General features: G+C 44.9%; 4 protein-coding genes and 1 non-coding gene across 7 annotated transcripts; 2 read left to right on the forward strand and 3 right to left on the reverse strand.

The window, feature by feature from the left end:
• Positions 1-4,408: 4,408 nt before the first annotated feature.
• On the reverse strand, positions 4,409-36,582 carry LOC149372042 (uncharacterized). Of its 2 annotated transcripts, none has more exons than XM_089566402.1 (21): positions 36,428-36,582; positions 36,040-36,077; positions 35,913-35,958; positions 34,468-34,523; positions 34,067-34,115; positions 33,036-33,082; positions 32,916-32,961; positions 30,429-30,516; positions 28,321-28,483; positions 27,139-27,549; positions 25,495-25,618; positions 22,239-22,267; positions 20,058-20,234; positions 17,418-17,593; positions 16,099-16,289; positions 12,838-12,860; positions 10,576-10,836; positions 9,973-10,156; positions 9,077-9,264; positions 5,789-6,066; positions 4,409-4,899 (listed from the first exon to the last, which is right to left on the reverse strand). In XM_089566402.1, the coding sequence occupies exons 1-21, from the start codon at positions 36,504-36,506 to the stop codon at positions 4,575-4,577; spliced, it is 2,979 nt and encodes a 992-aa protein (XP_089422528.1). In that variant the 5' UTR covers positions 36,507-36,582; the 3' UTR covers positions 4,409-4,574. The 2 variants fall into 2 exon arrangements, with proteins under 2 accessions (XP_089422528.1, XP_089422527.1); XM_089566401.1 differs by having other exon boundaries at positions 36,040-36,092.
• On the forward strand, positions 25,897-25,968 carry TRNAT-AGU (transfer RNA threonine (anticodon AGU)). Its single transcript has one exon. It is a non-coding gene; the product is annotated as a tRNA-Thr (tRNA).
• A 4,809-nt stretch (positions 36,583-41,391) lies between the features above and the next one.
• LOC149372044 (C2 domain-containing protein 5) lies at positions 41,392-79,837 on the reverse strand. Of its 2 annotated transcripts, none has more exons than XM_089566399.1 (31): positions 79,637-79,837; positions 79,260-79,322; positions 79,021-79,126; positions 78,751-78,837; positions 77,050-77,090; positions 75,465-75,595; positions 75,091-75,186; positions 74,687-74,842; positions 73,950-74,010; positions 73,352-73,477; positions 63,057-63,502; positions 61,703-61,788; positions 61,152-61,260; positions 60,616-60,730; positions 59,207-59,383; positions 58,262-58,366; positions 57,531-57,620; positions 56,206-56,263; positions 55,064-55,117; positions 54,815-54,889; positions 54,222-54,296; positions 53,851-53,967; positions 53,163-53,279; positions 52,555-52,641; positions 51,822-51,911; positions 51,268-51,349; positions 49,123-49,197; positions 47,914-47,960; positions 46,225-46,350; positions 44,740-44,886; positions 41,392-41,520 (listed from the first exon to the last, which is right to left on the reverse strand). In XM_089566399.1, the coding sequence occupies exons 3-31, from the start codon at positions 79,108-79,110 to the stop codon at positions 41,419-41,421; spliced, it is 3,168 nt and encodes a 1,055-aa protein (XP_089422525.1). In that variant the 5' UTR covers positions 79,111-79,126; positions 79,260-79,322; positions 79,637-79,837; the 3' UTR covers positions 41,392-41,418. The 2 variants fall into 2 exon arrangements, with proteins under 2 accessions (XP_089422525.1, XP_089422526.1); XM_089566400.1 differs by having other exon boundaries at positions 63,057-63,199; positions 79,637-79,835.
• Positions 79,838-80,037: 200 nt separating this feature from the next.
• Positions 80,038-87,593, forward strand: Pi4KIIIalpha (phosphatidylinositol 4-kinase III alpha). The gene has a single exon (XM_089566397.1). The coding sequence runs from the start codon at positions 80,429-80,431 to the stop codon at positions 86,702-86,704; it is 6,276 nt and encodes a 2,091-aa protein (XP_089422523.1). The 5' UTR covers positions 80,038-80,428; the 3' UTR covers positions 86,705-87,593.
• Positions 87,594-88,204: 611 nt separating this feature from the next.
• Positions 88,205-100,551, reverse strand: LOC149372046 (nuclear receptor-interacting protein 3-like). The gene is made up of 7 exons (XM_089566403.1): positions 100,412-100,551; positions 99,507-99,683; positions 97,277-97,411; positions 96,337-96,419; positions 94,486-94,634; positions 92,784-92,839; positions 88,205-88,683 (listed from the first exon to the last, which is right to left on the reverse strand). The coding sequence occupies exons 2-7, from the start codon at positions 99,603-99,605 to the stop codon at positions 88,555-88,557; spliced, it is 651 nt and encodes a 216-aa protein (XP_089422529.1). The 5' UTR covers positions 99,606-99,683; positions 100,412-100,551; the 3' UTR covers positions 88,205-88,554.
• Between the last annotated feature and the right edge of the window lie 2,459 nt (positions 100,552-103,010).

Below are 103,010 nucleotides of genomic sequence, written 5' to 3' on the forward strand. Positions count from 1 at the left end.
CGTGCTCGGAACCCTACACGTAAGCGGGAGACCAGAGTCCGAAAGCGTGCTGCGGGTGGAATAGAAGAAGAACGCGCCAGGTACGCTGGTCGCAGATCGCAGATCGCAGATCCGAATATCCGAATGTAGTAACACGCGCCGCCGACCTCAAGGCAAAGTGACGCAGGTACGAACATTCAGCACCGTGTTCCGTCGAAGCGGTCCCTGAAAATCATGGTGAAGTATAGTGACCAACTTGCGGCTACGGAAATTTGTGCTCATAATAAACTGCGGACGTGACACAAATTTTGTTGAGCACGTGTAGGCATAAGCTCATTCCTGCATTAAACATGGTTTTTAACAGAACGAGGTTTAAAAGTCACCTGATTTATGTAGGTTCATCCCGACCATTTTATCTAAAATTATTTACCGAATCACAGCGATAGGCAGTGATGCCGGCATAATTGTACAAAGGTTTCTAAAGAAGTCTTGAAACACACTTTTCCCAATCAGACTTTTCCCAATGAGAACACTTTATGCCTACGCGCCTATTTATCCTTCTGAACCAGCCGCGTCATAAATACCTCCTCAGGGAACCGGGCACGCTCGTCATCACTAGGAGGTTCTCATCATTTGGAAACAATTTGCCTTTTACCCTATCCGTCCGAAGAGATCAATAAAAAGCTTCTCTCTCTCCTATATCTGAAAACACCGCGAAGTCACACACAGCGAGATTTAACTTCATACAGGATGTTTCAGCGTCTCCAGCAAAGAAGGTTAGGTTAGAGCAGGCGGAAGATGCCACTGGGTTTGCTGTATCCTCTGGCCACGTTCACGTGGCTCAGCAGTAACGGTCACTCACAAAATTCATATGGGCGCTTCCTTATTAGTTATTATTAGCTCGTTCAAAAGGACTGTAAGTAAACTGAAATAATATACATATTTCCATTCCATCCTATCCTGAGAAAAAGCACCTGCAACGTGGAAAACCTGTAACCTGTCTGTTTGCATGTTTTTACACCTTTGTCTCACCACACATGTAGAACAGGTTACAGGTTTAAAAGTAAAACAGCTTTTATGCGTACAACCAGTCATAGAACACATGAAGCTAAAAAGCTTCACAGTGGCATTAGTGATGGAAACATATAGCGATACAGTAAAACGTCGTTAATTCGAACTTGGAGAGACCGCAAAATAATGTTCCGTTATCCTATGTTCGAATTATGGAATGACCCCGAAAAAACTGACATAAATCGCTTTCATCGAGGGCGAACCTGCAGGGCGAAGCGCCCGGCCTCGAGCAGGGATACCCGCTTCTCCTGTTGGGTTGTGAAAGTGCTGTGCCGGGAGCGCCGAAGCAGAGCAGCTCCAAAATGATACGGGCCTCGGCAGCATTTTTCACGGTGCAACGCGGCAGCGGTGGAGCCCCATCACAGACGGCCGAGTCGCGTACGAGCAGACTTCACCGCACAAACGGCGGACGGCACGTGACGAACGCGCAGTTTTGGCACCCGTAAAAAGGAAGAATCACGTGATTGGAAGCGCGGGAAACGAACGGCGCTAATCAGGGTACGAAACGAGGCGCAGCTGCTTTCGGTTGGCTGTCTCATGCGCGGCCTGGCGCGAAAAAGCGAAACCGAAACTATGGCGCGTGTCATCTTGGAGAACAGCTCGTCTGTGCTTGTTCCTGCGCTAAGCGGCGAGCCACGGCGCCGGCCTCGGCGTATCCGAGCGAACAAGCGCATCGGAGGGTAAAAGAGAGCGAACGCAGAGGGCATCGGAGGACGATAGACGGCGATAGCGAAGAGACCGCGAGGAGGAAAGTGGCACCGTGAAGGCAGGTCGCGCGGCGGCGACCGGGGGAAAAAGCAAAATTGAAGGCAAAGATTGTTCTGGAGCATGCTCGATGGCTCGAGCTCCCGCCAGCCAGCGCGTCTCAGACGCGTCTCACCTCACGGCGCTGGTACTCATCTCCCCGCCACCCTGCAGATGTTGCGAAATGGTACAAGTCCTCTCGAGAAGTCAGGGGGAGGGAAACGCAGCTTGACGCGAGATGCGGTTGCGGCGCCTGCTCCCTTCCAGAAATTTCATGCTTGGTTTTTCGGCAGCGTTATAATGATCGGACTGACGCGTCGACGGCTTGATTAATGTGCAACCGCCTTCGGCGAGTGGCGATCGCCACTCCCCTTTTACCCCCAATCTGTCTGAATGGACTTTACTTAATTTGGCAGCTGTACTGGAATGGACTTCACCAAAATTATACCGAAGGGCAGCTGTGCCGGCCATTGGCTGTAACATTTTGCCGCGCAGTTTTATTTAGCATGTGCGGAATGAATCGTCAGTCTCCCATTTGCGACCGGTTGTACTCCAACAATGACGCGTGACGTTTTTTGTTCAGTATGGTGTAGCGTAAAAGCAAATAGTGTGTGATATGGTGTGTAATTATGTGGGCAGCTACGCGCGCGATTGATGATCAATCCCTCGAAATTTTAGGAATCTGGAGGAGAAGAATAAAGTACGGCAAATAAGGCACTGAATTGCGCTGCAGAGTCCACTGAATTCCAAACAACTGCAATTCAATGTCATTCCTGACGAATGACATTAGACTGAGTTGACATCCCTGCTTGCGTCGTTGTCACGTGACTAAAGCTGTAATGGGATCTGCAAACGTTTTCAGTAAGGATTTGCCCAAGGACAGGCTCAGACACGAGATTTAGCATACCGGTGACGTGCTAGCGGAGACTTGTACTGGTTTTACTTACGCCTGTTGCGCATGCACAGCCCCGGTACGGCAAACCGGTAAACATCTCCGGTATGCTAAATCTGTCTATAATCTCAGCGGCGGGGGATCGCTCTGCACGCTGCCGAAGCCTAAACCGACGTCCTCCCCCTTTCGGCACTGCGTGTTCCGTCCGCGGTCGCCTATGGTTGAGATGCCGCCGCAGCTGGGCTCAAAAATCACATTGCCGAGAAGCGCAACCGTCGGCCAATTTTTTCATCACGCCTGCCGCTGCGCGCACATCAGATGTGCGAAATGTGCAACAAGCATTTCCGTGCGAGCGTCCAAATTAGCGAGCGTCCAACGCTGTAGGCTTGCATAGGCGATGGCCAGAACCGGCAGTTAGAATTATGCATGTTTCCGAATTAACAGGGGTCAAAGTAAAGAGTTTTTACTATACAAACGCGGCTTCGCAAGCAGATGATACGGGCAAGCACACGATCACCGACCAAGCTCTCATGCTGTTTCGGTGGCGCTCAGTGTATTTTTTTTTCTTTTGCCGGGCACTGAAAGAATGTATGAAGCACTCCACCACCAAAAATTAGAGGGTATGACATGATTAAAGGGTTGATGTCCATATACACAGAATTGGTCATTCTCTACTCTTGGCGCCATGTGATCGCAGAGAAAAACAACTTTATTGCCAAGGATTTGTAGACAGAGGGAGACTGTACCTCAGTGTGGCCCCCATACAGCGGTGACCCCCATACAGCGGTGACCCCCATACAGCGGTGACCCCCAAGGCCCCATTAACAAGAGCTTCCTGTGTTGTCTTCTCCTGCTTCAGCAGCAGTTGAGTTCAGCTCTATTCGGAGGGAGCTGGCAAGAGAATACAAGGTGGAGGCTTGACCTCACATCCCCACATGTGATCCTGGGTTGCCAATTCCTGGCAACTGCAGGCCTTTGGTGGTTTTTGAGGAAAGAAAATGGTGCACTGTCTCACATTTTGGTAGACACTTCAATGCGCTCTAAGGGATGGAATAAAGGTTGGAGACCTTTAACATGCCGGAGACCTTTAACATGAACTGACATTGCACAGCACACGGGCGCCTTGTGCATTTCATCTCTATCGAAACGCGGCTGCCGCAGCCGGGTTCAAACCTGGGTACTCCGGCTCAGTAACAGAGTGCCTACCCACTGAACCACCACAGCAGGTTGACCGCAGGCCCTGCGACCAAAACGCTATGACTATGCTGTGACCACGGAACAACCAAAACCGGTAACAGCTCGCGCCCGAGCACCTGAGCACTGCCAGCATGCCTAGGAAGACCTGTTACGGCACGCACCAGAGCTCTGGCTCTGCCATCCAAGCGCGCAACGCGCAGGTAGCTTGTTTTTCTCCTTTCGCTGTTTTGCGTCTCTTTACGCAGTGTGTTTTGATACTCCTAAGACTGACTTCTGCCGGCGAGGAGCGGTGTGAGCCTGGGACTCCTAGTTCAGATTAACCATTGTGGATACCGATGTTCAAATTATCAGGAGTTCTCCCTTATTGAAATGCAGAGGGCTGTGCCAGGACCCGCGCGTCAGTTTGAATCCGTTTAAGTTCAAATTAACGAGCTTTTACTACTTTTCTCCCTGGAGAACTAAAAAGTCTCTGCTCACGTTATAACCTGTTCTCTAGGCACAATTAACATGCATCAATGCCATAAATCCAAGTCAAACTTTATTATTCCATGTTTGAAAACCGATTCTTCTTGCCCAGCAGCACCGGAAGATCCTGGAAGCACCAGTAGGACTGAACAGGAGTTGCTAAATGAACTAACTTTTTGTACACCCATGTATTGGTCAGTATCATAGCTCTGCACACAAGCATACATCACCCGACCACTTCTTCACCTCCAAGTGGTTCTTCACTGCTCAGCTCAATGCAGCTAGTTTCAATCAGGGTGTCGCACACCATGAGATTGATAATGCTGTCCACGGCCACGGCCAAGTTGGTGCTCCCAGCCTGCGTGGCCACTGCCACTACTTGTGGCACCATGTCTTCAGCCAGTTCGCCTTCGTGCAGCACCACACACTCTTCTTCTGGTTCCTGGTACCTTTCCTCGGGGTTCTCCAGATCAGGCAACACATATGTGTTTGCACTGTCTCGTGCAGCGAGCTGTGGCACTTGTCTAGCTGGAGTTGATGAGGCACTGGTCCTGAAAAAAAAAAAAACAAACAAGATCGGCAATAATAAGGTCCTTCACGTGAGCTCCAAAAATGCTACAGCTGTGATAAGTTGTTTACATTGCCAGTGACCACTTGCCTAAAGTGGTTATATGGGCTGGTAGGACACTGCCATTTTACTGAGCATGTTTATGCACACTAAGCTAACTTTATGAACATAATATGCCTTTGCATTACGAGTATGGAATGCATCTCCCAGCAAGACAACACGCCAATAACCTCTTTCAACATTCTTCATACGCCCAAAGTGTGCAGGAGTACCACCAGTGGTTCCCATTGACTGCGTATCATGCTGTGGATTAAACTGTGAATAAACGAACAAATTTGTGCTAGCACATCTCAATGCACACCACTTGCCACCATTTTGTACTACTTGCTATACCAAGGCAAGAAGGCAAGGAAAGAGAACAACACAGTCAGTACACTGAAAATCTCACTAGCACTTTTGACAGTACTATGTTTACTTAAAAAAATTTCTGCATTTTTTTAAGCCTCCAAGTTAACAATAGTTAACTGTACTTTGAGATTAAGGCAGATTTTTTTATAGAGGTGCATGAAAAATAGGGTGAAATGAAAGAGAAATAGTCTGCAGTGATGTCATCACACATCATAACAACTTCAAAATTCAGTTGCCCTGGTATGAATGAAAAAAAAAACTGCATAACAAATAAATGAAGATATTTTAAGGAAATTCAACAGTACCAACTAGCCCAGGTACCTATCATCTTTAAAACTAAGGGGAGGAGAGGGCAAAGCACCTACCTATTGAATTGGAAGTAGTGAAATACATGCTTGAGAGACGAGTTTACAGCTGCTTCGAGTGTGGAGAGGAGTGATAAAGCAGCCGTGAAGGGTACTCACGTGGGACGCCTGGGTGCTGCAGGTTGTGCGCACATGAGCACCGCCTTGTGGGCTGCCTGCAGGTGCTTCCGCAGCTTTGTCTTGGAGACACAACCCTTGGAGCAGAGAGGGCAAACCTCCCGGAAGGCACGGCTGTGCTTGAGGACTGTGTGCTCACGCAGAGTACTGGCTTGGCTAAAGCTGGCACCACACTCTCCACAAGCGAACGGGCGCTCACCCGTGTGCGTACGGATGTGTGATGACAGACCCAGCACCGAGACAAAGCTGTTTTGGCATATCTGCAGACAACAAAGCACAGGGTCCTTCATTTTTGTTCTCCACCACTTCGCTCACGGCTGGGTTTAATAGAAGCCTTAGACGTGAGCATAGGAGTAACACACAAAGCATCTGCTTAGCAATGAAACCGGTGACAGAAACAAAGGTGAAAGCTGGTTTGGTTTATGGGGTTTAGCGTCCCAAAGTGACTCAGGCCATGAGGGACGCCATAGTGGAGAACTCTGGATGATTTCAACGATCTGGAATTCATTAACGTGCACTTACATTGCACAGTATATGAGCCTCTAACATTTCGATTCCACTGAAATGTGACTGCCACGGCCGGGATCACACCCAAGTCTTTGGGGTCAGCAGTTGAGCACGATAACCACTGAGCCACCACGGCGGCTAATGATGGAGAAAGTGCTGAGCCTGTTTAGACTTGTACGAAACGCATTACAAGTAATCGATTCCTTGTAATAAATTACTTTTTTTTTTTCAAATTTTGTAATGAATTGATCGCTTTTTGTAAGGTGCAACGTTTTTGGTAAACCAATTATTTTATTCTGTAATTGATTACTAGTAATCTGGTTCTTTTTTTTTTTTGTAAACAAGATTAGGGAACTCAGCGTCAAACAGCGGTACGGAAAGAAATCCCCTCGCATCAGAGCGGCAATGATATAGCTGCGTTGAAGCCGTGCGCATGAGCATGTCCACACATGCCAGCCAGAGCAGCCTGCATTTCGTCAGCCCTGTGTTTCATTCCACACTTCGCATTTCACCAGGACAGCACAGCGGAAAGATGAGTTCAGTGAGCCTGGCCTTTTCCCCCCTCAGGGCATGAACAACAGCGAAGCGCAGTGCTCTGCATAACTACGCAAGCTCCTGGATGTTAAATCAATGCACTTCAATTCCGGTGCGTGCATCAAGACATACTCTTCAGTGTGGCAACTGGTGTGTTCACAAGAAAATGGTAAAAAAATGCTGATGAACATTTCAAAAATTAACTGCATGAAATTTACTAATGTGTGTACTACAAGAAACTATGGATCAAGGAAGCCGCATCAGCTCATTCTCATCTGTGTAATTTGTGCTATGCTGATAAAAGATGGCTGGAAAATAATGTAATAGTATAATCGATTACTTCTCTATAATTATTAAGTTACTTTTCATAGGCACTAACTGACCATCGAAATCAATTCCATTTAAGTTAAAGTAATTGTAATCAGTTATTCGTTTTATGTAATGTGTACAATACTAGTTCCAAAGAAGGCAAACACCTCTGCAAGACTAGCAGAAAAGCATGGCATGGTATCCTGGAACAACAAAAAGAAACTAGAATGCAAACTGGAAACAGTCATTGAAGCTCGAGATCACCAATGATTTTTCACTGGCCCCAAACCTCAACTTCTATGATAGGCAGGATGACAGTTTTGCCCTCTGAGCATTCCTTCATGTCCAGACAAAACAATGGCATGCATTTCAACAAGTTCCCTGCATCAAAATTTCTTAGAAGCTCTTGGCAAGCTCTTAGAAGCTCTTGAAAAACATTATTTAAGTATACAAGGACTTCTTTTACATTAAATTAAATGGTATATTTAGAATTAGCACACAAAAATATGTTACCTAAAATTTTCAGAAATGTGATTCCATAAATAAAAAAATTTTTTTTCTAAGACCAGCCTTCTGCTTTAAGCAGAATTCTGTACCCATCTGAAAAAATTCATAGAAGTTTCAATATAAGATTGCTAAATGCAGCCATCTCGACCGATGTAATAGTCAGGGGGGCTACTTCAGTGAACTGCATCCCACAGAAGCTGGCGCAAAACTGAAAAATTTGTTTACACCACAAAGTGTATTCCATAATCCAGTTTGATTACAGGCTCCACAGACTCCACACAGCACCCGGGAATGTAACCGCGGAGTTCTACAGCCATAAAGCACTCTTGATCTTGTGCAGGAAATGAGCATGAACTATTTGCACTGCGCCATTGCATCATCATCATCACCATCATCATCAGCCTGACTACGCCCACTGCAGGGCAAAGGCCTCTCCCATGTCTCTCCAATTAACCCTGTGCTGTGCCAGTTGCGGCCACCGCATTCCCGCAAACTTCTTAATCTCATCCGCCCACCTAACTTTCTGCCGCCCCATGCTGCGCTTGCCTTCTCTTGGAATCAACTCCGTTGCCCTTAGGGACCAGCGGTTATCTTGCCTTTGCTGGTCCTCATAAAATGTGTATGATAACAGCAAGAGGCAAGTCATAGTTATTTAGTTTTCAACTGTATTTTTAGTGATGGCGACAAATATGGCACTGCCAAAATAAAAGGACTGGCTACCTATGGCTACTCACGACCTTGCTTTTGGCTACTTTGCTGAACTGCTGAATGGCAATACTGGCTCCAATACTCAGTGGCATATCTGTGCAACTGCACTAAATGTGCACCTGAAGAAGTGAAATCGATTAATGGCTCAAACACATTCACACCGAGCAACAGGCTCAAGCGTACATCGGTGGATGAAGCGACAGCATGGTAGGCCAATGCATGGGCCCACGTGCCAATGTTTAACCAGATTTCAAGAAGTCTGACGATTTAAATGAGATGAATGGCGCAGGAGACAACAAGTTGCAGAGCATAGACAGTGAAAATGAACTGTCCAAGATTGAGGAGCACTGACACAGATAAATAAATGTCACTTTACGCTTTTCTATCAATTTTCTACTTTTTGTTTCCATGAACATGATAAGTGGGTGCCTGATAGAACTGGGAAATTAATACAGTACTTTCAATTCAGGATGACGTCTATGGTTTTGCCAAAAAAAAACCAAACTGGGCGAGATTTGACTGCACCAGAGTAGAACTACTCTGCCACAAGTGGAGTAGCTAGCAGGGTCACTCCTTCCATGTCAAGATACAAGGCTTAGCCTGCATAATGTGCATGGCAGACATTCACACGCAAGATTTAAGAACAAAGTAAAATATCAAGAATCACAAAATTCTTAGCAACGCTTGGATCCCTCTGAGACTCACATCGCATGTGAATGACTTTCCGTCTTTGGAACTGTTTCCATGCACAGCCATCTTGTGTGCAGACAGGCTGCTCTGATACTTGAAGCGCAGATGGCACTCATCACAGGCAAGCGTGAATGATCGCCGGTCCCTCTGCCGCACGGGGCCTTTGGAACTTGTGCACGTCATCACCACTGTGCCGTCGGCAGCTGCAACAACAGGCCTGCATTCAATCTCTATGCAGCATGCACACACAAAACTGCACAAAAAAGAACAGCTGCTTCATTACTTGCACAACTGCATAAACGGGGCTTCCAAACGTGCCCACACAAATAATGTGCGTGAGAGCGTCCTATGCTGCTGTCAAAAAAACTTCTTGGAGGCATCGTATGCATGGGCTGTCATTTCATGCCCTCAGGGAGGTCGTTCGAGATGACACATGCATTGCAGAGTGACCTGTGCCTCAATATAGCATATTTTCTTAGGGAGTGCCACCTTTGCAAGTGAATGCAACCAAGACATTCAGGATGCAGGACTCATTCATAGGATCTAAATGTTCTTCAGGTTCTGAACAGCTTCTAAACTGAAACTTATCTTGCGCCTTCAACAGTTAATGGATCTCAACAAGCTGATCACATTACAAAAATTTGAAAAATGCTACTACGCTTTTTCTAAACAGCCATGAACATTTCTGTTTGACTTTAGTTCCTGCAGCAGGCAGTAAACTCTTTTCTTTAAGTCATGGCTCATAATGCCTGGAGCTAAATGTAAGCAGATGGTCTTGTCTCACTTTGGGGAAAAGGAAGGGCATGAGGCAAGATGCTCCACACAAGTGACCACTCACAGCAAGAAGGCTTCCTTTCAGGCTCGAATTGCAACCAGCAGAATGGCACAAACAGGTGGCAAGCAACACTCACTCTCCATCCTGTACTGTTCCTGATGCTTGGAGAGGTAGTGCATAGTTGCAAACACACGCAGGCATGTTTTGCAGCGGCGACTGTTGCGGCTCCTGCGTGCATCATGCGAGTCACTGTGGTGCCTCAGAATGGCCTCACTCTCAAACAGGCGCTGGCAAATGGTGCACTCGTGGCCTCGACCCTCCTGCGCACAAAAAGTCAGCAGCAAGCTGCATGAGTGGAGAAAAAGGACAATCGCTCTCTGTGTTCCACATTAGTACGAGTGCTTCCTAGCAAAAAATATTAAGTAGTGCACAGCCTGCACCATTTTATTTAGACTTCCATCACAACTATGTAATACCCCCTATGTAATACCCTCGTGAAGAGGGCCTTTAGGGGTATCTTGAAATAAAAGAAATAAAAAAAAACTTAGCCTGTTCAGTGCAAACACCTTAGTTAGGCAGCCTTGCAAGATTTATGCAGTTTTCTAATGGATTCGCAGGCAAACCCAGCCCATTTGTAGCACATGCTCAAGTGACACTACAATGACCCTCTATGTTAGGATGGGTTGGGTTGGGTTGGGTCGGGTCGGGTCGGGTCAGGTCAGGTTAGGTTAGGGAGTACCTGGTGCATCTTGAGGTGCACTTCGTAAGACTTGGGGCAGACAAAGCTCCTCGGACAGTGCGGGCACTGTTGGCGGCCAAGTGAGCCATGCCTCAGCCGCTGGTGACGGGTGAGCTCAGCCACCTGGGCAAACTGGCTCGGGCAGAGGGGACACTGGAGCATGCCCCCATGCTTGCGACGCAAGTGGCCCACCATGCTCCGTCGGTTGAATGTCACATAGTCACACTGCTGGCAGTGCTTCTTCAGTGGCTCCAGTGATGCCTGCCAACCAGACGGAAAAGAACCAAGCAGTGAGCACAACAACACCACCGGGCCTCACACGGGACAACATGAACCCAGCGATCAAGTCCAATGCATGAGCGGGGCAGAGTGCGTCAGTGCCAGCAGCTGGAAGCAACAATGCTAGGACAGAGAACAGGGGGTAAGGGACACCACCAAGAAGACCAACTTGCAGCACAGTTGAGGAGCAGGATCAAAACCAGTCTGAAATGCAAAGCAGAATGTGTCACGTCAAGTGAGGGAAACGGTGCTAAAAAAAAGGACGCGACAAAATTACACAGGCACTCATCCTTGTACCAGTGTTGTTTTCCTCATTTAACATCATGCACCAACTAGACCACCAAAATGCACTCTTAGAACAAAGCATCACCCCAACCTTATTAATGACGAATTTCTTCACGCAGCTTCAAAAGTCAGAACTGCCTCCTTTTGTGCCAGCAACAAAATCATGTCACCAGATGACACAGTCAGAAATGGCTTAAATCATAAAAGCAGTATTCAATGCTTGCCTCTTCGGAGAAAAGCCAGTACGGCAAAATTTACTCCCTTCTGCTCATCTTGCAGTACCAGCAGACTGCTAGTCTTTCCATTAACAAGGAACATGAAAGCCAAAAAAACTCATTCACTACCATGCGAGACTGCAGGAAAAGCTAGACCACATTTGCACATCCTCCAGGCAATACACCAACAGTAATCACTTTTATCTGAATAAGCCTGGCAATCCAGCACGTAAATCATTAATCCCTTCTCACCCAGCCCGCACAAAGTGTCAGTGCGTGAAAAAAATTATTTTGGAGTCTAAGGCCAGAGCATATACGTACTGGCCCAGTCCACACAACTGTCGTCATCGTCAGCACCCACTGTAGGACAAAGACCTCTCCCATATCTCTCCAAATAACCCTGACCTGTGCCAGCTGCAACCACCTTATCCCCGCAATCTTCTTAATCTTATCTGCTCAGCTAACTTTCTGCTGTTCCCTGCTACGCTTCCGTTCCCTTGGAATCCAGTCTGTTACCATTAAGGGGTATTGGTTGTCTTGCCTTCGCATTACATGCTCTGCCCAAACCCATTTCTTCCTCTTGATTTCGACTAGGATGTCATTAACCCGTCTTATAAAATAAACGTGGTTAGCTAGTTCTAGAAAACACAGAAAAAGGGGCCTGTCATCGCTACATCAAAAGGGTGCACACTTGAACACTTCCTCGATACCATACAAGGACCCCTGTTGCAAATGTTGCAAGTGCAACATTTACTTGTATTTGAACATGTGAAAGAAACTGCACTACTATTTTTTTTATACCAAAGCCGAGGTTTCCTGTAGCTTGGTGTATCTTTGATCTCTGCTATAACAACGACTTTATAAAAAATAATAATAATAATCCACAGACATGTTTTGGTTCACTCTCCAAATTAAGGATTTATTTTCTTGTTTTGTCTTGGTGCTAAACATTTAGTCAGGCAGCCGTGAAAAGCAATAACTGAAGAAAAAAAAATCTGAAAACCTTTGTTTATGACACCAAGGAGTACTCCATCTAGTGTTTGTTCTCAGTAAAAGCCAATTCTATGGCTCTTCTTGGTACACTGATGTTTGCACAGCAGCAAAATATGTATGCATTCACTGCCGAGGAAAAGAGATTTCAAAATTTTCCCACCACTCAGTTGACTGTGACCATCATTTTGAAGTGAATGGCAGTGCAGCCTAGCCTCTGGAATGCATGCCTCAAAAAAGATGTCACCGCACCGCAGTTCACTTGCGAAATTTACCCATGATGGCGATACATGTATAGTTTGTATTCTGGCCTTTCCTAGCTTATAAAAGCGCTGTTTTCAGTGCAAGTGGCATCTGTCGCTACAATGCGGTAATTAAGGCCAACTTCAGTTCGTCTGCAGTGTTCCTTTAAGCCTCTCAGCAGCAATTAAGAAGCCAGTTCAAAACGCACTCCATAGCTTCATGTAGGAATAAAAGTACAATGAGTTCTCACCCTTTCTTCTTCCGTCAGCTCGTCTAGAAACAAGAAAAGAACAGAGAGTGCTATTTATTGCAGTACTAACAACACTCTGTAGGGGTGTGCGAATATCAAATTTTTCGAATACGAATCGAATACGAATACTTAGCTCCGAATATCGAATCGAATATCGAATAATCAAGGACAGACGCATTTAATCACTACAAAACATTTATTTGGGCGCCCAAGAACATCACAGTTCAACTATCGATGAATAAATGAACACAAAATATGTGTGTGGCTGCACAAAAAGTATCAAAGTCTCGAACATTATTCTTAGAAGAGTGGAAATATCATAGAAGATGGCTAGTACACAGCATTGATTAAGGCTAACTTGCCATCAGCACAAAAGCGCGTTGCTGGGATGACGTAAAAGGTTGTCGTGAAGGAAAACCAGCTGCACCACATGCTCAGGCAGAAGTAGTTCCCTTCTAACTGAAACGACTTCTCCAGCCACAGAAAATGCCCTCTCACTTGGCACTGACCTGGCACGTATTGCGAGGTACTTCGTGCACAGCTCTGACTATACCAGCTTCGCAGGTATAGCACCAAAAAGCTCACCAGCGCAGTCAGCTACGGCATGGCCCTTAGAGGAAGAAAGTATTTTCCTTCCGTGTAGGCGCCGCCATGTTGTTATGTATCTGTCGATAGGGCTTGCGGATCGAAATGAACGCCGGTGCTCACAATGAATATTCGGCTAGATACAAATATTCGCGTCGGGTCGAATATTCGAAACAACACGAATACTTGGATCTCGAATCGAATTCGAATACTAAAATTATAATATTCGAAATATATTCGAAAATTTCGAATATTCGCACACCCTTAACAATCTGTAAATAAACAAGATCCTTTGCATGTCATCACAAGGAAGCCCGGTGCACGGAACAAGATACTTAAGCAAGTAAACAAGAAATAAGCAGGTGTACAATAATAACAATAAATTTGTTGATGTGCTTAGATTAGGCCACACAACACATGAAAAATTCTCTGTCAATGCACACAAGCTCCAACTCACCAACAACGCGTAGGCTGAAAAGAGGTTGGAATGCGTCACACCTAGTAGCACACTGAAATGTGCTTTGACAGTTTTGAGAATGCCCTTCCAATATAACATTAAGTGGGGTGTGTGAATACTGAAAACTTCCAATAAGAATTGAATGGTTCCACCAATGCCTATCAAAAATCCTTCCTGCCATCTGCCACTGAACAGTGGAATGAGCTGCCTGAGACAGTTGTAACTGAGCGCGATTCAAATAAATTCAAAACCCTGCTTTTATCTTATCTTTATCCTTAGCGCACTTACAGTGTAATGCCCGACACTTCTCAGTACCACCTCTGCATGTGTTACATTGCTGAACCCTTGCCTGCAAATCAGTGTTCCCGTTTTCCTCCTCTTGATATAGCGTGATGGCCACAGTGTACCTGTGATTGTTCGCTCTTTCATTTTTTAATGCCCTTTTAACAATTATTTTGCCTTCTTCACTGTTATATTCCATATGTTCCTATTGTTTGTGATTTCGTTTCTTTGCTCCCCCCGCACCCTTCGTTTGTTAGCCTCAGTGATTCGTGGCATCTCGTGTCCCAGTGTTGCTACCATTGGTTCTAGCAACACTGTCTTGTCCTATGACGTCATCACGCTTGTACTTGCGAGTTTGGCCTGTGGTGGCGATACCTGTATTTTGGTTCTTGCCCTTTTCTACGTTACAAGAGCTTTGTTGTCAGTATGAGTGGCGTGTTTGTGATCAGGGGCTGGTATTCTGTCGATACAAGCCAACTTCTATTTCTCCTCAGTGTCCCTTTAAAGGAAAATAAATTATGATGATGATGATATGTCTGTTGGATCTGAAAATTTACCAATATTCGGCAGCGATCAAATACCATGCCGAATTTTATAAATTCGCACGTGGCAAAACCACAATGTCTGCTTTTTAAGTTCTCTTAATAATCTTGAGTTTGAGTTTAAAGTGTCAAGACAACGGTACAGAGATGTCTTGTTTGCTTTCTTCTCCATCATTTATCACATGGACCGATTGCATTTGGACGCTGCTAGGCTGGAGCCTAGTGCGAAGTTCTGCAAGTGGTTTTTTCCCCACTACAAATGTGATGGGAACAAGGTCGATGACCAACAGTTTCAAACAATCACAGCGCAAAAGCGCAGAATTTTTTTTTGTTATCCTTCTATAATGTGTTACGTACTTAACACCTACCCCCCCTGGTACTCATCCTGTCAGAGTGTGAGCTCCACCATCTCGTTTTTGGCCAGCAGTGATATGTGGGAAAGTTCACTAGCAGAATTTCATATGGAATTGTCGAAGGGGGGCAGGGTAGGGGTGTCACCGCCAGGGCAAGCAATTATGTAAAAATCCCGCCTACTGCATGGTGCATTGTAATGCATGCCTCTGGACTAGCGCGTAACAGCAGGCGTGACGACGACTGGGGGGCCCCCACTGCTAGATCAAAAAGTAGCCTTGCCGCATTCTTTAGTTTCTGAGTTTCACTGCCAGCCACCAGGCGATTGTCAGCCGTCATTCTCCAGCCATCCGAATCCAGCTGCACGCCGCTTTCAGACATTGACTGGCACGTCATTGATTTCTTTTCATCTTTAGAAGCAGCCTCGCCATTCCCGCACCAATGTATATTCCCCTCACTTACGTCCATGTTGTTCTTCCAGCATGCCGAAACAGAGTGCTTGTCACAGGATTTTTGCATTCATGCAATGAAGCCTCATCACGAGGCTTCACTGCATTTTCGCATTTTCTCTTTACCTTCAGATAATTCAGACATTTCTTAGAGTCCCTTGAATTCCAAATTACTGAGCTTTTACTGCCAATGTATCAAGTTGTCTTTAGTAGCCCGTCATATGCCGTTCATGGATTTCATTTTGTTACTCATCTTTTATAACCATATTACAGGTTGCAAACTGTTATGCTGTCTAATCAAGTAGTATACATTTTTGTGCACATTGTTTTTTTAAGTATGCTGCCAAGTAAAGCTAGCTTTGCTTATTTCTGTTGCAAAAGTCATAAACTATCTGGAAATAAATAAGGACATTTGCCTATTTACCTTCTTCCAGTACTTTTCTCATACAGAACAGATATTCCGCCTGATATTCGAAGGCATTTTTTTCTTCCTATTTGTATGTGATTCGTATCCGAAAATTTCAACATTCGCACACCCCTAAACATTACAGTGTTCCAAGCCTTTAGATGGCTGCTGGCACGGTTTGAGACTCACTTATGTGCGACAGTGCCAGGTGATAACGGAGTGTGAGGAGGTTCTTGTAGCGTCTGTAACAAAACTTGCAGGAGTGGACCAGGCGTGCACTGTAGTGAGTGTACACTATGTGTCGGCGACATGCGAGGGCATTCTTGAACTTCTTTGGACATTCTGGGCAGTCAACCGAATTGGGGTTGTGTTTTTCATCCCTTTAAAGATAGAAAGAAAAAAAAGAGCAGCACTTGTTTTATCCATTGATGAGTGAAGAAAGTTGGGCGAGTTGGTACTTGTTCATTATTCACAACAGCGCACGAAACACGGACAAAAGAGGGGAGAATCGACAACACAAAGCGCTGTGTTGCTTGTGTTGTCAGCGCTTGTGTTGTCGATTCTCCCCTCTTTTGTCCGTGTTTCGTGCGCTGTTGTGAATAATGTTTTATCCACCACTGTTCCATTTACTAAATGACAAGAAAACATCAAACAAAAACTTATGCAAGGCAGTAATCCGACACAAACCCATGACAGATCTCCTTCAAGCACAAATTATTATCCAAAAAATAAGAAAATGTCAAAATTATCAGATTTTATTGAGGAGCGCACTAAGATTGCAGAAAGAAAATTTCAATCTCGAAATTTCCCGAGCCCTCCACTACGGCGTCTCTCATAGCCTTAGTTGCTTTGGGACGTTAAACCCCATAAACCAAACCAAACCTCCTAGATACTTCATTACGCTGTTTCTTTTGAGACTTCATATATCCACATCATGACTCAAAATTGGTTTCAGGGTCTCATTTATACTGCTTTTCAATTCAATTCAATTTGTTTATTTTCATACAATATACAGAGAAGGCAAAGAAAAAAAGTCCCCTTTACAAGCAACAGCACAGGAACGATCTCTGTGGCGATTATGACATTTTTCTTTCTCTCTCTCTTTTTTCCCCTTTTTTTTACAAGGCAATTTTTCCAACCATACACACACATCAGTAAAGTAAACACACAATGGTAAATCTGCCTAGTTTCCACCAAAAAATATAAATTATTGAGTAGCAGCAGTTTTCACATGAGAACTTCTCAAAACATAAGTACTCCTCATGTAAACAAATCGCATACTTTAAGCTTTTTGAAGCACTCATCCCAGCAAAACGAACAAAAGGTAATTCACACCGATCAGAGCAATACCAGAGCGACTGCGAAATGCGGAGGCATACATATTAAGAACGATTTTTTTTGTGTTCATTTTGCTTGCCCGGCTTGAAATAGTTCTGCACATATAGGCCCTTTATTATACTGCCCACATCTCTACAAATGCCATCAAAACAAAATCCAGCAACACTTGCCTGTGACGTAACACACTGGCAGCAGTTGAGAAGCGCTCAAGGCATTCAAAGCACCGGTAAATGGGAGCTGGCGCGTGAACCTCCAGGAGATGGTCCCTCAGAGAATTCATGTTGTCCAGTGATAGGTCACAAAGGCTGCACGTCTGCGGCTGGTCATCTTCTGAGAGACAATGAACCTGTTGTCCAAGCAAAATGCCCATGGTGCCGATACAGCACGTGACAAGCACAGTTCACTATTCTGATGGCATAATTTCGCCTGCAGATGAGAAGCACCCATAAAAGCCATCTTATTGATATAGCCAGGCAGGCCATTAATACGTAACCTGCCCTTACCTACAAATTCCATCAGGGCTGACGTATACAGAAATAGGCAGGCTTAGAATTGCAGAACTACTTGCCAAAAGGTAAGTAATCCAACCAACTTCTATTCTGCAGTAAGCCACCACAACAACTGCACACAAGTGCCATCTCTGACTGGTACTTTTAGTGCGCAAGCACAAGCACACACTCTGCTGCCACAGAGGACTGCGCTGCGCCTGGATTTCGAACCCATGGCAGTGCCAACAGGTCAGCTTCGCTGGCCAGGGCACAACAGCACTACGCTATCGCTGCAACCGATCAAGCCACGTGTTTAACTGCCACTTTCTCGCGCTGGGCACTGCACGTCTTCATCTTCATCAACTTTCATCCGTGCACAATGGATCCAGAACACACCGCTAACACAGTGCCCACTTATGGTACATTAAGTTGTCTCGAAACTTTATAGTAGTACGCTACCACTAAAGTCTCAAATCACTGACTTCGCAGATCTTTGCCTGAATCCTGGCTTTGAAACCCCAGCCTCGAACCAAAAGCGAAATGAAATGCAATGTGCTAGCGCACATACTTCACATTTGGCCAAGTAAGCTAAATCAGCTGCAATTTTTTTATAGTAAACAATACTGTGCAAGCTATTACACCATATACACAATATACAGTCGAATGCTGATAGTAATTCAAACTCAAAGGAGGCGAAAAATCTGTTCACATTACAAGTAGTTTGAACGAAAGGAAGTGCAGTTTGGAACGAAGGGTTGATGCATTGTACTGCATCACTGCATTATTTTTCTTCACCGGTTGGGGCACGTCAGGTTGCAAGGTTCATTCGAATCACCCACATTACAAACCTTCACGAGTTCAAATTATTGGCCATTTTCTCTCATTGAAATACAAGAGGTTCTGATGGCACAGAAGTGCAGGTTCAAATGAACTGAAATTCACATCGCTAAGATTGGTTTTTCAAGACAGTACCATTGGCATCAATTGCCAGTACTGCACAGCATTACTTCAAATGTCCTATTATACTTGAGCTTTAAAATCAGGGTGATAAGCAAGTTATCTGAAGTGAATTATGTGGCACCTAAAAGGTGCTACATTTAAAGGATCTTTGACAGTAACCAGAAAGAGCTAAAAGAAATGAAAACGTAAGTATAATGTCATCCAGGTCTGCAACTAAGCAACATAAGTACAGTCAAGTCCACTTATAACAATCTTCAAGTGCCATGGAAATACCAATAATTGTTATAACAGGGTTGTGCCGAAAAAAATAAAAGATTGCAAACTTTAGAGAATTTATTGACAGGAAGGACCTGGAGGGATTTGATTGTTCTAATGCCTGTAAAAGCTTGTTAATTCGAACTTCAGGAAACCAAAACAATGTTCACTGATGACCAAAGCACCGCCATCACTGCACCACCAGGAGCTTCGCGCACCTCCACGTCACAGAAATCATTCTTATGGGAAATTCAAGAAGCATGCAGAACTAAGGCTGCGGTGACAGCTGACAAGAGAAAAAAACGGGCGTTGGCTGCATGCACGCGCACTGCACAGACTGATTTGGGGTGTGCGTAGCCAATGCAGCAATGCAGCAGCTCTCCTGACGTGATGACGCCTGCCTCTTTTGCTATCATGGCGTTGCTGCGCCAGCTTAGTCCATTGGTCGGCCCCACACGTGCAAGCTTTTGTGTTGTAAGCATGGTTTTGTTGGTGTGGTTGTAGCATTTCTTTTCTTTTTCTGTAATGGTTGACACTCAATTATCAGATTTAAGTGTTATAACCAATAATGTGCCTTGACAGCATTGCTATAAGCAGTTTATTTTACCATAGAACACATGGCAAAGCTGATGGTGCCATGACTGACCATTGTTATATCCGATATATTGTTATAACCAGTATTGTTATAAGTGGACTTGACTGCATAATGCAATCCAGGTCTGCAACTAAGCATTCAAATATCACCATGTATAACAAGGCACAAGACAGCACTTGGAAAATTTTCTATGCTGCACTATCGCAGTCTGCTACAAAAACGATGGCTCAGCACCAAATAAGTATAGTATGTATGCCTGAACTAGCTGCAAAATCTGTTCTTACGACCTGCTGTTGAGACGTGGACACAGAATTGGGGCGCGCTTCATATTGAAAGAACACTTGATCCTGAGAGTGGCAAGCTTGCTTGAGGTGCTACAAAACAGCACACCTAAGTTGAGAGGCAAGTCTTTCAGTGACATGAATTATTACTCTAACACCTCCGGGCCCAATAAAACCGAGCCAATCTTACACATTGTCCTTCATAAAAGCACACAGACATGGGCTGCCTACCTGGACTCGATGCACAAGCATGTAAGCATGATGGGCGAAACGAGCTTGGCATGTTTGGCAAGTGTTCAGAGTATGTTCCTGGTGATTTTCAGCATAGTGGTCGGTCAGCTGCTCATAATTTTGGGTGCAGAAGTCACAGTGCTCACAGTGTAGCCGGGTCCACCTATTCTTCTTTGGCTGCCGAACCAAAAAAAATAAAGGCCATTTCTGGAGGCTCATTCACTAACAAGGCAACAAAAATATACAAGACAGATACACGCGCATTTTTCTTTGAAGATTAACATGAAGATGACTTAAAATCCCATGCAGAGGATGAAACGAGCTTTATTGCACAAGATGTACTAAAGGTGGTAACAAGAGGTGTTACACTAGGCAAAGGTGCACAATATATTGCACCAGGTTGGTGAAGCCATAATGCTGCTGCAGCATGCGAACTCCCTAGTGAAGACAGCTGTTTGGTTAAAGTCAGCACACAAGTACCTTTCACATAGAATAGCTGTACATCAAGCAATTTTGCAATTTCAGTCTTGAAATTTAAGTATTGTTTTGTCTCTGCACTCTTTTTCTTATCAGTCACCCTTTATATGACACGCTGTTCACACATCATAAAGTAGATACCATAACAAGCACATTCATTTCTGGTCCTCCAAAGAGCCAGAGTTTGAAAGGGTGCACAGCATGCAAGCTGCAGTATAGTGAGCTTGCAAAGTACCATATTTACTCGCATAATAGGTGCACTTTTTTTTTCCTGAAATCCCGGCTCAAAGTTCGAGGTGCGCCTATTACGCGGGGTAAAATTTCCAGAAATTTATCGACTTGCAAAATTGAACATACCGCATAAACATACCCGTATACGGGCCGCACCGTTTTTCCAAAGGAAATATTTAAAAAAAAAAAAGATCCGTGTAAGGGCCGCACCTAAACTTTCCATGACCCACTCAAAAATAGCCTTCGAAATGCACACGTCGTGGCCTCCGCAATCAGTTCTGGCTGCGAGCAACGGGCACTTGATCGCGGAGGCCACACATGCGCACATGAGCTTCCAGGTGCTGCCCACGGATGACGCCCGAGGCCAAGCTTATCATCATCATCAACTTGTTCCTCCGCTGTGAGGTTTCGCTATCCAAATCGGCATCAGCATCACCAGCTCCAGTTTTTTTGTGGCCCGGGATCTGTGGTAGCGTGTCAGTACATCGTAGTTGTGGATTTCGTGTGCTGCTGCCGAACGTTGCTATATTAGCACGATAGGCAAGCACCTTAACAGCTACACAGCTGGGAGTTTGCTCTCGAACATGGCAAGCTTGCGGCAGGCCGGAAATTAGACATGACCGAGAAGTGCGGCAGTTGTGACTGCAGCGTGCAAAAATTTTCATATGCGACTCCTACGCCGAGGTTTTCAGGGGCCTAAGTCGGGAAGGTTTCCAGCTGGAGATGAAGCTTTCCAAACAGACGTTTAAAGTGAGCATCCTTGAAAACTGTGAGCGGCTGTGATGCTGTTTTACGTGCTGTGGGTCCGCAGCAGCTGCGACGGCAGCAACACTATCAGCCAGTTCAGCATACGCTTTGTTAAGCAAGAACTTTGTTAAAATAAAGATGCGAGTGGGGGGAAGCGTTGGCTGATCACAGTGCCAAGTTCGAGGTGCGCCTATTGTGCGTGGATATAAAAAAATCTGATTTTTCGTGACCAAACTGGGGGTGCGCCTATTATGCGAGTAAATATGGCAACTTGCCATGAAACAGTGAAAACACTGGCTTAGTTCAACATAAGAAATATGAAGGGGGTTTCGTGCAACACACTCAGTATTCAAGTCTGCTAAGCTCTGCTATACAAGATTGCTGCTAATCAAAGCCAACATCGAAAAGATGAAACAAGACATAAAAAACAGCTTTTGCTCACAGCCACTAAAGATTTCACAATGTGTGAGCAAGGTTCCCACTCTGGTTTCATCGAAGTCTATGACCATGAGCTGAGTGTAGCCCTGAGGAGGCAGCTATGACAGTTTCTCGTGCCACACGAGCATCAAGCTCGTTCCGACACCAAAGCCCACAAAGCACAAGTCGCACACTTGCCTTTTCGTTTTACTTCATGCCTTTACATCATATTCACAAAGACTGTTGAAAAAATAATACAAATGTTGCCAGATTGAAGTGCAATGCACTAGCGAAGAAAGAAAGACATACCACAATAGGAGCTTTGACATCCTTTTTTTCTGAAAAAGAACCAATGAACAAATAATTAAGACCAGAAATAGCAAGTGACAGGCACAATGAGATTGATTACAAAGTGTTCAGTTCAAAAGGTTCTCAGCGTACTCAAACAAAGGATTTGCAGTACTGGAGCTCTTGCCAGGTTTATATACTGCAAACTAAAAAACATAAAAATTAACAGCTCACAGATCAAGCTGTACTTTACAAAGTAACAGAGTAATATGCACTACACACTGCACTCGTAATTTGACCAAAAACCTGATTGCATAGGTGATCTCCCCACCATCTTCCGTCACAGTAACTTTAACAGTGACATCCGCTACACAACTGAGGTTCCAGCATATCAGTGCTCAACAATCAGAGCATTGTGGGCTCATTTTGGAGCATCGCCCCTCACAGCAGTGCCTATCAGCATGCTACCATACGGGTCAATTCCTTAGGCTGGCCTCTCCAACCATGACTGCACAACTGGGTCAGTAGCAGTGCACCACATGTACACGAGGAACTAAGTCAGAGTGAAGGGTCTCAGCTAGCACAAGGCACATGAAATTGCCACAAGATGCAGATCACGCATCAAAAAGAAAAGAAAAGGTAAGATAGATATGGAAGGGCACAGGGTGTGATAAATATCTGACACGAGTTTCCACAGGGAGGGGTTAAAAGAAACAACGCCACCTGTAGGCGGTAGACGCCAGTGTGTGAAGGAAACCTAAGAGGAGCGCACAGCTGAGAAAGGAGCAGCAAAACTTATAGCTTCCAGTACCTGCAACTCTGCTGTTCACAACTCTTTTGACAAAATCCTTGCTGGAATGTATTTCCTGAGCAATGCCTCACAAACCCCACAGCATAATCATACCACTACAATGAATATGGAAGAGCCATTAATTAAAGTAAAATGCTCAACGGTTCAGGTAATGAAAAAAAAATAACTGGGACCCTTAAGCTCCGCCTTAAGGATATGACGCGATAGCATTAATGAGTTAATGCCTGTATATGCCCAATTGGTCATTCTCAACTTTACAGTCATATATCTCTAGAAGTCCTCACACCCCTTCTTCCACAACGGTTTGGTTTGGTTTATTGGGCTTTAACGTCCCGAAGCAACTCAGGCTATGAGGGACGCCGTAGTGAAAGGCCCCGGAAATTTCGACCACCTGGGGTTCTTTAAAGGGCCCGTGCCCACCCCAGCGCAGCAGACACTCTCTACCTCTCTTTGAGCGAGCCTCCTCTCCTTCCATTCCCTCCTCGAAATTCTTCTCTCCCGCTCCTCGTCGAGTAGGCTCGGCAAGGCAAAATCACCCCTTCCTTCTCCGGTGTAAGCCGGAGGCGTGGTGTCTGTGGAGTGCGTCACAGGGCGACGTCATGGCCCCGCCTTCAATAGAATTCTTTTCTTGGTTTTTGCATTTTCTCCGCACACTGAACGATCGAGAGGCGCGATCGGCTCGACCACCTAGACTTGTTAGCGAGCGCATCCTTTCATACATCTGTTTGTCATTCCCAGTTAACGAGCCACCTTTTCATTTTCTTTTAGGCCTCCCCACCGTTTCACGAGCGGAGGGGCGGAAGTCGGTTGTGTTCGAAACACACGGCGAAGCGCGGACCCGGCAACCGCCCGTTTGCTTTTCTCCATGCATGTTTGTGTTCTGTGTGTTTGTGTCTTTTCTCCGCTCCAAAGCATATGTCATTCATTGGAGTCAAGGCGTACGCAAGATGCACGAAAGATAAGCGGTGTGTGTGCGGAGCGGTCAAGTGGGCGAGCGAGGGAAAGGCTCTGCTGCACTACTAATTAAAACCTTGTTTTGGGGGGCTCGCATAGAAGAAAAGAAACTGAGAAGGGAGCGCGCACGCAGAGCGTCTCGTGACGTGATCACGGCGGGGGGGCAGGGGGGGGGGGCGAACCAACTCCCTCAGTTTTACTATTTTTTTACTTTTTATGGCTAGGGTTCAAGGCTGTCGCCGCACGCTCCCTCCGCAGTTTTTTTTTTTTGTTCCTTCATGCGGGTTTGTAGGCATGAGCCAGAACAGAAGGCGCTGCGGAAAGCCTTGTGCAGACGACGCGACGCCAAGGCTACGCCCAACCTTCTCCCGTCAGTCAGAACGATGCACCAATGGAGTGCCTTTAGCGAAAGTAGCCCCCCTTGACGTCAGCGGGGTGCAGAGTAGTGGGCCGGGCCCGTTTTTAAAGGAAGGAAAGAACGAACGGGCTTTGATTTGAATTTTCGCAGCTTTTCGGGGCGCGCATGGCTCTAGTATTTTGCAGAGGTTATCTTCGATGCCTCATCTATGCAGTGGGCTTGTTTTTCAAAAATGTCCGGACCCTGGGCAGTGGCCCTTTAACGTGCACTGACATCGCACAGCACACGGGCCTCTAGAATTTCGCCTTCATCGAAATTCAGCCGCCGCGGCCGGGATCGAACCCGCGTCTTTCGGGTCAGCAGCCGAGCACCGTAACCACTGAGCCACCGCGGCGGGGCTCCTTCCACAACGGATCAGCAGTTAAGGGATGCACCACTGTCCTGCGATGGCAGCAATTACTATTGGTGGGGCTTGTACGACCCCAGTTGCTTTTCATAAGCAACCTCTCGCGATCAATCTTTGATTTAACAGCCACCTGCCACACAGTGGTCAGTTTGCTGACAATCTGGTGGGCAGGTTGTGATGATGCCACAAGGTCATGTGACCTAGGTGGCCCACCTAGGTTACTTCTCCGGCGGGTAGCCACCTGGGCCACCCTACACCACCCTCTTTTCTGCTCACAATGCCAACAACACTGGCAATGCTAATGCCGTTTTCGCATTAAAAGTTGCATTATTTACAGTGGTTGTCTTACAATGCAAAGGCCTCATAGTCAGCCAGCAATAGCCATGAGCTTAAATGCATTTTGTGTTTAATAACCCCCCACCCTTTTTAGACATTGTACCAGGGAAATAAATAAGTAAAGCACGACAAGCAAGCAGAACACTGCAATTTCTTTAGCATGTTGCAAATCGAAGACTATCCCTCAGAAGTCACAGGTACCTTTTTCGGAACTAAAACATAGACCAATGCCAGATGAAACAACCGTAGGTAACAGATGGTCACGGAATAAGACACAAACCAATGTCTGATGAAATTTTACACAACCATAGATAATAGCTGGCCATGGAAGGAGACACCGAGAAGATGTAAAAGAAATTCGAAATAAATTGAATTGAATTGGAGAAAAAAGATAGACACACTGCACACTTACTGTGAGTGCAGATGGAGCGGTGTTTGTAGAAAAGTGTATCCACGAAAAACCGCTTGGGACAATGAGGGCACTTGAGTGGTGCATTCGCAATGTGCTTGCGTCTCAGGTGGACTTGAAGAGCTGCCTGCAAATCATGCTGTTATTTTAGTTCTCACTGCCATAAGGCTGTTCAAAAATGACAGAACTTAATTACTTAGTGAGGGCCTCGGTTCTGACAGCCTTGACGCCATAGGTAGCATAAGAGGGTTCTCACGCAGCTTCCACCCTCTCCATTCGATGACGTTCTACATCACACCTGCGGTAACTCAGGACGTTCTACGTCTGCCGCTTATGAACGTTGGTGGCGCTGATGAACGTTACTTGTAAACATAAATACCCCCGAAAGCAGAAGATTTGACAGCCGTCGCCGTAGCTCAGAGGTAGAGCACCGGACGAGTAATTCGGAGGTCATGGGTTCGGATCCCACCGGCGGCATGTGGTTGTTTTTTATTCTGCTTTTCTAATCAAATTAGCTTTAAGCGATAACATATTCAGTAATATTCTAAATTTATCAACAGCACAAAATAAATAAATTAATTAAAAAGTCCCCTGTGGCCCTTGGTTTCTATGTCTGTTGGCTTCTGTCATATTTATAATGAGCCCCTCATCCCCTTCCCTTATTTGCTTAATTGCTTAGCGAGGGCCTCGGTCCTGGCAGCCTTGACGCCATAGGTAGCATAAGAGGGTTCTCACGCAGCTTCCACCCTCTCCGTTCGATGACGTTCTACGTCACACCTGCGGTAACTCAGGACGTTCTACGTCCGCCGCTTATGAACGTTGGTGGCACTGATGAACACTCTCAAGGTTAGGTTACTTGTAAACATAAATACCCCCGAAAGCAGAAGATTTGACAGCCGTCGCCGTAGCTCAGAGGTAGAGCACCGGACGCGTAATTCGGAGGTCGTGGGTTCAGATCCCAACGGCGGCATGTGGTTGTTTTTTCTTCTGCTTTTCTAATCAAATTGGCTTTAAGCGATAACATATTCAGTAATATTCTAAATTTATCAACAGCACAAAATAAATAAATAAATTAAAAAGTCCCCTGTGGCCCTTGGTTTCTGTCAGAACTTAGAATAGGATTGTGCAAGGTACAATGCTAAATTAGGTGCAATAATGCCCGACCTTGACACTGCCTGGCTCACACTGCAGAGACACTCACAATGAAGAACATCCAACATGCCAAGCCACTGTGTTTGTTACATCTGCCACCAAAGGAGTAGATTCCTGCAACACTTCTAAGCACCGGTTAGCAGACTCAGCGCATAGGGCTAGAATTTATCAACAAGGGGCTTTTTAGTGAATGAACGAATGGACTGTATTTTAAACGTGTAAAATGCATACACAAGCACAAAAACTGTAGCCCTTTTCTCTGGTGCATGAACAGTTTCTGAGGGAATAAACTTTAAAATAAAAAAAAGAAACAAGCAAAAGACGCGGCAACACGGTGTTAGTGCGGGCCAAAACACACAGCATCTGCCGATTATGCTGTTAAGACCTGCAGCATTGCTATGGACGGGTGTTGCCCAACAGGACGTATAGGTCAAAGAGAATTTCCACCAGGTGCACACACACAAGGATGAGTGGAAGAGCAACACCAAGACGTACTGTTGAAAAGCAGAAATGAGGGCAGTGAGGGCAGCTCATACGAGTTTTCCGCCGGTAGTTTCTCCGCAGGTCATCAGTGCTGGAAACACTGACAACGGCAGATGGGGAAGGCACGTCGGCAGGGTTGACAGCCACTTCCACACAACTGTCAGGTAGATCAGCAGGACTGTCAGCCGTGTCAGCAGGACTGCCAGCCACACCAGAAGGGCTCACCGAATCATCACAGGGGATCACAGCACTGGTAGCACGAGCTCGAACACGAGGTTGTGCACGACCAGGAGGCTTAGGGGGCGGCACCACAACAGGTTCGACTGTTGCTGGGCGAGGTGGAGGCACTTCGAGTGGTCGTAGTGGTTCTGCCTTGGGAGCTGGGCTACACGCATTCCTTTGCACATGCCTGGCATGTAATTCCTAGCACCAAAAACCATGGCGAGTGAAAAATTAGAAGGTGGGCACAATGTAGGTGGCACTGAACAGAGAGAAACACCCTGCACACACTATCCAAAATGTTTTCAGGTCATTACACGAGTGGCCAAGAGAGAGGCTGTGCCAGCAGGTGGGCTTTCTGCTGCGTGTCTAGCATTACAGAAGCTTCAAGCAGAGAAAAAGGCTGTTTGCCTCGCTTTGTCACGTCCACAATCCCAGGAACACAACAGAATCCCCATCACAAGGCTTTCGATAATGGTCTCACAGAAACCCTTTAGGCAGTCGAGCGATTGGGCGGCGCATCGGAGCGAAAATTTCCAAACTGTTGGAACCTCGCCGCTCACCACCGCAAAGACTCAAAACAGGTTTTTGCGCTGCGGTGGCAGGATTCGCTAGAGTTTTCACTTGCATGTGAAACAAGCACTAGAAAGCATATTTTAACGCTGCACAATTCAACAAGGAAAGCTAGTAGACTTTGAAAGAGAAACTGTACCTTTTTGCTCTTGTCTGCGCATCCAACACACCCAACTGTAACTAACAAGCATGAAATAAAAAATTCTAGAATACAGTTTTCTTGCCATTAGATTGCTTTGCATATCATTGCAACATATATACAGCCATCTTTTCCAACAAGGCTAGAACGCCAATGTACACAGAGGTGGTCAGAACTAGGTTAAGCAACAGTTTTATCTGTGACGCCAACAAATAGTCATGCTAAATGCGTTGCTACCGGAAAAGAGTGCTCCAGCCCGTTACCTTTGACAGAAAGGCCTTGTTGCAGATATTACAGTGAAATCCATTCCAAACATGATTGCACAAGTGCTGACTAAGAGTGCTCTCATTCTTGAAGCGACGTTGGCACAGGATGCACGACTGCACAAGTCCTCCATGATAGATTTCATGATGCAATGTTTCATCTCTGCAGAACAAGAATTTTGCCGATGAATAAAATGAATCAAGGTGACTGTGGCTGCCACACATCTGAGATTTCCTGAACAATGCGTTCATGATCAGATTATATTCCCTGGCTGTCCTTGCTTTTCACTATGAGAAATCATTCCTAAAATGCCTGGCACAATAAATACAACATACAGCAAGCAAAGCAAACCAAAAGTGAAATGTTGCTGCATGGCTGTTCCGAATGACCTTGCAATACTTTCTCATAAATTATTGGAAAAACTCTTATATGTTTTGATTAGCTGAAATAGCTACTGCAAACCTCGACTCCGTGAATGAAAGGTCTGAAATGACTGAACACAAGAGTGATAGTGTTTCTTCAGCAATTGGGAAGTAGATATCAATTAGCAGGTAAGGTTAGTGATATCACAAACACTGTTTTCTGTAAGTATCGTTTGAAGTGCGGTCATGAAAATGACTAAAATTAAAATTTACTAGCGCAAAATAAGAATGCCACAGAGCTGCACATTTTGGCACAAATTATTAGGACATAGAAGAAAACCCACTGAAAAAGTTTCATTACCCGCCGCGGTGGCTCAGTGGTTAGAGCACTCAGCTACTGAGCCGGAGTTCCTGCTATGTTTCGATGAAGATGAAAAGCAAAAGGCAACCCTGTGCTGTACAATGTCAGTGCACATTAAAGATCCCCAGGTGGTCGAAATTATTCTGTCCACTATGGCACCTCTTTTTCTTCTTTCACTCCCACCTTCCTCCCTTCCCAACCTGGCACAGTCCAACTGCGATATGAGATAATTACTGCACGTTTTCCTTTCCTCAAAAACCAATTTTTTTCAAAGTTTCACCGAAATGTGCAAACTTTGAAAAACCCTGGATTAGCCCTTTAAAAATGACAAGAAAGGTTTCTGCCCGCTGCATCTAAAGCTCGCAACGACTCAGACTCACATGTCCCAGCAACTGCAGCATGCGAATCGCCCTGTGATTCAACTGAAAGCCACCACAATGGCTCAGTGGTTATGGCACTCGGCTGCTGACCACGGGTTCGATCCTAGCCGCGGCACTCAAATTTCGATGGAGGTGGATTTCTAGAGGCCCATGTACTGCGCGATGTCAGTGCACGTTAAAGAACCCCAGGTGGTCGAAATTGCAGAGCCTTTCACTACGGCGTCCCTCACAGCCTGAGTCGCTTTGGGATGTTAAACTTCCATAAACCCATCAACTGAAAGTGCTCTCGTTGCTATGCCACACAGCAGTTCCCCTGCGCTGTCAGAGTTTAAAAATGGCAGAGTTGGACCAATTCCTTGGTATAAATTAGGATAGTAGCAGGAGCCACAGTGCCAGTGCACAAGCCTTTCTGCCAAAACATCTACTGGCTATTGCAGCGAAGTATAAGCAGCAAGTGAAACGTCTGAACACACGCAGTGCCAATTCAGCCACAGCCTCCCACATTACCAAAGCCCACCCACACTCACCATGTCTGCTTTCCCATGATGCCACCAGAGGCACCACAGGCAAGCGCATCGCAAACATAGAAGTTCTCACACTGCAGAAGCTCGGGCACAGTGCCAGCATTTTTGCCCAGGAAGAGAAGCACAGTCTGATACTTTAACTTCATTGGGAGCAAGGAGATCAGCCATATTTAATCAGGCATGGATGCTAATAAGTAAATACTCCTTAAAAAATTTCATTATTCCCAGCCTCTGCAATTTTCAGAAAACGCTTCTAAAAACGTGCAAATTTAAATCAATACTCTGACTCAAATCGGAGCTCTGTTTGCATAATGAAAGTATTATTCCAGCACTCCCCATGCACAGGAATGACAGAACAAGAGGTAGGTTTGAGCTAAAGCTTCCTCTAAGCAACATGCAAGTTGAACACATGCGAAAACGCCCAGAGGTGTCACAGCTGACACATGTCAGCACTGTTTCCTTAGCGTGAATTGGGCATACCTGGAGGAGCCTCCAAAGCCGCAGTAAAAGCAGTTACAACTGCCTTCAGACTTTAGGATAGGTGTAATGTCTCCACAGAGTTCAGGAACTAGAAAAAGCAGTTTGTCATGATACAGAAGGCCACCTAAAAATGCACTTTATACAGTGTCCTGTTTACCTTTAACTGCACCAACCTGTTTATCATGTCTCTGAGCACAATTCCAAATGTTTGAAATTTCCGCGTACTTAAAAATTTTATACTCTGACATGGTGAGCAGACAAGCTGAGCAAAAGAATAAGAATGCTACACATACTGTGAACAAAGCAGAGAAAATGAATAGTTTCTACAGAAGTGACAGCTTCTAGGAGAAAGCTTGACCACACATCTTGTTTACACAATGATGGTACACTCAAAAGAAAACATTCGACAGAAGTCTGTCTGGTTGGGAAATTTAATGTTAGGAGAAGGTAAGTGACGCCAACCAAGTAAAATACAGGAAAAACACGACGTTTCGGGACCGGCTCGGCCCCTTCTTCACGGTGTGACTACGGGCGAGCGCAGCTTGGCTTTTTAAGCCCCTGTGTGGAGGGCCTGCGGGTCAATGGCCGCAGCCCATGGACGTAGGATGAGGGGAGAGTCCCCAGGGAACGATTAACATTCTCTCGTGTTTGCTGTATGTGCCACGACTCGAGTAGAAGCCTCCTGCGTGGGTTAGCTTCCGTTTCCAATACAATGGTGCTGTCGAAGTCAATTGGGTGGTCACACCCTTCACAGTGTTCGGCCACGGCGCTGCATTGACGATTCATGTGACGGACGTCCGCTTTGTGTTGGTTCGTCGTGTTTTTCCTGTATTTTACTTGGTTGGCGTCACTTACCTTCTCCTAACAATGATGGTACAGCACTCTGCACGAAGCCAGAAACCCCAAAGGATGGGGGAAGCAAAGGAAAAGGTTTACATCACCACAACACTGTTCATAGCTGTTTGTTAGATTGAAAAACTTAATTCAAGAAAGCTTCACAGCCAATGCACTACTTTCCCCAATGCATTTTATGTTGCACAAAAAAGGCACTAGTGGCTCCCATATTTGAGAGCTACAGTCCCGTTAAAATGCAATCTGTTTCTGGTTTAAAATATTTTATGTCTCTTTATTTCCATGTCCAGCAATACCCACGCATCCAGACTGATTTGTAGCAGTAATTACCATGTGCCATTAGCTGTTAGCAAAGCAGACAGAGGAGTTCCAAGCGCTACAATAAAACTGGTCACAGAACTGATTATAAACATTTGGTCACCTTTATTGATTCAGCAACTATAACGTCTCAAGATGATCAGCTTGCAATCAATTTCTTGTGTTACTCTTGATTACAAAAAAAAGCTTATAAACTATGGTGCTACAATTAAGAATATGTATAACCACTATTCAACACTAAAACTGGTTGTGGAGCACTAAAATAGGTTCACTGCAAAACACGCAACTCTAGATGGCTTGCATCGATATCGCAGCCATTGCCATATTGTCAAACAAAGATCCCAGAAAGAACTGCACTTATAGCGACCTGCATGTTCCAAAATGCACTGTGGGAGTTTGCGCACGTCCATCATCATGGCAACCACGAGGTCATGCACAAGCCATCTATAGGCATGCAATATACCGGGTGTTTTTTTTTAGAAGGTCCAAAATTTTTAAAGAAAGGTAAATTCCTTGAGATTTATTTTAACCCTGGGGCTATACTGAGGGCTACGGCGGACGCCAAATAAGAGGCAAACTACTTTAATTAGTTTGCTGATTAAGTGAATACATTAACTTTTGTACTTTTTATTTTAGGGGATATGTTGTATTAGCAGAATTGGAGATCATCTTCCAAACAGTCCAGCCAAGAAGAAAAATATTCATGAAAAAATTTTTTGCGCGCGTTACGAAGCGAGAAAAAGTCACCCTGGTAGGCAGCTTCACACTGTAGCAAAGCGTCTGTGAGCACCTGTGATGTAGTTCGCTCCGCCCTGCGCTTTATGTCAATGCGTTTTTGTTCGAACGCGGCATTCCGTGAGGCCGCGGAGCGAAGCGAAACAAGCAGCGATAGCGCAGGCCACCCGTCCAGGCTTCAGGTGAAGCAAAGCGCAGGGCAGAGCGAACTACGTCAGAGGCGCTCACCGCCGCTGAGTTACGGTGTGAAGATGCCTACCAGGGTGACTTTTTCGCACCTCGTAACGTGCGTGAAAATTTTTTAATTAAAATTGTTTTTTCTCAGTTGGACTGTTTGGAGGACAATTCTGCAAATACAACATAACCCTTAAAATAAAAATTAGAAAAGTTTATTAACATATTTAGTTAATCAGCAAACTAATTAAAGCAGTTTTCCTATTGCCTGGCGCCCGCCGTAGCCTCCAGTATAGCCCCAGTGCTAAAATAGATCTAAAGCAATTTACCTTTCTTCAAAAATTTTGGACCTTCTAAAAAAAACACCCGGTACAGCTCCAAAGTGGTGTGCAGTAGCTTACTGCCTACCTTCTCTCTGAATGTGAAGTCTGCTGTGTTCCTTCTCAGTCAGTACCTGCAACAATAGTTCTTTTTCTTCAATTGCTTTTTCTTGGGGGAAATGGCAGCCAATGAAAAATTCTGACTTACACCGGATTCAAAGGAATGCCTGAGGTTGCAAGGGTAGTTAGCACCTCCTGTAAATAAATGACCATAAAATAGTGAGAAATAAGTTCACAGTAATACCGCACACTACAAAAGAGACAACAAAGAGCCTCAGGAGCAGGCATTTAAACAGTGATTATGCAGCATTGTGCACAGAATTCCCGTAAGTAAGCCTACATCTTAAAGGAAACACAGGGGTATTTTGGACACATGAATTCTCTCTCTTTAGTCCCCAGTTTCGTCCATCCAAGAAAATTCATCACATCCTTCTATGATGGTCACTGGAGCATTAAGAGACGCTAAAGGCAGCTAGATACAATTTTTGCAAGGCCAACTGTAGCTGTTTGGCCTTTTGTGATTCTACTGAAAATCATTCAGTAGCAAAACACATATCTATTGCTGAGAAATTTGGAACTGAAAATATTTTTTTTCCCACCACTCATTTCAAACTCGTGACAATGATAAAGTCAAGAGAATCATGGACGTTGCAATTGGTGATTAGAATTCTATGGCAGTGTGGTCCATCCTCAGGGGCCCATAAACAAAAGAGTACTTGACATCATCGCAGTTTTCTTGCGAGAACTGCCCACAATGGCATTGCCTATATTTCATTTTTTAGTCTTATATAGTTTGTAAATGCTCTGCTTTCAGTGAAAGTACTCTCTTTTGTCATCAGAATGTGGTAATTGACTGATATGGATCAACTTCAATTTGCCCCCTGCCTCCCTCTAAACAGGGTTGGTTGTGTCATTTATATCCATCTGCAGTCATAAACTTAAAAAAAGCCAAGCTCGGCACAATCACTGCACACACATTAAGCAATAGCGTTAAACAACGCTGATCTGCAGTAGTGACTGGCGTGCAAACAGCTGGTCTTGCTCATAATGGAAAACACTGTTCAGCACAAATCACAAATGACGGCAAGGTACTGCACTAAAACTCACAGCCTGAGCTCTTTACATTTAAGTTTGCTTTGTGCTTCAATTGCTATGGATATATCAGCATCAATAACTCACCGTTTACACTAGGTCCATTTCGCACATAGATCTTCCCATCACAGAATTCCTGAAACACACACAAGGCAATGGCACTCTTCCACACAGACACAACATATTTCTAGCAAGACAACTAGCATAAAAAAAAAAGACAAGAAAAGGGGTATTCATGGGATATAGCGCTAGACAGCAACTTGAGTTAGATTTAGAGTTTTGACAAATGAAAACCCCTTTTATCGCATTTTGTGTTTTTCACATTAGCTAGCATGAAAAGAGCTATTTTACAACCACCAACAAGCCCAGCTCTCTTATTTTGTTTTTATTTATTTATCTAGCAAGTAAGTCAGTCATTCGCAGCACCGCATCCGCCATTAAGTCGGCAGCACACCATACAGAGAAAAAGATTATGCGCATGGACTAACTGTGTAAGTCTGGTTGTGACAAGTCTTTCTCACGACAGGTATGGTTGGACTGGAACCTGCATTGGGAACACGAGAGAAAGCAATTGCATAATGAAAATATATCCCAAAAATGAACAATAACAATAGGTCCAGAACCAATAAGTAACATGAATATTGACCCAGCTGATCCCATTCTCAAGGCAGCTACTCATGGATCTTTCGTATAAGCCACCCAGCGAAATTTCAACGTTTTTTGTTTTTTCACAGCAGATTATTTTACGCAATAGTGTATACAGCTCGTTTGGTCTGTCCGCATCCTTTGTAGTAGTTGTGAGCACCGCAGGTCGGAAAAATTGCATCATGCCAACCATTTGCCGCAGAATGTTCTGGATGGTGTTATACGATTAAGCGTTTCGTGCAGTATAAACGTACTAATTAAGTTAGAGTCTAGCTTGCGGCAGGGATTTGTACCGGCGAACTATAATCAGGGGCTGCGTATCATGAGCGAGTTCGTGTGTCCACCAAGACAAGTGAGACGTTACATGTCCACCAAAACAAGTCTGTCCAACCTCCCCCCCGCCCTCTTCCTCTGTGGCGGCGACCGCGCGATTGCGCGGGTGTTCTCCGGTTGCCGAAGCGCCGGCGCGGCATCAGTGGATCACGGTGCGTGCCTCCGAAGCCGAAACGCAGAGCCACGTTCTCTTGACTCGCTAGCAGCGTTAGCGGAAAGCGGAATCAGTCAGTCGCTGCTATCTCTTCGCCGCGCAACGTTCCTATGCGCCCACGCGCTGCCTCCCATGACCTCCCGATAGCTTAATTGCTCTCTTCGCTCCTTCTCCAATGCCACCCCTGTGCGGCGGCAATCGGAGCGCCGGATCGGTGGCGGCGGATCTCGATATGTGCACCGCCCGAGCTGAAACGCATAGCCGCATAGTTTATTTCTCCGACCACAAGGCTTCCTTCATGACAATCAAGAACTGTTAGTGGAGTGTTTCTTGAAGAAGGAATGTGTGTGAAAAATAAGCTGTGTGTAATTGTACACACGTCTTGCTTGAATTCTTTGCCTCAATCTTGCTTGAATTCTTTGCCTCAATCTATCGAAAAGCTGAAACAGCTGATGAGCTGCGCTCAAATTTCGCATTAGGAAGTAACGTAATCGTCGCCAATTTTTGACCTTAGGAATCAATCACCTAACTAAGTGGAAGCAGCGTCGCGGAAGCAGGGCACATTTTTTTTCGGCCATTGGCAATTATAGTTGTGTAGCCAGTTCTACAAGTTTCGAGCGCCAATGACTATCGGTAAAATAGTGATGAAACGCAACTCGTAAACTGAACTCTGCTCGCTTCCAAAGACGCAACAGAACTTCCAATAGCACAGCTCTGTGGTAAGCTCATTTGCGATTTAATTTAAAACTGCGCATTATACGTCTTCTGCCCGCTTGTTGAGCCTAGAAGAGCGAGGAATACCTTTCTGCAGTGCTACGAGGTCAACTTGCTGTCCAGGCTGAGGAGTCTGGAGCGAAAAGAAAATAAACAATTAAAAATGCGCTTGGAAAGCATGCTTATACGAAACGACTTTTATGACACGCCTCACCCTTTGGCAGCATCCAACGAAGAGCGTCACATAACCATCTGAAACAATTAAGTCTGCTTAATGAGCATGCCGTCAGGGCACATTTCAAAACAAGCCGCGCACGCAGCTGTATGCTATTACCCTGGAGTGCGCGAGTAATGCGTAACAGTGTCCCAGTGCTGTGTCAATCGTTCGTGAATACGTACCACGCGATGTCAAGACAAACAGAAGTTTGGAAATTGCGCCTCTCAGGTAAGCGCTGATCCATGCAGCATCTCACAGCGACGTTAGCGCTATGCTTCGACTACGGTGCCTGAATGGTTTCGGACAGTTCCGACTTTTAGGCTGAGTAGGCCTACAGCAGTGGCGATCATTCGTAAACAGTGCATATGAAGAGTCGAGAATTCACCTTTAGGTATCCCATTCGGAAATACCAAGTCAGCGACGAATGGCTGCGTTGCAAGATCGATGAATATCTTCACTGTCATATTTTTATCCACTCCCTGAAGACATTTCGCGACAGCCAACTACGAGCTCGGAGGTGACCACAACGAGGAGCGCCAGAAGAGATATGCTAGCATTTACCAAAGCAGCCACGAGGGGCGCTTCCAGTCTCTTCAGCTTTTCCCACTTTTCCCACCAATCTACCGATCGCTCATCATCATCATTATCGTCTACTTCAAAACATGGAAAGCATTTTTTTTCTTTTTGCGTCAGCATTAATAGTAGGGTCATTTTTTTACCTACACTGGTTACACTAGTGTAGCAAGTGTATTATGAAATTATGATGCACTGGCTACACTATAAACAAAAGGTAAAAAAAAAAAGTAACAGAAAAGGTAAAAAAAATGGTCCTACTATTAGTGCTACTAGTAGAGATGGGCAAAACGGCTCACTTCAGTGAGCGGCTCAGAACGGCTCCGCTCACTGAAGTGAGCCGGCTCATTTGAGCGGCTCACCGGCTCACTTAAATCTGCAACAGTGAGCCGGATGTTTTGAGTGAGCCGTGCTTCTTTTGGAGAGAGGAAGCCGGCTCTCTCTCTCGTTCACACTGAGCCGTGCCGGGAGCCGGGTCTTCAGGTGGTAGTGGTTTATTTTAAAAAATAAAAATAAAAAAGTGAAGCAAAAAAGAGTTGTCGGCCGCGGCAATTGCTATCTTAAGCACCCGAGCTGGAGCCGGCGGAAATGGAAAAGAAAAGGAGAGGATAGTGAGGAGAGGGGAGCGACAGCAAGAAAGGACAGGGGCATAGAGTCGTTAATATTTAACGACAGGGGAGAGCTTTGTACACTATTTGCGATTCCGCGCCATGGTGCGAGAAGGCAACTGCTCTCCTGCCCTTCCTGACAAGAGTGGCATCCAACCCCTCACCTTCGGCTGTCTTTTGAACCGCTCTTTTTAGAGAACGAGTGAGCCGTGGCGCCGTACGTGGTTCAGTTAGTGAGCGGCGGTTCTTCTGGAGAGCCGGCTCTCTCTCGTTCAGTTCAGTTAGTGAGCAGCGGTTCTTCTGGAGAGCCGGCTCTCTCGTTCAGTGAGCCGCAGGGTGCCAGCGGCAGTGCACACGCGGAAACAACTGAAGGCAAGGGGTTGGTTGCGAAGGAAGGGAGTGCAGTTGATTTCTCGCACTGCTCAATAGATGGCGCGCAAATCGCACCCTGGAGCAGACCCGGCTCTGAAGGAACGGTTAGGCACGGTCAGCACGGCTCACTGAACGAGAGAGAACCGGTTCTCCAAAAGAACCGCCGCTCACTTTACTGAGCCACCGCTCACTCGCTCTCCAAAAAAGAGCCGCTCAAAAGATCCGGCTCGCTCCTGAGCGACCCATCACTAGCTACTAGTGGACGCCTGAACTTGCTGAACCGCGCCTTAGCATGAATGTTATTGGAACAACTATCATAGGTTCCCTTCATATGGCAAGAACATCTCATAGGTTCCCAGGTAGCTTCCACGATTCTGCTCATTCACAGCTGGAATATTTTACAGAATATTCTAAAATATTTAGTACACCATGGCCATGGTCTCTCCTTTCATCTCACATTAATTCTTTTCTGATTACTACTTGTATGAAAAAGTAAATTAACTCACCTCAAGATTTATATTGGAGCCTCATTTCCCACCCTTTCAACAATCCTTCCATTTCGTGCAACAAAAAAGCTTGAGAAGAGTGAAGTTGCAGTGTCACTGCGCGTCTAAAATGCATTCCAGTCACCATCGTTGCTTTTTTTTTTTTTTTTGTCACAAGTCCCTAAACCAGGCATGGACTTTATGAATCAAAAAGTGCCCACATAGGTCACATATGGCAATGATCACCTTGACCTCTTTCATGGCAAGGGAGAGCACATATCACACCATAAGACTTCAGCCTCGCACATCAAGCTGTAAAACAACTTTGTATGCACAGTCAATAACGAATATTACCTGCAAGGGTTACAGTTTGCCTTTTAAACTGCTAAAAGTTTGTAGCTTTAGATGATGCTCGTTCATACCATGTTAATCTTAATTCTTGCATCTTCAGAAGTCGATGCTTGGCCTTCTCTTTCTTGATATTAATAATAATCACAAACATCACCACATACACTAAATTATATGCCAATGATTGTGCATCTTATAATTAGATCAGTAGGAGATGAAAAACAAGTATCCTGGAAAAAAAATGGTAACCTTGGATGAGCAGTCTTTATGTGAATAACTCTTAAAAAAACTCAGGGGGCACTTTGGCTCTCTAAAGTGCTGCAAGGCGAAAGCCTTTCCTGGCCCAGTTTGGCACTGACTGCAGGACTGTTTGTGCTGTACTAGTGCTTTATTTGACTACACACTTTGACTACACATTACAACTACACACTTTGACTGCTTCTTTAGCATGACTCTCTCTCTGCTTTGATGAGTTCGGATGTATCCATGGCTCTGTTCGCAGTAATGAGGTATGTAATGTGGTCACCCACGAACGCCTTACGCCCCCTGTCGGAGCGGATGAAAACTATTTATTAGTTGTCGTGTGCTCCAAAAGGGGGCGTCAGGCATCCGTGGGTGACCTCATTACTTAGAATCCGCGCACTCCGACTTCATAAATATTTCGACCAACCAAAAAGTGTGACACCTCTGCTGACAACCGTCTGTCGACAATGATGACGCATTAAAGGCTTTCGCCTTAAAAACATTTTCTCTATGCAGTAACAGAATACAAGTATTCGAGCTTATACGGTTCAGTCTATCCTGGACTAAGCATGCAGAGAGTATTACAAGTTAAAAGTTTAGTGATAAAATTACCGTATATTGCCGATTATAAGTCGACTCTGATTATAAGTCAACCCCCCAACTCGCGACCCCCTTTGGGCAAAAAAAGTTAGACTCCAACTTTAGATCGACGCTGCTGCACCCTGTGGTCCTAGCTTGCCCAAAAAGTTTTTCAGAAGGCAGAGTCATAAAGAAACATTTATTCGTTCATGAGACATCCCTGATTCGTCGTCGCTTGTGAGGACACAGTCACGAACATCATCTTATGAGCCACTGCTGTCGCTGGTCGTCGGAAGCGGTGCCGAGATGCCGCACATGGAAAACGCCACAGAGACCATGTCTGTTGGTAGGCTTAGGGCAACCGTTGGCATACGGTCGTTCGTCGCCTTAGGCTTAGGCCATTTTTCCTCATGGAATTCGTCACCCACTTCTAGACACTCTAAACTCGGTACGGGGGATGTACATCTCCTCCGCGACAGCGCGTGCCTTTGTTTCACTGTCGATGTAGCAAACACTCAGGCTCTTGCTTCTCTGGTCGTGAACCCAAACTCGAACCACCTCCTCAACAGCAGGGTATTGTCCGGGAATATATTGTTCGTGGGACGCCCATGGTTTGTCGATAACAAGTTGCTATTGTATTAAAACAAACCTCTGGTGCATGCCTCAATTAAATTCGTTTTTTGTAAGCAGATCCACTTTCGCACCGTGTCTGACAACTATTATGGAATTACGATCTCACGGGGCGTGATATTATCTGTGACTCGGCCGAAGCCGAATTACATTTGACCCGCATATAGGCCGACTTTAAGACTCCGCATATATGTCGACTCCAATTATAAGCCGACCCCCCAACTTTGGAAGGACATTTAAAAAAAAGAAAACGTCGACTTATGCGCGGCAATATACGGTATTGTTCTTTAGATACCCTTTCAATGTAGCTATCTTTTCTGCATTTCTTTCAGCCTATCACTTTATATTACACAGCCAATTCTTGAATACACACCAATTATTTTGGATGCCTGTGCCAAAACTTGGATTAACAAACATACAGAAAAAGTAAGTACAGTTTATATCGCATATTAATGACCTGCTTACACATAGTGGATTGCTTTCCATGAGCAACAGAAACTGTACTTACCGAAAATAAATTCTTCCTTCTCAACAGTCAATAGCCACTATTGCACTGAAACGCACTACTAGATAGGATCACTAAGTTGCAATAGCACCAATAACTCCACAAATGGAACAAGGGTTTTGAATTCTCATTCTTTCCTACAATTATTGTCAAGTAGAATAACCTTGCCGTAGTATTGAAACACACCTGCTACAACTTTTTTCACACATTTCTGCATTATGTACAATATGTTTTCTTTTACCAACTTTTTCTGTGGTTTTGTTTACAGCACCCTGGCCACGCGTACGAAGGAGATGGTCTACGCATTCATGCGGCAGCAGATGTAAGTAGGCGCGAGCGCAGCATCAAAGTCTCTACCTGCCATATAGTTTTTATGGTACCTGCCTGGTGGCAGGTATGGTACTGGTATGGTATGGTTATGGTACCTTTATGGTACCTGCCTGGTGGCAGGTATGGTACTGGTATGGTATGGTTATGGTACCTTTATGGCACCTGCCTGGTGGCAGGTATGGTACTGGTATGGTATGGTTATGGTACCTTTATGGTACCTGCCTTGTACACCCGCACTTCTCACGCCAAAAACAGCACGCCAGCACTACATGTAGGTCAATTCCTCCAAGCTTCAATGACTGTGACAAAGCTCCAGCGTACTCTCTTTTTTCATGTAATATCCTTGTAAATTAGAAACATATGAATTTGAAACTCCCTATTGTGCCACTCAACCTTTTTTGTGTACCACAAGTATTTGAAGTATTCACTTCGAAACTATTAGAAAAAAATTACTATTCGCTTCGAAGCCAAACAACACTAGTCGCACAGGCCTAGTCATAGGTTCTTAATCTCTAGTGAGAGTTCCTTCTTGTCAATGGACGTGACTTCGTTCTCAAATAACTGCCACACCCAGTATATATTACGAGAAACTTGTTTTACCATGTTTGTACAGTATGTAAAGCAGTAAATATGACTCCGTGTCTGTCAACTACTGAAACTACACACAATGCAAAAGCGAGTTTGTCTCATGTTTTATTTTTTTTCAACAAGGTGACGATGAGTTTCCGGACAGCTCTGCCTCAGGTATTTGAGAGTGGTAGTGGATAAGCACAGCATCACCAGCCACATTTATTAAGCACTGTCCCTGTAAGGAAAATGAAGTGTGCGCCACACATTACAAATACAATGAGTCAAAATTGCAGCACTCATTTAAAATCAAAAGCAATTCAAGTATACCAGGTTACCTCACCCCCAAGAGTAGGTCTAAAAATGAAGTTCTTTCTCTGCAACACATATTTACAGTATCTACATTCACACTTTTCCTATATGCTTCCAAATGAATGCTAGCGCTTGTTGATGAAATAGCTATTCGATTTCAAACATGAAATAGCCATTTTACAAATTTTGAAACAATGCATTTAAGGGGGGAGACTGGTCTTGATAAAAAAATTTTTATTAATGATGTCACAGTTACGAAATCTTCAGGGAATACGTATTTTTGTGTGATGATTCTAAATATGTCATTTAATTTCATGTAAAACAATTCCTTGAGCACTTATGCACATTTTATGCTAGTATTTTGCGGAGAGCTTTGAAGAAAATTTGCTGCAGGAAACTCGCTGAAATGTATGCCATTGGGTTCTCTTGACACTAAGGAATACAATAAGGGTGAAATTGTCTTCCTGCCTATCATAGAACTTAAGTTATAGAGTTTTGAAGTTGTCGCTTCAGAAATGAGAAGGAAAGTGTGTATTCCTTCTTCTGAAGTGGCAGCTTCAGTACCCTATTACTCAAGTTCTATGAGAGCCAGGATGATAATTTTGCCCTTATTGTATTCCTTGGTGTCAAGAGAACCCAGTGGCATACATTTCAGAGAGTTTCCCGCAGCAAATTTTCTTCAAAACTGTCCGCAAAATACTTGCATAAAATGTGCATAAGTGCTCAAGGAATTGTTTTACATGAAATTAAATGACATATCTAGAATCAGCGCACAAAAATACATGTGCCCTGAAAATTTCATAACTATGACTAAATTAATAAAAAACATTTTTCAAGACCAGTGTCCCCCCTTAATGAATATTCAGTGGTTAGGTATATCATCAAATGATACATATGCCGGCTTGAAACTAGTTTTCCATGCAAGAACGTGGTCCAACTTAAAGTTCAGGGTGAAATGGCAACAGTGACAGCTGAGAAGATTTAGCACTTACTATGTGCATTCAAACAAGGGCTTAGCAAAAGAAAGTAAAAACTAGAGGTGTGCAAATATTCAAAATTTCAAACACAAATCAAATATATTTGATATTTGGTTTGCATTCGTATTCAAGAAATTGATATTGAGAATTTTCGAATATTCGAAACTTCCCAAATGCTCGCCAGTGATAGTATGTCGCGCCGACTTTCATACTAAATTCGACCGTGGCAAAACCACAACATCTGGGCAGATAATATGGCAACCGAGTTTGAGTCTGAGTGTGAAAACAATACAAAGGTCCAGCTCCCTTCCTTCTCCGTCATTTATCGCATGGACTGATGGCATTCCGACGCTGCCAGGCTTAACCTCGTGCCCGCAAGTGGGCTCTCCCACATATCGCACGTGCTGCGAACAAGATGGCCAATGACCCTCTTCGAACAATCGCAATGCACAAGCACCCTTTTTTTTTTATCCTTCTGTAATATGTCGCACACTTAATGCCCACACCCAAGGCATTCATCTGTTGCCTTCATAACTCTCCTAGCGCGAGATCTACCTTCTCGTTTTAGTCAATAATGAAATGCGGGAAAGCCCACTTGCGGAACTTTGCATGTGGCTCCCGAAGGGGCGAGTCAAGGTGTCACAGCGACAAGCGATTGTGTAAAAATCCCGCCTACTGCATGATGCTTCATAACCCGCTCACTTCTTAAGTGGGTGTAATGGCTGGTGTGACAATGATTGCAGAGCCCCTGTCATCAGGCCAAAAAATAGCCAAGCCGCGTAGTTTCAGTTTCTGAGCTTTGGCGCTCACTCTTGGCAACGGCAGCTGTCGGTCTGCGCATTCGCCAGTAGTCCAATTCTAGCTCCGTACCGCCTTCCGACGCCAAGTGCCAAGTCGCCGGTCGTTTCTTTTTCCCTTTTAGAATTTAGAAGCAATTTCGCAGTTCTGACACCAAGGTGCACTCCCCCCTGACTTGCGTTCGTGTTGTTCTCCCAACACATCTAAACTGGGTGCTCATCACATGCTTACAGGTGTTTACGCGATGGAGCCCCCTCATAAGACTTTACTGCACTCTCACATTTTAGGCAGTTTTGTTTTCGGGGGGCCTCATGGCATTTTATAAATCGGCTTTCAGGTAACCCGGGAATTTTTTCCGCTCCCTTGAACTCCGAATTAATGAAGTTTTGCTCACCATCATGTTATTTTTTGTTGTAAGTCTGGTTATTACATGCATTTCATTTTGCATGACCACATTACAGGTTGGATACTGTTATGCTGTCTAATCAAATAATGATTTCTGTGTACATCATATTTTTTTATACGGTGCTCAGTCAGTTTAGTTTTGTTTATTTAAGTTGCAAAGACCTTTTGAAAAAAACAAGATCTAGTACAAGATGTTCTTGCTGATCATTTTCTCAAATTTTTTTCTTACTCAACAGATATTCGATATTCGAAGACATTTTTTCTTCATATTCCTATATGATTCGTACTCGAACATTTCATTATTCTCACATCTCTAGTAAAAAAAAGGCATCATGTCAAAATAATTTACTCTGAAACATCAAACAACAGTAGAAACTCAATGGTACGACTACGGCTGATACTACGAATATTCAAGATGGTATTAATTTGCGAAATTCCCTGACCTAAGTGCAGATTTGGATGCTGCGAACACTCTCTGATGCCACTATGGATCATATGAATGTAAGAGCTCTGACCACACCAGCAAGCGCTACACACTGCCCACACAATGCCAATGTCACGATCATCAGTCCTGCAGTACGCACCGTGTGCAGTGAATGATGCCATGCAATCTGCAGGTCGCTGATGCATCGCAACCTCTAGTCGCTAAGAATGCACCACAAGCAGTGAGCAGTGACACATGGCCGCAAACAAATCCTGCCAGCCATAAACAGACCTGCGTGAACGCATTTCCTGGGCTTCAGCACGTGGATCTTGTTCGTTTTTTGATGACATGAATTTCAGCTGATGGGAATATCTTTTGCGACCGCGAGAGATTTGTATCATCGAGATTCTACTATACACGACCTTGTGCAGTCAGCGACAGTACACCAGATACTGGCTACCATATGTAACCACTCTTGCAGCTATTTGCTCCACGTGATGAAAACAGAATTACAACACAGGGATCATGAAAAGCAGCTGACCTGATTCTTGTGAGGGTTGTGAAGCAGGACACACTGAGTCATTTGAAAAGCCACAACTGCATTGCCACCCAGCGAAGCCACGTGGGCCCGCACTATTGCCAGGACTTCGGTCATAAAACCTTGCACGAACCCATTTAGGCCACCTTCCTGCAAATGGAATGAGAACAGCCACACATGGAGAGCCTGCCTGTTTGCAGCCAATGAACGGGTGAAAGTCACTTCAAGCTAATTTACCACTCTAGCTGCAGGAGCCACGGTGCTGGCAGTCTTCAATGCCTCACCACCGTACTTGGGTTTGTGGAAACCTTGGACAGAGGGTCTAGCCACATCGTAACTTTTACGAGCAAGTTTCTTTACTAAGTGTCTTGGCTAAGTATACTCTGTGGCACATTCCAGAAGGCTGCTTTTGAAAAAAGTTATAAATAAGATTCACCTTATTTACCTCACTGCAAGGGACTAAGAAAGCTTTCCCACACAAATCCTCAAGCTGGAATTTTGAATTTCGTTAAGAATGCGTTAACTATAAATAAAAACACCACCTACTAAATGAATTGCACCTTATAGACCAGTGTTCTGACCCGTAGCCATTTTTAGTACCTGCAAAAACTGCGTATTTTACGATGGTTTGTGGCAGCAGTAGCAGCTCAGTGAGACTTGAAGTGGAATCAACCCACAGAGTGCCCAAAGTGCTGACAAAAAAGGAATTTGCAGAGTAATGAGGGGCGGCCTAACATGCTGTAAGCACATCCTCCGCATTCATTTCCAGTGCAGTCATTGTTTTCTCCAACATCTCCAGGCATTGCTACCTGTTTCACGTTCCATCACAGGCCACATCAACATTTTTCCTCTGGATTGGGCTACTTCTGGTTGCTAGTCCACAAAGTAAAATAGCGTTCCTAGCATGACCTGCAAACAGTCATGTCACTGCACTGATATCGGAGTGATGCACTGGGTGCGATGGAAATGCACCAAGCTATGCCTGGTCATCAAAGGCTGCCGCCACAGCAGATGAATTCTGAGGCATGTTTGCTTGACACTGAACAAAATAGAACATGAGAATTTGTCAGCCAATAAAGACTGCTCAAATGACACTACTGCATCCCAGCTTCCTGACTGAACATGGCAATCAAAGCTGCAGCAGCATCAAATATGCCATGTTGTCTCAAAATTGAATATGATGGTTGTTTCTTAATGCCTGCAAGGAAAGCAGTCAACAACAAAGGTACAGCATGTGTCACACTTAGAGGGAACATGGCAATGCGTGGCCGCTGTGCCTCGCAAAGGGCTACTGCTGAGAACTGGTGAGAATAGGCGGCACTAGGCACATGTGCCTTCGCTGCCGATTTTTGCCAGCTGTCAGCGGCAGTGTGACGGCCACATGTTGCCATGTTCCAAGTACGGCACGCACTGGTGGACTCAAGAGGAAAATCCTGCCAAATCACGCACAAGCAGACAGTGGGCCCCTCACTAAAGCTGGCTCCATACCTCTCGTATGCTGGTGCCCTCACGGATGAAAAAGAAATCGAGGTTGCCCAAGTACTTCTCAATCTTTCCTCCCGGTATGTGATCCAGAGATGTCAGGTCAACACCATGCCTTCCACAACAGAGTTCCTGCAGGGGTAAGTGCACAAATCCATGGCCAAAAAAAAAAAAAAAACAGTATCAATATTTTGAAATAGGACATATCTGCCTCCCCTCAGAATGAAACTTTATTTTTTCTCTGGTTAGGCTGACTTGTCATTCTGATCTGTACAGATTAGCTGGTGAGTTTATTTTTAATCCTTCTACAAGACCAAAAGAAAAAAAACAAGTATACAAAGAGCACAAGCGCTTTTCATGATTACAATGAAGCCACATAGCTAAACCAAAATGACCTGGTCTTTCTAGAGCAAACAAGGGAAATTTTATATCACAAGACAATGAAACTGGGCAATAAGAAAGTGAATTAGATACTACACACATGTGGCAGTTTTAAAAATGAGGAAGAGGTGTTCACTTCCCTTCAAACCCCGTCTCACTGTTTCACACACACACGCACACACACACCACTTTTCATTTATTACCCTATGGCAAGATAAAATTCCAGCTAAATTCTCAACCTGAATACATTTTATTAAAGACAGGCTCAACTCTCCCCTTATATTCTCCCTGAAAATTCTGATTTTTAGATCAGTATGGTTTTTTAAATATGAATGGTTATCAGAAGGAACCAGAAGTAGCCAAAAATATGCTGTGAACCATTTTGCACACAACTCCGCACAAAATGGCATCACATCTCGAATTCCAGTGTTTGTGATTGAGAGAAAAACCAGAAAATGCCAGCCGACCAAGCTTGCTTAAAAAAAAAAAAAAAAAAAGGTTTTCTTATTCACTTGTAAAGTTATACAAAGCCTACCCCCTACTTTTGTACAGTGGTCTGTTCGCCATCACTGCAAAAACCCTTATTATTACCATTTGTGCATAGCGAGAGGATTAAGAAGAAAAATTTTAGTCTCAATTAACATCGCACCACCCACCTCACATACTACCCTGACTTTGTGCCTTTACTACACATCACAAATGAAACCTGTAATAATAAGACGAAATTCGCTCAGATAGCATACATTGTAAGAAAAGGAACTTCATTATGACCGCATAGATGCTCTTAAAATCTATAATTACTGCATAAACTTCACAACACAAAGCAAAAATCACAAAAGCTAAAGAATTCCATTTCTGCAGGGTTTTCTCTTTTTTTTTTTTTTTTTTGTATGAGCCAAGCATTATGTGCCCAAAAACTGATAAACAGCATTAACTATACGATTTATTCAAAATTCTCCGACCCTCTGTAAAATACTCACAAAGGTTCCTGTAAAAATGCAGCGTCATCCTTTCAAGCCTGAATTACAAAGCGTAATTCTTTCTGCCCAAATTTCAAGAAATTTTGCTCCTGCAGAGGTCTGAAGTGTACAATGCCCCTCAATAGACCGGGTAAAAGTAAGAGTTTTCAGTTGCAACACATTATGATACCCACAGCATAGTCTTCTCCCCAACAGAAGTTCCCTGTGGATAAAACAAATGTTACACAACTTTTTGTAATTATTGAAAACAAGCACCAATAAACTTTAAATTTATTGTCCCCTGTTTCACTCGCTAGTTTAGCACATCTGTTTCAAGTTTCATGAGGTTTCTCACCTGATATTTTAAATTGGGGAGCCTGGGAATCCTTGGAAGCTTTTGACCTGTGAGGTAAAATGTTTTGTAGACTTTAGCAAAATTATGAAAACTAAAGGTACCCACAGCACGGAACACCTCTTCATGCATCCTGCGTCAAAGCGCCGTTTTTTCCCCACATTCTGAAACCTGGCTCAGATAGTCGAACTATGCATTGTGATAAAGCCATAAAGCTGCTCAAAAGTTCCTTGGAAGCTGCATGTACATGGAACAGCTGCTGACATGAAAAGCCAGGCTCCTGTCACACCCTCGCATTTTAAGCAACTTTATACAGTAAGACCCTCCCCACTGCACAAGGCACCCTGACTAGGTTTGGTTTGGTTTACTTTATGGGGTTTAACGTCCCAAAGTGATCTGGGCTATGAGGGACGCCGTAGTGGAGAGCTGCAGATAATTTCGTCCACAAGGGGTTCTTTAATGTGCACTGACATCACGTATTATACAGGCCGCCAGCATTTCACCTCCATCAAAATGCCAATGCCATGACCGCGGATGAACCTGCGTCTTTCGGGACAGCAGCTAAGAACCATAACCACTGAGCCAGCGCGACAGCTGCATCCAAAGTAGCAGGAATGTAAAATGTGCCCCACCGCAAGGCTTGGTGACTGTTCCATTCACACAGAATACGGCTAGTTGAGATAAAAAAAAAATATATATCGCTTAAAGGCACTTCACGAACGCAACATTTTTAGTAAGCAGCACTGTCACTGAACGGCAAAAAAAATTATAGTCAAAGTCGCTAAGGTCCCGTTACTCACCTGTGGATAAATACCAGAAGGCTCCTGAATCAAACAACACTGTTATACTATTTTACTCAAGTGTTTTAGAGCACTGTACACACATTGTGGCCTTTCACAATAAAGTTCTAAAGTTCATTGTTTACCTTCTCTACTTACTTTATGATATATCTCATTGTCACAAATGAATCATAAAACAAGACATGAACAATGACGAACAACCAGCCTGCACTTCCACAGTTTAGAATCACAAGCAAGCCACATGCATCGTAACAAAAAAGTGACAGCTACAACAGGAAAGTGAACAGCACAGCACACGTCCAAACTTGTCAAGGGTGTCAAGTCAATCATAAGTGGCATTGATTAATTATATACTTACTGCACACTGGGTAGAAAATGCTTATCAATCCATTAAAAAGCTCATGATACTCACCGATAGAAGGTAGCTGGTCAGTGTGCTTCTCCTCATCCATTCGAAAAATCAGCTCCTGATCTGTTTCTGTGGAGGCTGCACATGTCAACAAACAAAGGGGGAACAAGGCAATACAGTCATGCTTCTTGATCAGCAGTGGTTACAAAGTTGTGGCCACCCAGAAAAAAGTGCACGGGCTCACTAGTCATTCACTGTACACAATAACAAAAAAATTCAACTTCGACGTTCATCCAAAGCGCTCAGACCCCAACTAGTATTCATGAGGAACTGATGTCAGTGTGAACAATTACCGTCGACAAATGCTATACATCTGTGTGCATGTCATCTTCCCTTTAACACTCTTTCCAAAAGAAACTTTTATGCATTCAAAAGACCATGTGAAGAAAAAAATTTCAGATGTGCCAGCTGTCAATAATCATGATTCTACAAGCAAGCGAGGTCAGGAGAGGGAGGAAGAGAATGTGCCCCACAACACTGCAATACAGGGACAATGAAGAGACAGCAGTTAACACAATAACAGTGAAAAAATTGCAGATACAGCCACAAAACACTTCATGCAACTGCTGCAGATCAGTATTTCACTGACTGCACCAGCAGTTGCTGATGGATTAGCACATTTCTCATCTCCCCTTCCTTATTCTTCTCCTTAAGGGGGCTGGCACGGAAACCCATGTGTCCAATTGTACTATTTCCCCATCCTCCTCCTCTTCCAAGCTCATGTGCATGACATGGAAAACCTATCCTCCTACAAGCCCCGCTGTGAGCAGATGAGCAGCGAGGATCCTGTCATGGAGCAGCCGAGCAAATGGCGCTGAAACTGGCAATAAGCGCTCTACATATATGCTCGTAGTCTCGTCCATTTCAGCACTGCGGTCCTTCGAAGGGCACGGAACGACTGACTGTCTGGTCAGGGTTGTCATGGCATTGCTAAAAAACTGGAAAGCTGCAAGCTTTTAAAGATATGGGTGCTCTTCACTACTGTCCTGGTGACTTCTGTAGTGTGCACACAAAGCTGGATCTATGAGCAAAAACTGGATTGGCTGCCCCAAAACTGGGTCTGTGAAAACCTGGTGTGAAAGTTCCAAAGTGCATTTCTGCATTAAAACATGAGAAAACAGCATGCCGACATGGATAAAATGCACAGGGCCTTGGCATGAGCTCAGCAAGAATCCCAGGTTAAAGAAGAAGCCATTAATTGACACTCTCAGGCTGCTCTGACATCCGAAAATGCTTTCAAATGGCCCCAAAAATGCACCAAAAACTTTCTCATCCACTCTCCAAACTCTAAATGGCTATTCTTTGCTAATCAAAGCTCTCTCAAACACTCATCTTCGAAAACATTCTGCAAACAGTGCCTCATCAGATGCTTTGCTCATCAGAGTTCTCAGATACTACTCAAGGTGTCTTTAGCAAAAAAGAGAAAAGAAAAAAGACTGAAAGCAATAGATGAACCTTATCTTAGCAAGTAGCAAAATTTGACTTACTGGCTGGATTTGACAGCTACATTGTCTAACAAAATGACATAGAACACAATTATATGTACAATGGTTGTCACACCATAAAATCTAGTCCAAAAGGAAAAAACAAGAAAGAACGCTGTACAAAAAACAATGACAGTTTACAAGACGGGCAAGCAAACCTGTCCCTTCTGTGCCCGGAACTATACTTTTATTTCTTTTTAATTCCCACCATAGTATTTGTACCCACAAATGGCCATGACACTGTGAAGTGCAGAGAAGCTTGAACACTGCTGTGGCTTTGTTAAATGACTGCACCACTGTTTCAAACAACAGCACAATAAAACTTGGCCCACTTTACCTGCAAGCTTCATATATTCAAATACTTGCAGCTTGTTGAAGACTGACAAAAAAAATGCTCAGCTTCCCTTTAAAGACCCCCTAAATTTCTTTGGGCTACAGGGCTTTCAGTACAAAAAACTGTACTGAAAGCCCTGTAGCCCAAAGAAATCTGGTACTTTTTTTTCCACTGCATGAAGTAGACAAAAAGTAAAGACAAGGCCTCTTGTTATTTATACACAAGATTAACAGTGACCCTGTCACAGAAGACAAATGAGCAGGTGATGGCAGCAAACTCCCATCAGCCTATGCTGGTCAAATGACTTAAGCGCATGTGGTAGACACACACCTGCGATGGGCTTCAGTCTGATGCTAGTCTGAGCCTCCATAGCATGGTCATCCAAGCTGACAGCAGTCCCCACGACAGCCACCTGACAAACACACGGGACCACAGCAGAAAAATGCATGAGCACCAAAAAACTTGCCCGATGATTACCGTACTCCCTAACGCAACATTTGAGTGCAGCTTGATTGTGTGATACACACAGGCAGAAAACTTGGGACGGCGCTTAAGCTACCCTTAAGGCTACAATGTGAAGCACTGCCGCTTTGTCGCACAAGACCTCTAAATTATTGCACTGAACCTGAATTATTGTTCCTCAGTGTTAAAGGCTGCACGATGTAACCCTTGTCCAGCTGCGGTGTACCCTTCTGCGTTTGCTGCTCCATGCGAGAACACACAGCAATGTGCTTGTCTCATTGCTTCAGGGAGGAACACTGAAGCCACAAAGCCACAATGCAGCACAGGTTCCCTATATGTGCCACTTTGGTGATTATACGCAGCACACAATGGTTTAACCAAGAGACAAAGGGAATGAAGGGTAAATCGCTGACACAGCTCACCTGCAGTTCATCTTGGTCAGGAAGCTCGATATGAAAACTTAGGCTTGCCAAGCAACATGGAACCAATTTGCGAAGCTTTACAAAAAGACTCTGAAAAGGAAATGAAATCCTCTCAAAAATTAATATATCAATGACACAACTGAAGCTGATATCAATTTTATAATTTTTCAAAGCTTGTTGCTATGTCTAATGTTACATGCAAGCCTGCTAGGTGACATGACTGCATTCATCTGACATCTCCATAAATACAAAACAGAGGAGCGTATCTGCTACAAAAATGCCATCAAATACTCAGCAGCACCCATTATCATTCCACTTTGCAAGAAGGGACACAATGTCATGCAGAACATTTTGTACATTCAGGTAAAATCAACATGAAACAACCACAATAATGCTAAAAGTGCACCGCAGCCTTTAACGATGTCTCAATTCGGCAATTTGGAGCATAAATAAGGCCTACCCAAAGAGAGAGAGAGAACTTTTGTGGAGGTACACCTATTCTGAACACACACCGTGTGGATTGACATCCAGATTTCGCTGGGAGGCTATAGTGGCATAAAGAACTGAAAAATACGAATCACACAAGTACATAAACGAATATGAACCATATACATGTACGTGATGACTTCTCACATTGAAACCTATCTGTTTAAATTTTGGCATTTTGCAGAGGCAGAAAATATTCCTAACATTATAACAAAAAAAAAACTCTCTTAAAAAACACTGTACTCACTTGAATGATGTGGTCGAAGTGCTGGGACAATATTCGACTTGGATGAACACCAGGAAACAGTCTAGCTCTATACATTTGCATAAACAGCTGCACAAAGAAAAAAGGATTATGATGTTGTACACACAATGAGATATTATGAAAAAATATTTTAATGCATTTATATGTTCCAGCACTTGAATAACATTCAAAATACTAGTAATGCTCTTCACCATACACTAGTCATTCCAATCATATGGTATCTTGGAAACTCCCTCATAAGTTAATAGACCTTCAACCATGCTGATTCGTTAAAACGAACACTAAAAGTCATTCCAAGTTTCTCAAGTTTTTCCGGTTTTCAACTCAACCTTATTTCACTAGGTCTGGAGAAGCACTCACTCTGCCGCAGCTGTTCCCCAGGCAGGAGTGCTAACAATGCACACACACATTTTGCACAAACAAAAATAACCGTAAACTGGAATGAGACTAATGACTATGCAACCAAAAGGGACACCTGCGTAAGTGGAAAAAAAGGCTAATGAGAAACATGAAAATGACCACTTCAACTACTGATGAGTAATCATCTAAACAAAAAACTATTCTCTCTTCTTTTTCAGAAAAGTGCTCACTTGCAAGTTGCAGCAGAAGCCATCCATGCCAGGCATGACCTCCGTGTTGCACATGGCAAATCCGTCGGGCATGTGGGGCTCCCTGAGAATGCTCACTGCATCCTCCGCATCATCCAGCTGCGCACATGAACAAGGGTGTAAAGACTGCTGCAGAGAGTGACGCCTGCATGCGACTGCCGCCGCTTGGCAGTGTACACATTGACAAGAGCACAGCCTCCTCTGTGCAGTTCAGCACCGGCCACGCAGCTGTGCCAAAGACACTGCTCCCATGGGGCTCACAAATGGAAGCACCACATCAGTAATGTGGGGTTGAGGAAAAGCAGCGCTGGTGGTAAACACAAAACCTGACAGTCATACCAGCATCACCTCTGGTGTGAAAAAAAAAAAAAAAGTACAGAAGTTGGAAAACAGCAGCGGTGTCTGAAGTACGACCTCTTAAGCTGTTTTTTCACACTTTTTCACCTTCACCAGTGTTGTTTAGTGCATGCTGAACAACTGGTTTTTCACCAATGGAACGTTACGAACTTGAGCAAGCACACAAATGGCTCATTTTTATCATCTCATTCATTTGTAACTGAACAATTCTATACTGCTATGATGTGACTGCTGACATTTGTGGCAGAAGAGAGCACATGGGCCTTCCACAGAGCTACAGTAAGAAATTCAGGCATAAAGGAAAAAGCCTCACCTCTACCACACATGCTTCTGATTTTGTGCAGTGGCTTCTGTCAAGGGTAGCCCGCTCATCATCACTAGTATCAGAATCGCCCGTGGATTTTCCATTCTGCTTCAATGCTGCGTGATCCTAATGACACGGAGAACAAATAAAAGACTGCTAGACTACAAAAGCCACAAAAGGCTACCAAGCATGACATCAAACCAAAGCACAAGCATTTTCAATCTCACATGTCTCTCTTGTTTCTGTATCATGAATGTGCACAGAATGAGGACAGGCCGCAATAAAACTTTACTGACACAGTATGCCCTGCTCATAAAGATTATAAACCAATTCTAAAGATCAGCTCCAAATGAAGGCACGGTGCATAGAGAACAACACACCTGTCGACGACTAAGGAGCTTTGGAATGGGTAAAGAAGGCAGTGGTATTGCTGTGAGACAAGCACCAGTTCCAGTCTGAAAAGTGAAAAAAATGATCATGTTAACTCAGTTTCAAACCTGAAACATGAGCATGTATGCACTGTCACAGAAAGAATAATATGCACCATGCTTTGGAAGTCAAGCTTTTCCGACTTGTTACTTAGCGAAAATTAAAGTGTGTTTGATACTTGTGCAAGCAGGTAATGTCATTTATGCGCTTGCGCATAAAGCCAGCAAACTTTTCTGTTTCCATTCAGCAACACGAGGGAAGTGTTGAAATGCTGAAGAAAGGTTCATAGCTGACCAAAACCTGCAGTTTTTAGAATACAATTCCCTGTTTTCAGACCTGGTTTTTGTTCAGTGATTCAACCATTGATTAGTTTTATGCGAGTTATGCGCACTGGAAATATACCATCACAATTTTAAGCCCCAGCAGCCAGAACAAATTAGTTGTTTTTTTTTTGCACACGAACAAAAAGATCACACAAAAAATCTACAGCCTCCTAATGCACACACCAGTGGTGGCATAAAACAAAACTTGCAGAGCTACTCACTGCGATTCCGGCAATCAGGCGTTCTCCAATTGACACCTGCACCTTCAGGCCGAAAATGCCATTCATGTTCTTGAGCTACAGGACAAAGGTCAGACTTAGTACAGCACAACTTTTAAATGAGTTCAAAAGACTAACTGAGGAATGTGGCAAAATGCTACGAAATGAAAGAGAAGTGCTTTAACAGGCCAAATTGACAGAGCGCAGCAAACACTGCAAGATAAAAATAATGTTCCTCTGCAACCCACTCACCTTAAGCTTACTTTGTATCTGACGATGCAGTTCAATCTCAAGGAATGGAAGACTCTGCAAAAGGGAAACAGTGGCTTAAGTGTAATGTGTCATCACAAACACCTGGGAGAGATCATGCACCAGCAACTGTAGGTAGATTCTGTGCACCGAGAATAAATGTATGCAAAGGCTACTGCATGCGGCCTTGACATTCCTATTACCTTTTTTTCTATTCCCACTAACAGCTACTAGACACAAATTGGCACAAATGATCACACCTGCTAACAAATCAAGATAAATTTTCCAAACTCTGCAGTGACAAATGATGGCACAACGGAGCAGAACATGACACGAGAAGTACTTTTCAAGGGACACTACGGACAGCTTCCAAATGAACAAGAAAAGAAAGAGTGTGACAATACACATTTGACACAGAGAAGCAAAACATTAGCCTTGAGTAAAAAAAAAAAAGAAAAACAAGATGCTTTCACTGTTTTATTCTTTATTAAGGGTTTGTACTCATAACAAATGTGTGCTCAAGGAAAACCCTTTAATAAGACCTTTTGACAAAAATAACATGATAAGTTAATGTCAAAAACAGTTCCAGTAGATTTAAGAAGCTATTCATAGATCCAATAGTTTGGAATCAGCAAGTCTGCATGCATACCGGCCTACTTTTTTTTTCTGGCTCAGGTCAAACTCCATTTGACCAAGTTTGAAAGAACTTATGACAACAGCTCATATATAAAACATTCGTACTACTCATGTATAAAAGATTCGTACTATAAAAAAAGCCAGATATCAAGACTTCTGAGAACCCTCTTGAGTGACAAAGCTTCCTCTTATTTCGGGCACATGTATCGTCAAACACAGTGCCAAATTCTGCTGTGCATCACAATGTCAGCACGTGCACTTGTGAACTCACCACACAGATGTAGACATAAACATAAAATAAGTGTAAACATAAGCCACAGAAATGTGGCTTTTATATCAAAGAAAAATCACTGGCCTTCGTTATAAGTGAACCTTTTCTTCCAACATACACTGTAGCAAGTCAAAGCGCAAAGGTAGTCACAAAAGGTAAGTAGCAATGTATAAAATTAGCGTCAGCAATAACTCCCAGGATTCTTTTGCACATAAGAACTACAAAATGTTCTACTCACATCACTGATCTCTCTGGCATTTTGCTCTCCTTTCAGATCTTTCTTGTTCTTGCATACTCTGCAACAATGACACCGCAACAACAAAAAAAAAAAGACACAATTAGATGCAAAAATAAGACCAGAAGACAAGAATTCAATTTGCTGCAAATCTCATCAGTCCAACAGCTAAAACCTTTGTCTACGGATAATTAAAAGCAGCTTTCTTGCATTACATCATTGGGGTAACAAAACTCACAAGTTCCTAAAAAATTCTAGGCTAGTATCAATGTCTAGTATTCTGAGCAATGCATCTAGTGCACAAAGTATCAAACCCAAAAAACCAAAGTAAAGTTTACGGTTTATGGGGGTTTAACGTCCCAAAGCGACTCAGGCTATGAGGGACACCGTATTGAAGGGCTCCGGAAATTTCGATCACCTGGGGTTCTTTAATGTGCACTGACATCGCACCGTACACGGGCCTCTAGAATTTCACCTCCATCGAAATTCGGTCACCAAGGTAAAGATCAGGCGAGGAAAAATTTAAATAATAGAATGTGTACACGGGTGTCCCCACACACTACACAAGCACTCCCAAGTAAAAGAATAAACTGAGCATTACTGCTGGGCAGAAAACGCATATTGTAGCAGCGTAATTTATATTGTACATAGCGCTGCAAAGGCTCCTCACATTCAAGTTTTACACTTAAATTCTGAGGTGAAAATCAGGGCCAAATTTCTCCATAATTTTTACTGAAAATTCATTTCTTTTCCAATTTTAAAACATCATGCATGACACTATACAAGAGAGGTTCTCAAGCTAGACCCTGCGGAATCCTTGGTTTCCATGGGGTGCATTTTAGGGTTCCCCAAGCACCTAAATTGATGCATCCCTCAACCTCCACCTTTCCTTCACCCACTCTATTTTGAAACTGGCCTTCTTAACTGTTCACTGCAGATTGTTTTGATGTGTAACCAATCACTGTTAATTGAATTTGGTCATCCCTTGGGGTGCCATGCATCTGCATGCTCCTCTTTAATATGCACGTCAAGCAGCTAAGGATGGAAGTCAAGACACCTGCGGCTTCTCAGAACCTTTCGAAAGCTGCAGGAGTTCCCCAAGGCTGCAAATATTGAGAACCCTGCTATACAAGATGATCTGATGCTTCATCCCAAGGCAATCCCTATTAACAGGCCTTACACATACGCAAATGTGTGCAACTTTCATACTAGATAAAGCGATATGAGGGTTTCCCTTCAATGGGAGCCAGTCGAGTGCATTCAATTGCTAATGACTGTTCGTTCAAAGCTTGCCTTCACCTCCCATAAGTATTGAGAGAGACACTTGCCTAGCCTGAATCAGGCAGCTTTTGCCCACAATGGGCATCCCTGCAGGGGGTTCAATTGTCATAAACAGGACATCAGGCACCTTGGCACGTCTGAAAGGAAAGACAGCAGAAAGGACTCTGTGAACAATAAGCAACATGCTCGCACTAAAGTAAATTGAAACAAGCATTGCTATGCACTTGAATGTATCACAATCCTTCACAAACGACAACGGCACGCAGCACTCAGCTCCCACTCTGAATTGCATTCAATGCTCCGAGATGACTGGTGGCAAAAACAGTTTCATTTCTAAACTCAAGCCACTAACACTCGTATGAAAATGGAAAAGGCAAGTTTGACGAATTAACGCTCAAGAATTGCAAACTCCGCGAGCTATCTTGATGCACTCATTTCGTTCAGTAAGTGCCTTAATTTTGTTATCCAAGAACGTGCACAAGAAGGCACTTCAGCAACCAACAGCCATTAAACTTAAAATATCTGGTTATGAAAGCATTAAAAATTCATACAGCCCAAACAAAGCTGTTTTGAAAACATACTTCTATTCTGCCACTCTTAACGGATTACTGACTTTGCCAAGTAGCTCAGACATTTAAACTGACGAGCAGGAGGAATCATGCACTGCACTGACAACAAAACAGAATCAAACAGAATCCGCGCACAGTATGAGAAAAGAAAAAGGATAGAACAAACTGAGTTCAACGCACATTCTCAAGTTAATGGCAGATAAGCTTACCTGCAAACACCACACTTAACTAGCTGGGCTTGGAAAGGAACACTTGCTTCATTGTAAGGAATGTGGCACAGCTTGCAATCCAGCTTGCCTGCCGAGTCATCAATGCTGAAACAAAGGTGTGCACTGAGCAACAAGCTGTGCAGGACAGAGAAATGCGAGATTTTCCATTATGTTACTCTCAGTAGTGGTACAGCTCTCACCACGTCCACAAGAGACAACTTGTCCTTTTTACAGATCGTCCGCCGCGGTGGCTCAGTGGTTATGGTGCTCGGCTGCCGACCCAAGAGACATGGGTTCGATCCCGGCCGCGGCGGTCGAATTTCGATGGAGGCGAAATTCTAGAGGCCCGTGCACTGTGCGACGTTAGTGCACGTTAAAGAACCTCAGGTGGTCGAAATTTCCGGAGCCCTTCACTACGGCGTCCCTCATAGCCTGAGCCGCTTTGGGACGTCAAACCCCATAAACCAAACCAATCTTAACAGATCACATAAAACATCACTACAAGGGACCTACTGCATACTAAGATGGCCTCAATGTTTGGAATAACAATGCCTGCAAAAGGAACACAATAAAGAAATAGCTAATATACGAACTCAGTTATTTATGTTTTTTCTTATACGTGATTCATTGCTACAGATGAATAAAACTGCTTAGTTATTGCCAATGTCTCTAAGCAAGACATGGGAAATAAGCTGATCAATCTCTCCAGAAATCCATGAAAAACAAGGATTTTCAAATTTGCTTTGCAATTACAATAGCCATAGGAGAATTAAGCTTGGTTCCTGAAAGCAAACTTCACGTCTGAAGAGACTAGTCCTGCTTTGCGGTAAAAGGCACCACCTAGGCACTTCTGTAAACAACTGGAAAAATTGGGTGTTTGACATAATCGTTTTTTTTTTCTACAGAAGCAACTTTTCATTTCAGTGGATAAGCACAGCTGCCCACCTGTCACCAGTAGCTTTTGCACCTGAGTCAGCTGAGCGCCCAGTCTTTTCTTTATCGGTGTTCGAAGGCGCTGGAACAACAGCATGTCTCGCCGTTGAAGCAGTACTGATTTCTCGGTCCACTAGTGGGTTCAACAGCACGGCTGTTCCACTTGCGGACAAAATCACCACCTCATCACTGCATGCAGCAATGAAAGAGAACACAGTCACACAAGGTATGCCAAAGCATATGAATGCACAAGGCATACTGCACTAGGCCTAAAATGCACTAGCATACATTCATGTGTGTGCAGAGACAATGGCCATGACAATTCAGGAGTGCAACAATGGGGAAAAAAAAGCCACGCAAGTACACATTTCAAAACCAAAGAATGCAGTCACCCTGATATATCGAACCTGGATATTTCGAATTATTGGCTACACCGAATCCACAGGTTATCCTTGTGAAAATATTGTGTAACAGTATAGGAAAGTCGCGCATTATGTCGAACTTCCGATTTCAACAGTCATTCGATATATTGAACGGCGTGCCACTCCCCTGCAAGTGGTGCTTCTATTAATAGCACTCTTCAAACACTTTTCACTCATGGAGATAGGTCGGCTGCGAGGCCTTGGGCACTTGTTTGCACCACTAGTGCTGTGAAACCATATGACGAGGTTAACGTGGGTAGTGCTTGAGGCTTGCCTTCGACAATGTACCAGTTTTCCATGCCACATCGCTGTCATGTGGTGAAGCCAACCTAACTAAAGCCCAGCAGCGGCCCTCGTCTGGGATGATGATGATGATGAAGAAACTTTATTTCCGCCAGAAGTCTGGGATGGTTTTATTACTCACTCGCTATGTTGCCAAAAGCGTTGCGGAAACCAACTGTCCCTGAATTTTATATGAGCAATTATTCAATTTTTTAATGTATTGGTAACAGGATTAAATATCTTATGATAGACAGTGGCTAGCTCCAAACAACCGTCTGCCGTGGCTTCAATGTGAAGCAGGATAGCTATAGTAATGTCTAGCAAGTGGTGTGTGCTGCTAGCATGACGGCGGGCGGCACATTGCTTCAAGAACCGTTTCAAGAGAGTGGATGCAATGCATTTTTGCTTCCAGGTTCCAGGTCATTAGTTGTATATCGAATTATGAATATATCGAACTAGAATTTTGCAATAGTCTTCGAGTTGGATATATACGGGTTTGACTGTACAGAATGCCACCATTCAAGATAAGTCACGGTGGATGTCATGCCATCCAAAGTAGAGAAGAGTAACAAAGAAAGGAAATGTACAAAGCTCTTGTTGTCAGTGTAACAAAAAGCACAGTGCTTGGTAAACTCAACAAACAAAATAAAGTGCAGTATTCTACAATGTGGCAATCACTACACTCCTATTAACTCAGCAGAAACAAGCCTTCCTCACCAAATGTTTGTGGTTTCATTGTAGCCTAGCACTACGTTGCAGCCAAGAGAGCGGGTGTGGGAGCGAATCTCTTTCCTCAGCTCTGTCCACCAGGCATCACGAGTTTCCGGCTCATCTGCCAGTGGGTGTTGCAAGCAGTAAGCAATGCATGTCAGTGATGCGCAGTAGATTAACAGTGATACGCATATGAGCTGCAGATTAGAGTGCTTGCTTTGGCCAGTAATCTAATCCACACTCTAAAAGACAATGTCTGCTGGGTTCACGTGGTAATCATGCCATGGGTAAATAGCACAAGAATGTTCCCTAGATGTACCTCTGATTATCAATGTTTCTCCTACAAATAATTATCAATGTCTCTCCAGCAAATCAAATGTTATTGATTCTCCTAATGGCAAACTTGACAGACTGTATTATACAAACACATGTGCAGACCCAAATTATTAATTCTCATGATTTACATTTCATGTAGTAGCTTTCCCATGTAGTAAATATTGACACATAGATGCAGACAAAGCACAGGCAGAATAACAACCTACCAGGATTGTTTATTTGGTCTAGAAGTTTGACAGATCTCGCGGACACCACACCTCCAATACTCTGAATAAATCCCTGCGGAAACTGCTTCATGGTGATGAAGGGGTACTCCTGCATTCATACACGAAGCAATCCTTCAGATACACAATGCACCCAAAGCAGTAAGGCCTTTAGGCACTCTAACAAGAATTTCAAAATTAGGTGACTGCCAGCAAGCAAGCTTGAGCTATGCATTTAATCCCACCAGTTGCTGTGGTAAGCAAACAAGAGTGGAAAAGCTCTCCGAATTTCACGATATGAATAGTGCAGAAAAGTTAATCAATACATAAAAAGTGTTCACATCATTTAAGTAAAGGTGACCTGCGAGGATGAACAATTTAATTCGGTAACTGATAAGGAAAAGAATGCCATTACAGAAGCCCCATAATCCATAATTTGATTCTACATTCCGCTTCCTTGGTATGGTTTTCAATCGCACTTCACTTCCTGTTACACCCCTGAATATATGCCTAAAACCATCACAAAAGTTCCAGTGCAAGGAAAGGGAGCTCACCAGCATCTCCAGACTTTCCCGTGCCAGTGCTGGCCTGTTGATGAACTGCCTTGGCCCACCACCACTGCTGCTTCCAGAGCTTGCACCTGTTGAAAAAAAGTGCCACAAGAATTTCCTTCTGGATCAGGAGAGGCTGTCGTGAGCCATATAAACATACACAGAAGAGATTACAGCTACTTGCTTCCTTCACTTCAAGCACAACATATTGTCAGCAAGCAAGGCTGTTCAACATAAAATACAGTTATTTTAGAAGGGTAAACTGAGTGCATCGTCCAATTACCCGTAAACAGTTACTTTCTGTGACGTGTTGGCATACAATGTTTGGAACATGATGTGAGCCAAGCATTTAAAAGAAACTAATAAATTTTGCCGAAGTAAGGCTGGAGTAGCACTGTTGGAAGGTGCCTAGGGCATTTAGGAGGTTGTTTACATCGTGCTCCTTGTAGTGAACTTAGTTTATAAATAGAAATACTGCATATGAACAGTATAATCAGTGTTACACAGCACCATACGAAAGGCAATGTAAATAGGGCTCTTATTTGGCTTGGTGGCAGTTCAACTGTAATATATACTCCACTTTAAATGAGGAGAAGCCGTCACTGCATATGATTAAAAAAAAATGTCAGGCGATTTGGGTAATTAGGTAAAATGCGGATATGCGCGCTAGAATGACGGCGATCGTCAGTTGGAGCTACCACCTGCTAGGTGTTACCAGACTACCGCCTAATTACCACCCCTACTTCTTCCATTCTGCTACTCTGCAAGCATCATTCGAATCACATTCTCCTCCTAACTGCTGCTGCTCATTCTGCTTAGCTCGGTGCACTTAGGGGCGGTGCCACTTAATTAGCACCCCAGGTGCTTGCCTGGTTACCACCGGCTACACCTTGGCAAGCAAGCCACCTGGGGCAGCGGCACAAGGCAGGGCTGCTTGGGCTGGGTTGCGACCTTGGCTGTTCTTCCCGAGCAACCTCTCACGATTAAATGGGCTGCCTCCAGACATGGTGGGCAGGTGAGCAGCCAGCCACAAAACCAGCTTCAGACAAACACACACACAATGCCCAAATGCAGGGAATGGCCATTATAAGTGCTAGTGCACTGAAAAAATTAAGAGTGGTATTATTTAACCTCCACCAGGCCTAAATTGCTCACTCGATCAAGAAATATCAAACTGTACATATCTGCGTCCCCTCTAAGTTTTTCTTTGTTCCAAGTTACCCTGACCACCACCAGACAAAGTGCACCCCACAACGAATATTTCTGCGACATCAAGAGTGTCCACAGTGTTATCAGTAGCAGGAAGTGCTTCCCATACTGCAGCCTGTGCCAGCAGCTGGAAGCAGGGAGCACGTACTCAGAGCCGTGGCAGCAGGTCCTCCACCCGCGTGCAGGTCGGGATCCGAGGCCCTCTGGAGTGGGATGCTGGCGAGCGTTGTGACGGGGGTCATCCTCGGGGGTGAGGGGAGGGGGTGAGGGGGCGACTCCTCGGAAGGGGACCTGGGCGGGGGGCAGAGTGTGTCCGAGCGGTTCCTGCGCAGGGGCGTCACAGGGGCCGAGGGCAAAAGGGCCGCCGCCCCCTGCAGCAGCAGGCACTGGGCCGACGCCAGGAGGCCCCCCCGCGAGGTCGTCCCGCGCCGGCCTCCGCCCAGGGGGGAGCCAGGGCTGACCCGCACACGGGGCATGGCCGTGCACAGCCAAGCGGGGGAAGAGGGCATGCGGGCGTGACAGCGAGCGACGGGGGTAGGGGGGGGCCTCTGCAGGGACGGAGGGAGCAGAGGGGGAGAGGGAAGGGGCAGCTCTCTGGCAAGGGGGATGAGAGAGAGAGAGAGAGAAAGAGAGAGAGCGGCAGAGACAGAGGACACTGTCAGACAGAGAGCATGCCACATACACACAACCGCTGCCACATCCCTTTTCTCGGTGCTGGCTGGCAGTGCAGAGGGGTTGTTGGCCACAAACAAACAGTGAAGTGGCAAGAGTTGCGGGAAAGTGTGGCCAGTGGTGTGAAACTGACAGGGCAGAGGAGAGAGTACTGGTAGTACTGACTTAGGCTTAATGCTCAAGCTGAACAAGGATTTGGAAAGACACACATTTTAGATTTCGTGCACCATGAATTTTGACCGTACTAGCCTGTGAACGCTGTCTCTGAGAGTAAACGGTGGAGAAGCAATGACCTGGGAGTTTAAGAGCCGCAGGATAGTACAATGCGCTTGTTTTTTTCCATCATGTCAGGAGAGCATCAGCATCGGGAGCAACCAGGTCATCCAAGTTGTCCTTTGCTCACATATTACATAATACAGTGCTACGTTCATAGCGTGTCAGATGACAACAGCCCTGAAAATAACTGTGCTTAGCACAGAGAGCAGACAGGGATAGCTAATGTATGCCACCACCTTCCTTTTACAAATTGCGACTTCAGTCAGGCACTATACTGCCAGCAACACAACCACCACCACTGTTTCCATTAGCAGAGCACATGCAAGGCAAAGCCAATGCCCAATTCTAATTAGTTTTTGTGATTTCTTTGCCCCTGAGTTACATCTAGCAATACAGTGACTCTAGCTTGCGCACATACAACAATGTTTCAAAATATGCAAAAAGTTATGAAAAAATCACAGAGTAAGGAATTTGACATCCAAAGATAAATGAAATTGAATAGAAAAAAGCACATATAATGCCTTTTCCTACATTGGTTTGCCAAATGGTGATGTTTGTAAACACAACATCGATTCTTCCTGCACACTACTAGCATTCAACAGAGACTTGAAACTACCACATATACCATTAAGGTTGCACCAAAAGCAAATAAGCCAAATGACTAGTTTTAGTAAGTCCTTAACATCCATGCACAAGATCTTTTTATAGCTAAGCACCTTCGTATTAGCTGAAGGAAAAGAAAATAGCCACTAGTACTTCCTTTCAAGTTGTCAGTGTGAGCTTTATTTGTGCACAAAGTCAAAATGATTTCTCGATGACCCTTGTATTAGTACAAAGGACTCTAAACATTGCAGTTTTCATTTGAGACGACAGTCACTAACTGAACATTTTTATAGTGATGCAGCGAATTGGATTAAGCACCTAAAACAGGTGCACAAAAAAGCTACAGCAAAAGCTGTTGCTGCAGTCTGGCTTTTTATGCTCATGAAAAAAGCTCAAAACTTGTTCCATGATGTCCAACAACTATGTTTTACGAAACTCTTAAATCAAGAATGACACACTAACCAGTACTAAAGGACAAGGACTAAGGAGGAGGTGTAGACACAGCAAACACTGGATGTCAAGTGAAGTTTATCAGTGTGGAAAGTGATGAAACACCAGGCAACACTAAACATGACAAAAAACAAGCCAAACAGACCTGAAGCTTCCATGGCAAAAGATAAAAAATGCTGTTTCAACCAGTCTGGTTGTTGTATTAATGATGCATGGGACAGCACAGTGCACCAGTTTGTGGCATGACTGGAGCAGGTCATTTAGCTAACTACTGTCGCTCTGAAAGAGATGGCCTGCCCCATCAGCATTCTCATTAACATGCCTAATCAAGCATATCCATGACATGTCTGGAGATGTGGAAGAAACATTGCCAGAGCACCGGACTAATGTTGAAAATAAAGTCTCGCACAATCTCTCACAGCTGTATGTGCAAGTGAGTCAACTTTCAGCAAAACGTAAGTACTGCACAGGTTTTCCACACATTCTAGCCACGAGATACTTGAGGCTTGCGCTTCAAACCAAAGGGGGCAACTACGTCAGCCAATCTTCTGTGACACATTCAGAAAAAAAAAAAAGGTTATTTCAGTGAATACTTACGCTACCTGCATGCTACATAAAACGCTAACACTATCTAAGATAATTATTGCAATTCTTGTAATTATTTTTCTTTTTCGTCTTCCTTCTACAAAGCTGTATTTTCCTTTAGCTTGCTTTTGTCATCCTTAATGCCCTTAGTGACCCTGGTATTTCACTACACTGATGTCCAGTGCTCAGCACATCTACACATCACAGTTAGTTTTTCTTCATTAGCAGCAATTAATAGCTCACCCCACATCACAAGTTAAATAACCAAACTTTCACCATTTTACGTTTCCCATGCATATGCTACATGATTTCATAACATTAAAAAACTGCCTATATGCGGCATCTGCTGGTAAAATATTCTAGGCCCCATGAATATCGGCCGTATTCTTAATGATGCACAAAATAAATGTAGAACAATATCCTTTCCTTCCCATCTCAACTGCTCATTACTCAATTTGTACAGAGAGGATGGAATACGCATTCCTTGTGATGATCTATGCTGTTAGCAGAGCAAATACTTCTCCTTTCTCAAGCATGTCACATACAAAACTCCTTTACTCTTATTCTGCAGTTCCGCACACCGACAATGAATGTACTGCCAACTGCCTGCATATGGACAACCTCCAAAGCCAAGTATTTGCATGAAGCCAACAGCAACCAAAACTAAGAAAAGTATTCAAGACATTCTTAATTTTTTTCTTTTAATTTTTGGCACTGATCAGTGGGAAATTAGTAGTGTAATCATTTTATGCCGGAAAGATAACTAATAAGAAAGCGGTTTCAGAACACACCGGCAGCATGTGGTTGTTTTGTTTTCTACTTCCTAATCAATAATCTCTCAGGCATGAAACAACTATACTAAAAATTTCCCATTCATCAACACTTCAAATTAAAAACAAAAACAATTCCCCTTTGCTTCCTTGGTTTCGTTGACTGCTGGCTTCCTTCATATGTATATACAGGGTGTCCAGGCTAATAACTTTAGCCAAGGGTTAAAAAATAAGATATTTGAGGTGGGCCAAGGAAACCACTTATATACACCTACCAACCGGCTTGCGCATCATAGGCAATTTAATGTTTTGCACTTAATTTATTAGCAATTAGGATAATTTTCCTAAATGCATAAATATTGACTTTAGACAGCAGATGTGAATAGCATAGTTGGAGAGGACCTTCATAAACCCCCATTTCCATTTATTTGCGATAAAGAAAGCCTCACATGCATCTTTTTTCTGAGCTCCAAAGAAAGCCCGCAAAATACAAACAAAACAAAAGAAAACAAAAACACGTGACTAGCGCATTCGCTCGTAATGAGTGTGCTGCACTCAATTCTGGCTTGAGTGAATGAAATCAGCTGCTGGTATGACGCAATCACCTCATTGCTCCGGCAGGCCGATATGTCGACAGTGGTTGCGGCGCAACTTGCGCCTTCAAGCATGCAGACTGGCTCACGCAGGCGTCGCAACCACCGTCGACATATCGGCCTGCCGGAGCAATGAGGTGATTGCGTCATACCAGCAGCTGATTTCATTCACCCAAGCCAGAATTGAGTGCAGCACACTCATTACGAGCGAATGCGCTAGTCACGTGTTTTTGTTTTCTTTTGTTTTGTTTGTATTTCGCGGGCTTTCTTTGGAGCTCGGAAAAAAGATGCACGTGAGGCTTTCTTTACCGCAAATAAATGGAAATGGGGGTTTCTGAAGGTCCTCTCCAACTTTGCTATTCACATCTGCTGTCTGAAGTCAATATTTATGCATTTAGGAAAATTATCCTAATTGCTAATAAATTAAGTGCAAAACAATAAATTGCCTATGATGCACAAGCCGGTTGGTAGGTGTATGTAAGTGGTTTCCTTGGCCTACCTCAAATATCTTATTTTTTAACCCTTGGCTAAAGTTATTAGCCTGGACACCCTGTATATGTCATAAAGAGCCCTCCATGAGCCTATCCATGTCTACTCAAAATCCAAGTGGCACTATAAAATGCACTCATTCTCTCCTTCCTGAGAACAGTTACCATGTATTCATAGTCTGTACAGCTAATACATGTGGTACTTTACTACTGGGACAGGACGCTGTCATTCGAACAGCGCACAAAAGCACATCCATTAGACTCAGCCACCACTCAGCCACCACTCAACCTTGCCTGGACAGGTTTCCATGCACATGCACTTTCCCTATTTACACTTGCTCAAACCCACCTTCCTCCCAGCATGGCCACTTTGATAGCTAACAAACTACCCCTGATATCCTACTATCTTGTAGCACAACTACAATAGGTAACCTATCAGCTCCCAGGTAACTGTAACAGGTGAAAGCGATGGCTGAACTCAAAGTGTAGGTGCAAAAAGTGTGTTCCGTGGATCACGGATGCAAACACAGGTGAAGAAACAGCGCCCAGAAACTAGTGTGTAATATGAACTCAGTTCATCATCTTTTCCCTCACTCTTTTGCTTGTGTTCTATGCTTTCTGCACCAGTAGGCAGCAGGGGACAATGGGGCACAGCACCGGCAATTTTCCTCACTTCTTTTCTGAACAAGCATACATAATGTACTAAACATAAACCTTGCAAACAGGCAATATTTGATTGTCAATGAAACATTGGAGCTGTTATAAAAAAACTATCACAAAAAAGCTGCAGACACCTATGCCAAACCCTTCTCGACACTGCCTAAGCCTCACCGTTCACCACCTTCTTTTAGCAAACATGACCCAACACCAGTAGAAGTACGTAAAATTAAGAAAACTAGGAAGGTGCTTCTAGGCGACACACTGCAACACACAGGACAACACTCAAGGCAAGCGGCCATGCTGTTGGTCACAACACACAAGCGACGAGCAGAAGAAACACTTGTGCAAGAAGGGAAGACAGAAGCAGGTGTGTGAGGGAGGTGGAATGGGTTCGCAGAACGGAAGAACCAGCAGAGAGAGAAACACCTCCACAAAACAATCAGGTACACATATGAAAGCAATGACTCAAGCCTCGGCAAAAATGTGACATTTCAAGCATCCTTTTCCCCTTCTAGAATAGTGCAAAGCCCTCACAAACTAAATGCGCACAGAACAGAATTGCTACCAGATGTAGGCATATTTTAGCACATAAAGGCCAGTAACATCAGTAACATTGAAAATGCTAAACAATCAACAGCTATCATAACAGTAAACATCAACTAAGCCTCCTTGACAATTGTTTCTCGCAAGGTTATTTAACACTACTTCCTCATTACAATACAATTTACTTATTACAGTTCACCTACTTTCATAATCAGGAACCATAATTAAATTGGATCACGTTCACTTTCGGCCTACAGAGGCAGAAAAAAGCTTATTATAGCAAGAAGGTAAGCATGACTTGGTTAACGATCAATTAAAAAAATGATGGACAATTTAGCTCGGTTGAGCCAAATGCAAATTAGGTGCACTTGCACTGAAGTTTTCACTTTGGTTTTGGTTTCGGTTCGAGGCTCAGTTTAAGAGGGCAATGCAGTGGCGACCATGTTCTGGATCCATTGAACACGAATGGAAGTTGATGAAGACGATGACCTCCAAAGCACAGCGCGACAGATTGCACGTGGGTTGATTGGCTGCGGCAATGACATAGCGTTCTGATGCAGTGGCCAGCGAAGCTAATCTGTTCGCATTGCCGCGGGTTCGAAACTCACTCGCAGCCATACAGTGTTTTGCCATAAAGTGTTTTTGCATAGTCGGCCATAAAGTCTGCTGGCAGGCTGCCACTTGCACACCGTGTAAGGCGGCCCACCTACCAGAGGCTTCGGAGAGACAAATATAGACGAAATCTGAGATAGGGGTTTTAGTGCTAACACACCAAAACAAACACTCCTCTCCTCTCCCCCACCCCCACCTGCTTTCTTTCACACCTTTGAATGTGAAAGGATTGAGAAAGTCACTATGTATGCAAGAGATGCACCTAAGCTAGAGATATGGCTCATAAAGCCTAGCTACTTGTTAGACTACTAGAGCAGATTTTGCTATACTACAAGCCATTAGAGAAATGACAGCTGGATCTAGTAAGCCACATCATTCATTTCAACAGAAAGTGTTCTCTTGAAGACAGTTTGCACAGAAGCAAGAGTGCTACTATTAGCAGGAGGTACTATCAGCGTCAAATGAAACGCGAACAAAACACCTGAAACGCGAGCACAAAAAATCAAGCATATTAGATGCTGGATATGAAATACAGGCGTGTCCTATTAACCCTTCAGAAGAGCGGTCTTTTCGGCTTCGATGGGAAAATCAAATGCTCATGTATTTTGACTCCCTAGTATAATATCGGCGAGTTGTGCTGTTCGCGTTTCAATTGGCTTGTTCGCGTTTCAATTGACGCTGATAGTACATGAGATCTGAAAACTATAACTATGTGCACACACAGTGGCGAAGCTTAGCTGTTAACACAGAGGAGTCACACACGTGCTATTTTCTTGTGAATCATGGTCAATGCTGTGCAAAATTACCAAAGCATCAGCAGCTTAGTACAGCCGCACCCAGTACAACCTGCAGTGGGCATAGCACACGTTCAGTGCCTGTGCTCGGCACAATGGCAACAAAATGGAAACTCAGCTCGAGATCCTTTGTGTTCTGTGTCAGTAACACCAACCAGAGCTTGTAATGTTTAATGTGGCCAATAGGAGGCAAGGCAACCAGCAATCCAGACATCAAGCTTTGCTTCATTGATAGTGCTGTGCTTTTATATGGAGGCATAGCAACAAAGTCAAAAGTAAATTGAAAAAAAAAAAAAAACTTAAAAGGATAGTTAACAGCCAGTAACATAAATGTGTAAGCATTAGGTGTGGTGTAAAATCGAAGAATTTCTCAGTTTCTCAGTTTTTTCTGTTATATTTATCTATTCAATCAGTCAAATTTACAGGTACTATCTAGAAATCCTTCGTTCTAAATGGAAAACCAATTTATTAACTTTTACGCTTTCCCAATTTATAATTCCAACCTTGTATCTTTACATCACTGTCCTGCTTTAAGCCACCACTCACTGAATCATTTTTTTTACAAACAGTGACCGCAGATTCATTCCCATTACCTTCATTATCTCTACACCCTAGGGCCTCAGGGATAGTGACTGTGCCTGTACAGACATCTGGATGGGTATCGCCACATTCTAGTATAACAGCCCGTTCAAATGTTTCAACACATTTACCACGCACAACACTTGTGTCATCATCCTGGTTAAATTTCTCTGCATTCTAAGACACTCTGATTTCGCTTCCAACTGCAGGGCATTACTTCTTGAACTATTTAGAACTATTCGTTCCTGATTTGCCTTTTTCCATTTTCTATAATGCAGGTCCGGAGTCTGCTTTTTTCTGTTTAATCAATCCAACTCTTACACACTAACTTTTACTCAGCTTTTAAAGCTCATTTCCCATTCTGGTTTCCTGCATACTTACTGGTCAGTTTTCCAGTCATTCTCTGCCACTCTGAGTCAATCCTCTTTCTATAGACCAGATTTTTGAGCCTCTCCTGGGCGCGGCCATTTTGCACCGACTGGCGCGCCGCGGTGCGGGCGTTTCTTTGGGGACTGCGGGGCTGCGGCAGTTCCGCGGCCGCGCCTGCATATAGCCGCGCTTCGGGCGCTAAAAAAACATTGTCGAGCATACTTCCGCTGCGTGGCTGTGTTGCAGGAAGTATTTACGTTATCAAAGCGATAACATTGACGCGTTTTAATGACATTTAGTTTGACATTCAGGTTAATTGTGCCGGCGCTTAGAACGCGCTCGTGCTTATATCGAATTCCGTCTTGGTGCTCCACCGCAAAGAAACTTTTTATTCAATATCAAGAATTAGGTGTGCGGCTAGTATGCAGTTCCAATTCCCATGCACTCTTATTCCTTCCTGCCGGCCATAAAGCCCCCCCCCCCCCCTTCCACAAACGGCTTTCTTGTCGCCGCGCCAGTTTATCAGCAAATTACCGCTGTGAGCTCAACTGAGTCGCAGCGCCAACAGAAAACAAATTTTGTCATGGTTTATGCAACCTGGTGCATAAAAACGTACTTTCGCTTAATTTATAAAAGCTTGAATAGATATGAGCAGCTAATCCAGCTTTCACTAATTCTGAGGTCCGAAGTCGCGTTATGTTATTCAGGAGCTCTCGCCGCGTGTGAGAGCGTTGCGTAGCCGTTTGGCTGAGTGTGGAAAATGAAATGAAATCGCGCATAGTATTCTCCTATGAATAAGATAGATACCGCACCGCTGCGGTGGCTCAGTGGTTACGGCTGTCGGCTCTGGCCCAAAAGACGCGGGTTCGATCCCGGCCGCGGCGGCTGAATTTCTTTGGAGGAGAAATTCGAGGCCCGTGTACTGTGCGATGTCAGTGCACGTTAAAGAACCCCAGGTGGTCGAAATTTCCGGAGCCCTCCACTACGACGTCTCTCATAGCCTTAGTCGCTTTGGGACGTTAAACCCTATAAACCAACCAAACTAGTGTAGATACCGACAGCAGAGAGATACTATAGATAAACCTTTACCCCCCCAGATCCCTCTGACATATGCGTGAGGAAATAGCAGCTGAAATCGATAGCGGTCGTGCTTACAATCCTGTGCATGAAATGTGTTTAATGGGAACAAGAGCAAGCTCAGCGCAAGGATGCCGAACACGTACTGGTGATCGAAAACACGCGCTCCGTCGGGACAACCTTCGGTCTGCAGCTCGCCTGTCAAGTTACTACTCCACTGCGTCAAGTCAATAGATCTATATTCTGATGCATAAAATTATCATAGATGATATCGCACGTAAAAGGCAACAACAAACGACACGACAGCGTAGAAATCTGCTTAGAAGTGCCGGTTTCCAGTGCGTACACTACCTGGTCGACTACCCTCGGATGTCACGTTAACGAGTAAATGCGCACAAGATAACCGCAGTACTGTCTGGAAAAGGGAAAATGAGAGTAGTCACGCACAGCACACACCCTCATAGGTTAGCTGATGGAGCTCAGCAACGGCAGAAGCGAACACGTAAACGTGCGTTCTACGCGCGGCGCCGGCGCGACCCGCAGTCCCTCGGGTAGCGCGCGCCGACAGATGGCGACTGGTGTCGAGAGTAGGAGCGCGCCCGCAGCCTGCGTGCGAGGGTAAAAAAATCTGGTCTATACAAATGCTTGAAGACTTTTAACTGCCCAGCTCATTTTGTCTATGGGCTTTTTGTCTAGTCTGTCCATACCACAGTAACGCAGTGCCTCCTGTGTGCAGCAAGACAAACTAGCGCCGGTGCTGTGTGCCGCGGCATTCGCATTTGTGAATGCCACTACTACTGTTAAACTGGGGTAAGAGCTAGTGCTCTAAAAGAAAAAATTTGTACAGACTACCTGAGGTCACTATGCTGCCCCAGCCTCATTCTTTGGACTATGACCACAGTTAGCAAGCTGCAGGTTGTACCAAGCGTGACCACACTATCAAGGCAGAACACTTAAGCAAAATATGATGCTAAAACTACTGCCACAGCTAACAGAGTCGCTTTGCAAAAGGGTGACAATACAGGAGCTGTGCAAGATGAGAATACCTTCTAAAATCAGCAACAAAATGTAAATGACAAAACACGAAGCCAGGCCACACAAGTATTACTGGTACAGTTGCCCTCATAATTTGTCAGTAGAGTGAAGAGTTGATTAGCCATAATAAGGGTTGGCTGAAACAAATATCCATAACAAGGATAGCAGTCGGCCTTGCACCTGCCCCTGTGAACTGCTCCTTTTTTTTGAGCTTGTAGTTTTGGCGGCAAAAACCTACACTGGTTGCACAAGTAAGCATCAGTGCATTGCACTTCCAGAAGTGATTTTTGTACAACCTAGATACTCTGGTCTCGACAACAGGCAGCTGCACACTTACTCTCTGAGAGCTTCTTTCAAAGGTGACAAGGTGAGTGGATGACCAATCCTGACAAGAGTGACGGCAGTGCCAATGCCTCGCACCACCACTCCAGACTCCCCTTCCAGGTCAAAACACTGGCGGTACCTGCGTGCAACAAACACAACCACAGAAGCTGGGCCACGGTGCTTGTTTAACAAGACTGAGCACGTGCATGCATAATTGGCCTAATGCTACATCCTATACATAGGTGCCTCGGGTAACATTATCCATCAAACCTGATGGCAGTGGCCCATGACAGCCTATATACCCACTGCCTTTAAATGGCTTCCGTGCTTATTTTTTCCAGCTGCCAGCACATCTTCTTGGCTCTGCATGAACCAAAGCAGCAGTTTAAACATGCACTTGAAAGCTCCATGCCAAAAATATTTTTTTTTTTCACCCTTGTCTTCTGACATCGTCCTTCAGGCGTGAGCAAAACATGAAATACCTAGCATGAGAGTCGTCTAAGCAGCACTATCACAGCAGTTATGCTACTCAGCAACACTGACCTGGTCAAAGATACAGAATGCACAACAGTACACAACGTTAGGATAAAGTATGAACTGAAAGTACTTACGCTACAACTGTGTTTCCACCCAGCTCCAAAGCTTTGTGACCAATGCGCCGCTGAACCTCACCTAAAATTAGAGCAGTGTAGTAATCACTCATCCTTTAGCACTCACCCCACCAACCTCAAGAGAGGAAATAAAAGTTTATGCCTTGCATTAAAGAAATGTCAACTCAACACACAGGAAGGCATAAATGTGTACATGTTATGCAGTGGCAAAGCTTTGCTATCTGGAGCTCAAAAAAGTCAAGGTGAAAATGAACACTTTAGCACAGACTAATCTGCATTCCAGTAAACAAAAGTCCCATCAATGAATACATCACAGAGTCCACCGTGTGTGATAAGGAAGCAGTAAAGAGTAGAGAAAAGCACTAGGCTCAGCCCCTCAAAGAGCCATGCTTCTGTCGGCAAGAAGCACAAAGAACACTAAGCCACTAGGAAAACAAATATACTTATCATCATAGCGAGTACCATCCCTAGTACAAAAAGCCGACCATCTGGGGTTCTTTAACGTGCACTAGCATCATGTACTGTGTGATTTCAGAGCATGTTAAAGAACCCCAGGTGATCGAAATTTCCGGAGCCCTTCACTACGGTGTCCCTCATAGCCCGAGTCTCTTTGGGACGTTAAACCCCCATAAACCTAATCATCGCCTTTTACTGCTGTCAGCATCACATGGCTTTAACTTACTTTCTGAAGTAACAGTGAACAAATAATGTAAGGAGGTGTGCATATGTAAACAAACCTGAGAGCTTTGAGAATAAGGTTTGTCGTGCTTCATTAGACGCCCGAGGAGTGCGAATCTTGTCGATCCACTTGTACTCGGGATCATCGTTGACGACCAACTCTTCCACAAAGCCAAGGATGGCATGAGCATGGTAACCTTGAGGGATGCCGCTGCCTGAAAACATACGACACATGATGTTGGACTGCTTCTGCAAATGCAATGCAATGCAACCAAGCGGCAAAAAGCCACTCTGCATAGGTAAACCAACACCGTTCTTGACAGTGCGGACCTGAACATATTAGCGCTGGGTCATTCTGAAGGGATAGACAGAGCGCAATGTAGGAGAAAGACAGGTAAAAAACAGACATGGCACTGACTGCGATACAATGCAACGCAATGCAATGCAACATAATATCACTCACTGTAGAAGAAGCGTACTCCACATGATGACTCCCGATAGCGATTAGAATCACTGAACAGGTCGATTCGGACCATCAGGTTGACTTCCCCTCGAATACCTGAAAAGGCAGTAATGGGCTGAAAACTTGCATAGAAAGGTGTGTAGAAAGCTGTAACACACATTTCATCAGCCACTCCGATAAAAAACACAGGCAAAATAAGGCCATAAGCATTCATTCAGCTTTTGAGTAGCCCTTGTATTGTGCACAGTTCCATTTGCTGTTTTGCCTTTGTTATTCAACAATGGAACATTTTAGAAATGAAAACGGCATATTACTGCTTTCCTTTGTTCACTTGTGATGCGACAGTTTTTCAGTGCAAAGGCAGCAATACTCACCATGCATAGTGTCGTAAATGGGAAGCCACCCAGACAAAGTGGATCCCACATCTTTCCCAAGCAAAGGGTTCAAGTCAATGTACACCTTCCCGATGGCATCGTTGGCACTATAAGTGTCATAGTCCATTATCCTAAAGAAAACAAGGAGCTATTGTTGTTAGCTGTTCGAGAGCAATATGAACACAGTGACGCTAATATTCGTGAAAAAAAAAGAAAGGACAACTAAACTGTCCGTAAACACAAATAAGCCTAACAAATGGCAATTCTCTGCCTTGAAAGAGACCTCACTTAACGCAGTTCAAGCGACAATAAACTCAACCTTCGTACATCTTAGTTCCGGAGCTCAGTCAAATAGCTGAACACAACAGTTATTTTCCTGATTTCTTGGTGTAGAAATCTTTCTTTTAAGCTGAACGACTAACAGGTGAATCAATTTTATATTTTCAGCCATGTGACTGAGTACATGACATATATGATGTCACGAATTAATATGACAATTTAGCTGCAATTAATGTACCAATCATAAATCTAAACATCCGTTCATGGCAGTAGCACTGAGGGCTTTTGTGTTTTATGTTTCATTACTCATGCAGTATATAAAAAAAAGGAAAATACCACTTTAGAAACCAATTTCTTTTTTGCCGCACTCCGACTGTTGTTGTTTCCTAAAGCAGTTTCCAATGTGCAGCAAGTAAACATTCACATCCTACATCCAGTAACTGAGTTCAGTTAGTTAGCTGGGGTTACTGCAAATTCTTGAATTTATGTCATTTTTATTTTAACAACGACCCGTTTTTGGTAAAATCTATAATTTGGCACAATGCTGAACTCCCTTCATATTAACCTTTCCAGGCAACATTTTTTGTTTTGTTTGAAAACAATTATTTTTCCGCCTAAACAGTATATTCAGACCTCATGAAAGGAAATTTGTTAGGTTTGTAGCGCGAAAGCCCGGTGGCTAAGTTTTCGCAAGTATATGCAAAATTCCACACAAAATGTCAGATTGGTTAAAAACAGTAACGTCGAAAACGCCCGGATTTGTCAAGTAAGCGCCCGAGGGATCATGGAATCACTTTGTGTCTTGAAGGTGCTCATTACGCTCGACACTGACGAAAACAAACGATTTTATAACTGGCGGCAAAATCTGTCTGCATAAAAATCGCGGACGACGTACTACCCAGCTCACCATATTTAGTGAAATATTATTTACTGCATTCGCTATATGGTACAAAAAGTAACTTATTTGTGACAAAAAGGATGCTAAATTTGACTGAAATAGGGAAATCACTCCTAAGTGCCGCACACTATGAGAAAAAGCTGTGAGTTCACTGTGTACACAATTGTTTACAAAGCATCTGAAAGGGTTAAGCTGTACAGTCTCTCTGATCCACAACACTATCGTTCAAGGTGGCACCCATGATTCAAGTACTCTGACTAAGCTGAAATATCCCAAGCACCTATGACATTGGTGGTGCATCTTTCAGGCCCCCTGTCTGCCACAGCAGGAAAACTGTGGGTCTATGAGTGCCCCGACTACTACGATAGTATTTTATATAACCGGCATGGTACACCAGGAAGCAGTTACCGTATTTGCAATGGTTCGTCTTGAAGCTCTTCATCATCAACCTGCAAAAGCAAAAAACACCAAGTGGCTTAACACATTTAACAGAATGTGATTTCTACTCTGTTCCGAGTTACGGGTGGCATACACATTTCTCGTCCCATAACTTTTTTGTCAGACAACTGGACGACATTGAAAGATTAACAATAGACAATCAGTAAGAAAAAAGGCCAGCTCATTTCTTTGCATTAATTCCTTATTAAATGTTTTTACAAACCCAGCAAAACTCTTTGCAGCATCTAGACTAGCAAAGCATGACAGCAGTCAGGGAACAGGTTGTGGTATAAACATACTAAATAAAACTAAAGAAGCACAAGGAATGCATGTTTATAAAGGTATCAACAGTGCACGGCAGTAATGAATAGAGATTGTATATTTGCTTGGAATGTACACATTTCTTTACGTTCTGACCATGGCAGGCAATTAAGCCATTTCACAGCAGGCACAAATATATACCGCAAGATTTTTTTTTTTTTTTCAGTTAATTATGCATGTTTACATCATTTAGCATTACTTGGTTAAGAGAGAAGTCAAACAATACACTCTTTCCTAGATGCTTTGTTAAAGAAACCTTTGTAGATTCTGTGGTGCAACAGAAGTTTCAGACATTATTACTGGGAAAAAACTGTTCACTGTTTTGAACCTCTGTAGTGCCATGCATATGACAGATGGCATTATTTTTCACTTAAAAAAAAGTATTGGGGTCCATTATTAGCAAATGCTCTTACAGAATGTTCCTTTTTTCTTCTAAATAATACTGAAGTACAGAAGCATAACAACACTACAGTTCACAACTTTCTCATACCTGTCATACCAATATATTATGATCTACCACAGAGGCTCAGTGGTTAGAGCGCTCGGCTACTGAGCCAGAGAAGCAGGGTTCAATACTTGCCGCGGCGGCTGCATTGTGATGGAAGCGTTGGAGGCAAAACGCAGAAGGTGCTCGTGTGCTGTGCGATGTCAGCATACATTCAAGAGCCCCAGGTGGTCTAAATTAATTTGGAGCCTCCACTATGGTCTCCCTCATAGACAACATATCACTTCGAAACATTAAAGTCCACAGTTTACAAGTTACATCTGTACCAATTTTGGAGGTCTGTAAAGCACTTACTCAACACTGTAACACTCAACTAAAAATCACACTGCAGCGGTGCGCCAAACAGAGCATGTTATAGCAACTGCTGTGCAAACACAATGTCATGGATTCAATTTCGGCTCTTTAAAGCTAATGTTTGCAGCGCATGAAAGATAAAGCTTGCATTTTTAAAAGCAAAAACCATGATGCCACTGTTTCAGGCGCCTTTCACTTTTTCAGACATTCACTGCCACTGGTCCACGGCCACCACTTCAAATGCGCCTGCGATGTGTCATATGGTACTTCAACACTTTGGAAGAGTGTCATCGAAGAGCACTCTACATACTTTCTAGAAGATATCTGCTAATTGTTCATGCAAACACTCTTTTGAATGAGTTTGATTAAAGAATATTCTAAGAAAAAAGCAGCTCTTCTACTTTGCAGAGTCCACAAATTTGCAGTTTTCGGTGTGTAAACTTTTTGTTTATGAGGCTGTGAAAACCAAAAGTTGACTCTAGTCCATGTACTTATAAACTTCAAGAAGAGCAGTCTGAAATATTGTAATCGTAAATAATGCATGTACTCACCTCAAAACGAAACCAGTCAGAGTTCCACTGAGGGTTAAGAGATTTTTTGCATATTTCAGTTTTGAAGCATGTATTCCCTAGTTTAACCTACAAACACAAGAAAACAGGAGTCAGCCATTACAGCAAACAACACAAATAATGCAGTACTTGCACTTAATTTTTAGACTGTCGCTATGAACAATACTTTCTGTAACTAAAGCAGGCACTATAGGTAAATAAAACGCTGTAATACACAACGTACGATCAGGTCGTTCGCATATATGTACTCACCTCGCCAAAAGCATCGCAAGCTTCACTCGCTCTATCCATGATTGGCAGGTTCCTAGCAGCCAGCAGCTTTACCCGCACCTTGCCCGGCATCTCGGTTCTAAAATGTCTGAAAACAAGAACACAAGAACACTGCGTGTTGTGCATTTCTCTGAGACGCAGTTAACTTAATTTAGGTAATGCTGCAGTAATTGAAGCAGCAATCTCATTACTCCGACTTCACACCAGAAAAGGGTACGTACGTAGCTTCAAAAAGGCACGGATATCATCGTAGTAGTTTCAATATTTTGGTGCACCACGACGGCCTGGAAGCAAACGAAATGTATTCATATTACGGGAGGCCAGTCAGCTGTGCGCAAGCAATCAGCTGACCACTGTTTTGACAGCAGGCCAACGCTCGTACGTAGCGCAATTTGATGTTCCCGCGCGATGCGGATGGGCTATTCTTAACCATCGCATTGCAATCGTTATGTAAACGCCTGAAGGAAAGAGGTACGCAGTTTCTCCCTGTTTATTCACAGGCAAGACACCCCACACAGACGCACGCTCGCGACTAGTGTGCGCCACGCGGAATTTCCAAGGCAGGCACGCGCGCTCACGCAAGTCGCACGAGACTCACCCAGGACGTCATAGTATGTCAGGCTTTAGAAACTGGTAGTATAGTTTGCATCTGCAGCCTGTTTGGTAAGCATGAAGATGAGCACAACGCAATCGAAGAGGAGGGAATCAGCTCCATGAAACTCGGAGAATCTGGCTGGCTGGGCTGGACTGAAGGTTGTGAGGGTAAGCGAAAGTGGCGAAAGCAAGAGAATTTTTTTTTTTTTTAAGTTACAAAAGTTGCATATGTTTCAAAAGAATTACCTCACCTATATGATGTTACAAAAAGCTTTTTCTTGACGATAAAATGCGGTGGTAAAATGTATTTCGTTAAATAGTAGTCTTAATTAGTGCGCCACTTTAAAAGGGTCGAGAGGAAGTGATCTCGCCGATCGAATATCCGCTTGCCTTCGCCCCTTCCTGCACTGCCCGCTGGCTGCGCCGCCTTCGCTTCCGCATATGCGGCAACTGTAGGCGCGGTAGGCGCTGTAGGTGTGCCGCAGTGGTTTCTGATATCATTTTCTTGTCACCTTTACGAACTCTTCGTCGTTTTTTTTATCCTTTCGTCGATGCGTTACGTGCTACGAAACCTCTGACGTCGCGACAATGTCAACCGAAGAAAGCAAGAGGCATTCAGTGGCATCGAGATACTGCGACCGGCGTAATGGGTAACGACCGATACCTTCGACCAAAACTTCCGATGTACTGGTAGAAGGAGCGAACCTGTTGACAGGCATTCCGTTACTATGCTGTGACGACGGCGCAAGAGTGCAGAGTCAACCTCAGCCACGTTTTGTGCGTCAAGCTAGAAGCAATGGCGGTTTCATACAGTGACCGCAAGTTTTTCTTCACCGCTATTCAGCACCTAGCACGATCGCTGGCACGCATAAGACCGACGCCCCCTGAGAAGCTTGACAACTTGCTGCGTCTCTGCCCGCAAGAATCGTCACCGCAGGGAACATTTCGAATTGATCAGCGGGGACAAGAGGCCGTCATCGCTACGGGTATCTACTTTCTTGAATCGGGCTTCCAGTACAAGGACAAAATCGTACCTTACTTCCTCAAGCTGCTTCGCGGCCTTGGCAAAGCTGTGTGGCTAGATGAAATTAAGTTGAGTGATCAAGAACGAATCCCTGTCTGTGAACGTTTCGCGTTTTGCCTTGGAACACTTCTGAGTGATATCGCTTACCTCTGCGAAGACCTGCGCGAAGAGATAATTACGGCGCAGATCGACTTTCTCGCCGTTCTTGTGAACATTTGCAAGAGCTTCGCCGATGCGCAGACGCCGCGTGGTAGCACAGGAAAGGTAACATTATGCCGTGCCATTGTACCCCTACTTATCGGCACGGCTCGGGCGCTTGGCCGAGCGAAGGCATCCTCGCCTCCGCTGTTCTGCGAGATCTTCCCGCCGCCGGCCAAGGTAGTCCCGTCGACTGAAGACGCACCGCGACACCGAAGCAACAGCAATGCAGGGAACACGCTGCCTAAGCGCCGCACATTTAACAACTTCAGGCCCATCATTCCGCGATCACTTTCGGAGTTGAGCCAGTTGACTCACACCAGAAACAAGTCCTGTCGTGACGACGACGACGACGAACACTCACGAAGGTCGTCGCTTCAGAGCCAGTCGTCTGTAGCTTACGATCCTACCATATATTTCTTCAGTAAGCACGGATCCAGCTATTCGCAAATGCACGGCTCGCCGCGGATTCAGAACCCACTGATGCTTTCCATCAGCAAGCTGCAAACCATTCTTGGCCTTGCAAAGAAGATCCTCTCCAAAGACCTCTTGCAATTTTTGGATAACCAAGCTGTGGAAGTGTACAGTACAGGACAGTTGAGGCTGTTTCCTTACAAGTCGTTTAATGAAGTATTGAACTTGGTGGTGCTGATGTTGCTGCAGGAACTGTTGTGCCACCAGACAGGTCATCCAGCCCCCTTCACTAAGGATGTTCAGGAATTTGTAAAAGTCCTGTTTCTGAATGGCCAGACAGAACTGCAAAGCAAGAATCATGATGCCTGTGAGAAAGAAGACAGAGAATCAAACTATGCTTCTGCAAATCGGTTCAAGCTAAATGTGCAGGCCAATGCAGCTTGTGTTGACCTGCTCGTGTGGGCCACTACTGACGAAAATGGTGCCGAGACCCTCTGTGGATTTTTGTATGACAAGATCAACTCCCCGTGCAACGTCAAGCTGGCTCTAGGACACATGCCCTTGTTGCTTGTTTGTCTGGAGGGATTTGGCAAGCTAGCCGAGAAGTTCCCAAACATTGCTCAGACGAGCATATCTGCATTGCGGGACTTCTTGGTCAACTCATCTCCCATTCTGACAAAGCTCCACTTCCAGGGCAGCAACTCTGCATCCAGAACCGGGGGAGCAGGAGCAGCTGGCATAGGTATTGCAGAGTCCTCGCAGGCCAGCCACAAATCAGGAACGCTTACTACATCTATGGCAGCGTATGAGAAGCTTCGGGACACAGCCATTGAAAACCTGTGCCGAGCCCTACGGGTGGGCCTGCAGCAAGATCCCGAGTGTGTCCAAGCCTTCCTTGCCTCTGTGTCCATTCGGCTGTACCAAGCGGAGAGCAAGGACTTGGAGCCCAGTCTCGTAGCCACCAACACCATCCTGGCTCTTGGTCATGTCGCTGTGGCACTGAAGGATACTCCGAAGACAACAAAGTCAATTCTTCAGTTCTTCCAGCAAAAGTTCTGCCAGCCTGCATCGCCCCTCGACTCTCTCATCATCGATCAGTTGGGCTGCATGGTGATTGCCAAGGTCGACCACACTGTCTATGAAGAAATAATGAAGATGTTTACTATGATCACTGTGGAGTCCAGCTCTGCGTACAACGTGGGTAGCGTCGAGGACAGAAAGCAAGGCTATCGGCATGTCTCCCTGGCAGTAATAAACGCTCTGGCCAATGTAGCGGCCAGCCTACAAGGTGAAGAGGATCAGCTGGAACTTCTGGGGACTTTACTGGAATTGTTTGTACAGTTGGGGTTGGAGGGCCGCAGGGCCAGTGAGAAACAGGCGGCACTTAAGGCCTCCAGCAGTGCTGGAAACCTAGGAGTCCTCATTCCAGTGATCGCAGTGCTCATTCGGCGCCTTCCCCCTGTCATAGATCCCAAGCCTAGGCTTCACAAATTGTTTTGGGACTTTTGGCTCTACTGTGTTGTCATGGGTTTCACTTCAGAGTCAGGCTTGTGGCCTCGAGAATGGTATGATGGGGTTCGTGAAATAGCTGCAAAGTCTCCACTTTTGGTCTCCAAGGAGCACTTGCGTTCAGTGCTGCAGTACAACTCGGCCATCCGTAATGACACTGTCTCTCTTGGCGAACTGCAGGAGCTGAAAAACCAGATCTTGAAACAGCTCAAGACAGAGCACTCGCAAGATGTTAGCGCTGTTGTGAACAAGCTGAATTTTTCTCAGTGTACTTACTTGCTTTCCGTGCTTAGGCTGGAGACATTGCGAGTGCAAAACCTGCATGGAGAAAACAGCTTCCAGAACATGATGAAATACATGGAGTTTTCGACCATACAGAAAGACAAAGCAGGAATGTGGCAGTGCATCATGGCTGTTGCTGACAAAGTTTTTATGGTTCTCCTGGATGTAATGTCTAACAAGCCGAGAAAAAAGGAGAGAGACGAAGAGTTGGAGAAACACGCTACATTCCTGCTACTGAAGTTCAATCACCCCCAGAAACAAATCAGACGTGTTGCCGACAAGTACCTTTCCGCACTTGTAGACACCTTCCCGCATCTGCTTTGGAGTGGAAAGGTACTGTGGACAATGCTAAACATCCTCCATGTTCTGGCCAAGTCACTTGAGCTAGATCCAAATGAACTGATATCAGAGTTGCCGGTCCCTGGAACTTCCTATGTTCTGACGCTTACAGACACCATAGAAGCTAGAGAAAGCATTGTTCAAGACTTTGCTGCCCGGTGCCAAGGCATCGTTCAGGAGGCTGTCAAGTGGGCCCCTATCATAACAAGGTCGCACCTCGAAGAGTACCTGGCCTGCTATTCGTACACTGCAGATGGTCTCACTCAGCATAGTGGAGTTGCTTTGGCAATAGAGAGTGTGCTACAGTTTGCAGGACTGAACAACTACTCAGCACCACTGCCTTTGTCAACCTTGGACAAATGGCCTGGTTGTGTGAAAAACAACTGCTCAGAATTCGTTTGCTCTATGGGCTTGCGGTGCAGATTTGCCGGTGAAATCACAGGCCTGCTCATGGATGCTGAAAACATTGAGACAACACATAAGGAGCTGTCTGCACGACTTCTGTCTCAGCTGAAACAAAGCTGGGAGAAAAAGGATGAGCGCATGCACAAAGAATGCATCTTTCGGGTATGTGCACTTCTAATTCACTTCTCCGGTACAGACAGAGGCTTGCTGCACGCACTGTGTTGGTCTCCTGTGGAACTTTTCACTGAAGAGGCAGTGAGAGGCACGGTGTCTTGTTGGCAATGGCTTCTTGCTGCGAGGCCAGACCTGGAGCTTCAGTTCCTTCAAGAGATGTCTGCTGCGTGGCACATGACTGTGGACAAAAAGATGGGGCTGTTTTCAGAGGACCCACCCCAGACGGATCCATCTGCGGCTCATGAGGGGATGGTGCTTGAGCCTAAACCACCATTTGTGCAGCCACACACTATATGGGTGCGTTTCCTTGCTGAACGCATTGAGACAGCCAAATACAGCAGCCTTGACCAAGTTGAAATCTTTGCCCATATTCTGCACCGCTCTTTCTCAGTAAATATAGGCCAGGACAAGAACCACTGCTGCCGACATGTGGCTGCAGTGGGTACTCAGTTCCGTTTGTTGACTGCAGGCCTCTCTCTGCTTCAAGGCGACGTTCTACCGCATGGCATAGGGAAGAGCGTTCTCCGAGAGCGTATCTACTCGGCAGCCCTTGACTACTTCTGTGGGCCCCAGATGTGCCCTACTCAACAGGGTGCTGACTTGCGGGACGACATCAATGTTCTTGTGAAGTTCTGGCTTGCAGTTCATGCTGACAAGAAGTATCTGAAAGCCACTACAATCTCTGACATTTGGGAGACAAGCACACAGAGCAACCTCTCTGTGGTCATGAATGCAGATCTTCGTGGAAGCACTGAAGTACTGCAGTCGCGATCCACGCCAACAGGCTGGATTAACACAGTGCCCCTCAGCAGCAACATGTCAACAATATCACGGAGGTCATCAGCTGGCAGGGGCTCAGCCATGAAGGATGCATCAACAGAAATCTTTGTCAGAGACTACCTGAAAAAGCGAAATCTGATCCTTGGACTGCTGGCAGTTGAAATAGAGTTTCTCATCACATGGTACAACCCATTGTCCACTTGGGAACGAAACATCACTGGAGAAGATGCTATTGCCACTTGGCGAAGCCAGCCTGTTATTGATCGAAGCATGAAAGAAGTGGCTAGGTTGTCCTGGGAAACATCTCCATGCCTGGCCATATATGTCCCTTGTAGGTTCAAGACTTCAGACACCATTCGTGCAGAAGTTTCCCGCCTTGTGCAGCAGAACCCAACAGCAGTCTGTCATCTTCCTGAGGCACTGCAGTACCTAACAACACCAGAGAGTGTGCTTGGTGACCTTCTGGAGCTCAATCACATGCTAACGTGGGCACGAGTGTCCCCTATCAAGGCACTTGCATACTTTTCAAGGCAGTTCCCGCCTCATCCCATTACAGCCCAGTACGCAGTTTGTACGCTGTCATCCTTTCCTCCAGATACCGTGCTATTCTACATACCTCAGATAATGCAAGCAGTTCGCTATGATGCCATGGGGTATGTAACCGAGTTCATAAAGGCAGCTGCCAACAAATCTCAGCTTCTGGCACACCAAATGATCTGGAACATGAAGACAAACATGTATCTGGATGAAGAAGGTGCACAGCAGGATCCAGACCTGTATGAGCACTTTGACCACATAATGCGTCATATCATCAGCTTCCTGTCAGGGCCTGCAAAACAGTTCTATGAGAGGGAATTTGACTTCTTCCAAAAGATTACCGCAATATCTGGAGAGATCAGAGTGTTCCCCAAAGGTGCAGAGCGAAAGAAAGCATGCCTCAATGAACTCTCCAAGATAGTCGTTCAGCCTGGCTGCTATTTACCATCGAACCCAGAGGCTGTTGTGATAGACATTGACTACAAGTCTGGCACTCCAATGCAGAGTGCTGCTAAAGCTCCATTCTTGGCACGTTTCAAGGTTTGTCGTTGCGGAATCAAAGAACTGGAGTCTAAAGCAATGAGTGTTTCACAGACAGGCATGCAGCAACTAAGCACAGGCAATGAATATTGGCAAGCTGCCATCTTCAAAGTTGGCGATGATGTGCGCCAAGACATGCTGGCTCTGCAGGTGATTGGTCTGTTCAAAAACATCTTTAATCAAGTTGGATTGGACCTGTACCTGTTCCCGTATAGGGTTGTGGCCACAGCTCCTGGCTGTGGAGTGATTGAGTGTGTCCCAAATGCAAAATCTCGTGATCAGCTTGGCCGCCAAACTGACATTGGCATGTATGAGTATTTCATCAAAAAGTACGGCGATGAATCAACAACAGCATTCAGGGAGGCCCGCCGAAACTTCATCAAAAGCATGGCTGCCTACAGTGTCATTGGGTTTCTCCTCCAGATCAAAGATCGTCACAATGGAAACATTATGCTGGATACAGATGGACACATCATCCACATTGACTTTGGCTTTATGTTTGAGAGCTCACCTGGAGGAAATCTTGGCTTTGAGCCGGACATCAAACTTACTGACGAAATGGTCATGATCATGGGTGGAAAAATGGAGGCAGCCCCGTTCCGTTGGTTCATGGAACTTTGCGTGCGGGCTTATTTGGCAGTGCGGCCATATCGCGAGGACATTGTCACTCTAGTCTCGCTAATGCTTGACACCGGTTTGCCTTGCTTTAGAGGGCAGACGATCAAACTTCTAAGGTCGAGATTTGCACCACTTGCTGCTGAGAAGGAAGCAGCGGCGTACATGCAAAAAATTATCAGGGACTCATTCCTCAACTTCAGGACACGCACCTACGATATGATTCAGTACTATCAGAACCAAATTCCATACTGAGCTAGTGCTTGCTCTTGTGCTCAAATATATGAGCTGCTTTAGTTGCACACTGTTTCATGGCAACACATTGTGGCATAGGTGTGTGCAATGCATATTTTGATGTTTAGTGTTGTGCCTGTATGTCAAGCAACAGGCTGTGCACTTAGTAAGTTTTCTTCTGGCTCCCTTAAGCAATATGTCTGTCGTTTTCCTGTGTGCACTGCAGGACCAATGATGTGATCACTGCTTTTGTTTTGGCAGCACTTGATGATCTGGTGCAGGTGTGCTTGCACATATGTGCTGAGTTCGTTTGCTTTTATTATATGCCATTTTGATTGTTCTTGTTATGCATATGTGGTGCATTCGTGACCTGCTGTTCACGAGGATGTACTTTATGACTGAACAAAATGTAGGCAAAGCAAGTTGCATGGTATCCGTCTCTTTATTGTACAGTTTGTGACCTTGTCTAGTTAGATATTGTGACTAAATGCAGGGGAATAGTTTGAGTCGTATGTGCTGCAGGGTTTTGATTCCATTACTGTGCCACCTTGCGAGCACTGAAGTTCCTTCTGCATGACATGCAGACAGCTGTATAGCTCAATGTATGTTTTGTGTAGAGAATTATGAATGTGTACTAGGGTATCTGCTATTGTTGATGTTGTGAATCCAAGGGTCATAGTCCAAAATGTGCAGATGTTTTAGCATAAGATGCCCCAAGGCATTGCTGAATTGAACAAGTGTATGCATTTGTATTTAATACTAAAAGCCTGGCATTAATATGAGAGCTGTGATAATTCGTTTGACTTTTAGCAGGCAGTGCTTGCTTGCAATGCAGTAATTTTTCCCGCATTGTTACGAGTGTCATATTAATATATTTGGTGTTAGTAAAGCCTTCACTTAGCACCAAGCATGGCTGCAGTTTTCACCATTTCCTGGTTGTCGCTGTCTCCAGATACATCCAAAAAACATAGAGCTGCTGAAATTTTGGAAAAATATGGGACTACAAAACAAGTACAGATAAGGCTATGACTAGAGCTGTGAGAATGCGGTGTATGCAGAGTTACAAATATGTGGTAAAGGATGCAGTGGCTGTCAGTTAATTAAATATCCACTTTTTTTTGTTAATTATGTTTATTTTTGTGTTTGCGTCATTTTTATTGATAGCTTCCTGTACACTCAGACATCCTTTCTAGTGTGTACATTGCCCACAACAGTGAAACGGGGCAGCATTCTGATGAGATGCATATTCGTGAACTCCATGGTCAGCAGTGGTACCTTGTTATAACGAAGTTGAAGGGGCCTGGCAATTACTTCATTATAGCCATAGCTTTGTTATAGTCCGTGTTGACCGAGCTTCCAAGTGGAATCGTCATTCCTTCATTATATCCATTGTTTCATTATAAATCTTTCGTTACATTGAGGTTGGACTGTATATGGGATGCATGCCGAAAGTCTGCTAGAGAGGCACCGCAAGAGTTTCAGAATGAACACCACCTAGACAAAAAATATTTATTTCACCGCAAGCAGCACCCAAGAAGATTATCACAGCAATAACAATGCAGTCTTGAATGTATACATTTTTGCCCGATATATACACAATGTCTGATCTTGCACGACTGTACATTAACAGACATTGGTGGCTGATGTCACTATCTGAACAAGATTCATCCCTTCATTTTTAGACTGACAAAAGTGTGCTTAAAAATTATGGCAGCAAAAGACAATTTGCTGCATATTTATTTATTTTTTATTTGATACCTCAAAGGCCCCTGGTATGGGGCATTACATGAGGAATTTAAACCAAACACTGTCATCTTTGCCAACCCTTACATTGGCAGATAAAATCTAGAAACCCATCAAGAATACGAATGCTACAAAGCACTGGTTCTTGCTAATGCTGCCATGCTTTGAGAAGATATGTCCTTGGCGCTGAGGAGTTGTACTTTCTCGCCCCTGGCACCTCCAACCAACAGCACTGCAGCTTCGAAGTTGATCAGGCACTGTGCAACCGGAAAGAAATGAAAGCAAATGGGGCAAATTAACCTTACGGACACAGCGAATTTATATCTGCTGCTTATAAAACTCGCGCAGTGCTGTGCATATCTGCTGATAAAAGAAATTAGAAAGTCCTTCCTTACGCAATTTGAAATACCCATTGTTCTTCGCGGCGTATGCTAGAGATGGACGCACTTCTTGCTGAAGGGACGATGCGTGTTATGCAGAAACCAGTTCTTTATGGCAGAAACAGACTTCGCATGTTACCTAGTTTGCCGGTTAACTTGAACGTTTTAAGTATATCAGCTGCCCCGCCGTGGTGGCTCAGTGGTTACGGCGCTCGGCTGCTGACCCGAAAGACGCGGGTTCGATCCCGGCCGCGGCGGCCGAATTTCGATGAATGCGAAATTCTAGAGGCCCCTGTGCTGTGCGATGTCAGTGCACATAAAAGAACCCCAGGTGGTCGAAATTTCCGGAGCCCTTCACTACGGCGTCCCTCATAGCCTGAGTTGCTTTAGGAAGTTAAACCCCTATAAACAAACAATATCAGCTGCGCCTTTCCAATTAGATATTTGTAGCTAATGCTTATAAATTGCTATGCCAGTTTTTAAAATTGCGAAATGCCAATTACGCTATGGCGCAAAGAATGTTGGGTATCGCGCGCCATTCAGAAACCGTCTGTGGAGCGCGCGCGAGGACGCCCACCAGTACCTCCTCGGCCGGTGATGCCACTGCCCCAGACCAGAACATCCTAGTTGGTTCTGCCTACAGTGTAGTTTAGAGTTACTGTATATGCTACCACAGTAACTCTAGTGTAGTTCTGCCCAGACCGCCTCCTCGGGGAGGGCAAGAAAGGCCACGTGACATGTGCGTCATGACGTTTGGGTTCAGCGTTCAGGTCAGCTGCGTGCGTCCCAGAGCCGCGCGCTATTCGAGTAACGCTTTGGATGGTCAAAATTCGTTGTTTGACAGCGCCTAGCATATTATGGTTTGAAATTCTAAAAAAAAAAAAGGGCTGAGGCTTAACTTGGTTAAGCCTGGAGAATGCGAAGCATCATCGTGTCGCGTAATTTGGAGGCGCACAACCACAGCGACGGCGCGAGGTGGGCCCCCGTTTCTCAACTGCCGTGACGTCATCGTGTCACGTGGTGTGGCATCATCGTGTCACGTGATTTGGAGGCGCACAACCACAGCGACGGCGCGAGGTGGGCCCCCGTTTCTCCACTGTCGTGACGTCATCGTGTCACGTGGTGTGACGTCATGTATCACGTGATTTGGAGGCGCACAACCACAGCGACGGCGCGAAGTGGGCCCCCGTTTCTCTACTGTCGTGACGTCATCGTGTCACGTGGTGTGACGTCATGTATCACGTGATTTGGAGGCGCATAACCACGGTGAAGGGCTGAAGTGGTAGCTAAAGTAGTATGCTTCGCATAAAAAAAAATGGCTGTATTACTAACCGTCAACTACATATCTTTATAATTGCAACCAGGCGCGTAACTGTACGTAGCGTTAAAAATTAATTGTGATTACCGTATTGGCTGGTGCATAGGTTGCGGTTTTTGTTTTTGAATTTTTCGTCTGTGCGTAAATTTCATACAAGCATACAACGGTGCGATTTATATGCTGCCAACGTCATATTTTGCCGTGCCAGCAGCAGCCATGTTTAGCTGCCGCGGTGAGTGGTTATGGTGCTCGGTGGCTATGGGCAGAAAGGCATGGACGGACTGAATGCCACGACCGCCGCGTCCAATCCATGCTCGATGTTCTGGAAAGTTTCGTTTCATTTTAAACTTTCACTTCCGTTTGGCGTTCTTTTGCTCAACATGATACGGATGCTGATGACACGGTGACGCCGCCTACGAGACGAAAGGGCGACGATACAACAGTTGCGTACCGTTGAGTATGCGCTGGAGAGTGGGAACCGGGCAGCTAGAAGGCATGCTGTTCGATGTGAGCGAAAAAAAAAATTATCAGGGACTGGCGCAATATGTTGCAACAGCGCTCCGATGAAACCATAAAAGATTAGAGATCACTGCGGAGACCCGCATTGGGAGAACGCGAAAGCATTGACGCCTCCTCGGATGCTCGTCGGCACTCGTCGCCTCTCTTTATCGTTTTATTTTTGTTTGGTAATGTAACTATTGAATTAGGGTAATTATCTGATGCTTTATCTAAAGATCGATTTATTTACCCTGATTATGCCTTCTTTTATCTCTATCAACCATTTTGGTTTTTCAAATTTGGCGCCGTGGTTGCTTTCCCGTCCGTTTACTATATCCCCGTCCAGCCTATTTAACCGTTCAATGGTCTTCTTTCTGATAAATAACTATAATTAATCTATGCCAATTAAACTTTTTTGTTCAGTTAATGATCACTCATCAAATTTCAATTCATTTCAAATTTTCACTCCTTTGCCTATTTTGCCATTCACGGTTGTTTTCCCGTCCTCTCACTATACGAAGTTCGCGCTATTTCGACGTTTTTCGACATTTTTGACTGTAATTAAGTAATCATCCTGTTGACAGATTTTTTTTTTTCGCAACATCCTCACATCATCCTCTTTCGATTATCACCACTCGTTTGATGCTACCTGTTCTGAGAACGTCACAACTGCTGCGGACACGTTTTGCGGACACATTTTGGTGACACGACACAGCCGACACAGCCTGTAGAAATGCTTTCGCATTAAAAACTCACAGGATGGTTAAAAGTGTGTAGCGCGAATGTTTGAGAATTAGCTGTGGTGTAATTAAGAGCGAAGTTTTCAGAGACACGCCGCGCGGTTGCCGGTCCGCAACGTCTTGGCGCGCTGCCAAGTTCACTAGGCAAATAATCGCAGTCGTGGATCTCGCCACAACAAACACGCTGTGCCCGAATTAACAAGTGCGCCAGTGCGACTTTCGTACAATTTTTTCAGAAAAACTGCCGTTTTCAAGGGCGGTGCATGCAACCCGGCGTCTGTTTGTGCCGCCCCTTACACAAACTATAACAGGTGAGACGGATGACGGCAATCACCGCGTTTGGTTGAGCTATGGTCCCTTAGTTTAGTGACGGCTCCTTAGGTGTCACTATGTGCACTGTCCGGTCATGATGGTTAGCCAGACGATGGCGCAGTTTTGTTGGTAAACGAAAGTTGCCTCGGGAAGCGTGCTTACGTTGTCTCGTGTATTGTCACGTGACTGTGACCACAAGTGCGGCAGTAGATGCACAAAGAGAGTGGCGATGAACTCATGCCATTTATTGGGCAATCCTGTGCCCCAATTTGGTTGCAAACAGAAAACAATTTGGTTGCATCGATAGTAAAGAATGCACACCGCGGCGGTCGAAGATCAGAATGATAGATCCAGAGCGATCTGGTCCCTTCTGGCGTAGCCATTAGAGAGTGATATAGCAGCGTGCCGGTGGCGATAGGCTTGCAACAATAAAGGGTAAAAAAGGCGATAGGCTTGCAAGGAACAAGCAGAACAAATAAAACGCTTCGCAACTAGTATCTCGCACAAGATCCTTAAATTTTTTTTTGCTTTATTTCGAACGTTTTAAAGATAAACTTCGAAGCAGTCAGGCGCATATGTCGTGTATTCGCAGCAGGGTTTTTTGGTCAGAAAGCATCGTGCAAAGATCCGTGATTTCCTAGTTGCAATAAATACAGTTACAAGCTCCAGACAGTGCGTATTGCTGTAGTCGTTTTTTTATTCTTTCTTCAGCCGCGGTGCGTGGTTCGAGATATCTATTGTGAAACGTGTCATTCACCTCACCTCAATGCACAACGAATAGCGCTAAAGGCAACCCCGTCTGTATGACGGAACGACGGCAAGCTGCAATTAAATGTTGTTTATCTGAATCTTGCTGATAGGCCGCTGTCAGTCAATATGCGCACAATACTTCTATCCATACCACAATCGCTTATCAGTTGATGACGCCATGGCCGTCTTTCCTATACAATTGCTTCCACCTTTGTCTTTTAATTAGTTCATGGTTTTGCTTGCATTGTTTCCTCTCTATGCCTGCCTGTCAACCTGTATACCGATACGACTGCCATTAACGCCGGCAGCACGTCAACTGCGCGCGCTGGCGAAGTATACCTGTTCACACGCATACCCACCTGTGATTTCCTCAGGAAATCTATTCCAAGGCTGACTTCGGGAAAACCTTCCTCTACTGCAAAAGAAAAAAAGGGAGGGGGGGAAGAGTACGTGAGGAAACAGGACATGTGTGGTCGTCTGTACAGTTTCTGACGAAGCTTGCTTGCTAATTATTTCCTGCGCAAGAGAATCTGCGCTGTGCAAGGATTGTTTCTCAGGGGAATGAAGAGGCAGGTGGCGTTTAATTGTCTTCTGACAAAATTTGTTGTGCTCAGCAAAAAAAAAATCTCAGTAAACGAAGGCTGTCGATCAGCTCCCTATCATTACATTTACCAGGTGTTACAGCATTGCTTTATTACAGTGCAATATTGCTACCCTCTGGTGCACATTCACATCGAAAGGCCCTACTTTTGCACATAATTGCGCTGACGCAAGATGCCGTGTCGTTACGCTTTCGAAGAAATGACGCAGATCGTGGCGCCACTTTCAGATAACACTGTCTAACTTTCCACACACACACACACACACACACGCGCACACGCACGCACGCACGCACGCACGCACGCACGCACACACACACACACACACACACACACACACACACACACACACACACACACACACACACACACACACACACACACACACACACACACACACACACACACACACAAAATGCGGCCTTCAATTATCATTTTTGCACGTTTGGTACGGAGTTCGTTTCGAAGTTCCTACAGCTTGCTTAATCAGTAACCCACTGTGGCGAAAACTATGATACCTTCAGATTTAATGCAACGATGTCATGGGACGTTAGATTTAATTACAGCCGCCGCGGTGGCTCACTGGTTATAGCACTCGGCTGTTGACCCGAAAGACGCGGTTTCGATCCCAGCCGCGGCGGTCGAATTTCGATGGAGGTGAAATTCTAGAGGACCGTGTAGTGTGCGATGTCAGTGCACGTTAAAGAACCCCAGGTGGTTGAAATTTCCGGAGCCCTTCACTACGGTGTCCCTCATAGGCTGAGTCGCTTTGGGACGTTAAACACCCATAAACTAAACCAAAACATATCTAATTACATTTTATTACCTTGCCCACCTAACTTAATTTCTGCCGTCCCTTGCTACGCTTGCTTTCTCTTGGGTAACGGACTAGATTCCAAGATCGAGTAAGCGTAGCAGGGGGCGGCAGAAAGTTATATGGGCGGATGAAATTAAGAAGTTTACGGGGATAAGGTAGCCGCAGTGGCACAGAGCAGGGTTAATTAGAGACGTATGGGAGAGGCCTTTGCCCTGCAGTGGGCCCAGTCCGGCCGATGATAATGATGACTGCCTTGCAGTTTTTGAGGCTGCGCGCGGACATCGCAACATGAATAAGAAATTGCTGTTACTAAAGCTAAGAATTTCTTTCAAACGAACACAAAAATACTTTTAAAGAGTGAACGATGCGCTAAAGTGCTTGTTTTATACATTGAAATTAGCTAGTATTTATAACACTCAAAGAGTGACACGTTCCTCCAGCAGCGCATCATTATTTTACGCCTGACACAGGCCTCTGCGCGGACGTTCGGTTTTTGCTTTCCTCCGAGAAAACCTGTTTCGCGCAAAACGGCACAGCAAAAAAGCACACAATAATCCCACTATCCCCCTCTCCCGCTATCCGATAGGATCCCCCTATTCTTAGCAGCAACGTGGAGACTGAAGGAGACGGAGGGGCAGAACTGACCCACTGCAAACTCGTAGACCTGCTTCCAGGAGCCAAAGGCCAGGTCCACGTACTTGACGCAGCCCCTGATGGGACCCCTGGGAGTGAGTAGGCGCTGGTGCAAGGCCTCGGCTGGAGCCTGCTTCCAAGCCACGACCTGGTCGCCCAACCTTTACAGAGGCGACAAGGCGCAATCAGCAACGCCACATCGGCCAGACAATGCTGTGCCGGCCTCTGCGGCGGTCTGCACGGCACACAACTCTGCAACGCAGTTACGAATTAGTTTTATTCGTGTTTAGAAGAAATCCCGCGAAATATGACTACATTACCGTCCATTCGAGCGCCGCGACTGCGCTCTGCTTCCAAACGAGCGGCACGATAATTGCGGAAGATGCCTGTAGCTGGCGATGTCCTGGAAGACGCAAGCGCCGAAAGTGTATCTCGCGCCAGCGTATGCGTCATTGTCATAGCTTTATCGCTTGGCTATTAGGCTTCTTGAGCGCACCTTCTACATTTCCAAATGCTCGTTTCTTTGGTCTTGGTCATGGACATTCGACCTCCGTGCACTGAGAACAAAGCACCTGACAGGACGATCGTGAGACCTGATGCTAGAAAGCTGTAGTATTATTACTACAAGCCGAGGCTTCACAAATGTGACAGAATTTTTCTGGGTGGGCGGAAGTGGGTAGGTGGGTTATGGGTGGCGTTTTTGGAGGTTGGAGGTGGGTCGAGAATGGCGGTGGGGGCGGGTGGGAGAGGGAAAGTGGCTGCATGCGAGCTGTCTTTCACACTGCGTCTTTGAATTCGATTTCGCCGTCACTTTTTCCATCTGTTGCTTCGTGGGCTTCTGGAGGATGGAGACCACTCGCCCAGGCCTCGCACAGACGACGCCGCCATTTTTACCGAGTGCTATACTGGTACTGCTATCGCAGTAAAATTATCCCCGTAATCATGCATGCGTGCGTAACAACTACATATAAAACCATGGAAACAACTGAAGGGAAAACACCGCGTCCGCCATGGCTCTAATCTGGATTCAAAACTGTCTGTGTTCAAGTATCTGCCGATTGAATACCGTTTGACAGCCGCAGCCATGTATCAGCCACGGAATAACCTATAGTGCACCAAGAAGTATGATAGTAACAGCACTCTGCAGTCCAGGTTTCATAACAAGCATGCTTGAAAACACAAGCCGGGAAGATTATTCATTATTTGGTAAAGTATAAGCTGAGGAAGGAGGAGGAGGAACAACTTTATTTCAAGAAAAGAACAAAAGGTCCTCAAGAGTGGGGTCCTACTTTTTCAAGAGTCCACGGGCCTTGGGGATTCGGGGAGTGGGAGGGGGGGGGGGGGGGGGGGGGGGTAGGCAAGAAAATTACCAGACGCATATACAGGCCGCAAGCGTTTTAACTTCGAGACATTCAAGGTTGTAAATGATGTCCGCCTATCTGCGTCCAAGCCTTCACGTAAGGGAAAGAAAATGCTCGGGTAATCATACGAGGGCAACAAATCTCGTCAGGAGTATTGGTTGTAAAATTCGCTTTTACGATAATCGTCTTCCCGTTGCGGCTTTCAGTTGTATTTCGCTGTTGCTTTAGGTTCCAGTGCTGCGTGAGTGCAGGCGTCCGGAAGAGGAAGTGGGTGGAGGGCAAAGGTGGGCGGGCAGTGGGTGCAGGCCTTCCGGAGGGTGCCGGCATCACACAAAACCAGACAGACACATTTTGGGCAAGTGATGGTATAGTATTTCTAACGCATTAAAACAAAATTCACGAAATGTGACGAGTACTCTCTCTTATTTGCTCATTGGGTGTTCACTGTGTAAGCATCCTTACTGCACTGTGCCAGGAGACGCAGAATCTGCGATGGGCGTACCTCAGACGGCGCACGGTGTGCTCGGACATTGTGGAGAATGCGCAGGACGTATTCAGGAGAGCGCACACGCTGACGCCGTTGCACTGCAATGACGGAGGCACTGCATCAGGCACGCAGAACAACATGGCAACGTAGAAAGAGGGAGTGTACACTGAAAAGGAGGCAAGTGTTTCGAATTTACAATTGGCACGCATGAATTGTTGGCCATGATTTTCGGGGACTCAATTTTGAAACTTCACTGCTGCCCACCTCACTGAATAACAGCTGAAAAGCAAGTAGGCTTTCACAAGTGTACATGGCGACTTGACCACTCATCGTGGTGCGTTTCAGTGACACCACGCACGACGTCATTGCAATGGGCCACGATGAGTGGTTATTTAAGTCAGTTTGGAAAATGAGGAAGAGAAAGTAGTGCAGACTAAGAAGAAGCTAACCTCTAAGAAATACAGGAGCTTCTATTGGGGCTCCAGTAAGAACAAAAAGAGCAGAGCAAGTACAAAGGAAAGCAGATGGAAGTTATATTCACCGTCACCAATCGCAGGAGCAATAGAAATTGGGAATGCAATGCTGCAGCAACTCCGCTCAGCGTTTCGCATATGTATCTAATTTTTTTACAACTTCAGATAATTTCGTATTTAACATCTTTTTTTTCTGTACAGTATAGACCTGCACAGGTCTGTACGGTACTGCGCTCTGCAGTACTGTGTTGTACTGGACTATACTATACTATACTATACTACTATACTATACTATACTATACTATACTATACTATACTATACTATACTATACTATACTATACTATACTATACTATACAGGTCTATGCAGGACGGTGGGAGCGCACCAGAACAATCGTATTTCTTTCTTTTTTTTTTCGCTCACATTCTCTCAGCGCGACGGGAGAACATAGTGTTGTCAACGGCCATAAAGGCGTCACTTGCCTCACAATTCACCATTGGCGGAACGTGCATTCTCTTGATGGATGCGCTCTCATCGAGCGAGGACCCATTGACGCTGTTTATCAGCCTCGTGGGAAAACCGTTGACCTGACCACGGATGTCACTCGCTGCTCTGTCCTGAAAATCGTACGTTATATCGAAAACCGAACACTTCCGTTAGAGAGTAGCGCGTTTGCAATAATGGGTGGTGGGCTCTGTGTGGCTGCACTAGACGAATTATTGCACGCTGAGATCATAAGATTATGCTTATCTGCATGTGGCGTTTGACATCCGATTAAGTTAAACATGGTGGAGTAATTTCTCAAGGAGGTACATATGATGACAAAAATGTTTTCGCATATAGGATATGTGTTTGAAATATTGCCATACAAATCACATACGACGTTACAAATCAAGATGAAATTAAAGCTAACCGATGACAGCCAAAATATCGAGGATATAGAATGAGTTAAGTGGAACAGAGGCTGGCCGATATTTTCGCGGAAATATCTAGCTCAGCAAAGGAGCATTAAAGGGACAATGTGAGCCACTATTTATTGATTGTTCTCGGTAAAAATTGATTCCCTGCCTCTTTATGGCTATGTTGGCCTTTGTCCGACAGCAAGAGAGGCATTTATTAGCGACAAAATTTAATTTAAAATTATAAAGCCACTCGACCCAAACTCTTTGACGTCTACACTGAGAATTAGTGGTTGCCGCCGCTTCTAAGTCAACGATGGTGTAGCGTAGTCTCTGGGATCTGAGCCAAAAAATCGTTGTCGACGCACGCATTTTACTTGCGAAATCGGCCGGTGATGGCGACACCAGTATTTCGGTTTATTTTTGTGTTTTCGACCTCACAGAAGCTCCGTTTTCGGTGAGAGTGGTCTTTTCCAGCCCTCTAAACCGAAAGGAGTGAAAATTGGAGTAAGCTGTCCTCTAGCCCGCACTTCCTTTTAAGGGATTGCGCTACAGGAGAACTAACTCCTTTTTTGCTCCCATACAGCCCTATTCGTGCTTAGGGTGTGATAAGAACGCGGCGCCCTATCGATACAGGCCAACTTCTATTTGTGCTCAGTGTCCCTTTAAGGCATTAAGAAGATCGCACGCTCAATTTTCAGCTGTATTGTGATAAATAAAAACCGGAAAGTTGAAAAGTATTTAATCCTTTGAAATGTCAAATTCCGCACTATGTGATACAGGACTATATTATACAGCCAGCAACTCTTCCGGTGCTGCGCTAACGATTACTGATGCTCTTCAAATAGTTCAGCTATTGTGACATTACCGGTGGCACGTTCTGTAGACTCGGATCAAATTAGGTCGCTTTTCTGAATTAGTTATGCGCTAGAAGACAATTTAGTTGAATACAGCTTTCCGAAATTGCGTCAATGTGCAATCAGTGGTTTCCGTTTTTGAAGGGGAAAAGTAAAGGGTGGTTGACCTGGTCAATACTATATTTACATAAGTAAACTACAGCCCCTTCAAGCAATCTAATTAACTGCTATGCAAGTAGGCTTACACATAAAGTGAGAGCGTTTTTCTTTCCAGACATCACTAACAACTGAATCGCTCGCTTTAACCGCGCCCTCTGCTTGATTCGAACGGCAAGAAAATTCGAAGCTACCGTGTTTAAAAGCACTCGAGCTATAGGCTACAAAAATCACTGAGGTCATGGGTTGGGCTAAATGGTGAAACATAACGGTGAGAAAACAGCGCGTAAGACAGCACAGAAAAAAAAATTGGAACCAATTTGATTCCCAACTAGTTATAAATCGACCAATTGAGTTCTCAACTGATTTCAATTGGACCAATTGAGTTTCCAACTGGTTCCAGTTGTAACCAATTGGAATGTCAAATTGTTTCCAATTGTTATGTCTAATGCTCTAGTTTTTTGTTTGTTTGCTGTTGTTTTTTACTGGGAGGGCACACGTCTTTTTCTTGTATTCCGTCTTTCCCACGTTGTTAACTCGTCGACAAAAAAATCCTGTGCCCATCTTGCGCCGTTTAATTCTAGGAATTCAGATTATGGCGCAATTTTTTACTTTTTCCTTTGTGCGCATCTCGTGTTGAAGGTGTATAAGGTACGTGATGGATTTTTTGAATAAAATACGGACGCGACAACAAAACACACGGCATAACTAGCAGAACTGTCGCTTTCAAGTGAAACGCCGACGCGTAAGGCTAAAATGTTCGCATGAAGGTAGAGTTCGCAGTTGCATTGTATACGAACCAGGGACTGTAAGGCTGCGGACGCCTTGCGTTGCGCGCGAATGCGCTGTCGTTTGAATGCGGCCAGGCATATGTCGAAGTCATCGTCCGCGCTGCTCATCCTGCATCGCTACTCCTCGCTATGCTTTCCATATTTCACGCTTTGGAGAGGATGAAGAGCCGAGGAGGGTACAGAAGGCTGTGAAAAGAAGAAACATCGGCTCATTTTCACTTAGTGGCATCGGCCGCTAGTGGACTTCAATTGCGCTAGTACGTCGTGTCGCTGTTCGCACTGTTCTTCCGACCGGGTATCTATACTGAGAGCCCTGGGTGATACGTTGCGTTTTGGAGCATAATTTAAAAGACTATGCTGGCGTTCCACTTTAGAGAAGTACACCCATAATCAACGCTACCTAAAGCTCCATTCGGGGCTCGTTTTAAATAATACATTGGCGTACCGCACCACCTGTTGATCGGGATCTCTGTCGCCATCACCAACACCAATTCGTGCACGGATGACAGGCGGCGCCAGGGAGTGCTGTTCGCTATACTCACGATGCAGCCGACTCAATCTGCGATGTGCTGTCGCATTGCTTTCTTTCACGGGTTACTAGCACCGTAAGTGCGCACGGTGCAGTCATCACATCCTCTTGACATCTATCGTGTCGGCACCGCTCCCGAAAAAATAGCGATACAAAAAAAAATAGAGACAGGCGCCAAGAAAAAGCGATCTTTCGTATCGAGCGTCCAATCTACGTTCCGCGCACTCAGTACATACAGCATTAAGAAAACGAGTAGGTTGTCGATAATCTCGCTCAACGTGCTTTCCTGTTGGCTTCAGATCACGAGAACCGCACGTTTTCTGGTGTGGTGAGAAGAGGGGAACGTGGAAGTGCATAAAATGTGAAAGAAAAGAAAACGGCCCACCTGCCTCTCTCTGTGGGAGCAAGACGCCGACGAGGGCGATTCGCTCTGCTGGTCGTCAGGGAAACATCACTAGAGTGGGGAAACGGAGGGGCGAGAGAGAACAGGGATGCAGGGGGCGCCGGCGGCGTCCACGCGTGCTAGCCGCCTCTCAAAGACGCCGACGTGCCGGGGCGATAGCAATCACGCGCGCGCGCTTGTCATAACTCGCCATCGACCGTACGCGGAACAGTGGCAGCACGCGTTGCTGCGCCGCACGGCGGCCGGTCGTGCCTGCCGCGCGAGTCGTCTTCGATCCCCCTCTCCGGCCGTGTCATTCGGCGCGCCGCACGGCCCACTAATCAAAGCGGGCCAAGAGCGGCGGTGTAGAGCGCCACAGTCGATTCGTGCCGGCGCACGCCACCACAACAGTGAACGACCCATTTCGAATGTCCTTTGAGGCGGTTAAAACTGAAGGCACAGCGCACGGAAGACAGGACTAAGGAAGGGACAAACACAGCGCTGACTTGCGACTAAAATGCTTTATTGCTCGCACGCAATAAATAGGCGAAAAAGGAGCACAATCAACAGATACGGCATCAGTGATGATTGTCAAGAAACACAACAACCAAAGCACACAATCGCACCCTACACTAGCGTACTTAACTGCTAAGATAGTCAATTTCTTTTTGTGTTAGCGTGATAGAAGGCTTGCTGACGCAATTGTCAAGACCCCGGTGAATTAAAAGAGCTTCAACTATTTCCCGCGTACGTTGGTCCTTATTTTTATACACTATTGTAGTACGGTTGAAAAAAGGGGTGCATTTACAAGAAAGCCAATGTAGAGCCAAATTGCTTTTGGGGGGTGGTTTTAGGGAGCGTTTATGCTCACTTAGGCGATCATTTAGGCAGCGCCCTGTCTGGCCAATATAACACCGCCCACAGGATAGCTCAATCTTATACACAACATTTTTACGGCACTGCACATATGGTGATTCGTGATTTTTTTCACATTCGGCAGGTGGAGGTCCTTCGCGGTTGACGGTCTTACACAAGCGCTGCAGCTTGTTAGGGGCAGAAAAGAGGACTCTGACCCCGGCTTTTCCGGCAATTCTTTTCAGGCTATGTGACACCTTGTGCACATAAGGTATCACCGCGAAGTTTCGGTTTTCTGCAACAGGGGAACTGGTTCTTTTCGTCCTAAATTCAGCAAGAATCTTCTCCGCTACAGCGCGTAGGATGTGGTCTGGAAAGCCGGCCTTCTTCAGCCTCGAGATCTGGCATCTGAAGCTGGATTGCATTTGATGAGAGCATGACCTGGAAATGGCATTTTTTAGGGCTGCTGTCACGACGCCTCGTTTCACTATTTTTGAATGAGAGGATGAGTATGATAAAATTCCTTTTTGTGCTCGGGGTGCGTAGCGCCAGCATACCCCTTCGTTGCACATCATTATCTGTAGGTCTAGAAAGCGAATGCCGTCATGATCCGGAACTTCCATCGTTAGTTGAAATGGTCTTAGATTAGACCTGAATAAAGTGAGTATATCACTGGCTTGCCTTGCAACGCTGTGGCCACTTCTTAATCGGAAAATCACCAGAAAGTCATCAACGTATCGGAACACACGTACCACTGAGGATCCGAGTAAGGCTTGGTGTAACTTTTGGTCCAAGGAAGCTAGTAGACAGTCACTGAGGAACGGAGCGAGGCCCGAGCCTATACAGACGCCCTCCTTCTGGATGAAGTAGCTGCCGTTGAATGACACGACCGTCGAGCGCAGATATAGATCTAGTAGATCAAGGAGGCTGGCAACGTCAATTCCGCAGTGGTTTTGAAATTTGGTGGCACCGTACAAGTCAATTGCTCGACCCACGGCACTGTGCACGGCGTCTTGAGGGAGGGAATAGAACATGTCCTTTATGTCAACAGAGAAGGCGCTGACATTTCTTACAGGTTTCTCCTGAAAAAATTCAGACACAGCTGCTGGGCGGCGCACACGGAAAGGGTCACTGATGGTTAGTTGCGAAAAACAGTTTTTTAGGTAGGACCCGAGGGCAAGTTGCCAAGTGCCCTTTTCGGTTACAATGACCCGGAAAGGACATTCCTTCTTGTGGGTTTTGGCTGAGAAGAAGCATTGCAAGCTCAAGCCGGTGCTTTTCTTTACACTGGTCGCCAGCTTGTCCAAGCCAAGCCTTTCACATCTGAGCAGAGCTTCCTTTTTTGCCTTATTCGGACGGAAATTCTTTAGAAGACGAAAATTTTCACTTATGGCATCTTGAGCTTTCTTGTGGTAAACATCCGACGGAAGGACGGCAAACCCACCTTCTTTGTCGGCCAGGACTAGCTTGAGGTCGGCGTTTTTGAGAGATCCGGTCAGCTTGTTTAAATCCAAATGGTTTTTTACCTTTGTGGTGGGGAGAGATTCCACTGAGTCTAGGATGCACCGAGCGGCGTCTGTCTCATCCTTTGCTCTTCCCGCTGTCTTCCTTGCCATGGCAAGTAGCTCCGGTTTACTCAGTGAGGGTGCTGAGCAGAACTTCGGTCCTTTTTGCAATATCTTCAGATCGTCTGCGTGGACGTTCGGGTTTCCCACCAGGTGAACGGTCTGCTCCGCTTGCACCCGTC

The sequence above is a fragment of the Amblyomma mixtum genome, chromosome 1, assembly GCF_055824585.1.
Source record: "Amblyomma mixtum isolate Tamu chromosome 1, ASM5582458v1, whole genome shotgun sequence".
In the NCBI taxonomy this organism is placed as follows: domain Eukaryota; kingdom Metazoa; phylum Arthropoda; class Arachnida; order Ixodida; family Ixodidae; genus Amblyomma; species Amblyomma mixtum.

Bases quoted from the DNA above. Each gene is read 5' to 3' on its own strand.
- LOC149372042 (XM_089566401.1), bottom strand. From the start codon at position 36,506: ATGACAGTGAAGATATTCATCGATCTTGCAACGCAGCCATTCGTCGCT. The intron at 35,959-36,039 runs GTGAGGCGTGTC...TTTTCGCTCCAG, and splicing joins TCGTTGGATGCTGCCAAAGG to ACTCCTCAGCCTGGACAGCA. The intron at 12,861-16,098 runs GTGAGTCTCAAA...TCTTGTTTCTAG, and splicing joins CCTGGCACTGTCGCACATAA to ACGAGCTGACGGAAGAAGAA.
- LOC149372044 (XM_089566399.1), bottom strand. From the start codon at position 79,110: ATGCCGGGCAAGGTGCGGGTAAAGCTGCTGGCTGCTAGGAACCTGCCA. The intron at 63,503-73,351 runs GTAAGTGTGCAG...CCCCCTTGCCAG, and splicing joins TTGAAAGAAGCTCTCAGAGA to AGAGCTGCCCCTTCCCTCTC. The intron at 49,198-51,267 runs GTGTGTGTCTAC...TGACATGTGCAG, and splicing joins CAGACTGAAGCCCATCGCAG to CCTCCACAGAAACAGATCAG.
- Pi4KIIIalpha (XM_089566397.1), top strand. From the start codon at position 80,429: ATGGCGGTTTCATACAGTGACCGCAAGTTTTTCTTCACCGCTATTCAG.
- LOC149372046 (XM_089566403.1), bottom strand. From the start codon at position 99,605: ATGAGCAGCGCGGACGATGACTTCGACATATGCCTGGCCGCATTCAAA. The intron at 97,412-99,506 runs GTTCGTATACAA...TACGATTTTCAG, and splicing joins CCGCAGCCTTACAGTCCCTG to GACAGAGCAGCGAGTGACAT. The intron at 88,684-92,783 runs GTGGGTATGCGT...CCGGTTGCACAG, and splicing joins ATTTCCTGAGGAAATCACAG to TGCCTGATCAACTTCGAAGC.